The sequence below is a fragment of the Eublepharis macularius genome, chromosome 1, assembly GCF_028583425.1.
Source record: "Eublepharis macularius isolate TG4126 chromosome 1, MPM_Emac_v1.0, whole genome shotgun sequence".
NCBI lineage: Eukaryota > Metazoa > Chordata > Lepidosauria > Squamata > Eublepharidae > Eublepharis > Eublepharis macularius.
In genome coordinates, this window is record NC_072790.1 from 172319737 (window position 1) to 172452396 (window position 132660).

The 132660-nt window shown below is 41.8% G+C and overlaps 1 protein-coding gene and 1 long non-coding RNA gene across 3 annotated transcripts; one reads left to right on the forward strand and one right to left on the reverse strand.

Moving 5' to 3' along the window:
* Positions 1 to 27166: 27166 nt before the first annotated feature.
* Positions 27167 to 33144, forward strand: LOC129338393 (uncharacterized). Its single transcript, XR_008597947.1, has 4 exons — positions 27167 to 27248; positions 29337 to 29457; positions 31570 to 31705; positions 32651 to 33144. It is a non-coding gene; the product is annotated as an uncharacterized LOC129338393 (long non-coding RNA).
* Positions 33145 to 51121: 17977 nt separating this feature from the next.
* Positions 51122 to 115312, reverse strand: KCNK5 (potassium two pore domain channel subfamily K member 5). Of its 2 annotated transcripts, none has more exons than XM_054988367.1 (6): positions 115072 to 115312; positions 114530 to 114816; positions 73687 to 73798; positions 58785 to 58942; positions 56936 to 57104; positions 51122 to 56069 (listed from the first exon to the last, which is right to left on the reverse strand). In XM_054988367.1, exons 2-6 carry the CDS (start codon positions 114713 to 114715, stop codon positions 55246 to 55248), a joined length of 1449 nt encoding a protein of 482 aa, XP_054844342.1. In that variant the 5' UTR covers positions 114716 to 114816; positions 115072 to 115312; the 3' UTR covers positions 51122 to 55245. The 2 variants fall into 2 exon arrangements, with proteins under 2 accessions (XP_054844342.1, XP_054844333.1); XM_054988358.1 differs by having other exon boundaries at positions 58776 to 58942.
* Between the last annotated feature and the right edge of the window lie 17348 nt (positions 115313 to 132660).

Sequence of the window (132660 nt, forward strand, 5' to 3'; positions counted from 1 at the left end):
TTCCAATACCATTACAAATAACAATGGAGAGAGTGGGCATCCTTGTCTCATTCCCTTTCTTATCTCCAATTTTTTCATTATGTCCTGGTTAACAACTATAGCTGCAGATTGGTTTTTGTATATCATCTTTACTGCTTGAATAAACATCTGGCCATCTGCACTTTTTCCATCATTGCAAACATAAAATCCCAATTTAAATTGTCAAATGCTTTTTCGGCATCCACAAAAAAAAATCCAACTTGTTTTCCTGGGTTTTTATTATAATATTCTATCACATTCAAAACCATCCTCAAATTGTCCTTTATCTGTCTATCTGGTAAAAAACCTGCCTGCTCCTCCCCCACAAACTCTACCAACCAGATCTTTAACCTCTCAGCCAATATTTTTGCAAAAATCTTATAGTCGTTATTTGTTAAGGATATCGGTCTATAATTTTTCACATTAGTCAAATCTTGTGTTTCTTTTGGTATTAATGTAATATTAGCTTCATTCCATGTCTCCGGCAAATCATGACCTTCCAAAATCGCATTCATCACTTTCTGCATCAGCTGCTTCAAGTCCTCTGCCATTACTTTATAAAATTTAGCTGTAAGTCCATCTGGTCCTGGCATCCTGCAGTTTCTGTGTTGATAAAGATGGCGAGGAAGGGGAGGGAGTGTGGAAGAAAAAGCGGAGCAAGCATCGTGATATCGAGAAAGATATAGAGGACTGTGAACAATGGCCTAGAGAGGAGTCAGCATTAGATGTTGTTAAGGAAGTGGGAAGACCTTGGAACAGGAAGTGGTGAAATATCGCGAGACTGTGGAGGTGAGAGGAGAACAGGAAGTGATTAGCCACCACATTGGGAAGGGAAGTAGAGAAGAAGGAAGTTTACCATAGAGAAATTGTTCCTGACATCTTGGTAAGGTCAAATTTTAAAAAATAAGAAACAATAAAAAGAAAATAAGAAGGCTAGACAAATGATTGAGCTGAGGAGATATAGATTGGTTGAATAAAGGAATAAAGGAAGATACAACGACCAATTTTAAAGACGGAGCTTAGGAACAGAGCCGCGATTTGGAGCGGTGCCAAAGTCAGTCCAAGGATGACAACAAAAAAAGCAGAGAAGGAGAAACATGAGTGGCAGAACGTGATGGATGTGTTAGAGAAGAAAATGCTGGAAGGGAACAAGGAAATATGCCAAAAGATGGAAGAAACCTTTGAAAAATCGATTGAAAAACTGACTAAAAATATGAAGGAGCTAATAAAGGAAGAGGTGCAAGAGTTATCTAAGAATATAGAGGAAATGAAAAAAGAACTGCAATCAACAACACAAACAGTACAAGAGGTGGAGCAAAAGACCAGTAATTTAAAAGAAGAAAATCAAAGACTACAAGAATGTGTGGCAGTGATGGAGTGTAAAGCAATGGAAAATCAACTGAGATTTAGGGGAGTGCCTGAGAGTTCAACCCAGAATGCACAGGAGCAAATAGTGGGCGTACTGGCAGAGTTCCTAGAAAAGCAGCCAGAGGAAATAGAGGCAAATCTGGATCTGGTATACAGAGTAAACTCCACATATGCACAACAGAAGAACTTACAGAGGGATGTAATTGTACAACTAACAACCAAAAGAATGAGGGAAGAAATTTTGAGACAGCATTATGCAAACCCTCTGGAAATGGAAGGAAACAGGATTAGAATCATGAAACAACTACCCAGAAAGATTCTCCAAGAGCGAAAGAAATAGAGAGAATTGACAGAAAAGCTGAGAGAGAAAAACATCAAGTATAGGTGGGAAATACCAGAAGGCCTGAGCTTCTATTTCCAATCTACAAGAGTCAGCATCAAGACAAGACATGAAATGACAGTGTTCCTGATTGACAACCAAAAAGACTTTGCTGGAGCTTTTAAAATGTAATACCATGGAGTACAAATTGATTTCTTGGAATGTTAATGGATTGAATTCACCACAGAAGCGCAAAGTAGTTTTTCATTGGCTAAAGAAACAAAATTGTAATATAGTATGTTTACAAGAAACACATATTAAAGAACAGGACAGTAAATTTTTAAAAAATGGATTATTGGGAAGAGAGTTTTTGGCATCTGAAAAACAAAAGGAAAGAGGCATTGTGATATATGTAAAGCAAGATTTGGACCCTAAAATAGTTTTTTTAAAAAATTTTTATTTAGCTTACAGACCCTAAAATAGTTTTTAGAGACAAGGAAGGAAGATATTTGGTGGTAGAAACAATGATGAACTCCAAAAAAACTTTGGTTCTAGGAATATATGCACCTAATGGTGCCAAAGATGATTTCTATAAAGAGGTAACCCAGAACCTAGACCAATATTCGTCTGATCAGATAATAATGATGGGAGACTTTAATGGAGTTGTCAATCTGCAATTAGATAAACAGTTAAAGAAGATACAAAGAAAAATAGGGAAATTACCTAAATCTTTCTTTGAATTAGTAAAGCAGGAAAATTTGGAAGATATTTGGAGAAAATGGAATCCAAAGGTAAAAGACTTTACTTATTATTCTGCAAGACACCAGTCTTTTTCAAGAATAGACATGATTTGGGCAACCAAGGACATACGTTTGTTGACTAAAAGAATAGAAGTGATGCCAAAGGTGAGTTCTGATCATAATCCAATGATGTGGAAAGCCGTGACAGGATATAAGAAACTTAGATGGAGATTGAATGAAGATTTATTTCAGAGACAAGAAAATGTGGACTATATTCAAAGGGAAACAATTTTTTTTTCAATATAACATTGGGAAAGAAGTGCCAATACACATGGTTTGGGATGTGTATAAAGCAGTGATCAGGGGAAACCTGATCACTTTGAATAGTAAAGAAAGGGAAAAACAAAGAGAAGAAATTCCAGGAGGTTCAGGAGAAAATAAATAAAAAAGAACAAGAGTTAAAGAAAAGGCCAGGAAAGAAGAAGAAAATTCAAGAAATAAGGATATTACAAGAGCAGCTGAGGTCCACTGCGAACAAAGAACTAGAATGGAACCTAAAAAGTTTACAGCAAAAAACTTTTGAAGGAGCAAATAAAACAGGGAAGTATTTAGCCTGGCAATTGAAGAAAAAGAGAGAGAGAAAAATAATTGGCAAAATAGTTGAGGAAGGAAAAGAAGTTGTGGAACACCAAGGTATAAAGAGAATATTTTATAAATATTATGCCAAATTATTCCAGAAAAAAACTATTAATATAGAAGAAATAGAACAGTATTTGGATAAGGCGAAGATACTCAGGATTTCGGATACCATGAAGAAAAATTTAAACGCCCCAATTACGGAAGAGGAAATTTCAAAAGCTATAGACTCAGTAAAACTAGGAAAAGCACTGGGTCCAGATGGAATTTCAGCTAAATTTTATAAAATACTGAAGGAAGACCTGGTGCCAATTATGCAAGAGTTGATGAATGAAATAATGAAGAAAAAAGGACTACCAAAAACTTGGAACGAGGCAAGTATTTCATTGATACCAAAGGAGGCACAGGATTTGACAGATGTTAAAAATTATAGGCTTATATCGTTGTTAAATAACGACTATAAGATTTTTGCAAGAGCCTTAGCAGAGAGATTGAAAATATTTTTAATGGACTTTGTTGGGGAAGAACAAGCTGGATTTTTACTGAATAGACAAATAAGGGATAACTTGAGAGCTGTTATGGATGCCATAGAGTATTATGACAAACATCCTGAGAAAGAGATGGGGTTTCTGTTCGTGGATGCGGAGAAGGCCTTTGACAATTTAAATTGGGATTTTATGTTTTTATTAATGGATAAGATGGGACTGGGGCAAGAATTTACAGAAGCTATAAAAGCTATCTATAAGGACCAACAAGCGACAATATGTAAAAATAATGATACAACAGAAAAATTTGAAGTTAGAAAAGGAACGAGACAAAGATGTCCACTTTCACCTTTGTTGTTTGTTATGATTTTGGAAATATTGTTAAGACAGATAAAGGATGATCACAGTATTAAAGGTATAAGGCTCAAAGGTTTTTCTTACAAATTCAGAGCTTTTGCAGATGATGTGATATTTATTACTGAAGACCCGGTCCAGACATTACAGTTATTATTAAATAAGGATTGTTCTGGCAGAGGTGATAAAACCACATACAGAGTACCAAGGCAAAGACTGGATAACTTATAAGAAACTATTGTTGATAGAAAGAGACACTGTTAAAATGAAGAAAGAAGAAGACTTATATTTTAAATATGGATGGCTACAATATAGACAAATTAAAGACTTATTTGAAGTAGACAGAAGAAAAGTAGGTTTCAGAAATAGAAACTCAGAGTTAGAAGAACTTTTGCTTGGAGAAGGAATAAAGATAATTTCTAAGTTTTATAAGCTGTTATTGAAATGGTATACAGAAGATGAAGTGGTAAAGACACAAATGGTGAAATGGGCATTACATTTTAATAAAGAGATTACAATGGAGGCATGGGAGCATTTGTGAAAAAATACTATGAAAATATCTACATGTGTAAATTTAAAAGAGAATGGATATAAGATGATGTATAGATGGTACTTAACACCGAAAAAAATAGCAAATATGAGTAATGCTCTGACAAACAAGTGCTGGAAATGTAAACAACATGAAGGCTCTTTTTATCATATGTGGTGGACTTGTAAGGCTAAACAATTCTGGTCTAAGATATATGCAGAAATGTTGATAATTATAAAAGGTAATTTGCTGAAAAACCATGAGCTGTTTTTGTTAGGCCTTAGTATGGAAAAAATTGATGTAATGGACAGGACATTATTATATTATATGATGGTGGCAGCAAGACTATTATATGCGCAGTATTGGAAGCAAGTGGAGATTCCAGAGACCGAAGATTGGATACAAAAACTGTTGTACATGGTGGAGATGGACAAGTTGACTAGAAAATTGAAAGACCAAAATTCAAACAAATTTTTAAAAGACTGGGAGATACTTAAAGAATATCTGAAAAATAAGTGGGATGTGAAGGGACAGTTATGGTCTATGGATAATTATTGATGTCTATATGATAGTGAATTAAAGTCTAGGCAGGAAACCTTTGAGAAACGGGAATACTAGAAATATTAGAATAGATAAAATATGAAGAGAATTAAAAAGGTTTTAGTGCTGTTGGGGGTCAAGAGAGAAAGGGGGAGGGAGGGGGAGGAATATATGTCTTAATTAATGAGTATACGGTATAAAAGTTGTAGAGTGTTATAGGGAACTGATGTATGTATTAGATATATGTGTGTATTAACCTACCCAATATAGATTCTTCTTAAAAAAAAAGAGAGAGAGAGAGAGAGAGAGAGAGAGAGAGAGAGAGAGAGAGATCCATTAATGGATCCCACAACATAAAGTGTAGTTGGCCCTGAGTATCAATCAGTTTTTAATTCTGGGATTATTTCTTAGGGGGACGAGAGATCTTTTGGTATGATTGCAGTAAATATTATCTTGGTCTGAGGAAATGGGGGACTTTCCATTAACTAGCTGTCAAGAATTTGCTACTTGTGTAATTCCTGAAAGCTCAGAACAAGCATTTTCCTTGATGCCCCTTCCTATTGCTCTGTGCCAGCTATTCAGTGCTTCATATGAGACCTGGCAATTGCCTCACCAGCACAAACACTCCATGGCTGCCTTAGTTTTTGCCAATATTCCACAAGACCAGTTCAAGAATCCAGGCAATGAAGTGTTCCTATATAAAGCCAATGTTAAAAATACTTTTCCAAGATGAGCTCACACTTCAAGGTACCCTATTTTAGTTTTTACACTTTTACAGCTTCCCGTCATGAGTGGGAGCCAAATTGGAAAGCCCTTCCTGGAGAGAAGAAAAAATACGCTACAAATTTCAGCAAATGCAAACACTTAGATTACTTCCTCCTCAGCTACTTCAGTAAACTAGTCCTTTGGAAAGTAGAGCAAGTCTTTGAAATTACCACATCAGGATGGTGGGGTGTGCTTGGAAGATCTGTGTCACTTGTTCATTGAGTCATTTGATATCTTCCCCTGAAATCTTTGCAATTTGGCTTAAAAAGAAAAAGAATAGATTCTGTAAGTATAGAACAATTTTGTGGTCGAACTAATCAGTAATTATACCCAGATAATAGATCTATAATTGTGTTGGTTAGCTGGAGGGCTGTTGTCTGTTTATTTTTAAATAAGTCCTTCCTTACAAGTCACAGAAGAATCTTATTGTTAGCACCTCAAGTGTCATGAAAGAATAACTTAAAATAGCATAGATTTGCTCATCTGGCAGGTTGCCATAAGAACCTGCACTGAGGTTTTGTAGGACTGCCTCATCTTAGAAGCTGCATGGAATCTTCTAGGTTGGAATGGTCTCTAACTAGGCAAGCCATGATAATATCACCTCTATTGTTAAGGTACAATAACTGTGGCCTATCTTACAGTCAGTGTGGTGTATTTGTCAGAGTGTTGGGCTATGGTTGCTTCTACATTGTGGGAGGCAGTCTGAAGCAGCAGCAAACGGAGCTGATGGAGGTAAGGATGGCATTTGCATGTCCTATCCTTCACTGTTGGCTGCACCCCTGCCACTACCCATTTCCCTCTGTTGTGTTGGTGCAGAAGATCTGAAACAATGACAATCACACCAGCTCCCCCGCCCCCCAGCAGCCTGGCAGCCTTCTTACCCCCTCCCAACTGAGCCATGGTACAACATTGAAACATGTTTGACAGGGAAAGTAAAAAAAAATCTGTGAGTGGGCCATCCCTTTAAGAGTGCGTGGAAACAGCCTTTGTTGACTATCAGTTAAGCTCCAGGAAACAGGTGAATAATTTAGAAGTACATTAACATCTTCAAAAATGAATGGATATTCTAATACAAAATTAATGTAGTAACTTTCTCCCAAAAGACCAAATAACTGGACATGTCCACAGCATTTGCTTGAGAGATGTACCAAGTAAGTTGCAATGGCAGCAGTTAGAGACTGTACTTAATCCTTTACTATAAAGGCATTGTGATGTTCAATATACCCTAAACATATTTTTTTTGCTGAGTAAATTGCAGTTTAAGATCCATAGAAGTAACAGACATAAAGCTTAAGGTCATATCCCATTGCTTTGGCAAAATTGGGCTATCCACCTACTTATTCCATTAATCCCTAAGCCTCTGCATATCATAATTATGAACCAATATAAAATATTTATAAACAAATACTGTAAGTTTTGTTTTCTGCATTGAATCAGTGAGAGTTTCCAAAAGTGGAGGAGATTCTGAAACACTCAGTGCTATGGGGCCATCTCTGGATACCAACAAATGTTACAGTAGTAAATATTGCCATTTGGCAGAAGTTGACAACCCACATATAGACAGCTGAGAAAATGACAAAACTCATCATCATAGACTATCAGTTGATCCAGAGTAAAAATCTCCCTGTCTGTCCAAGCCTCCCATAAAAGATTTCCTCCCAGTTCTAAAATATGGATTGGCCCATAATGTTAAATTAGCATATGAAAATGGATCAAATTGATATTGTCATCACATGTGCTGTAATTCTATAACTGTAGAAATTGTAGAAGGAGCAGGATCCATTTTAAAATAGATAGATCATTTAAAATCCACAGGACTTGACTTACAGATAAAAGCAGCGAACCAGTAATGGTTATGATGAGTTTATCCTTCCTGTTCTTGATAGGAAAGAAACTCTCATGGCAAACATTCCAAAGATGTTCGTACAAATACTTACGTATACACCAAAGGCAGATGAACACACAGAATGAATGAAAGCATAATACGTAATAGATAAATTATTTGAAAGTAGTCTTGTACTATTCCCAAATATTTTGAGTACATATGCTGTCCTGCTCAGTTGATTGTTTTATTCTATTTTTCCACAAGTGTTTCAAATACTACACCATGATCCACATTCGTTCCAAATTTGATGTGCAGGAAGGTGGAGCAAGGGGCAGGGGTGCACAGAAAGAATGGAATCAAGGTGTCTACAAGAAGGATTTATTGAGTTTGGTATTCTCAAACCTATTTTGTAGCCCATTAAGTGATTGTAGATGGAACAAATCCAACTGATCTGTGAATTTGCTTAGTGCTTGGGATAAAGGGAAGAAGAGCACCATTGTATTGTCTGAATGTAGACACTGGAGTGGGTCAAATAGTTTTTCTCCTTAACACAGAGATATTTCATGTGACAAAATCTACAAGGTCCTGACCTTGCACAGCCATGACTAACCAAGTTCGTTGAACAGATCTCTAGATCTCTCTCTCTCTTTTTCTCTCTCCCCTCTCCCCCTTTTGATTACCCCTTTCTCATTTGACTAAGGCAAGTCTTTAGCCAGAGTGGGGTGAATGGGTGTACTGCATCATCTAAAACACTGGTTTGCCCCTCCTAAGATTTTTTTTTTAAAAAAATTGCATTTAAAGTGGTGTAATAGTTATAGTGTCCAACTGAGAGACCAGGGTTTAAATCCTCTCAATTGCCCATGCCCTGGACTGAATGATATTGGGCCAGTTGCTTTCCAGCTTAATCTACCTCAGTGGTATGGGATGAGAACAAAGTTGGGGAAGTTTGAAGAACTATGTATGCCACTCTCAGGTCTTAGGGTAAAGGTGGGATAGAGACAACTGGGAAATTCCCAGTTCCCCTTCTCTCAAAGCTTATAGTACTCCATCAACCAGACACACCCAGCTTTTTTTGATTTCCTCTGACTCAGAGTGGCTTTTTCAAGATCATTTCATGCTTAAGAGTGCTGAAAAGAATCTCCTCTTTCATTGAGCATTATAGGGTGTTTAAGAAGGAGCAATATGTAAGGAAGTAATTTATTTAATTCAAAAGTTCATTGTATGCTTATAAAAGCTTTAAGGTTAGTTATTATTCGTTTTATACATTTCTGAAAGTAACATTGCATAGATATTTAGAAATAGATATTGGGCTTGGTGAGAGGTAATAGATATTTCTGTTGGATCTGAGAATGTTATTAATTTTCCATATATTTTTTTAAAGTCACACCTGGAAACATGGCAGCCCTATCAACAAGGAAAGTTGGCTATAACTCTGGACCAAGGAGAAATAAAGATTAATGGTTTATTTGTTTATATTCCGCCTTTCTCACTGAGACTCGATGCAGATTATGCTATCTTAATCAATATGATCACCAAGTGGGATATTCAGTAAATTGTACAATAAAGTATGCTTTGCAGAAACTTGAAAAGAAGCATAAATTCAAAGAGTACAGATGCATAAATTTAAATACAAGAATACAGAAATGAAACAAACGTAAATAATTTGAACACAACATATTAAACAACGTGGAAACTACCCAGTAGGAGCATATCTAACATCAACAATCAGTACGCAGTAGTATAGTCTTCAGTTCCTTTGCCTTCACCAAAGCCTCTTTCCAAACCATTTCCTCACAGCCCAGCCCTATTTCCTGTGTTAAAAAGCCCTCCTGAATAATTCAGTATAGTGACATCCATCTACAGCTTCTTAGAGTTTAAACATCAAAACAGCCAATGGTATAGTTTAGTTCATGTGACTTACAAGCCAGGAGAGATCTGCCATCTTTCCTTACCCCTCTTTTGTAATGCTCACATACAGCGTTTCATATATTCCAGTCAACAATCTCAAATAATCCTTGCACTTACCCAATTTTCCAGTAGAGGTCAGTAAACTCCAAGTGGTGAATTTATGTTCAGTGTGAGATTAGGGCCAAACTATATGCGAACCCATGCAACTGCATCCCAAGATCCTCCCCACACCCTAGTTGGTTTTAAAAGCTGCCTTGGTTGGGAGTAATACATAGAGGGAAACATACAGGGAATGCCATATTGCTACTGCAAATCACATCCTGTTTGCAAGCACACATTTTAAATCTCCTGAGAAGGAAAGTTGTATTGCATGGAAGAGATTTAACCATATTAAATAAAGTATTTTTAAAAAGCCTCTCTCACTATGTCACACTCCTATTAGCTACACCCTACAAAGCAAACTTTTAAAACAAAGTTATTGGAATACAGTTACACGGATTGCTGTATGGCTTGAATTTAGCACATCAACAAGTTAACTTCATTTTTAATCTACGAACAACCATGCTGGAATGCCTCAAAGTTACATCAGCTGGTACACATGGCATGAGCTTGGCAATTGCTTTGTGAGTGTGCATGAGGAAATCAAGGTTCAAGCTTGGCTTTCATATGCATAGATCAGCATTTGAATGCTGCTGTGCTCAACTTTATGTTGGACTAAACTATCGCACTACTACTGCCGAACAGTGCTATGAATTAAAGATTCCCCCTCCAATTACACAGTAAGTACTTAAAGCAGGAAATGGAAGATAGCTGAGAGATCCATTTATAATCCTTACTTGAAACCTGAAAAATCATGCCAAGTACATAAATGGATTCAGCTTCTGCAGCTTCTTTTTGTAACTGTCTCTTATATCAACCTTAAGGTTAGAGATGGACTGTCCAGAAAAAATGAATTTCCCACACTGGTTTAGTATGTTTTAGTTGAGAATATCCACTCTATGTTCATTCATTCTCATTTGCAGGCATTGCAGTGTTTAACTGATATAATGGAAACAGCTGCATAGATTACTATGAGCTGATAACATATGAGACAAGTTTGGACCATCAAAGGCCAAAACAGCCCAGGAAAGGGCCCTGCCCCATCTCCCTGTTTTTTACTGACAGAAACTAAGCCTTGAGTACTGGCTAAACTGTTATGATTGGCTAGCAACAGCCACTGAGGGCATCTGGTTAAAGCTACAGGCACTCCTTTTATCATTCGGGGTTTTTTTTAATGGGTTTTTTTTTTTAGATTTCATATTTTTCTGCAAACCTGGAGCATTTTTCAGGTGTGTAGGTAGCTCTGTCTTGTCTGTTCATGGCTCCAGTCTCTGGTTTTAAGTATCTGGATTTAAGATCTTTGCCACTTGGCTGTTAGTATAAAAGATACTGGAGGATTTATAGGCATGTGAACATCTGATAGTATAATCAATGTTGCATTATTAGGTTCAGTAATAGAACAGGAGCCATAGTTTAGAGGCACAGCATGTGCTTTTCATGCCTGGGATTCAGTCTTTGGACTCTCAAGTTAAAGGAGCCTCAGATAGCTGAACTAGGAATCATTTCTGAGAGCTACTGCCATCAAGGTAGACAATACTGGTCTAGATGGATCAATGGTCTCACTTAGCATGAAGCAGTTTCATGTCTACCATTGCTGCCGGAAAAGATGAAGACTCAACAGTGGATTCTGTTGCAAAACATGATTTATGTTTTGTTTCACTGCTTGTGATTTCTAGTAAATAGTAATGGGAAATTCTCCTCTCCTCAACTAATCATTTGATCACAAATGGCAAGCAGCATCCTCTTGTACTAGGTAAATATTCATTCTTCCACTGTTGCTTGTGACTATGGGAGAAGGCATGCATAAAGTATATGCATAAAGTACAAAAAATGTACTTTATGCATCATGATCCTTTACTTCACAATTCGGATCATGTATCAACCGCAGCTATCAGGTGGATACTTAGTATGATGATACTATGCAGAAGGCAAAGGGTTGTTTGATTAATCTTGTTTCAAATGGCAAGCACATCAGTAAGACAAAAGCACGGGGATCATCTTAAGAGAAAAAACATGCATTATGAGCAGAAGTTCAATTTTCAAAAGTAAATTACTTGAGAGGATCACAGTATCATTACTAGTAAGTTATTGCTTGGGGTTAGAAAGCTCTGTATGAGAAATAATGGGTCTCCTTTTCCCATGGCCTTCCTGAGATCAAGGAAAATGGCAAGATATAGCTGGCAGCTATAGATATCCACAGAAGAGTGCCGTCATTCTTCCCTCCGTTACATATCCTTTCCTCAATAGACTTTCCCTGGGGTCTGTCTATCCTGGCCTTGTCTGACTCTGTTTTAGAGGAAAAGCTAATCTTGTTTACAAATGGTCCTCTAAATATAATTTATTTTCATAGAACAATCCTGGGAGGCATTGAAAGCGAATATGATTTTAATACTTTGAATTAAATATAATGGCTTGTATTCTCTGGTGTGTTTTCAATGATAGAAGGGTATTTTCCAAGCCAAAAATACACACAGAAATTGCTGGTTCAGCTTTTTAAAGCAGCTTCCAGAAACCTGAACAAAATCTAGGAAACTAAATTATAACAAGTCCCTCCAACCAAAACATTTGTGAGTTTCATTTCATTCATACCTTCCAGCAGCAGGAAGGCACCGAGCTTGCCTCACAGAGCAGCACCTTGTTTTCCTGAACAGCATTCACCAATCCAATATCAAGGGGAGAGAGATCTTCCATTATTAATTAACTCTGTTGGTGGGGATGCAAAATGAGACCAATGCATGTGAATGCATCTCCCCACCCCTCCCCCATACCTACTCAGGAAATGGCATTCTCTGCCTCCCTGCCAATCAGGTCCTTGCAAGGGGAGATATCTCCCTTCCCTTTCTATCAGCTTTGGAAATATTGGGAAAGGAGACTTCAATCATAGGCTGTAATTCGAAAGACAGTTCTTGAGAGTAAGCATTATTGAATAAAATGGGACTTACATTTGAGCAGACCTGTTTAGGATTGCTTAATCCATAATCTTTCAAGACTGTCTCTTTTTCTAAGTTAAATGGCAAATGTGCACCCACTCTGCACTTCGAAAAACAATACTGTGTACCTCTACAGCAAAAAGGAAGACATGGGGAAAACATAGGGTGAGGGTGAGTGGGATTCAGCCAGTCATTCTGCTTGTCTGCCTGCTTGCCTGCCTGCCTGCACTTGGGCAATACAGACACTGGCAGCAAGAACACCCTCTTTTTCAGGGGTCATTTTGTAGAAAAAGAACTGCAGGAAATCATTAGCATAATTCATTAGTATATCTCATTAGCATATGCCACACCCCTGGCATCACCAGAAGTGTGTCAGAAGGCAACACCCACCCCTCAGGTCCCTTTCCCCCAAAATCTCCAGGTATTTCCTGAAAATAAAGCAGAATGAACTCAAAACAGCTTACCTTCCTTAGGAGAGCCAGCCCTAGTAGCCCGGTTTGCACTCACTCACTCACTCATTCACTCACTCACGAGTCACGAATGGAAAAAAAAAGCAGCAGAATGAATTTAAAGCAGCTGACCCTCCTTTGGAGAGCCAGCCCCAGTAGCCCGGCTTGCACGCACGCACGCACTCACTCACGAGTCACGAATGAAAATAAAGCAGCAGAATTAATTCAAAGCAGCTTACCGTCCTCTGTAGAGCCCTCACTGCTTGCAGGCCTGGAGGACGGGCCATGTACCCCCCCCCACATGGCTGCCCCCCATGTGGCCACCCCCTGGCATGGCTGCCGCCCCTGTGCGCAGCCACCCCCACGCGGCCTCCCCCCCGCATGGCCGCCCCCCCACGCGGCCCCCCCCCGGGTTGTGATAGGGTGGTGGTGCTGCAGCTGCTGCTGCCTCTGCCTGCTGCTAAAGACATGGGTAGCGGGGAGGCAGCAGGGAGGAAAAGGAATCACATGGGCAGGGCCAAAACCCACGTGACCTCTTTTCAGATCTACAGGAATGCCGTTCTGGTGCGTTCCCCCTCCAAATTAGCCCTGCTCTTTTGTAATGGAATGCTGAGCATCCAAGGGAAGGATTTGGATTTGCCCCTCATTGTAGGAACAAAACCACAAAGCACAAGAAAATATAGCAGCAACAGGCAGCAGCAGAATGTGGAGGTAGTAAGTTATTCTCCCTATAGAAAAAGAAAAAAGTGAACATGAAGCAGGATTGTTTTTAATGTTGCTGTGCTGTACTGGGTGGAGCGCTCTCCTACTTGGGAGTGCCCTACTGCCACTGCCCCACTAGCTAATACTCGCCTTCTACAGGCCTATTGTTGTGTGTATGTGTTATTGTGCTTGTGGGAAAATTCAGTGGCTGAATGTTTTAGGAGGAGGACTAATGGTTGATGCTGTTTTTGGTTAAGCACAAAAACAGCTGCCTCATAGCCTTGTTTCCCCATCCACCCCCTGAAAAGAACAACATACATTTTTTCCTATTCTACTTTTCTACTGCAGACCCCCACATTGCCCTCTATAGTATTCATTAAGGTTTCTGAACCCTAGAAACAAATTATTTGGGAGCTTCCTAGAAGGCAGCAAGTGGGGTAGATGGGATAGCCCTCATCCACAAATTCCACTTCACTAGCAGATCTTACAGCATTTAGGTAAATGTCTATCACATTAGATCATGACCAGCCCAGTTTAGTGCAGTAATGCTGCAGCATGTAGTGGTTCTCACACCATTTGCTAGGGCCCATTTAATACTATGATTTTAAAAAACCCAGATGTGGAGTGGCACATTCTTTTCTAGTTTTTTAACCCTATTATGCAAATTGTCAGCACAGCCTATGTTTAAAAGGGCAGAGTGTACATATCAACTGTGTTGGTCACTACTAGAATCAGAAATATATTTCTACTATATACTACTTCAGCCATGATTTGTCCCCTTGGGAGACTAGGGTCCTAAAGTCACTGTTCCTGACTCAGCGTTGTATAACTTAAATGAGATTTGTTTTTAGTTCTTCCTTGCTATAGATCACAGAGACAGCAAGGCCCCAGGCATCCAGAAAGTTATAATTATTAGGATGAAGACAGCGGCCAATTATTCTCATGTTCTAATGAGGACAGGAAATTGTAATGAAATTAAATTTCAACCAGAAAAAAATTGGCTGCTTACACTTAAGGACAGATCCCTTGGAATTGTTTAGCGCAGCGGAAATGGAATTGTTGTCACTGGAACTGACTTATGCTAAAGGGACACTTGTCAGAGCTTTGCTCAATTACCAATAGACTAAAATCCTTTCCCATCTTTTCATTATCTGCTTTAGTATCTAATTGCCTAACAATGCAACCCTAAACAAAGTCACACCCTTCTAAGACCACTGACTACAATGCATTTAGGAGGGAGTAACTCTGCTTAGGACTCCACCAGAAAAATGATGCTGTGATAGCTCAGTTCCAATAATATCGGGTCAGGACAATTAGTAACAGTGGCTGTAGTTTTCTGCATGAGCACTGGTTAAAAAAACCAAGCCAATGACGTTCTATAAATGTTTTAAATGTGTGTTGTACTGTTCTAAGTATTTTTTAATAGCAGTAGATTATTTATATTATGTGGCTTATCCCATAGCATTCACAAAATATACTGATTATTCAATGAAGACAATATTTTCCTTTATGTGGAGGATGTGTAGGCATGACTTGTACCTCTGTGAGAGATCTGTGAGAACAAAAGAGTCAATCTGGTATCATCAGGATGAGAGAATACTGTTAAGCTTTTTCCTGGAGTGTCCTATTGTTGTGAACATTATTAAATTGACAAATCTGAGGGAAAAGACACATTCAACTTCTGGATTTTCAGTGTTTTGTCTCTCTGGCACCTAATAATAACAATAATATTTATTATTTATAAAATGATCTCCAGTTATTCAGTTAAAATCTGCTCAAGTATTTCAGTCTAATAACAAGTTATCACAGTATTCTAACTGCTGATAGCTTATCTTCATGCCAGATTCAGAAATATTAAAATGTTACTGCCTTGTATCACTTACTGCCACAGAACTGGACTATTAATCCATCATTAATAAGTCAGTAATTTCAGAAAGTCCATAGTGTTTCCAGTCAGAAAAATTTTGAAAGACATAATTAACATTGCATTTGTCATCATTTTAATTGGTTGCCTATTAAAATTATATTGAGGTTTTTTTGATAGTGATGTGTAAATTCTCCACTATAACAAAAAACTCATGTTTATCTGTTCTAAATCACTACTTTTTAACATACTGATGGAAACAGTTATCAAACAAAAGCAATCTCTTTATTGTTTGAAATGGCACTCTTATTTTTTAAAAAATATTTATTTTATGTATTTATTTTAAACAGGAATTCGGGTCATGAAAATCTGTGTTTTCTTCAATGATGACATGAAAGAATCAGGTGCAGGCTCAAATGGACGAGAGAAGAATGATGTGAGCCACTTTGGGTTTCCTTTTGGGAGAAAGGCAGGGTATAAATAAATAAATAACACCTAGATGACACCAGATCCTCCCACACAAGAAGAAAAATGTGCTATCCAGTCACAAATGAATCATGGCATCATCCGTGGGCGTTCTAGGCAATAGATGTGCAGAGGTGGCTTGCCATTACCTTTTTTGGTACCGCAATCCCATTCAAGCACTAACCATGGCCAACCCTGCTTAGCTCCCAGGCTCTTATGAGCGCACGCTAAACTGGAATATTCAGGCTGCTCTTAACACACAAACAGGACCTTTAAAATAGTAAACAATTTTAAAGCATTTTTAAAATATTCTTAGTTTTCTAGTAAGAAATCTTCTTTCTGATTTGCTGATCCCCAGAATCACAAATTATGATGAAACTTTTACCCATATTGTGGGTTTTACTAATAGATTGCGTAGCAACAAGGTTGAAGTTTAGTCTCCTGAGAGAGAGGAAAACTAATGAAGAAGTGAAGTGAAATTTTGTTTGTGGTAATATTTTTTTTAAAAAGTGGGGAAAATTCAGTGTCTTGTTACCACTTAAAGTGAAACTTTTTATTTAATCCTAGTCTTCCTTTTTAAAAGGTGACAGTCTTACTGGATGTTATGTAATGGAAATGGTATTGGGGTGTGTGCATGAGATAATCTGTCTCATGTGTTTTGAAAGACAAACGTGAGAAACCCTGCCTCTGTTACAAAATGTAAATAGCAGTGAACCAGGAAGTGTCAAGAAGGGATTTGAAAAGAGATGATCCAAAGGAATTCAACTTAGAGGTAGTTTAGTTAAACCTTGTGGTGGAAGATTGCAGTACAATAATACAAATTGCAATTACTGTAATGCTAGCACGGGTTTTAAAAAAAGCTTCCTTGTATCTCTCAAATTTTAAAACACATGCCACTTATATAAACTGCTTCTGCATCCCATAGAGTTTAAAAGAAAAAGAAATGCTTGAAGGGGAGGTGTTCCATACATGGAATCATGGTACTACAAGGGTTTTTTTATGTACAGTTTATCCAGCTGGTGAAATATGGTGCTTATAAGTACTTTGGGTGACCTAAGGCAAGCCTTACATTCACTAATGGTGGCACTTTCCTCCAGCCCAAGGAGCCATCAACCAACAAAAAAACTGAATGGATTTTCCAAAGGAAAACACTCCTGTTAACAGAATGGAGTTAGCAGATCTAGCACATTCCTTCTCAGATTCTGTCTCTGTGATGGAATGCATTTTAAAGAAGGTTTCTTAAGTGCAGCACTCAGAGAGCTGGAAGGGAAGGAGTTAACAATTGCCTGGAATTAGAGCTTGATTGACAGGCTGTTCCCTCCTCTCTCTGATTGGCCAGTCAGAACCAGCCCTTAGGATGATAGTTGGTGCTCAGAGGTTTTTTGCGGGGAGGGGGGTTGGAGTTCAGTTGAATGTGTGAGTCTGACAAGGAGGGTCAGACAGGTTCCCCTCTGAGTGAGGGAAAGGAAAATGTTTGCCCTAACTATAATAACCTTGTCTTAAGGAGGACTTTTAGTTAAGGATTCCAAGTGTAAAAGCCAGCACAAGTTGAAGCCCATTTACACAGCCAAGATAGAACTCTAAAAAAGAGTCCAGTAGCACCTTTAAGACTAACTAACTTTATTGTAGCATAAGCTTTCGAGAATCACAGTTCTCTTCATCAGATGCAAGATAGAACTCTGTGTGTGTATTTGGCAGAGTGAGTGGGTAGAAAGTGGAGACTCCCATTCAAACCAAGTGAATAGGGTTATGTCTTCTTAGTTGAAGGATTCCTGCCCAGTGTCTAGAAGGGGGTTTGGCTCTAACGAGGTCCCTGAGTCTGTTGTAAAGGGAAAACAGTGTTGAACTAAGGTCAGGACACCTGAGATGAAAAAGGAAATCTGTGAAGAAACATTGTTGCTTTAACCAAAGTATTAAACAAAACACCTCTCACTCTTAAGGATTGTAAACATTGAAACTAAGCTGCAAGAAAACTATTTTGCCTATTATTTTTAAAGTAGTCTGTTTTACCAACAATTTTTACCTCAGCAATTTCATCCCCTGACTACCCTGCGCGTGCCATCACCAGAAGTGATGTCACCAGAAGTGATGTCACTGTGCAGCCACAGAACTACACATGGGGTGGGTGGGTAAGGGGACCTGGTAACCCTAGCTGCACAGGAACTTTTAATAGTGATGTAGAGGACAGAATAGTGGAAAATACAAAGCTGGAAAAAGCTGCACCTATGACCATTCCCAATATATAACTATCACAGAGAGAGATCTACTTTCCCTTACCTATGATCATCCAAAGGAGCTGAAGTATCTCAATATATATATTTGTACATGACTTGGAGTGGTCTTGCTTCTGTAGATAAGCAGAGAATCCAAATGCCACAGTCATCTGCAAAGGCCTGAAGATGATCAGAGTGAACAGGTATGTTTTCCTTTGGGCAGGATGCTTTTTCTTCAGAGGTACAATTCAAAGTGTTGATATTGACTTTCAAAGCCCTATAAGGTTGGGAACCAGTTTACCTGAAAGACAACCTACTTCTTTATGAACTTACTTGACCACTGCAGTCATCTTCAGAGGCTCTTCTTCAGGTGAGGGCCTTCTTGGTCATGGCACCCAAACTCTGGAACTCTTTTCCCAGGGAGATTTGTTTTATTTGGTGTACTCCCAATAAACTCTTACTGGCCCTCCTCCCTGGTTGTATGTGTTTGTTTATATGTCTATGTTTTTATTGTATTTATTATTTATATATATATCTAAATATTATTTAAATGTTTTAATGTTTGTTGTTCATCATTGTGGGGACTCTACTCAGGTGGAGAGGCAGCATATAAATATTTTAAATAAATAAGCCATATCCATTGTATATATTCCAAGAATTAAACACTTAAGCCAGAGGAGGGCTCTTATAGTTAATCCATGCAGATAGTCATACAGACACACATGTGTGCATGCAGAAAGATGAACCTGGGTCTGTGTTCACTGCAAGAAGTCACTCCTCTGTTGCTGCAAGCCTCCACCCATTTGTATCATTTGACCTCTGCAGTAGTTAGAAACAGGCTGGACATGCCAGGGCTAGGGTTGACAGACAAGTGGACAAACTGCATTTAATGTACATAGACTCTGCACCAGGTAGAAAGAGTGAAAGCAAAGGAACCCTCACTGGTGCTGTTTACAGACCACAGCTGGCTGAATACCAAGCAATGACAAAGCAAATTAACTGCTGCTTTCCTGCCAGCCAGCAGCTCCCTGGAACAACTCCCTCAACTCTTTGGCAGCAGTGGAGGTAGTAGTAATTTTAAATTTAATGTGAATGCAAATTAAGCAAAACAGCTGCCATCAACCTCTCTCTACCTTGTACACATGCATGCACAACTCAACATGCACCATGCAAATAAAGATTTGAGAAAGAAAATTGGTTTTAAGATGCTCAGGAAAGAAAGCTGAGAAAGGCATGGGTGTGCGGTCTGGTCTTACTGGTCCCTTTGGCACTTATCCAGTTGCTTAATTATAGCTAACTGTCCTTGATTATACATAGTTTCGTAGTTCTTTTGTTTTCTTCAACTGCTGCTTCAGAGCAAAAGCTTTATTTGTGTGAATGATGGAGATGGCTTAGCCCTTTTTTTGCTCCAAGAAGAGATATTGTTCTAGCATTACAGTTCTAGCATTACTGCAAGAATGGTCTGCATACAGGGAGAGTGGACTACAAATAAAATAAAATAAATAAATAAAATAAAACTTAGTTACAAGAAAACATAGCCAATTCTATAATCATGAAGGCCACCCATTAGATGTCTAGGAAACTCCTGCAACATATTTAATGTAGATTGAGAATAACTGTGTTGTGGTGTGTGTGTGTGTGTGTGTGTGTGTGTGTTTGGGGTGGGGAACAGCAGAAGTTCTGTCAAAGGAGTCATCACCACTCCTTTGGACATGATTGTGGGAAGTGGCTCTAGTTTGGAAAAACATACTGGAGTGCCTCCTGTTCAATCTGCATAAGAACATGAACATACTTATAGTACTAATATATTACTTACATTAGTAAAAATTTAAAATTGCCCATTGGGTTCTAAGTAGGGATGCCAGTCCCCTGCTGATGGCAGGAGATCCCACATTCCCACCCTCCAGTCCCTGCCCCCCGGGGGTGGGAAGTGCCTCCCATGGTGTGCTCCTGGGGCGGCACAACACACTCCCAGGCGGTGCAGTGTGCTCCTGCATGCCACAGCAGCCTGATTGGGCTCCCGCACTCCACAGTGATGGGATATGGGCCAATTCAGGCCTGAATCCAGCCAAATCCAGCCTGATTTGGTCCCGAGGGAGCATGGGAACACTCCTAGGGCAGCATGTGACCCGCACAATGACATCACTTCCAGGAGCTGGGAACGCACGTGCTGTGCTTATGGATACGAGCAACAGGGGAAGTCATAAGGTAGGTGCCAGGTCTCCAACCTCCCACCCAGGGGATTGGGGGACCCGGCAATCCTAGTTCTAAGGTGAAAACCAGGTTGTGGCAAACCTGTATTATTGTCGTCTTTTTGTTTAATTTATTTACTTAAACATTTCTATCCTGATTTCTCTCCTTACACTCAAGGCAGCTTTAAGACTTGAGTATAGAAGTGCAATACTGGATGTTGCCCTGAACCCTACATTCTCCAGAAAGCTTTGTCACATACTGAGAGTAAATAGAATCATGATAAAGTATTTTCAGAGATTGTAGCACTTCTAGCTGCACATGAGAACTGCATGTTTGAATCCTCCCTTACCCAAAACTTTCCCTATGCATAAAAGTTCTGCATAGCCACCTTTCAGCTAGGGAAATATTCAAACATGCATAAAGCTATGTGGGTGCTAGAGGAAGATTGTATGAGGAGACAGAAGAATGTAACTAGTTGACCACTGCCCATCCTCCCCTCATCCAGGAGCAATGCTAACCCATCATGACATTTAATCTATGACTGCCATGGTTTTTAAGGTTTTTTTAAAAATATTTATTTATTTAATGACTTTCTAAACCACCTTTCAACCAAACATGGTGCCTGAGGTGTTTTAAAATACAATTCTATTAAAATAAGTCACAGATAATAAAAATAGGTAAAAAGTCAGTATGTAATGAACAGCTAGCGACAGACTCTGTTCATTCCATCAGCACCTCCCCTCTGGCAAATTTTAGAAGCCATGAAGGGATGGATCCAATGGACAAGTGGTTGGCCTTATATCTCCAAGTATCCTAACCACGTCCTCTGTTGAATTAATGGAAAGGTATTCATTTGAACATGACAAATGGCAACCCATAATTAATATGGAATCCAATGATACAAATGATTTTAGCTGCAAAGTGATTAGAGAATTAGCCACAATGGGTTCCCATAGACCACGTTGTAAATGGCCTCTTACCTTCCTATGCAGCTGGATGGCTCTGAGTGGACATGAGTGATGATGGTAGATAAATACTGTTTCTTCACTGCAATCACCACAGGATTGCAGGATTTCCGATCCACTTCCATCTGTGATTGGTTGGACACTACCTGCATTTTTCTCTACCTACATTCTAATCATCATCACCCCTGGTTCTTCAGTTCTTCAAGTTCAACTCTGAACCAGAGGGCCAGATGACCTGCAGTTCAAGGAGGAGGATGTCCATAAGCAATTGCATCACCTGCATGATGGGTTTTCTGATTTTGGAGGCCCATTAGATCTTCCAACTGCCAGCCACGTTAGAAGGAAAATTCCGAGGAGTTGTTGAGAAGTTATTTGGATCCAGCTTTCACGAGTAGGCCATTCTAATTATTTCTCCACCTCTTCAGGGGCTCTGAGTCACTTTCAGTCGAAACCCCACCAGGTAATGATTTGTCCTTGACAGCTGAGTAATATTAATCCTTTTCACCCCCGGGTCAGATGACTCACACTCTGCACAGAACACCAAATTGAGAGTATCGCCAGCTCTGTGTATGGGACCAGACATTATGTAGACATTCTAGCTCTTGTTTTTAAAATAATGAACATATAAAATAAATGAACTGTAGCAATCCCTGAGATTTTTGCTTCTATATTTTGGCCATAGCTAGATATGAGGCTGGAGAAAACAAAGAATCTGTTGTTTTTGGTGCATTTCCTACCATTTCCAGTGCATTCCTGCAATTTTTTATATATTTGGAAGAATACAATGAAATTGAAGTTAACATTGTGAAGTGCATTTTAATAACAATAACAACAACATTTGGTTTATATGCCACCCTTCAGGACAACTTAATGCCATACTCAGGGTGGTTTACAAAGTGTGTTATTATTATCCTCAAGGCAATCACCCTGTGAGGTGGGTGGGCCTGAGAGAGCTCTGAGTGAGCTGTGACTGACCCAAGGTCACCCAGCTGGCTTCAAGCAGAGGACTGGGGAATCAAACCCAGTTCTCCAGATTAGAGACCTGCCACTCTTAACCACTGCATCAATTGGCTCTTCCTGGCACATTTCCAGTATTTTTGGTACATTCCTATCCATTTCTATGCTTCATTCTTGAAAAAAAGGAAGGAAAAATCTACCCTTGTACCTTGTTAAGAATTTTATTAGTTATTATACAATGCTATGGCAATTTGGCTTTATTAGCTCTTTATTTAGTGTATCAACTAAAATTACTATCCAGTATTGTTAGAATAAATATTTATTTATATAAAATAAATGTGTGTGATCAGCCTTTTAAGGGACTTGTGAATCCTCTTGGACATCTGAAAGGCATTTGATCAACTATTGGTTGTTATATTTTCAACTGTATGGCTTCGATTTTTGCTTCTTCTCCCCAGCATGCCAGGGACACATTTTGGACTAGCTATTGACTCCCTGTGCCAGTTGTAGATCTATAGACCTAAGATGCAGGCAAAGAGGCCTTAATATCACGGCCAGAAAGATGTCTCCCCGCCCCCATTCCACTTTTGTTTTTAACATCCAGCCTGATGAAGAGTTCTGTTTTTATTGGTTTTGATTAAAGTTGTTACATGGCTTTTGATTTCAGATTTTGCTATGAACTAACATGGCTACCTGCTTTTTTTCTGTACAATTAAACCTAAAATTTGACTGCCCTAGACTGCCACCTAATATTAGAAGTTTATTCCAAGCTTAAGTGTTTATAGGATTGTAGCCTTAGGGACTATTGGCAGAGAGGCATAAGACTTAAAAATAGAGACCTGACATTAAGGAAACGCTGGTGTATTGGAGCGGCTTTTTTCCAATTTAAGTGGCTGTTCCATTGGGGAAAGAACTACTTACGCTGGAGAAAGTTTCTTTAGGCTTAGGAAGGCTTTGCTCAGTGCAGTGGGAGGATAGGGTCAGGAGCCACTCCACTAAGTTCCACCTTTACTTCTGAAACCTGAGAAGTAAGCTGGAAAGTGGAGATGAGTATGTGAAGCAACCAAATGAGTGGAGGTAAGGTGCAGGACAGGGATGGTTCAGTACCCCTCTCCTGCATGCTCCTTTTTTTGTAATAATAAAATAATAATTGTAATAATAATAATAATAACCGAGACTTACCCCATCTTGTTAGAGCTTGGACACTAAGCAGTGTTGGTACTTAGTACTTGGAAAGGAGACCACCAAAGATGACTGGGGCTGCTATGCAGTGAAAGGCAACGGCAAATCATCTCTGCTAATCTCTCACTTTGAAAAAGTGAGGTGGAATTTCATGAGGTTGCCATGAGTCAGTAGCAACTCAATGGCACACTTTATCTTTTAAAACACTGTTATCTGAATGGAGCAGACAAGCCAGCAATTCTATGGGCTTTGCTGTTCTGTAGTTCAAAATAAAGAGAATTGCAACATGTTTTTCTGTATGTTTAGGAGTTGTTTGCTAGGGCAAGAGGCTGTGAAGATATCTTGCTAATGCTATCAGTTTGGTTCCTCTAACTGGTCTTATGTAATCTTTCTTTTTTCCAGATTTACAAATTGAGGAAGCAGATGAAAGCTTCTTATCTGAAGGAAATATATAAAATGCTATGCTCATCAACTATGAGATTTCACTGGAAACTTTAATTGGCTTCTCTGGCATGTTGTGTTGTGTATGGTGTTCATCTTTATTTTTTGGCAAAAATCCATTCCAGATTGTGCTGTAAAAATATTTAAGATTGTCAATGGACTGAGGCAAAATCTTTGGTTTCGTAAGCATGCTCAATTACTGGATTGTAGTCAATGTCTCTATCCCTCCCCACCAATATATTGGTTGGCTTACATGTAAAAAATGTATAAAATAAGTTTATTTCCTCAGCCCATGAATCTTTATTTCCTATATGCAAATATAACAAAAAAATCCTATGAAATATATGCATACATTATATTATATATGAGTGTGTGTGTGTGTGTGTGTTCCAGAAGGAGCCTTGTGTGAAAATATAGCTTATCGTTGCAACTAAACACTTAAAAAATGTCCCCCCTCCACAATTTACTATTACAATGGCAAATTTCTTTGCAAGTATTTGTTCAGCCAATGATATATTTAACTTCCATCTGCATATTTCTCAATATTTCCCACAAACACTTTAGTGTTGTTTCAATAAATGTTTTATTGTTATTGTTATTGGTACCTGCATAGAGCCCTTTTTGACACTTGAAAGTGTCAATTCCTGTTGGGAGAAATTATTAGCAATAATTATCAGAATGGATGTACATGGAAGAACATTTATATCTATGTTAGTATTGTAACCATATAATCACATACCATTGGAGTGGTATCATCTCTGTTATTAACTCTTATAAATGACATCTCTGCTACTAACAGTTGTTGGTGGCATCCTATCAATCATAATTTTACTATGATGTAACATGAAAAGTTATCTCCCTTGACTTACCCGTGTGGAAGCACAGTGAGTACTACTGTTACTTTCTTGTCCATATTTGAGCATGTAGGTAGCCATGAATAAGACAGCCTACCAGAGTTAATCCCTCCTACTGCTCTACTCCTTCATGACGAAAAAAATATTGCCAGTTGCAAGATGGCAGCTGCAAATTCCCCATGTTAAGCAGCACTGCATGGCCTTGACTCTTGTTGGAATCTTGGTATGAGAGGGACAAGGGACTCCAGAAAATGGTGCAAGGGGGAGGCAAGAGCACTCCCCCATGCCATAGTCTTAATCCAAACTGAGCCCTTTCTGGGCTTTTACATGGAGTTGCCACCAAGACTTGCAGCTGCAATATGGCTGCCAATCCCTCTTGGGAATTTGTGTAAAACATCATGTCTAATTTGGTCCTTAGCCAAGCAGTATGGAGGAGTTACATTGTCTTGGAATCATAAATAATAAAAAGATGACTTTTAATGAGGTGATGCCTAACTTTACTTGTGAAGTAATTCCCCCATGAAAAGAACTTGTGTTCAAACATGTCAGTGGCCTGTATCCAAAGATCAGGGTGCAGAACATGGAGTTATCCATGTTATCTTCTCTGTTTCTACAGCCTCTTCTAACACGTAGAGTTATCATTCCCAGTATCAAGAGACATGAGCAATGACTGTGCAAGTTGGGGTGGAGGGCTGGACTGAGACGGGGCAAGGGGATGAAATTGCTCTTCCTATCTCTTTCACAAATGCAGCTCAGCTGAGGGACAGGAACTATTACTTTCTTTTGTCTCTCCTCACTTGCTCCCCAAACCACACATTTATTCTTCTGTGAAAGTCCCACAGATCTGGGAATGATCTTCTAAGGGTTTGATACAGGTTGCAAGAACAGAGAGGAATGCAGGAAAACTCTATGTATAGACTTCTGTTGGATACACGGCAGTGATTAACCACACACTTAAAAAAATCTATAGGAAAAATATCTATATCCACTTTTTTTCATCTGTGGTCTAGGACAACACTCTTGATTTCTTAAGTATGCTCAACTCTACTGGACTGGGGTTATTAATGTACCCCTCTGGCATACTGGATCATTTAGTTTGTGGGTAACATATTTGTAAAACATGGTTGTTTTCTAAGCCTACTCATTTTTGTGTTGTCTTCTTTTTCGCTTAGGCAAACTGCTCTATTGGTTAGTTTGTATGTAACTTTAATCAGGGTACATACGTGCCTACTAGCCCCACTGATATTTGTTGACAGTATTTCACTGACTGTATTTTGTTTACTCATTTATCTTGAGGGCGTTAGCTCTTTCAGGACAGGGTACCTATCACCACATCAATTTGAAAAACATCTCACAAGTGGAAGTCAATAATAACCACTCCTCTTCAGTAGCCAATCAGAATTCCTCTGTTGAACCACCCCATACCTAAGGTAACTATTATCCTTTGAGAATGAAACCATTTTATTTATATTGTGGAAGCACGTTCATGAAGGTTATTTCTGGACTAAAATTGTTGACTCATGATATAGCCCAGCTATGCCACCTCTTTTTACAGTTCAAACTGTAGGATACTTCTGTCCCAGCATTTTCCTAGTTTAATAGTTTTAGTACTGTAGGCATCTGCTTAATAGGTATCAAATATATTGCTAATAAGATTAAATATTGGGAGAGAAACTTTGCATGCCTAGGCTTTGTCAACAGGCAACTCATTAATTCAAGGAAACAATCCTCAGAACCTCTGCAAATGTGACATAAGATATAAGAGCAACAGTTAACTCATTTGGTAGCACTCAGTGGCTTGGATCCACTAAAATGTTTCCATTGAAAGAAGGCTCTCTGCCTGTGGAGCCTGACTTTCTCACCAACCCCTTTCTGCTGCCTAAAATGTCCCCCAAAATGTTGTTCATGGGAGTCTCTTATCCCCACGGAGCAGCATTTCAGGGGGGCATTGGGGATTTCAGCAGGACATGAGAAAGCTGCAGTTGGTGGGTGGAAAGCCATTAATGCTTTTCTGAATTAAAGCCAATCCAGATGAAAGAATGGAGCAAGCTGACTGTGAACCACATGGGCCCCTAACCTATAGCACCATTTAAGACCTTGCAGCATGGGGAATAGGGAAGCAAAACACTTGTTTTAAAAAGGGTTTCCATTTGCAAGTGACCAAAGAATAATTAACACACAGTAAAAACAACAACAAAAACAGATAACTAGTTTGCATACTGTATGGGTGAGTCCACAATTTTTGGTCACAGTCCATTCGAAAGACCTTTGTACTTTTGTGCAGCTCTTATTTGTGTTGATGGTATTTACACAGAAAGATTTCCTGGCGGATTGTGCCAGCATATGATTTCCTATCCTCTTTCAAGCAGGGTTTAGGCCACCATGTGTTTCTGTTTCTTCTTAACAGATGTGCTTGATAGCAGCCTCAGTGTCTCCAGTTTCAAAAGGTAAGGGCTACCTCCTCCAGTATGAAACTTCTTGTCTGCTGAGATCATCCTCAGAGGTTCTTCTCTGGAAATTGCTTTCTGTAGAGGTAAGGTAGGTGTATGACTGAGACAGGACCTTTTCTGTTTTAAGTCTCACTTGTGAAATACACTCCCCAGGGATATACATCTGGTACCCTTGTTAATATATTTTAGATGCCAGGTTAAACACAGCATTCACCAAGGCTTTGGATGAACTGTAATTTTGCAACTATATTGAACTGCTGCTTTCTAAGTTTTTGTTTTAGTATTTGCATTTGGGTAGCTGAATGCTGTTGGGTGATTATAATTTGTTTTAAATGAGAAGACAAACATTTAAGCCTTCTAAATAAGGTAGTAAAAATCTTTATGTATCAGTCTTTCACTACTGTTTATTTTGGGTTACATTCTTGCTGTTCTTTATGTGATAAGAGTGCCAGGAGAGTACTAAATTGTGGCACCTTAGAAAAATTCAGTTGATTAATGATATGCAATGGACAAGGACATCAAGTATTTTCCTCTACTTTAAGCATACTAGTGATCAACATTACAGGTGACCAAAAAGGACAAGCTCCATTTATTTGTCTGAAATGAACAAGTAGCAATACATTCAGGCTTACTATCTTGAGACAGCTACCTAGTGTAGAGTCAGACCTCATTCCTGGCAACAAAACTCTAATGGCTCATTTCAGGAGGCATAGTAGCTAGTGATTGCACCATTTACAGGGTGTCAGATTACTGTAATACAGTAACTTTGGCTTGCTTTCTTTAGGACAAGGCTTTACAATCTTGCATATGCAATCAACAGTTCTACCAGTTCAAACAGTTCATATTGCAAGAGCAGAGAGTCTCACAACTATTATTTAACAGCTGGAACAGTTATTACACTTGCCCATGTGATACCAATGAAAATGGTATTCCTACAGAGAGCTTGCTACAGAATGTTCTTAGAATGGTGACATCATACAGAGAATGTTTCATGCCTCCCCTGAATGTTCCTGCAAGTGGAGGTCTGGGGACTCTTACATGGTGGTTGCGATGTGCACAGCAAGATACTCTACACTGCAGGTGAGATAAGGTGGAAAACTAACCACAGGGATGCTTTTCAAAAAATTTAACAAAATATTATCCCACCTTTCTACCTTCATAAGGGTTACCTAGGTGGTAAACAAATTAAAACATACATAATAAAGTCATACTTTAAAACCATTTAAACCAACCAAAACAACAGCAGCAGCAGCAACTCATCATTAAAACAGTTAAAAACAGAGCTAAAGACATACATAGACTTAAAAACAATGACAACATTTAGAACAATTAAAACATTGGGCACAAAGGAAGGAGAAGATGGCAGAAGATGGCAACAGAAGGGGACAGATGAATCTCCCTCTGGAGAGAGCGCCAGAGTCCTGGTGCCAGAACCAAGAAGGCCCTCTCTTGGGTTGCCACCTACCCAATCTCAGAAGGTGGGGGCACTTAAAGAACAGTCTTGGACAATGACTGCAGTGGTTGGGTAAGTTGTAAGATGTAGTGACAGCCTGGTAACTGGACATCAATACATCACCAGCTCAGGTCTATGCCAATTATTTCAGAGAGACATGGCAGGTCTTCAAAAACGTTTGTGCCCTTGAAGAAGATGCTTGAAATGAGCTTCTTGTAGCTAGCCAGCTTATCTGGCAGGCGGGGCTGTTGGTGCCCCCTAATGATTTTTCAACAAACTTCATGTGTTCTACTTCACACGAATTCCTGCAATGACAAGAAAATGAATGTTTCATGAGTGAGACTTACCTTGGTCGACAACAGATACTTTGTGGATTTATAGACTGATAGCATCTGCAAGATAAGAATGAATAACTATTTTACAATTCTATTTGATGTTTATCTATTTATTACATATTTATTGTATTTATACTGTATTCATACTAGTGTGGATTTGGTTATGATGAAGTATATGCTATCATTGTTAGCAGTTTGACAGCTCTTGAGCACTTCGTATTTTTTACTTCAATGCACATATATTTAATACTTGCGAAATGGTTTGTGATTATTGAATTTATTCTATTTCTTCCTCAGTGGGATTTCCCCTCTGTTTGTAGCTGAATTTACAGACATGAACAAGAACAGAGAATATGCTTACATCCCTATATTGCTGTCAGGAACCTGAAGAAATGACAATGGGTGAACCCTGGTTCAGGTCAGTTGCACAGTAGTGTCCTGCAGGTTAGCCTGGGCTGAGGTTCTGCTGTGTAGGAGTGTGGCGACTCACTGTATGGGACTGGGGCATGGTGCAAAGCCCTGGGGGATGGCACCAGGACCCACGACCCAAGTGGAGCCCAGAGAGGCCGAATGACACCACACCTCAGGCAGCCTCGCCAGAAGGGAATGCAGGTGTGCTGGGAGAAACTGTGGTGCATAGCTGGTGGGGCAGAAATAGGCTGAGGAGGTAGAAAGTTGAAAAGAGGCCAGGAGAAAGGGTCAGAGTAGTGGTGAGGAGAGAGGCAGAATGCGAGCAAGGAGTGAGGCAAAAGCAGGAGAGTGGAAGGTCAGAGGAGGGAGAAGACAAGCAGGCTCCATCGGGAGACAGCGATGGGCGGACACCTGTCTGGTGCTCACTTCCCCAGGAGACCAAGGCTCACAAGAGGGCTTGGAACTGCCCAAATAGCCTGTGAGGCAGCCACCATGCTACAGAGGCATAAGAGGGATGACCAGGGACTGCATTTAAACTCCACCTCATGCAGCAGCTGCCAGGGAGAGCCAAACCACCATGGAACACCAGCTGGGATTGGTAAAGGGCACACACCCTGGATAAGGCTGGGGATGAGAAGTCAGAGACACCTGCAACCCAAGGCTGAGTGCCCTGCCCCTGTCACAAGGGGTTCTCTGAGACCTATATAGAAGCTATCTGGTTGCTTCTGTACACTTGTTTTCGCCTAGTTGGTCTTGGAGAGGAGTGACATATTCAAAGACAAGTGATAAGCAGTATAAAGAAACATCCTAAAAGACTTCTGTATCAGGTGCATGGTTTAACCCACTCCCCAGTACAATGACAGGACATTGTGATCAGATAAGGTAGATAGTAAGATGGAAAACGTTACATTTTATGTTGAAAAAACAGAATGTTCAGGCCTGACCTTCAAAATATTATGAGCACAAAATGGAGAGACTGTGACATACCACCAGTGCCTCAAGTTCACAAGTCTTCTGCATGTACCAGTACACCTGTTCCCTATGAGCAACATTTCAGAGGACATTCGAGGTTGCAGAGGGATGAAGGAGCTGAGAAAATCACACTTCTTGGAAGGAAATCCTTTCATTCATAGAAATACTCTTGGTGCTCAAGCCAATGATTGTATAATTATAGGGAGAAAAACATGGCAACAGAAACTAAGGAGAGAGGTGTGATGGCCGCCTACATAGGAGACTGTCAGGAACAGGATCATATGCCAACGTATACTGGGGCAGGCTTCATGTTATTATGGTTATTTGTCATTATCCTTTCAAAAGCATACCCCAAACTGGTTATTGGGATAGAGATAAAATACTCCATCAGTTTCAGCCTTCTATGCCATTCTTCATGAAAGGAAGCCAATAATGGACATGTTTTCAGTGGCGCCATCAGAACTAGACCTGGGGTCAGAAGTACAGGACCCACAAAAGAAGTTGTCACTACATATTTGAAACATACATCTGATTGGATCCTGCAATGGCACTGACAGTCATGAATCTTTCCTGCATTTCCCTTCCTCTAGCAGTCCCTCCTGACCTCAGAAAAGTTTGTTATTGGGGGTTGCAGGGTCCACCTAGTCTAATAGCATGCAGGTTGGGAACTGCAGTGGGGAGGGGGAAGGGGATGAAAGTGCTGCTGATGGAAGAGAAGGGAAAGGATCACTTTAATCCCATCTCATGGTAACCTCCTGACCATGTGCCTATTAAAGCCGATGGGTCCTGTGACCCTGAAAATCTGACCATTAATGTTTGAAGTCTAAATTTACCTAACTGCATCATTGGTAATTTTTCTTCCCACATCTTGCTGAACAGTTTCACATATCAAGCTGCCATGAGCACTAATAATGTGGGCTATACTTTCAAACAATTGCAGCTGTCATTTAATTTCTGGGTGGATATTTTCGTGCTTGTTTTCCAGGTGGGTTTAAATTTCCACAAGCAAAAACTGTACAGATATAAGTCCTGGAAATGAGTCTTATGCTCAGATCTAACTATCACCAGATAGGCAGTATTGCCACTACCAACACAAAATAGTATCCACCCCACTCAAACAGAATGTCCTCCTTTTAATACTCATTAGAATACAGTACTTCTGTACACACCCAGAAACTGATGGAGCAGTATGGGGAGATTTAATCTGAATGGGCTGGAAGCCATAAACCTGTGAAAGAGTGTAATGGCAGAGGCATTCAATGCAGGACGTTCCCAGTCTCAAGGTAAGTTGCAGTTGCTTCAACAGTAGGTGACTTTTTATTTTTTTAAATCAAGTCAGAGTACCATGTTTCCTAGACACAAGCCGCAAACAGAGATGTTCTTGCAAGGTAGTTCAGAATCAGAGTGATCATGACATGACATGACACTAGAATGTATGATTTTCTGCATATAATATCTCATCAATCAGTTGGCAAACTTTTAAACAATGAAAATGATCTCTGAAGCTTGTCACAGTTATATAATGATTATCATGAGGAACACAACCTGCTGGGCATACTAACATCCCATAACTGGAAAATGATGCAATTTTTCTAGATTTTTTTGTGTCTACAAGAAAACATTAAACCAAAAGTGGACAGAGTGGGTAGTAAGTAGCTACTACAAAAGAAAACTGCACTACAGTAGAAGTGCTGTTATTTGACACTCATGGACAATGGTGGTTGCTGGTTAATCTACTGCACTAGATACTAAGGCTTATTACTCTGCTCCTCCCCCCCCACTACCTAGAGGAATCAGAGACAACCAAACCCTACTCTCTTTGGGAATGCTATAGTAACAGTCCCCACACTTGGTGGAGCTGCTCCCCCTAAGCCACAGAGCTGTCCTACTCAGCAGGCAGTGGGCCAGGGTGTCCAGGGCTCATAGAGACAGCTCCGGACAGATTGGCGGATTAAGGTAGGCTGAGTGAGATGGAGGCACCCAAGTCTGACATCAGTTGACAGCATTGGCTGTTGGCTTGGGGCATATTCGGGAGTGGAGAGAGCGTACATGCATGTGCACCCATAAATGCAGGCATGTGGTGGCTGCAGGGTGGGGAGGGGAGAGAACTTACCAACTGGCAATGCTGGGTAACTGAGCATTCTGGAGAAGTGCCAGGTAACAAAGCTTTTACTTCCAGTCTTTTCCATTCATTTTTTCTTTTCTTTTTTTGATAATGGTTTTCACAGAAGTTTGGAAGTTATGACGTTTTCGCAGAAATTTGGAACATGAACTTAGAGGCAGCAAGGACAGAAGGAAATGGAGAATACATGAGCCAGTTGAATACAATTTCGGTTGAAAATCTTCCCCTCTCCTTTCTGCAGGTATTTGGAGCCTGGATTTGATGCTTGAATCATACCCTGTGGTTCACAGGCATGGATTTGTGTGATAGGGCCAGCAGACACAGCACTAGCGCAGGCCTATCACCACTGAAGACTATCACCAACTTTAGGGATGTACTTGTGGGCTCTTGGGTTGTATGCCTTTGTGCATTTGTTTTCAAGCTGCTCTGAGTGCCTGGAGCAGAAAAAAGGTAGCCTAAAATATCTAAATGAGTGTACCCATATGTTCCATTACATTCTAGGTAGGGGAGCATGTGAATGTCCATGCTTCATTAAAATAAAAATGGTGCCTTTTGAGATAAAATTATTGAAATACATTTTTGTGGAAAAAAAGAAACAACTCTTCTTCTGTCCATCACCACCTCTCTCCACTGAAAGGGGCGGGACTAGACATGGGCACAAACAGCATTATGAATGAAAAAAAAACACCGAACAGGCCGCTTGGCTGCTCGCGAATGGGCTGTTCAGGATGTGCCATTCCAGCTGAACAGGTGATTGGCGCAAGCCTCATTCGGTGTGCTCGGCCGCTGTTCGGGAAGCCAGACACTCAGGCGCCTTCAATCAATTGCCTCAGCAACAGACGGAGGGAGTGCCTGAACTCTGCCTGCACTCCCTCTGTCTCCCTGGACACCCCAATCAAAGCCCAACTTAGCTTGATGGGCAGGTCTTCCTTCCAAGCGTGGAGCTGCAAATTGTAACAATTGGGAGCAGACACCGGGGGGGAGGGAGGGAGCAGGAGGTGTTCTGTGGCCATGGGAACTCCAATCTTATCCCTTCAAACCCTGTTAGGCAGTTGTGGCTGCCAACCACAGACCTCCTGCATTTCTCAATCAGACCTCTGCTTATAAAAGGGCACTGTGCTCCCAGTTTTGGTTTCACTTTCAGCAAGTAGTGGAGTGGGAGAGAGCTGTTATAGACTTTTGGGAGAGAGACAGGGAGAGAACATTGGAGCTGGGCTTTTTTCTGTGTGTGGTGGGTGGGATAGGGAGCTATCCCCTCTGCTTTCAGGGCTGCTGCCAGGCCCTGGGGCCAAGCTCAGTGGGCACCTCGGCTGAGGGCTCACCCTGATTATTGGTGCCTGATCTGGTCAGGTCTCTGGGAGTGCTGGGCTAGGGCTCTAGCCCCTCCCTCTGGTTCCAGGGCTGCTGCCAAGCCCTGGGGCCAAGCTCCGTGGGCACCTCGGCTGAGGGCTCACAGTGTTGTCCCTTTTTCTATCCTCCTTCTTGTTTGCTGGCACAATGAGGCTTCAGGTGAGGGCAAAGGGTGGTCGTGGGGGGGAAGTGCAAAGATTGTACCGGTTGCCCAGCAGGAAGCAGTGCTGGGCAGGGCTCTGCTGCAGCAGAGACTCCCACTCCCCAAAAATCACCTGTGGGGGCTGTGGAGGAGGCCAAAGAGCTCTTGCTGGTGGGGGAAGAGGAACTCTTTCAAATGTTTGAGGAGGAGGAGGTTGAGAGATCCATGGAGGAATGGTTTGGGTTCGATGAAACATCCATCTCGTCCCCATCCCAAACTCCTGGTGCTGTCTCTGCCTGCAGTCCACCCCTCACTCTGCCTTCCGTTGCCTGCTCCGCAGCGCAGACAGCAACCCTTCCTCCTCCCTCCCCAGGAAGAGTTAGCGGGCCACGGTTCAAATTGGCTGCATGGAGGCACTTTCAGTTCCTTCCAAATGACCTCCGTGTTGTGCAGTGCTGTGTCTGCAATGGGCTGGTGTGCAGGGGCAATGACCCGAAGCACCTGTCATCAACAGTCCTGACCAGGCACCTGAAGATGCAGCACCCGAGCCTGTGGTCTCTGTCCTCAGCCAGTGAAACATTCGGTGGAGCAAGACAGAGGGCTACCAGCTCCTCTGAACAGGGATCAGTGGGATGGTCTCTGGAATCCACCCCAAGCAAGAAGCCTTGCCTCAAGGGTGCTGCCGGTGGGAGCAGAACGGTCAGGCAGGCCGCCCTTGGGGAGGTTGTTCCATCAGGGTTGTGGATAGTGCTGTTGAAAAGGGTGATGTCAAGGGCTCAGGAGGCGGGCGTTCGTGTGGTGGTGGAGATGATTGCCCTGCAAGGATTCCCCCTATCCATCACGGAGGGTGTGGGCTTCCAAAGGCTGCTTCAGCACTTTGCCCCATGGTTCTCTGTGCCGTTACAGTGCACCATTGAGCGTAGAGTCCTGCCTGCCCTCTACCAGTCTGTGTGAGAGATGGTGCTCAGGGAGCTGTCGGCTGCCAAAGGCTGTACCATCCACTTCACGGCTGACCTCTGGAGTGGCGGCCATCATGGTTACCTTGCCATCACCATCCACTGGTGACAACCGGAGGATCTCTGCCACCCCATGTCAAGAACTGTTTCCCGAAAAAAGGCACCATGCTTGACACCAGGCTACAAGATGGTTCTTCTTCAGGCCTGGGGGATGGACGAGGTCCATACTGGGAAGAACATCGCCACCATGAAGGCGGTTCTGAGGGAGTGGATGGCGGGGGCAGAAGGGTTTGTCCGTGGCTTCATGGTGTCAGACTGTGGCTTACTAAAAGTTGCAATCCAGCCTATCTCTTGCAATTAGACATGAGTCCATTGGTTCCAAAAGATTTTACTGAATATAAACAACCATTATAGTCCACTGACCAAGATGCAATATCTTGGCTGGTACACGAGTATTGTTACGAATGACAGGCAAAGGTTAAGGTACAGAATAGCACAGCCCAGCAAGTCCCATCTTCCCCCCATAGTTCTCAAAACAAACGGCTTGAAGCTGAGAGAGTGAAACTTTCCCAAGGCTGGAAAGGTTGTAGTCATAACATTCCTCTTCTTTGAGATAACTGTTACTGGACTGCTTGTCACCTGGAAAAGAAGAGCTTAAAACACTGACAGGATTAAAATGGAGTCTCTTTGGTTAGATCACATAAGGAACATAGTCAGACCTGACATTTCTGCCCCCTCTAAAATGTCCGTCCCCCAGGTTTTAGAGGGTAGAGATTGTGAAAAGATTTTACCAATCTAGGGGCATGAACATGAATAGCCTCCACCCACTCATCAAAACCAGAATCAAAGTCCTTCCATCTGATGAGGTAAAACCGCTTATTACGTTTGATTTTAGAGTCCAAAATTTGCTGTACTTCATAATGGACTTGGTCATCAATCAAGGTTGGTATGGGAGGAGCACGGGTATGCCATTGATCTGCTGGGGGGACCCTTTTCAACAAGCTGATGTGGAAAGTAGGATGGACGTGATGGAGGTTCTTTGGTAAATCAAGTGCTACAGTCACTTTGTTGGTGATTTTACGAATTGGAAAAGGTCCCAAATACTTTAGTGCCAATTTACGGCTGGTTTGAGTGACTTTCAAATTTTTTTGTAGACAAATAAACAAGGTCTCCTGGATGCAATTCCCAGTTGGCCGCACGATGGCGATCAGCGTATTTCTTATAGTCCTGTTTAGCTTTGTTAAGATGTTGTTGAATGAGAGTCCATTGTTGAGCTGCCTCCCCCCACCATTCTGAAACGTCATTGGAGGCTGTTGCGGGGGGAAGAGCTTCAAAAGGAAATGGTTTAAAGTGATAGCCATAAACTACTTTGAATGGTGTTTCTCCGGTAGACGCATGCACACTGTTGTTGTAAGAAAATTCTGCTAAAGGCAATAAATCAATCCAATTGTCCTGCTGGAAATTGATGTAGCAACGGAGAAACTGTTCTAATAATTGATTAGTTTTTTCTGACTGTCCATCGGTTTGCGGATGGTGGGAGGAGCTTAAACCTTGTTCAATTCCCATCAGTTGCATAAGCTCCCGCCAGAAGTTGGCAACGAATTGTCCGCCTCGGTCGAATATTACCTTTGATGGAAAAGAATGGAGTTTTACAATATATTTCAGAAAAATATCCGCCAATCTTTTTGCCGAAGGCATAGTAGTGCAGGGAATGAAGTGGGCTTGTTTTGAAAATAGATCCACTACAACCAAAATACAGGTGTGGTTTTTTGAGGGGGGAAGATCTGTGATGAAATCCATAGAAATAATTTCCCACGGTCTACTTGGAGTTTCAAGGGGCTGTAAAAGTCCAGGAGGTTTGCCTTTTCACGTTTTGGCACTGAGGCAAATGGTACACGAAGCTACATATTGCGAAATGTCTTTGCGCATGCCTGGCCACCAAAATTGTCTTTGGACCAGATGAAGGGTTTTTAAATATCCGTAATGGCCAGCTGTTGGGGCATCATGACAGCGTTGCAGTACTTCTTTTCTTAAACTATTTGGTACATAAAATCGATCACCCCAAAGCCATTCCCCTTGTTCAGATTGAATTAATTTCTCTTTGGGCACATTCTCCCCCTCCTTTTCGACTTCGCTTTTCAGTTTCAGTCTCCACCCCTGGTCTGAGTGAGGAGGTTGTGCTGTGCGGCTGCGCGTAGTGACCACACACCCCAGTTGGGTAGGCGAAAATACTGTGTCTATTGTCTCCTCCCTCTTGCTTTTGAGTTGGGGCATGCGCGAGAGGGCGTCCGCTAGGAAATTAGTTTTGCCAGGCAAGAATTTGAAGGTGAAATTGAATTTTGAAAAGTATTCCGCCCATCTTAATTGTTTGGCGTTGAGTCTCCGAGGACTGCATAACGCTTCTAAATTTTTGTGATCTGTCCAAACCTCAAAAGGATGGTGGGCCCCTTCCAGCCAATGTCTCCAAGTGGAGAGCGCCGCTTTTACAGCAAAAGCTTCCTTTTCCCAAACATTCCAATTTCTTTCGGCTTCAGAAAATTTACGTGAAAGGTATGCACAAGGTCTGAGAATATTGTCTGTCCCCCGCTGCAGGAGGACGCCCCCAATCGCGGTATCGCTGGCGTCCACCTGTACTATGAATGGGCGATTTTCATTGGGGTGTTGCAGCACTGGTTCGGATATGAATTGCTGCTTTAACCGATCAAAGGCTAATTGGCATTGCGGTGTCCATAATAATTTTGCTTTTGGTTTTTTAGCTTGCTCCCCATTGTCTTTAGTTTTCAAGAGTTCTGTGAGGGGAAGAATTATTTGGGCAAAGTTTTGTATAAATTCTCTATAGAAATTGGCAAACCCCAGAAAGGATTGCAGTTCTTTACGATTTGTGGGGGTTTGCCAGTCTTGAACTGCTTTCACTTTGCCTGAATCCATTTTTAACCCATCTTTTGAGAGGCAATATCCCAAGTAACTAAGTTTGGTTTTGTGAAATTCACATTTAGACAATTTGATGGGCAATTTATTGCACATGAGAGTAGTTAATACTCGTTGTACTAAGTGTACATGTTCTTCTTCGGTTTCTGAGTAAATTAACACATCATCCAGGTAAACAACTACTCCTTTATATAAAAATTTGTGTAATACTTCATTGATCATGGACATGAAAACCGAAGGGGCCCCGGCCAAGCCAAAAGGCATAACTAAACATTCGTACTGCCCTAAGGGCGTATTGAACGCGGTTTTCTACTCATCCCCCTCTCGTATACGAACGTGGAAATAAGCATCTTTTAAGTCCAATTTTGTGAAGATCTTACCTTGTGCCACGACATTGAGTAGATCTCTGATGAGAGGTATGGGATAGGCGTTTGTAGAGGAGACTGCATTAAGTCCTCTGAAGTCAGTGCACAGTCTTAACCCTCCATCTTTCTTTTTAACAAACAATACTGGTGCAGCATGAGGGCTGTTTGCTGGTCGGATGAATCCCCTTTGGAGATTAGTGTCAATGAATTTTCGGAGCTCCTCTCTTTCATTTGGGCTCATTGGATAAAGTCTACCTTTGGGCAATGTAGCTCCAGGGATGATTTCCACTGCACAATCTGTCCTCCTATGGGGAGGTAAGGTGTTGGCCTCTTCTTCGGTGAAGGCTTGCAAATAGGTTCTATACTGTTTAGGTATTTGATTAATTTCCTCCTGGGTTAGGAGTGCTTGTTCTATGAGGGTAGGATTGTTACCCCAATTCTGGTCCCAGCGATGATTTCTGCAGCTATCTTTTTTGAAGGTGATGCTTCTGGCTGTCCAATTTATGTCTGGGTTGTGGTCCCACAACCATCTGCTCCCCAAAATCAAAGGGTACTTCGCTGTAGAGCTAATTACAAACGATCTTGTCTCCCAATGTTGTCCCATGCCTGTGATGACAGGTACTGTTTTGGTGGTGACTGGATTCATATTAGTGCCATCCATTTGTTCAAAAATGACTGGACTGATCTGCCGTTTGGGTACGTTTACGACAGATCCATTTCGTTTCCCGAATTAGGACTTTCGGGTGCTTCTTCACCGATTAGAGCAGTTGAATCAAAGTCCATAACTTCTAGCTCTAATCCTTTCTCGGGAGGATTTCTTCTGAACATCCCTCTCCCTCTCGTAGTTCGCGGAGCGGGCGTTGGGCGGGACGGCTGGGGAAGAGTGGCAGGGGCTGGGCGCCTTGGCGGGAATGGAGTTCTCTGCACAGGCCGGAGTGGACATTGTGCTGCGAAGTGACCGCTTTGGCCACAATGTAGACACAGTCCTTGTTGCCATCTAGCATCTCTCGCTCCTCTAGCTGCATATCCTGCTCCCCTGCCCCCTCTTACAATTATGGAAGTTCGCTGGTGCCCTGCCGTTTGCTGTTGTTCTACAAGACGCACTTCTTGCATACGGTTTTCCACTTCACAGGCTAATTGAATCCAACCCAAGAGTGTGGGGGGATTATTTTGCATAAGGGCTCGATCCAACAGTCTGGGATTCATGCCTTGCTTGAACAAAATTATTTTGGTGGATTCTTCACACCTTGGACATTTGGCGGCTAGCTGTCGGAACTTTGTAACATAGTCTCTAGCCAACATGTTACCTTGTCTAATTGATTGTAATTCCGTTCAGGCTCTGCTCTCCTCTAATGGGTCTTCATATTGCGCTCAGAGCGCCTCTACCAAACCCTGTAGGGAATCTAATTCTGGGGCTCCCAACTCGTACAAGTCTACATACCATTCTGCTGCCTTTCCTTGCAACCAGGACCCCAAATGCTCGATTTGACTGGCCTCATCTTCAAATAAGTGTCCCCAACGATTGAAGAATTGCAGTGCTTGTACTAGAAAAAATCCCAACTTCGAGGGGTCCCCGTCGAAAGTAGCTTCCAATTTTACCCATCCCATCGGTAACTCTTGAGGTCTAGTAACCGGTGCTGGAAGTGGGTAGTAAGGCACAGGCACCAGTTCCTGCCTTGGCTGCCAGTCAGGTCGACGCGGGGGCGGTTGTATCGGCGGGTACTGGGGCCTTGGCTGCGGAATCCCTTGGGGCCTCAGTATTGGGAGACCTTATGGCCTCGGTTGTGGTCTCTGCGGTCACGGAGCTGGAGGCCCTTGTGGAGGTGGACCTCTCGGTCTTAGCGGTGGAGGTAGCCTAGGCGCTGGAAGTCGTGGGAGAAGCGGTTGCCCTTGAGGCGGTGGTGGCGGCAGTGGGAGTACCGGAGCCTCCTCCTGCGGCTGTAGCGGTGGTTCTCCTGGGAGGACCGGGAGCTCCAGCGGCTGTTCTTGTGGCTGCTCCTGCGGTTGTTCTTGTGGCTGCTCTTGCAGTGGCTCTTCCTCTCCTCCCAAAGGCCCTCCCAGCGCATCAGGGGGTAGTTCCTCCGGTCTCTCATCTGCTGGCTCCTGAGGTTGTTCCGGTGGCTGCACCAGTTGTTGCAGATCGTCTATTAGTAGGAGCGGTTGCTCCCTCGGGAAGGTACGTGGTCCCGGGACAATAGCCTGCAGGGCCACCAGACCTTGGCTGAAAACTCGGCTGCGGGTGCCCTCTCCCTGTGAGGGGCCTTCTTCTGATCCTCCGACGAGTACGGAGAGCAGGTGAACAGCATGTGCTAAGCTCTCCTCCATACTACAAAGTCTCTCCTCTAACATTTGTACAAGTCCTGGGGCCGCCGTGGCACCCACCGTTTCAGAATACTCCTGCAGAGGTTCATTGGGAACTTGGGTAGTTTTCATATATTCCGCATAGGAAGCTGTCGCCTGAGGCCACGGCCGAATTCCTCCCATGCCCCGGGCCCCGTTACCTTGTTCTTCTTCCAATATCCCCACCAGGATTCCTTTCGCTAATCTGGTTACCGCCAAAATTCCAGCATCCACTGCTAAAGGTCGACTGTGTAATTGTACCCAACTTTGTTCAGTCGGCTCGTGTTGCCCCGTCCACGGGGTAACTTCCGCATAGTCCCAACTCATCACGTCACGACGGGAGGTTTCCCACACCTGGGTACTTTCTGAACCTCTTCGGTCCCACTCTAATTGGTCGGCTTCTTGATTCCAGTGATACCACGGTTGGCTACTTGAATGCTCTGCTATCGAGCCGACACTTCATTTTCCATCCATTTGCGACTTAGTAAATACTGCACTCGCTCTCCTTTTCCTTGTGTCTCTCGGCCTCGAACCCCACTGCCTCGGCGTAGGCAGGGATATCAGAGGTTCTGCTGCCGCCCTGGGCCTAGTATCAGGTGCGAGGGTATACAGCGCAGATTCGTAACAAAATGTCAGACTGTGGCTTACTAAAAGTTGCAATCCAGCCTATCTCTTGCAATTAGACATGAGTCCATTGGTTCCAAAAGATTTTACTGAATATAAACAACCATTATAGTCCACTGACCAAGATGCAATATCTTGGCTGGTACACAAGTATTGTTACGAATGACAGGCAAAGGTTAAGGTACAGAATATCACAGCCCAGCAAGTCCCATCCTCCCCCCATAGTTCTCAAAACAAACGGCTTGAAGCTGAGAGAGTGAAACTTTCCCAAGGCTGGAAAGGTTGTAGTCATAACATTCCTCTTCTTTGAGATAACTGTTACTGGACTGCTTGTCACCTGGAAAAGAAGAGCTTAAAACACTGACAGGATTAAAATGGAGTCTCTTTGGTTAGATCACATAAAGGAACATAGTCAGACCTGACACATGGTGACAGACGCAGGAAGCAACATGTTGGCAGCCCTGAAAGAGGCTGGCCTGGTGTGCATGGCGCACAAGCTGCACCTGGTGATGAGGGACGTGATCGGGCTGGGGAGCAAGCCAAGGGACAGCTGGGACGAGGGAACCTTGTGGATGTGCAATCTGTTGGACAGCTGCCACCGCATCGCTTCCCACTTCTCCCGCAGCATCATTTCTTCCCGCAAGCTGTTCCAGAGGCAGGGGGAGGGGGGACCCCGAGCACCAACCCTTTCAGGACCTGCCCACCCGCTGGAACTCCACCTACAACATGATATGTCGTCTGGTGGAGCAGAGGGGCCTGTTGCAGGACATCCTGTCATCTACGGATGTTTTGAGGAGGGGAGAGGAGCTGATCCTCAGCTCCATGGATGGAGATTCCTTAGCCAGATGTCCCAGATGGTGAAACCCTTTAAGCAGGCCACCGAGCTCCTGTGCTCCTACAAGGCCAGCCTGGGTCAGGTCATCCCCCTGATCCACGGGCTCAACCAGTTCCTGGCTAAGGGACTCGAGCATGAGAAAGAGCTGTTCCCCAGGGTCCAGGACGTTGTGAGGAGGATCCAGGAATGTGTGGCTGAGCACTTGCATGCTCTGCACCACAAGGTGCTGTACAAATGGCCTCCCTCTGTGACCCCTGGTTCAAGGGCAGTATCACCATGCGAGCGGGTCAGATGCTTCACTGGAAAAAGGAGCTCAGCAAAGCGGTGCTCTGTTACCAGAAAGAGAAGTCTGGCCTGAGGGAACCGGGCAGTGGCGAGGGACAGGCGGCAGAGGAGGAGGAGCAGGAGGAGGGGCAGGGGGAGTTAGGAAGAGAGCCATGCCAGGAGAGACCCTCCCAAACAGCCCCATTTGATCTCTGGGCCTCATTGGTGGGCTGTGTGGTTGGCCACAGCACAGTGGGCGCATCTCTCACAGTGGAGGACTCGGCGGGGGCTATGGTGTGAACATACCTCGCAGAGCCCACCGAGCACCCCCACTCCAACCTCTTGGAGTATTGGGCACGTAAATCTGCCGTATGGCCGGTCCTGTCCATGGTGGCAACCAACATCCTGTCCTGCCCTCCCACCAGCATGCAGAGCGAGCGGGTGTTCTCCCACCTGGAAGATCTCCTCCGTCCGTGCCATGCACATCTGCACCTGGACTTGGTGGACATGTTGACCTTCGTGAAGGTCAACCTCAACCTCCTAGGGCATCCCTCCTTGGACCTGGACCTATTGGCCCTCTGAGCCTCCCCAAGTCTACTGTGGTTCTCAGCCAAGTTGCTGTGCATGTACGTTCCCTCTTTCGACTTCTCCCTCTCTGGAACCCTCCGGCCCCTCCCAACCTCTCCTTTCCTGCCCACCCTATTCTTTCCACAAAGGCAAGAAGGTGAGTGATGTCAGCTACCGCCATTGAGTGCATCAGTGGGTTGCTCGGAGGAGGCCTCGCAACTGTCGGGATCTCCCAGCTCCCGGTCTCTCTTTCAACCTATCCCTCTCTGGAACCAGTCCAACTCTTCCCAACGACCTCTCCTGTCCTGTCCCTCCCGTACTTTTTGCAAAGGTAGGACGGTGGGTGATGTCAGCTCGGCTGCCGCCGCTTTTGACCATGAGGGACAGCTCTACTGCTGCCGATACTGCCCTGTGTTGCCCTATCTATGGGCTCCTGCTGACCCCTCTGGGTGTGGGGGGAATGGATCCCTCCCATCCTTTCCGCGAAGGCAGGAAGGTGGGTGAGGTTCGCTGCACCCGCTTTTGGCCATGAGGGACAGTTTGCATACTGTTGCACATAAAATTGTACAATGCGGTGACCCTTGTCAATGGCAGCGGCTGTCCCTTCTGGGCAGGGGGGAATGGGTACTGCCATGACCAGTCACGTCCTTTCCACGAAGGCAGGAAGGTGGGTGATGCTGGCGACAGCCTCCACTGTGACACAGGAGGGGCAGACAAGCCTCTCCAGCAGAAGTCTGCGCAATATAGGACGGTGGATGTTGTGGTCCCCCCGGTCCTGCTGAGCAACGCGGCCATTAAGGTAATCTTTTCCTTGATGAGCTCAAGGTCCCTCTTTGAACCACGCCCTCTCAGGAACCACCCCGACCCTTCCCATCGACCTCTCCTCTAGTCCTGTGACCATCCAAACCTTTCCACATAGGCAGGACAATGGGTGATGCTGGTGGGAGCCTACACCACTTATTTGAAGTTCCTGTCCTGCCTGCGCAGGAAAGGTGTCTCTGAGTGGTGTGGACTGCTCAATCACTAGCTCATGAGGCTGCTGGTCCCTCTTTCAACCTCTCCCTGTCCGGAACCACTCTGATCCTTCCCAACCTCTCCTGTCCTGCACATCCAGCCCTTTCCGTCAAGGCAGGAAGGTGGATGCTGCCTGATGCTGCTGGTTTTGGCCACGAGGGGCAGCTCAGAAGCAGTTGCTGTCACTTCTGAGCAGGGGGGAACGGGTCCTGCTCCGCAAATCCCATCCTTTCTGCGAAGGCAGGAAGGTGGGTGATGTCAGCTGTCTCCACCTTTGGGTACGGGGGAATACAACACTTTGGCTGCCATCTTTGGACCTTCACGGTCCAACTCTGCAATGCGGCTGTGACAAGCAACCCGTTGTGCTTTTCTTCCAGGCAAGCTCTTGGACGTTCCCTCTTTCAACCTCTCCCTCTCTGGAACCCTCCGGCCCCTCTCAACCTCTACTTTCCTGCCCACCCCGTTCTTTCCACAAAGGTAGGAAGGTGGGTGATGCCGGCAACAGCCTCCACTGTGACACAGGAGGGGCGGACCAGCCTATGCCACAGCAGTCTGCGCAATCCGACACGTTGGCTGTTGGGGTCCTCCTCATCCTCCTCTCCCCGTCAAGCTCCCCCTCCCTCTCTGGAACCACTCCGACACTCCACAACAACCTCTCCTGACCTGTCCATACCGTCCTTTCCATGAAAGCCAGAGGGCGGGTGATGGCTGCTTCCGCCACTGACAAGTGGGTTTCAAAGATGAAGGCTCCCAAATCTTTGGGTGTTTCCCAGTCCTGCTCCGTAAGGTGGCCAGGAAGTGGTAACCCTCTGTCCCTGTCTTCCTGAAAAGTTCACCATCCATCTTCAAACCTCGCGCACTCTTGAACCGCTCCAACCCTCCAAAGGACATCTCTCTCTCCTGTCCTCTTCGCAAAAGCAGGAAGGTGGGTGATGTGAGCTGCCACTGCTGAACTCATCAGTGGGTTGCTTGGAGGAGGCCTTGCAACTGTTGGGATCTCCCAGCTACTCGTCTCTCTTTTGACCTATCCCTCTCTGGAACCAGTCCAACTCTTCCCAACGACCTCTCCTGTCCTGTCCCTCCCATCCTTTCCGCGAAGGCAGGATGGTGGGTGATGTCAGCTCAGCTGCTGCTGCTTTTGACCATGAGGGACAGCTCTGCTGCTGCTGATACTGCCCTGTGTTGCCCTATCTATGGGCTCCTGCTGACCCCTCTGGGCGTGGGGGGGGGTCCCACAAAGGCAGGAAGGTGAATGATGCTGGCGACAGCTTCCACTGCAACACAGGAGGGGTGGACAAGCCTCTCCAGCAGACTTCTGCACCATCCTTCAGGGTGGATGTTGGGGTTGTCCGTCCCAGTCATGCTGCGCAATGAGGCCAGGAAGGCTTTGTCCTTTTCTCCGCGTCAACTCCCAACTTTCCCTCTACAGACCCCCCCTTTCTGGAACTGCTCCAATCCCTCCCAACCACCTCTCCTGTCCTGTCCATCACATCCTTTCCACATAGGCAGGAAGGTGGGTGATGCTGATGGGAGCCTATGCCACTCATTTGAAGTGCCTGTCCTGCCTGTGCAGGAAAGGTGTCTCTGAGTGGTGGACTGCTCTGTCACCACTCAGTTCCTGGGGCTGCTGGTCCCTCTTTCAACCTCTCCCTGTCCGGAACCACTCTGACCCTTCCCAACCTCTCCTGTCCTGCACATCCAGCCTTTTCCATCAAGGCAGGAAGGTAGATGCTGCACTGCTGTCTGCTGGTTTTGGCCATGAGGGGCAGCTCAGAAGCAGTTGCTGTCCCTTCTGAGCAGGGGGGAACGGGTCCCACGCCACGACAACCATCGTTTCCGTGAAGGCAGGAAGGTGGGTGATGCGGGGGGCAGCCTACAGTTGCACATGTGGGCACCTATCTGTCCCCCACGAGGAAGGGCATCCTCCACTGCCTTGACAGCCAGTGCGTGAGCCTCCGCTTCTACATGTTAGGGGCGGGCCCCACCTCCCACCCTTGGTTCTTTCCTTCCAACTTTCCAATGACGGGATAACGCAGATAGTAATGCAATCCACCTCTCCCCAATATCCCTGAACACAGTATCGGTCTCTCCTGTCTATCCAATACAGATATTCCATGTATCCATGCATCCCTCTATCCTATACGCCTATCCCATACAGCTATGCACCTGTCTATTGAGAAACCTATCCCATGCACCTAAACATCCAGTGCTCCATGTCCAGCCGGTGCATTTGTGCGGTGACAGCCTCTGCACCATGTGCGGTGTGTGGACAAGGTGGCTGCTGGCATACTGCCTTGGCAAAAAGTAGCCTCAGGGAGGCCTGGTGGGTGGGCACATGGGGGGGGGGGTGCCGCCAGCCAGTGTCCAGATGGCCTGCCCCCTACAGGGGAGGGGGCCTGCCTTTAGGTCCACCGCAAGGGGCCAAAGGGAACTGGGGAGCATGGCTCCATTTGTATTTAATGGGAGTTTCCTGGGGGCGTCGAATTTGGGAATAACTCCAAGATCCATACTGTAATCTTGACCAAACTTGGGTGATGGCTGGAGGAGAGCCTGCTGCACACTCCCTGTGAACATGGGCTCTCTAAGTGCTAAGGGGGTGGCTCTGGCACTGACGAACACTGAACGCTGAACACGTTCGGTAACGAGACATGTTCAGTTCCGGTTGGCTGTTCATGTTCAACGTCAGGAACGAACACTGAACAACCTGTTCGGATTTCCCCCCCTGTTCGTGCCCATGTCTAGTCAGGACTTGATAGCCAGCTTGGTGGAGTGGCTAAGGCATTGGACAGAGATTTGGGAAACCTAGCTGAAATCCTTACTATGTCATGAAACTTTCTGGGTTACTTTGGCCAGTTTCTTTCTCAGACTAACCACCATCATAGTGTTGTTGAGAGGGTAAAATGGAAAGGGGGAGACCAATGTATATTGCCCTGAGCTCCTTGGAGAAAGGTACTGGATAAATGCACTAAATAAATTGATATTAATCTGTCTGCATTATTTGCTCAAAATATGCATGCACAGCATAGAAGGGTAGCATAATTAATATTACATCAAAGGCAACACCCTTTGAGGCCTCACTTCAAAAAGGATGTGGACAAAATCAAGAGGGTGCAGAGGAGAGCGACGAGGATGATCAGGGGTCTGGAGACTGAGCCCTACAAGGAAAGGCTGAGGGCCTTGGGAATGTTTATGTTGGAGAAGAGGAGATTGAGTGGGGGACATGATTGGTCTCTTTAAATATTTGAAAGGCTGTCATTTGGAGGAGGGCAAAGAGCTGTTCCGGTTGGCAGCAGAGGATAGAACTCGAAGCAACAGGCTTAAAATACCTGCAGAAAGGTACCGGCTGGATATTAGGAAAAAAAATTTCATGGTCAGAGTAGTTCAAAGGTGGAATCAGCTGTCCAGGGAAGTGGTGAGCTCCCCTTCACTGGCAGTTTTCAAGAAGAGGCTAGATGAATATTTGTCAGGGATGCTTTAGGCTCATCCTGCATTGGGCAGGGGGTTGGACTAGAAGGTCTGTATGGCCCCTTCCAACTCTGTGATTCTGTTGGAACTTACAGAATCACATAATCATGTCCCCCCTCAATCTCTTCTCCAAATGAAACATTCCCAAGGCCCTCAGCCTTTCCTCATAGGGCTGTCTCCAGACCCCTGATCATTCTCGTCGCTCTCTTCTGCACCCTCTCAATTTTATCCACTTTCTTTTTGAAGTGAGGCCTCCAGAACTGCACACAGTACTCCAGGTGCAGCCTGACCAAGGCAGTATAGAGAGGGACTATGACCTCCTGCGATTTCGATGCAATGGCCCTTTTGATACAACCCAAGACTGAGTTTGCTTTTTTTGCCACTGCATCACACTGACTGCTCATATTTAGTTTACAGTCCACTCTTACACAGCTTTTTATACTGCTCTGTATTGGATGCATAATCTTTATGGTGTTTTCCTCCATTATTGTTTACAGTTCCATTATTTTTCAAAGAAACTTGAAAAATTCAATTGTTGTAAACATGGAACTCAAGGGCATCTCTCTGTTATGCATCTATTAATGTAGTAAAATGTGTAGTGTAGGAGTGTCACAGACCCTGGTCTGAAGCACATATTGAAGAAAATGGCTCTATTTTCATATAAGCAAAGTATGTTTTGCTTAGATATGCCCTTATTGTATGCCCTTTCCTTGGGAAAAAATAATTTAGAGGTTGAATGGATAATAATCTATACAAATGTAATAATAAGTTTGTTACATTCATTTCGTAAGTAAGATCTTCTATAGTTCAGAGAGAACTCATAACACACCACAGGGAAGTGACTGATCAGAAGACTTTTGGCATAGTCATGTGTGTTTTATGTCATTGTACCTATATTTGATAGCCACACCCAAAGACCCCTAAATCTCTCAGATTTGGGTTGCACGAGACTATCTAATATTTCAGAAAGCACTTTGGTGAGATTCTTAAAATTATATTTTATCTTTTAGATTTACAACAGATAAGGAGATGCATGCATATCTGTTTTTAATATCTTTGATATATGGAACCTCTGTTATCCTTGTATATTTGACTATTTCAAGAATGATTACAACTGATTTTAAATAAAAGTCTTAAAAGACAACAATGAGTGATTGTGACTGGGATACATAGTTTTCACTTTATATCTGAACAAAGAAAACTTCTGACCTCGTCAGTCAGAGGGCCATCAACCTGTAAGAATGAGGCTGAAGGAGAGAACCACCATTTTAGTACAGTTCTGCGGTTTAGTGGTTAGAACATTACTTTAAAATAAAAATTTATCTCATTTCCATTAGACTATTTTAAAAGGAATGATAGCCCCCCTTGCCCCTTTGGGAGTCAATGCCTTCCTGACGTTCCCATCTCTGTGGAAGAGACACACAACTGGGTTTTTTTGTGGCTGGAGAGTTTTTCTCCAGCCGTTCACCACTCTTGATAAGAGAATGATCGGAAGATACTCATTTGTGCCTCATTTGGTGAGTTCAATGGAAAGATTTACTGCCTGGATCATGTTGGGGCAGTGTTAGATGTCGAAGAGCAGAGGACCGGGAATGAAACATCACTGAAGCTGTGCTGGAGCTGGAAGGACAACCCCTCCCAATTTTATCTACTAATCTCTTTCTTTGATCTTCTAACTACAGTTTGGAACCTGCAATACAGAATCAAGTTTATGCAGCTTGGGTGATAATATCTCTTTTGCTTAACTCTTGTCTATCTTGGATGTGCTTTTTATGTTAAAAAAGAATAATTAAAGAAAATGAATATATACACTGGAGCTTGGTTTATCTATATTGGAAAGTTTCAAACGGACATAGGGTGACTTTTTGCTATGTTTGTAGAAGCCTGTGTTTGTTTGCTTTTTACACAACTTGGAACAGTCTGGCCTGGGAAGCTGGAATGTAATGTGAAAGAACAGCCTTGAGAAGATAAGCCTGACGGAACAACAATAAATCTTTGTGGGAAGTCCCTGCAATAATTTTTCAATTTTTGAAATTATTTTTGTTTTTGATTATAAAACTCTGGCTTAATAACATTAATTCCTGGAACTATGAGAAAAAATACCGTGAAATTGGATTTTTATGCATCAAAGCTATGAAATTGGACTTTAATTGCATTAAAATAATTGGATTTTACTAGAGCTGAACAAAGAAGGAAGCTAATTAGTGGAACGGGGGCGAGAAAGAACGGTTGGATATATGCACACAGAGTGGAAATGGACTGGTTTGAACTGTTCAAAGTTCACATCAGGCAGTTAACACAAATATGAAGTTAGAACTTATAAAGTTTATATTAGGTGGGCAACCTAAATGTGGAAATGAAATGCACAATAAAAAAAAATTAACAAGAGAAGTCACAATTAAGTTATGAAGATTTGAAAGAATGGGAAGAAAATTACTTCAGACTAAAAGGGGAAGAGGAATAAGAACAGAACAGTCAAGAGGATTTGAACAAAGACCTTTGGGAATAGATTAATAAGGGTTGATTGGTAAATAAAGGTCCTCACATTTATTTTGTAACGCTTTTAAAGAGAATTTCCTATAAAATGATGGGATATGCTTTTATAAAATAGCAAAAAGGATTAAAGGTGTGTAAATTAAAGATTGGAAGGGGGAATAGAAGTATTATTCTATTACTTGGGCTGGTTAATGTGTATTTGAAAGATTAATTTTTAGTCTAGGCCAGGGGGTTATATGCGTTGGGAAATATGGATGAGGCGGGGAAGAGTACGTCTTTTGCTTTTTAATGTCATGTGGGGAAATGTTGAAGTGGTTTGTCTGCTGACAGTGGAAGGATTGGAAAGATGTGGGTTCTAATTGAGATTGCCAAACTTATAGTCACAATGAGATATAAAATTATTGTTTGTATACATAACAAATTGGAAGCCTTTGATGACTCTCTGTGATTGGAGAAGAAAAATGAATTAATGATCATTCTATGTTAAAATGTGGAACGGGGATGTTAAGGAGATGAGATATGCATGCACACACACATACTAATGAAAAAAAAGGAAATTAATTATACCACAAGCTGATTGATGTGAAAAGGATGAAGCATCATGGGAGAAAATCTGTAATGACTAACAACATTTACTTTTTTAGGTCTCCTTGTGTAGGCCACTCTAGGCCTTTATTAGTTATATATATTTTTCTTTTCCTTTCTGCTTCTTCTTCTAACTTTTCTATAATTATATAAAAAAATTAAAAGTCAAAAGGAATGGTAGCCCAGGAGTTGACAGGAGTGAACAGTTCCTGTGCTTTGAACACTGGTACTCAATAGTCACCTCATAACACTTTCCTGCAGGATCTGTTTCATTTGGAGCATATGAAGCTGTCATGCTGGCCAGCTCTCACAGGTAGCAGTGAGATCAACGGTTTTCTGCAGCACCTGTTACCTGAGAGCCTGCAACTGATATTGGCTGGGATGAACCTGGGCCCTTCTGCATGCAAGGCATGTGCTGCACCAGCAAGCCACAACCTTTCCACTTCTTTTAGCCACAGTTCTATAAAGAACTTCTAGAGCTCTGCCCTCAAGCACAAGCTTACAGGATCTCTGAGTGAGCACTGATTACAATGTGCAACAACTGGAGTTATTCCCATTTCTTCAGTGCCTTCTTTGCCTCCTTATTAAGAAAAGAGGAATAATACCTTTTATTAAAAACACTTTATTGAAAAAATGTTAAAATAAATTACATTTTGCAAATTCTAATATTTACATACAGTGTGATTCCAGTGACACAAAATCAGCAAACAAAAGAACAGACCAAGACAGGGTTGTATCTGCTCAAGTGATGGAGTGACACAGATGAGATCATCAGAGCTATACAAAGTTCAAGAACAATGTGAAAGATTGAGACCCTCATTTTAAAGTTCAGTGCAGCAAAGAGGGCACGAATATTACAGAGGGGTCCAGCTGCTGGGAAACTCTTAGGGCCAAAAACTTTACTAGCTATTGCATTTGCTTCCATGTTCAGAGAACCATGGCATATTTTCACTTGATCATTCAAACAAAGTAAAGGATGAAATAATCCACATTTAGGGTGACAGCAATCAATAAACATTTATTACAGTTCCATGTTTTGAGACATCTATTGCCAGCAATGGAGTCAATCATTCCTTCAAAATAAATAGGTTCTTTCAAAAGTATTGCTTAACAGTTTTGTACTACTATATTGAATCCATTATGCTTCCAGCGATATAAGCAACATTTCAAGGATTCATTTAGTGGACTAGTTTAAAAGAAACTTGACGATTATTCCACTGTGCATATTAGGCCAAATATTTTGCATGCCAGTTCTGTACTGGATACATTCAGTAATCATGCAGCAATACTGTAACTGAGTAGTACACTTTCTCCCTCCCCTCCCCGTTTTGAGAGCAAACTTTTGCCTTGCCTTGTCATTACTGAATGTAGGGGCTAGAGAAATGAGCTCCAAGAATGGCCCCCACATTTGGGCAATTCTGGCCATGAGAGATTATTATAAGCTATCACATACAAGGAATATAATCTCTTTGTCTTTTGGTCCAATTTCTATAACTCCCCCCTACCACCCATACAGTACAGAGCTGAGCAGACTCTGCAAGTATGTCATGTTCTCTTGAATCACTGAAAACAGTGATGGTACAAGAAACTAGCAAGAAAAAGCAGCTCAGATTTAGTGGTCTGCAGCTTGGTACGCAAGAGCCCTTTCTGATCCCCCTCTGAAACATGTCAGAGCATGCTGTTGTTCTGTTGCTTTTCAAAATTAGCAGCCATCTAAAAAATCCCTTCTACACATTCCTAAATAATTTAACATTAACATAAAGCAGAGGTGGTTACACTCAATTAAATTATAGACTGTGGGGAGGGGCAAGGGGGGACAGAATGGTCCTCAAATCTTAATCTTCAGTTTGTTCGAACTGTTTCACATTATACAAAAATCCTTCCTGAAATGTAGCTGGGACATCAAGGCACTTCAAATGTTATGTTGGATTTCCCCAGCAATCAAGATTTTAATGTTTACTTCATTAGATACAAAGTAGAGAAAAAGAACTGACAGAGAAAACCACAGCTCCCCTTGGCACACGGAAGACAGTACTTGTACACAGTAGGTTGTGAAGGCAGCTCAGTTTTCAGAGAGCTCCAAGAAGTCTCCATCATTTAAAGATAAAACTCACTTCAAAAGTAAAGGGTAAATGTAAGGCATGTGAAGCTAATAAAAACCCAAGTATCAATAAATAATATTTCTATCTTTTGTGCTGATTCTCGTAAGACAAAAACTCAGCTAAATTTCATTCATTACAAGGCACATGATGGAGTTGTTGGATGTAAGAGTGTATCAGTGCACCAAACTTTTGCTTGGGAATAAGTCCCCGCTGATTTTAGGGAACCTTCCTCCCAAACACTCTATGGAGCACAGCAAACTTTCTTGGTTGTGTTTATATCTGTTGAACTTGCCTTAAAGGCAAGGAAAACATGACCTTGTTTCCTTGAAAGATGGTTAAGTTCCTAGAAATTTAGGGCACTTATTAAATACCCTGTATATCAGGTCTAAAGAGCAGCACCTAACCTATGGTTTAACAGAACAGGTCATGTGAGTTATCTTCATCTCTAGCTACAGAGGCAAGGCTTAATACAGAGGAGGCTCCAAGCTTGTGACATTTCATTTCTGCCTGTTTATGTAGTCCAGCTTTGCATGCACTGTAATAATTACATATAAGAGAAGCCACATTTTAAGACAAACACAGATAATCTGTTGGCTATTTCTATACTGTCTTTTGTGCACCATTCTGTCGCTCTCTTTTAATGCAGCAGAAAGCGACCTTCTAGCCTTCCAGTCATGGAAGACACACCAGAATACAACACTGGCTTTATGAAGTTTATGTTTACTAAGAAGATGTGCACTTCTGTAACAAAAAGAGGACTCACAGTGTATTATCCACCATGGAATAAGAGAAATAATTATAGACAAACACCACCTTTGAGGCAGAATAAAGTTATTTGATGATGCAAGTTATTTTTTTACAAAAGCTAAGTTCATTCATGGCTGTCTGGGGTCAATCCAAGGGGAAGAGGAACCAGTCACTGAGGCTCCAAGGGCAATGGTAGCCCCTCAGTTGCTGACTGCAACTTAGGCTGGATTTCATCCCCATGCCCGAGATAACACGAGCAAATTCAATATAATTTCCCACCTAGAAAAGCATAGCATAGAACAGAACTACTTAATTTTTGCTAACTTCTTTGCAAGCACAATATAAATTTCTGAACAGAAATGAAGAGAGACCTTTTTATGGCAGTAAATGTCTTCAAAGTGTCCTTCTGAGGGCTTTTTAAAAAAATAGGAGTGTATGGTTGATTGGAGTTTTTTTAAAAAAGAGAACACTTCCTCTCCTACAATTTAAAAGCCAAGCAGGAGTCAATAAATTGTACAAGACTGTATTGCAAAATTCCACTCGGCCTTTCTCTGCCACATTATATTGTTTGCAATTCCCCACTCCAGGTCTTCCACCCATGATTTCTTCCATTTTGTACTGAAATCAGTGGGAGCTCAACACACAGTTAAATGATGACACAACCAGATCCTCAAACAACTCAGAACTGATGGTACTCAACAGCAGTTTTGAGGATCAGGTTGTTCAGCATTGTTACTTAGCTCCAGTAAACTGGAAAAACAGCAGGCAGCTCTCAGCTTCTCAAAAGGAACTATAACCACTGAGTTAATTACTTCCTTGCTGGTGCATAGCTAAGTTACCTAGGGTGGAAACGCATTAAAAAGAAACTTATGGGAAAATATTTATGCAATCATTAAACATACTATCTAATCTAATTTAAATTACCAACCAGAATTGAGAGGGCAAGAGAAATAAAGTTTTTAAGGAGTACAACCATTGAATGTAACATGTACAGAGAATCTGAAAGCAGCTCTTTGATCCTTCAGATGGACATAAAGATATTCAGGCTGTGTTTTGCTATGAAAATGCAGCATCACTAAGCTTCACATAGAGACGCTAGTATACAAAGTTTATTCAAGTATTTCCTCTAGAGTATAGACCATGGAAGGCCACTTCCAATTCAAGACCACTTTTCTCATTGTGCAGTTCTTCATTGTTAAATTTCACCCTCCAAACATCTTCTTTCACCATTCTTTCTTACAACTCTGGTGTTCATTTCAATGTGCTTTCCATAATCTCAATGAGAGTAGCATCTTTTATAGAAGGTATACTCTCTATATATCAGTTCTGAATTCCAAACTATTCTTTAAAAACAAACTTTGAAGCTCACTAGTAAACTGAGCTGGTATAATTCAATTAACTTTCAGGATACTTTGCTCTTCCAGTTCACAGCATCCCTTAGAGGAGAATGGAAACATCATTGTGTGATAGGGAGTTTCGGCTGTGCAGCTAGGGCCACCATCATTTTCCATTCCGCACTTGGGTATGACCTCTATTCAGCAAGAGAGCTGAAGGATTAGTGCAGTAACCAGTCATGCCCAAATTAGTCTGATTATAGTATTAGAACTTCACTCTTCACCAAGGAAGAAACATACTGAATAGACTGCATGTTATAACTCTAGGTTTTTCTTCCTAACTTTTAAGAACTTTCAAAAATGAAGAGGAACCCACAATTTTTTTCAACTGTCAATTCACAGTGGGTAACCAAAACTGGCAAACAACTGCAGATAACATGCAGTCATTGGATGCTTTCAGTTTGCAAAAGGAAGGCAGTAGCAGTAGAAAATGCCAGAACATGATATACATTCCTCCTCCCATGCTGATCTGTTCATAATCTGCATTAAATGATCTTCAGGAAACCAGTGACTAGACAAGCATTTCTTCACGTTGCAGCTTTTGAATTATTCACTGTGTTGTACTCATTCATTAGCTGCTCATAAGGTACAGATATCTCTAGTTCATTACTGGTAAAGGTAGACTCATCAGAGGATGGAAATTTCACTAGTTTTTTAGGACTCTGGGGTTCCTCTGCAAGATTGTCATCCATAGAGGACTTGGATGTTTCTTCATCATCTGAAATATCCTCCTCTTCATCATCCTCATCCTCATTTACAAAAGTTATATTGGCATTTTCAAAGATCAAGGGTCGATAATCCCTAGAATCCCATGCTTCTCCTTCTTCCTCGCTGATCCGGTCTAGTTGATTTACAAACACAGATCCCTCAGCTGGGCTAGCTCCAACACGCTGGTCTGTGAGATGCCTCATGACATGATAGTTTTGGAGGCCCAGAGAAACTTCATCATAGTCAAATAACTTGTTCTTTGTGTACATCACCTTTGTATCCATGCTGCAAGGCTGCAAAGCGGATATAGCCTGCTCTGCTTTTAGGTTTCTGTCATTGTTTGTTTTCAGAGCCTTCTTCCCAATTTGCTTGATGAGATCATTGTAAGTCTCTTCCTTCTTGGAAAGGAAGCTGAAAATGTTTACATCTTTTGTGTTAGACATTTGAAGGGCTTTTTTGGTAGGAGGATGATTTTCAAAAGATTCTTTTCTTTTTTTCCTTCGTTTCTTGATTGCTTTGTGGACCTCCACAAACATACTGACTTTCCAATTAACAAATAGGGAAAGCCAAGCTAGGCCCAGGTAGATCCAGAGCTCCACAAAGTATCGATATAGGGAATGGTAATTAACACTTGGATTCACACCTAAAAGAGGAAACACAGATCAAAAATTATAGATGCTGATTTACATGCAGTAGACATTTACGAAAGCTACTGAAAAGCCTTGAGTGTGCATCAAATCAACATTTTCATATAGTCTTATATAAGAGAAAGCACAAAAGTAAGCTGTCCTTAAGCACATTAACAGGAATTTCTGAAAATGTGGGTATCCAACAGTGGGGGCTAATCTACCTAGTTATTTATTTTTAAAAAATCACACCTTTTCTTGTTCACATGCTAAAACACAATCATATTATGATCAATTTTCAGCATCTTTTACAGTTTCCATAAACTATTAAGACTTGGGTTCAGACTGTGTGCCTGAAGTCAAGAAATACAAATGAAAAATCTCATTTGGAAAGTTTGGCTTTTGAACATTCACAGATAGTTTGTTTACTACACAGATTGGAAGAGACATCTGTGAATGTCCAGATAGATGGAACATCATAAAAACAGAGAATAAATATGCCAGTGATTTATAAAGAATAAAGAGGTCAGAGACTGAACAGTTTTCAGATTTAGCAACTCTTTAAATAGTGATGTTTTTGCCCATTCAAATTGCTGCAAGATGAAGTAATATGCCAAGTCTTGTTAGTTTCAAAGCCTTTTTCTAAGATGCAATGGCACCCTTGTGGCTGTCATGAGGACGCTGTTGCCATTTTAAAGTGATTTTAAAATGCTACAGCATGCTCGCCCCCCACCCCTGCCTTTTCAAGTGCTGAAACAGCAGTACTCATTTATACTGCAACACAAGTTTTGGAAAGTACTAAATTAGGAACTGCTAAAATATTGCAAAATATTGACAACTAAACCAGTTACCATTTTAAAAAAGAGAGAGAGCTATTACTGACCAGCAACAAAGTCTCCAAATCCTATGGTGGTAATAGTGATGAATGAGAAATATAGCCCGTCAATATAATTCCAGCCTTCAGTCACCATAAAGACAAAGGGTGGAAGGACTAGATGGACTAGGACTCCCCAGATGATGAAAATGGCTGTGCACGTAATTTGTGCTTTTCTCTGCAACAAACGAAAAGGAGGGGAGGAGGAAGGGTAGGTCAAACTCTCATTCTTTAGAGCATTTCTCTCAGTCACAAAAAGGCAATCCATGTTATGGCAAGAAATTAACAACTGCAACCTAATAGAAGGAAGTAAATGTGCAGGCACAGACTCAGACTGCATTGCTGGTTTCTGGTTATTTAATGTGCATGTGCACACGTGTGTACACACATGCGTGCAAACACACATACAGCTGAAGAATTCCAGATTTGTTTTGGTTTTTTTTGCAGGAAGGACAGGATGTTCTGCTTCACATTTGGACATAAAATCCTCATTCATTGGTTTCTATCATGCCATGATCGAGGAAGTGTTTGTGTTTCCTCCTAAATTTAACACATTCCCTTGTTCAGAGCCAGTTTGGTGTTGTGGTGTAGTGGGTAAGAGTGCAGGACTCTAATCTGGAGAACCAGGTTTGATTCCCCACTCCTCCACTTGAAGCCAGCTGAGTGACCTTGGGTCAGTCACAGCTTCTAGGAGCTCTCTCAGGCCCACTCACCTTACAGGGTGTTTGTTGTGGGGATAATAATGACATACTTTGTAAACTGCTCTGAGTGGGCATTAAGTTGTCCTGAACGGCGGTATATAAATTAAATATTATTATTATTCAAAGTAGCATACGATAGTCATATTAGAACACAATCCATTAATTAATTTTTAGCATCTTTCTGTTTCAACAGACAAATGATACTTTTAGTCTGTGTGCCTGAAATCAGCCAATGAAAATGAGAATGACTGAGAAACTGACAAAATAAGCTGCATCCCATGAAATAGGCTGTAGCCTATGAAAGGTAATGCTTCAAAGTGCCACAAAACTACTTTTGGCTGCAATATGGTAAATATGACAAAAAACCCAACAACACCCAAGTCTTAGTTGTGGCACAATAACTTTTCCTATTTTTATGTAACTAGTAAGGAATATGCATCAAAACTTTAAATTTCTGTGCCATCTTGTCCCTGTTTCGATGTGATGTCAGTTTATACTGCAAGCATTTCAAATACTAGACAGATCTTGAAAGTTCCATGTTTGATATCCTAGAGAAGCAGCTCAGAACATTCTATATTAGATAACAAAAACAAGATTATCTGAGGTTGGATTTTAACAGGTCCCAGAATTTCATATATCCTGTGTAGGTTGCAAGGTACACAGAAATGCCGCCTGGCATCAACCAGGGCCGGGGCTTTTTCATTCCTGGCCCCAGCCTGGTGGAACGCTCTGTCTTATGAGACTAGGGCCTGGCGAGATTTGTTAGCATTTCGCTGAGCCTGTAAGACGGAGCTGTTCCGCCAGGCATATGGTTGATGCTAGGCGGTGCCCCCCCCTCCCTTGCCAGGGGGAATAAAGTATATGCCCTCCCTTCCAGTGACACCTTCCATCTCCCACATATCTTCCTGGTAAAAATGCTTTGGAGATGGCGAAAAGGTGGTCGTCCAGATTATGTGCTGCTATGTTTTTGTTTTTATATTTATATAGATATGGTATTTTAAATTACAATATGTAAATATTGTATGCTTTTAATGGTCTTAATGGCCTGAACTGTGAAACGTGTTTTTAAGCTTTGTTGTGATCCGCCCTGAGCCTGCTGGTGTGGGGAGGGCAGAGCATAAACTGAATATAAATAAATAAATACATACCAAACTTACTCCTCTCTTTGTCAGGAACTGGCCCAGCCTTTTAGCACGCCCACCAAAAAACTTCCCCAAAGCACTGATCCACGTTAAGCACAGAGGAACACCGAAGAGTCCATAGAATATACAGAAAAGCCGCCCAGATGGAGTCTTCGGAGCAACATTTCCATATCCTGAAAGAGAATGTTGTGTTAAAAGGTGCCCACACCAATTTGAAACCAGTGCTCTTTGGGCACAGTCATAACTTCTCTCCTGTTACTAGATGCTGTTAAACTTTCAGCGTTTGTTCACACATTACAATGCCCTGTGGCTTTAGACTCATCTCTCTTATGTAGTGGGATAAATCAAGATGGGTAGCCATGTTAGTCTGTCTGTAGCAGTAGAAAAGAGCAAGAGTCCAGCAGCATCTATAAGACTAACAAAATTTGTGGTAGAGGTATTGAGCTTTCATGAGTCACAGATCACTTCTTCAGGTACCAATTGAGATTACTGAGTATTCATGAATCAGCAGTGCAGCCAGTGCATTCCTGGGTAGTGGAGATATGCCCACTCCTAACAAGGGATTAGATTGTGTTTTCCCAATCCCAGGCCAGCATTTTAACCACACCACAACATTTGCTCTCAAGATAGACAGTTTGCCCTACAATATCATTGCTCCTCCCCAAAAGAAACAAAAGCACTGAAAATACAGTGAAACGCAATTTCTTAACTAAGTTCATTTATACCTGCCTTTCTCCCTACAGAGGACCCAAAGTAGTTTACATCATTCTCCTCTCCTCCATTTTTTCCTCCCAACAACTACCCTGTGAGGTAGATTAGGCTTAGAGTATAAAACTGGCACAATGTTGCCCAGAAAGCTTTAATGGAAGAGTGGGGATTTCAGTCTTTTTTTTTTTTGAAAATTTTTTTATTGGGTTAGAACATTTTTATTTTTACATTACAATCAATTTTCCCCTAATTTTCCGTTTCTAACCCCCTCCCTTTCCCCCCCTTTTGTTGACTTCCAACAGCTTTCCCACCCTCTGTCCCTTTTCCCTTACTTCTATTAAATTCCTCTGTCTAAAACAGATATACATTCTCCATTATATTAAGCAGTACATCTTTAACTCCTTTAATTATTATACACCCAAACTATACGTCTTTAGATAAACAATTTATCCCATTTTCCAGTTTTGAATGATTCTATATAAACCTATATATCATACACCATAAAAATTTCCCACATTTAAATCAAACAATTTGATTTGTTCTCTATATATTACTCATTTCAACTTTTTATGGTAATTCTATATAACTCCTCAGATACTCAATCAATTTAACTCTTCTATACATTCAGTTTGGTGCATATAAATCTTGTCAAAGAAAGAAAATATTGTTAGTTAGTCAATCCTCATGTTTAAACCTTATCATTAATTATTCTCTATCAGTTGACCTATACATATCTATATATATCTCAATCAATTAATCTAACTGCTTATAAATTCACATTTCTCTTCCTCCCCCGGTAAAGTCACCCCTCTCTTTTATACTTTTATTATATTTCAGTAGTTCTCAAACTGCCACAGTTTTCCTCCCACCTCCCATTTCTTCTCCAAGTATTGTTTCAGCTTCTCCCAGTCTGTGTTGAACTGCCCTGAGTCCATATCTCTCATTTTTCTTGTCATCTTGTCCATTTCAGCCATATACAGCAATTTGTAGATCCAATCTTCAATAGTTGGTACTTCTTGTACTTTCCATTTCTGCGCATACAAAAGTCTAGCTGCTGCAGTCATATAAAAAATCAACGTCCTATGATGGGCTGGAATTCCCTCCATTCCCAAGTTTAGCAGCAGGAGTTCTGGGTTCTTATTTATTTGAAACTGTAAAATTTCACTCATTTCTCTTATTATTTCCCCCCAGAACTGCCTAGCTACCTCACACGACCACCACATATGATAGAGGGAGCCCTCATGTTTCTTACATTTCCAGCATTTATTAGAAGTATTCAAGTTCCCTAGCGCAATCTTCTTTGGTGTCATGTACCAACGATAGATCATTTTGAATATGTTCTCTTTAATATTGATACATGTCGTTGTCTTCATTGTAGTTTTCCACAAGTATTCCCATGCCTCCATTGTTATTTCTTTATTGAAATTTATAGCCCATTTCACCATCTGTGTTTTAACTATCTCATCCTCAGTATACCATTTCAGCAATACTTGGTATACCTTGGATATTCTTTTCTTGTCTTCTTTAAGAAGGGTCTGCTCTAGTTCCGAGTTCTCTGTTCGTATGCCCCCTTTTGCAAAGTCTGAGTTGTATAAGTCTCTAATCTGTCTATACTGAAACCAATCATAATTGGGTGATAGTTCCTCTTGCGTCTTTATTCTAAGTTTAGATACTTCAGTCTTAGTTATTTCTTTGTACGTTAAACATTGTTGTTCATTATCCACAGCTCTCGGATCTATCACCTCATATGGAACCACCCACAAGGGGGTTCCTTCTTGTAGGTAAGTTCTATACTTCTTCCAGATTGTAAATAAACTTCTCCTTACAAAATGATGCAGGAACATCGAGTTGACCTTTACTTTGTCATGCCATAGGTATGCGTGCCATCCAAAAATTTTTTTATATCCCTCTAGGGCTAATAGTTTCTTATTCTTTAATGTCATCCACTCTTTTAGCCAAACTAGGCAGATTGCATCATGGTAAAGTCTCAGATTGGGCAGTTGCATTCCGCCTCTCTCCTTTGCATCTTGTAAAACTTTTACTTTCACTCGAGGCTTCTTGCCTGCCCAAACAAAATCTGATATTTTCCTCTGCCATTTTTCAAATTGTTTAGAGTCTCTGATGATTGGTATTGTCTGTAACAAAAACATTACTCTTGGTAACACATTCATCTTAACTGCTGCAATCCTGCCCAACCATGACAGGTTCAATCTATTCCATTTGATCAAGTCTCTCTCTATCTGAGTCCATAATTTTTCATAATTATTCTTGAACAAATCTATATTTTTTGCAGTCAGCTCAACTCCCAAGTATTTCACCTTACTAGTTACTTCACAATCCGTTGTTTCCATTAACAATTGTTGTTTCTGCTTAGTCATGTTTTTGCATAATATCTTTGACTTCTTTTTGTTAATGAAGAAACCTGCCAAATCTCCAAACTCCTTGATCTTGTCTATCACTTTTGGCATGTTCTCCAGTGGGTCTTCTACAATTAACATTATGTCGTCTGCAAATGCTCTGACCTTATATGAATAGTCCTTTATTTTTATTCCTCGTATTTCCTCATCTTGTCGAATTTGTATCATCAGAATCTCCAATACTAAAATGAACAACAATGGAGATAACGGGCAACCTTGTCTTGTTCCTTTACTAATCGTCAATTTCTTGGTCAATTCATCATTCACTACAATTGCTGCAGTCTGGTCTCTATAGATTTCCTTGATTGCTCTGACAAATCTTTCTCCCAGTTGTAGCTTTTCCATAGTGGCAAACATAAAGTCCCAGTTTAAATTGTCAAACGCTTTTTCAGCGTCTACAAAGAAGAAACCAACCTCTTTGTCACAACGCTTGTCGTAGTATTCAATAGCATTGATCACTGTCCTTAAGTTGTCTCTTATTTGTCTGTCTGGCAAAAAGCCTGCTTGTTCCTCCTCTATGACTTCCGAGAGCCACCCCTTCAATCTCTCCGCCAATATCTTCGTAAAAATTTTATAGTCATTATTGAGTAGTGATATAGGCCTATAATTTTTCACGCTAGTCAGATCTTGGCCCTCTTTTGGGATCAATGATATATTCGCTTCGCTCCAAGTGTCTGGAATTCTTTGATCCCTAAAAACTCCGTTCATCACCTCTTTTAGGAATGGTGCCAGTTCATTGGCCATTGTCTTATAAAATTTAGCCGTAAGTCCATCTGGCCCTGGCGCCTTTCCTAGATTTGCGGATTGTATTGCCATATTTATTTCCTCATCAGTTACTTCACTGTTCAGCTTATTTCTCCAAGCTTCCGAGATCTCTGGAAGTTTGGTTTTCTCCAAGTATGATGCTATTGATTCTTTGTTTACTTCTTTTTTATTATACAGCTTAGCGTAAAATTTATAAAAGGCTCTGCTAATGGTAGTCTGCTCCAAATACGTTTTGTTTTCTTCACAAATTTTATTTATTATTTTCTTTTCCCTTTTCTTCTTTAATTGCCATGCCAAATATTTCCCAGGTTTATTAGCACCCTCAAAAGCTTTTTGATTCAGTCTTTTAAGGTTCCACTCCAATTCTTTATTACTCATTGCTGTTAACTGTTCTTGAAGAATTTTGATTTCCTGATGTATTTTCTTTTTCCCTGGTCTCTTTTTTAACTGTACTTCTTTGGCCTTTATTTTCTCCTCAATCTCTTGTCTTTTCTCCTCTTTCTTTTTCCTTGCTCTACCATTTAAGTCCATTAGTATGCCCCTTACAACCGCCTTATACGCGTCCCAAACTTTACTGGTTGGTACTTCTTTATTCACGTTGTATTGTATAAAAAACTTAGTCTCTCTTCTCAGTGTTTCCATATTCTCACTTTCCTGTAACAAGTCCTCATTTATTCTCCAGGCTTTCCTTTTTCTCCTTTTTCCAAATTTCCACATAATTGGGTTGTGATCTGAGCCTACCATCGGCATTATTTCTACCTCCTTAGTCCATAGCGCTAAGTCCTTTGAGGCCCAGATCATATCAATTCTTGATAATGTAAGATGCCTTGCAGAATAAAAAGTAAACTGTTTGGTTTTAGGATATTCTCTCCTCCATACATCTTCGAGAGTCTCTTGTTGAATCAACTCAAAAAAGAGCTTTGGCAATAGTCCTCTTTTCTTTTGTGCTTTTGTAGTCTTTTTGTCTAATTCCAAATCTGTCACTCCATTGAAATCTCCAGCAAGAATTATCTGGTCATATACAAGATCGTCTAGGTGCTTCCTTAAGTCCTCAAAGAAGCTTTCCTTTGCACCGTTAGGTGCATAAAGTCCGACTACCAACACTCTCTTTAAGTTCCAATTACATTCCACTGCTACAAATCTAGCTTCCACATCTCTCATAACAAATTTTGGCTGCAGCTCCTCTTTTATATACAACACCACTCCTCTTTTTTTCTTGTTGGAAGCCGCTACAAATTCTTTGCCCAATTTTCCAGATTTTAAATATTTTACATCCTGTTTTCTAATATGGGTCTCCTGCAAACAAACAATATCACATTTTTGTTTTAATAGCCAATGAAAAATATTTTTTCTCTTATTCGGTGAGTTTAGTCCATTTACATTCCAAGATAATACTTTACACTCCATATTCATGGTTTTGTTGGTAAGTCTTTTTCATTGTCCTTGATAAATCTCTCCATCTCCCGCTCAGATCTGATGCGTTTTTTTGCCCCTCCAAACTCAAAGGACACTCCTTCCGGTAACTCCCATCTGTATCTGATATTCATGTCCTTCAAAGTCTGAATTAGCACTCTATATTTTTTCCTGTCCAATAACACTGATCTGGGCAATTCCTTCATTATAATAATCGTCTTGCCATCAATCTCCAATGGATCTTGAAATTGTTTGGTCACAATCCTCTCTTTCATATTTCTAGTTGTAAACTGCACAATCACATCCCTTGGTAGTTTCCTCTGGGTTGCAATTCTCGAGTTCACACGATACGCCACATCTAGGATAGCCACAATTTCCTCCTCCTCCTTCCCCAGGTAATCAGCCAACACCTCAGTCATCTGTTCTTGCGCTGACTTCCCTTCCACTTCTGGCAGACCACGAAAACGAAGCTGCTTCTCCATATGTTTAGTTTCTGCAACTGACATCCTCCCCTTCACCAGCCTCATCTCTGTTTGTTGCGTGTCTATTAAATTCTCCATCGCGTCTTCTACTGTTTTAACTCTCTGCTGCGTTCCTTGTAATTCACTGCTAATCGTTTCCACACCTTTTTTCACTTCTGACAGCTCCGACTTTACTGTCTGTATAACTTCCTTGACCTCTTTAATAAGCTCCAATTTCGTGTCCTTAAGTTCTTTCATCATGTCTATAAGTTTTTTGTCCAAGTTTTCTATTGCCGATTGCCACTCTTTTTTCGACATCGTGGGGCTTGCTTTAGCTCGCTCCCACGAATCTGCTCTCTTCCTCAGCTCCGTGGCGTATAATTAAACGTTTTTCTTTTTTTTTTTTAAATGTCCCAATCTTTGCCAGAATTAATTTTTTATATCCAAAATGTCGGGCGTCTTTTCTCTATGGTTTCTCTATGTTATTATAATCCAAGATGGCCTACTTCCTCTTCCGCTGAAGCCACGACCCTTCCACTTTCAAAGATGGCGATTCCCCACTTCCTGTCCTTTGGCAAGGGCCGCTTCCCTCCAGCCACTCTATTGTTGTTACGCACTTCCTGTCTCCCGTCTTCCCACAGCAGGTCTCGCGATGGTGTCTTTTTCCCACAGCTCCAAAACCACAGGTATTCAAAACAATAGTCCGATTTTTGTAATAACTTCTTTAAACTTAGTCTCTTTTAAAATACAACTCCTGCCGAGTCTTCACCTCCTTTTCACTAGTCTGTTGCAGTTTAAAAATCTACTTTCTTTCCTCTCTGTTTTTGTCAATCTGTCCCGTTTCAAGAGATAGCGATCTTTACCTTCTCTCCAGCTTTCTCGGGTTGTAATCGCTGTTTCGATCTTAAATTCTCCTCTCGACTTCCCTCCCCGATCGAAGCTTGGGTATGTAGGTCTTATGCCAGCCGAATTGGCCCCAAAATTGCCGCAGAGATTATAGCCGACCCGTCGCAAGGTGGGACCTCAAGGATCGGGGGGGAGACTCCTTGTGTAGAGCCCCCCTCGTCCGAGATCTAGCTCACCCTAGGGTCTTGAGCGTTCTTTGCCTGCTCCCCGCCTGAGAGCAGTCGGCCGCGGGTTATTTTCACCCCTCCGGCCGGTTAAAACGGCAATCCGGTCAGCTCCACAAATGGAGCTGCGTTAGACCTCCATGAATCCCAAACCGGAAGTCCCCGAGTGGGGATTTCAGTCTGTATCTCTCAGGCCCTAATTTGAAACTTTAACCACTAGACCACACTGGCTGTCAATTAACATACATTATGTAGGTCAATGGCATTCACATTTTATTTACATAGAATTTGGGTAAGAATTGTGTACTTTTGAAAGATCAGAGTGCATATAATCCTGGTTACAAGACATTTCCCATTCTTGATGGTATCAGATCCTAAAACTGTATGGGCAAACCTACACTTTTTCTACAGTGCAAAGTATTCCATTTTGGATTAAGAGAGAATAGAAAACTGTCCTATTTTCACTGACCTGAAATGTTACATCACTGCTTCCTAAAAATTATTATGAATCTCTTGCCAATGAAAGAGAGAAACAAAATTAGCTGTAATCTCATTTTATTTATTACTACTTTTTAAATCTCAGCCCTCCTTCAAGAAGGTCAAGGTGGAAAAGAGCCCCCTTTGATCATCACAGGAACCCTGTGAGGTAGGTTAGGCTGAGAGTGTATGATTCGTCAGTGAATTCCATTGAGTGAGTCATCCATCTATCCATCTATCTAAAGACAAGTGTCCTGACTGACTCATCAACACCCAGACCGATCCCCTGGACCTAGAAGCATGAAATTTGAGCAGGATGTTCCTTTATGGTGTAGGGACTCACTAAGAAGAGATTTTAAGAAATTCGCCCCCTAAGGGGGTAAAAAGGAGTAAAATGTGTTTTCCCATAGGGATAAAGCTTCCCTGTGTGGCTGGCAGGCTTCTCCTCCCCTGCCAACTGCCAACTCAGCCACTCTTCCCTGATTGGGCTAGCTTTCAAGGACATTTGCATATGGGGCCAACATCCTAAACAGCTGCTAAGGGAGTCAGTGAATGTGTCTTGAGGTAAAATGCACCTTCCAATCTTCCCCTAAAAGTTCACTAGGGTTGCCAATCTCCCTGTGGTGTAGGGTTGCCAGCCTCCAGGTGGTGGCTGGAGATCTCCTAGAATTACAACTGATCTCCAAGTGACAGACATCAGTTCCCCTGGAGTAAATGGCTGCTTTGGAAACAGTTGAAGAAAAACAGTACAAGATTCCTGAAAAGGGATTTTATATAAAAGTCAGTATGGCAGGTGACCATCCCTGCAGGCCTGGACACAGTAGTGACAACCCTAGCAGACCTAACAGCCACAATATACCCTGATATCATCACTATCACGGAGAAGCCCATGGACGGGCTATGCAAGCGTGCCATTCTGACCCCCAAGAAAGACAAGGCTGCCATCATTAATGAAACACAACTCTCTTGAAGGGGCAGAAATGCAGTACAGATCTGTGGATTCAGTGGTACAAATGGATGATGAGGAACTCCACAGGGTAGTGGACCGCAACATGCTCAACCCTCTTGGCTTCCCAGCCCACAAGCTTCTCCTCAAAGTGGGGGCTCCAAGTGGGGGGAAACCACCAATGAGGTCTACAAAGAGGTCCTTCAGTAGAAAAAAACACGGTTGTACATATTTTTCACTTTATTTCTTGCACTACAATCTTTTCCTTTTAAAAATTTCTTCAATAAATGTTACATTTTGAAATTCACTTCATCAGTTTTAGGCATCAACACACTTTGCTTTATTCAAATACTTTTGTGAAGCTCAGGTACTATGCTATTATACTACAAAACCAACTCAACTCCCCCCCTCACAAACCAAAAAATGTTACATACCCATTAAGTATTATGATTGGATTTAAAGTAGTTAAATACCGTAGTGAAGCACAGGCATCAAGCTAGTCTACATATATATAAAGACAAGTGTCCTGATGGACTCATCAACGCCCAGCCCAAACTCCTGGACCTAGATGTGTGAAATTTGGGGAGGACGTTCCTTTTGTGATGTAGAGACTCACTAAGAAGGGATTTTAAGAAATTTGCCTCCTACGGAGGTAAAAAGGGGTAAAATGTGTTTTCCCATAGGGATACACAGCTTCCTTGTGTGGCTGGCAGGGTGCTCCTCCCCCATCCCGCCAAATGCCACTCTTTCCTGAGATCATTTGCATATGCGGCCTGGATTGGTTATCGTCCCAACATTCTAAACACTATGCAGGACACATGCAGAACCTCAGGACCAGGGCTTTTTTTCTGGGAAAAGAGATGGTAGAACTCAGGGGTGGAACTCAGGACTGCACAATGACGTCACTTTGGGTCAGCTGGAACGGGGTGTGTGTTTGTTAAAGTTTAAATCGCCCTCGGCAAAAGTGGTCACATGGCCAGTGGCCCCATCCTCTGATCTCCAGACGAAGGGGAGTTTAGATTGCCCTCTGCGCCAGTGGTGCGGAGGGCAATCTAAACTCCCCTCTGTCTGGAGATCAGGGGGCGGAGCCACCAGCCATGTGACCATTTTCAAGAGGTGCTGGAACTCTGTTCCATCGCGTTCCAGCTGAAAAAAAGCCCTGCTCAGGACACATTCAATGACTCCCATTCATTGAAAAGTGTCTTGAGGTAAAAATACACCTCCCTTCTAAGGTTGCCAATCTCCCTATGGGGGCTGGCTTTCCTGTATGGCAGGCAGGCTCATGGGTCAGCTGTTGAACTGTGTTCTGAGGTAAAATCAGGTAAAGGAAACTGAAGACAGTTGAAGAAAGGCAGTACAAGACTCCTGAAAAGGGATTTTATATAAAAATCAGTATGGCAACTGAGTTTTTAAATGTTCATAGGGAGATGGTGCATGACCTTTCTAGGGGCCATTTCAATGCGAACCTCTCACATGAACTTGTCAAAGTGCCCACCACACCACCCCTCCCTCAGTCCAACTCCACCTCACACCTCTTGCAGCCATCACCTCTAACTGCCCCCAAGAAGCCTCCTGGCAGACATTGTGTAAAATATACCAAAGCTAATAGGAGGTAGCAACTTAGAGATGCGGCAAAGAAATCTGCACATCATACTCTTGTGGTGCACTGAGCAGCAGTGACCAAGTACCAGCAAGTCCTGAGTCCAAGGGAAAGGTGACTATACCTGCAAGCCTGGCCACAGTAGTGACAACCCTAGCAGACCTAACAGCCATGATACACGCTGATATCATCACTATCATGGAGAAGTCCATGGACAGGCTGTGCAAGTGCGCCATTCTGACCACCAAGAACGACAAAGCTGCCATCATTAATGAAACACAACTTAACTCCCTCAAAGGGGCAGAACTGGAGTACAGATCTGTGGACTCAGTGGTGCAAATGGATGATACGGTCCACTACCCTGTGGGATTCCTCAAAATGCTCAACCCTCCTGGCTTCCCAGCCCACAATCTTCTCAAAGTAGGGGCTCCAGTGATGCGGGTCTAGAACCGCAGCTCACCCAAACTCTGCAATGGCACCAGATTACAAATGAAAGCCCTCCATAGGAACATCATTGAGGTCACATTGTTCATCAGCAGTGCTCGGGGGGGAGTCGGTGTTCATACCACGCATACCATTCATACCATCAGATAACCTCTTCCAGTTCAAGAGACTGCAGTTCCCCCTCAAGGTCTGCTTTGCTATGACAATCAACAAGTCCCAGGGGCAGACACTGAAGGTGACAGGAATTGACTTGAGGGAGGACTGCTTCTCACATGGGCTATTCTATGTGGCCTGCTCCAGAGCGAGCTCACCCAGTAGCCTGGTGATCCTGAAGGGAAAATCACCAATGAGGTCTACAAAGAGGTCCTTCAGTAGGAAAAAAAAGGTACGTATTTTTCACTTTATTTATTGCACTACAATCTTTTCCTTTTAAAAATCTCTTCAATAAATGTTACATCTCAAAATTCACTTCATCAGTTTTAGGCATCAACATGCTTTGCTTTATTCAAACACTTTTGTGAAGCTTGGATACCATGCTATTATGCTACAAAACCAACTCAACTCCCGCCCCCACCAAAAAATGTTACATACCCATAAATATTATAACTGGATTTAAAGTAGTTAAATACTGTAGCGAAGCACAGGCATCAAGGTAGTCTATATATATAAAGACAAGAATCCTGATTGACTCATCAATGCTCAGCCCAAACTCCTAGTTCTAAAAACAAGAAGTTTGGGGAGAACATTCCTTTCATGATGTAAACACCCACTAAGAAGGGATTTTAAGAAATTCAACCTCTAAGGAGGTAAAAAGGGGTAAAATGTGTTTTCCTGAAGGGATACAGCTTCCCTGTGTGGCTGGCAGGCTGCTGCCTCCTTGCACCCCTGCCCACTGCCAGCTCAGCCACTCTTCTCTGACTGGGACAGCCTTTCAAGATCATTTGGATATGTGGCCTGATTGGTCCTCACCTCCCAGATTCTAAACAGTCTGCAGATGCTATAGGGAGTCACTGCATGTGTCCCGAGGTAAAATGCACCTCCCAGTCTTCCTCTCAAAGTTCACTAGGGCTGCCAATCTCCCTGTGGGGCCTGGCTTTCCTGTGGGTGCCTGCTTGCACCCCCCTCTCTCTGATTGGTCAGCTGCGGAACTCTGTGTTCTGAGGTAAAAATCAGGTCAAGGAAACTGCAGACAGTTGAAGAAAGGCAGTAACTGGATTTAAAGTAGTTAAATACTGTAACAAAGCATGGGTATCAAGCTAGTATGTTATAAAACTGAATCAGAATATTTAAGCTTAAACTTCTGTTTGCTTTCTTGAATTGCTTATGGGAAATAAAAAAGTTAACAGTGCAATCCTAAATCAACTGAGTTAGAAGGCTGTAAGTCTGCTTAGGACTGTGCCATTAGTCAGGTTCCTTTCAAATTATTTTTAATAATATTAACAAGTGGAACATAGTGCTTTATTAGGTTTAGTGGTAAGGTTTTCACCTCCTCTGGTCAGTCTGTTTTATAACATTATGTATGTTCTTTTTCACGACAAACAAACAAACTCCAACTGTGAAGTTTTCCTGAATATTACAAGGATTTTTCTGACCACATAGTGCTTCTTCAAAATACCTCTTTACAGGAGGTGGATGGATGAGAAGAAAGAAAGCTCTACATGATAAATGTCATAAGCAGAACATCAGCATATTTTTAGGTTCTGTTCATATGCCTTTTATTAGAAACCTGACACAAAAACATTAAGTAGGTGAAGCTTTTCCTAGCATGAATACAAAGCCTTGACTCCTTAATGTATTTATACTGACCTCTGTCTTGTTTTGCCTGGCACTTGTATGCACCTTGAAGTCAGAAACGTTGAAGACAAGGAACACAGAGAAACCAGAGGACAACAGACCAAAAAGTGAAAGGGGCATAGGATTGCCAGATCCAAACCTGGATATATTCTTGTTGCCCTAAGAATTGCATAGAAAGAAAAATTTCCCCCAAATGCAGCTTCTCTCATCATTGTAAGAAAGCAAATTTTCACTTCTATACTATAGGCTCTCTCAGGGTCTGGACTTGGAAACCCTAAGGCAGCAAGAAGAAGAATTTCACAAACTAATTTATGTGAAACCAAATCAGCCACATTTATTAGCAGATGGAAAGCAAAGTAAACCCTGGGCCAGACAAAACGAGATCATCTTGGCTGCGTATGAAATCAGGATGACAGAAGTAAGCAAAGCTTGTCTTACAGCAGCAGTTATACCCTTCAGAAGGAACAAATACACTGGTAAGATGAGGAAAAACCCAAGCCCAGCCTCAACTCCATACTTCCTTCGACTTTCAAGGCAATAGTCATTGACGTTACAAAGATAATACTTAAAGATATATTCATAAGCATTTGTGCAAGAATAAGATGCCTGAAGCTCACATAGAATAACAAAAACCTACTCTCAGTGGAACCTTTTAGGTCACAGACAGATTTAAAATATTGGTAGTATTTATTAGAATTTGTAGACTATCCTGTTTGAAAGACAAAGCCCAGAAGTGAAACATAATAAATGCAACTGATTGTGAAAAAGTTTTAAAACCAAAAGCACAATACCTTCGGATTATGCAGGTATACAAAGGTTCCTTGCGTATCCAGAACAGATGACAAGAGGCTTCATTAAAATGGAATTCCACAATCAGAACAAAGTTTAAGAACTGGTGCAACATACCCATTCGATCAACTGTACTCTAGCAGTCACAAATCATGCATTTAATCAGTTTTACTACCTAATAGGTACAAGCTATTCTTAATCTTGGCATCACAATAGATCCTAGGCTGTCTTCTGATTGCGTGCCCAGCTTGATATGGCCAGGGTTCCCCAAGCAGGACTCCTTGACTACAGTGGTCCAAGCAATGGTCACCTCTAGGCTGGATTACTGTGACGCGCTCTACGCTGGGCTTCCCATGGGCCTGATTCGGCGGTTACAGCTGGTACAGAATGCGGCGGCGTGGGTCATTACTAGAGCACCGGTGTGGAAGCACATTACGCCGGTGCTACGCCAGCTGCATTGGCTGCCAGTGGAGTACCGAATCAGGTTCAAGGTTTTGGTGTTAACCTATAAAGCCCTATGTGGGCTGGGACCGACGTATCTGCGGGACCGTCTCTCACCGTATGAGTCCCGGAGGACTCTTCAATCTAGTGGAAAGTATCTTATAAATGTCCCCGGCCCTAGGGAGGCCTGTCTGGTATCGACCAGGGCCAGGGCCTTTTTGGTCCTGGCCCCAGCCTAGTGGAATGCTCTGTCTTGCGAGACTAGGGCCCGGCAAGATTTTCTTGCATTTCGCTGGGCCTGTAAGATGGAGCTATTCCGCCAGGCATATGGCTGATGCCGGGCGGTGCCCCTGCCGTGGAGGGCGGGTTAAACTATTCCCCCATGTGAATGCAGATGCTGCTGCCACACTTATTATTATGGTATGGATTTGCTCTGGTAACATCACTGTGTGATATACTAAACTTTTGCTATGTGCTGCTTTTAAATTTTTTTAAAAATTATTTATATGTAATAGATGACTCTGTAGATGATATGATTGTGTTTTTTAATGTGTTTTAATGATGTGTATATTTGTATTCTGTTATCCGCCCTGAGCCTGCGGAAGCGGGGAGGGCGGAATATAAATACAATAAATTAAATTAATGATGCTTCTTTGGAAAAAACAGGCCACAACTTTATTGATTACAGAATGAAGGAGCCATGGCAGTGTAGGGCACGGATCCTCACATCGGCTGGCCCGCCTGCCAGCCAATGACTCCTCACCCTTTCAGGACACCTGCTGAGAGGGGAAACCCCGGGATGACGGCTGAGGGAGCCACACTGGGTGGTAGCCTCTGAGTGGTTCCCCCGTCACCTGGACGCAGGCTTGCTCTGTCAGCCCCCAAGCTGGGCTTGCTACTGCCAAGCCTGGTCCAAGACCCCTTATGGGGATCCCCATCTACGGGGAAACAGTGCACGCAGGCCCTGTTCCCCTCCAAGGGATCGGTGCCCAACGCCCAAAACCACCCACCTAAAGTTGTGACAAAGGAACTGAGCAGAATATTTTGCAAGATACAAACAATGCGCAGACCTCTAATGAATTTGTGCACTGATAAACCGCAGTGCAACCATAATACCCATCTTAACACCATACAGCAGATACAACTTGCAACACAGAACCCTTGACTGAAATCACACAGAAGGTGGGTGGGGATCGCTGTTCCGATGCCGACTGGAGAAGCTTCGGCCAGCCCTGCCCTATATAGAGGGTAGGAGGACCTGAGTGAAAACACGCTCACTCAGGTCGGACAATGGTTCCCACCCTCCAACTCGTAGCCGGCTGTTCTAATTGGCCAGCTGTGAAAATTCAAACTACGCCTCCCAGCATGAAGCCAGGATGCGCGTCTTTGCAGGGCTGGCAAGAACCGCTCCTGCTTTCTTCCCCCAGCCGCGCAGGCCCGCAAACGCCAGCCCAGGTGAGTCCGGGGCCAGGGGGCATAGTGTTGCCTAACCAGCTACTTGTTGAAAACAGCACACACATATACAAAACTACTTGATCACCAGGGCTTAGGAGGAAGGATATCCAAAAAGCTCTTGCATGTTGAATACTCACCAATAGTTGTAATCACAGTAGCTGCAAAGATGACAGCATTCGGCCAGTTCCAGTAGTTGAAAGTGTCATTGCCATCAATTGAGACCCCTTGCCCATCAGCTTCTGACACCACCTACAGCAAAGTGACAGAATGCAAAAATGAATATGAATGTCATGCTTTCACACAGTCACCCAAAATAGTGGCATAGAAATGTATTTTTTACATTTCTCAAGTTCAGCTCTTCCACGGAGCTTTTCCATAGAATTTTTTCAAAACTCCAATGTTAAAAACTAGGGGTGTGCAATTCGGGTATATGATACCCGAAAAAACCCCCGAAACAACCTGTTTCAGGTTGTTTCGGGTTTTCCCGAAACGTTTCAGAAAACCCTTTTGAAAACGTTTCAAAAACACTTTATTTCTTTAACTGCTTTAGGTTACACAGTAGGAGGGCACAACACGGCATGATAGCAGTGTACTACACAAAATAATACAACCCACTTCACCGTTTCTGACAGCAATTGTGTTTGGGTGATTCTCTGATGTGAAGTGAGTTGTGTTATTTTTGTGTAGCACACTGCTTTCATGCCCTGTTGTGCCTTCCTACTGTGTAACCTAAAGCAGTTAAAGAAATAAAGTGCTTTTGACAGCAATTTTTTGGGGTGATTCTTTAATGTGAAGTGAGTCGTGTTATTTTTGTGTAAGATACTGCTGTCATGCCCTTTGGTGTGCCCCCCTGCTGTGTAGCCTAAAGCTGTTCAAGAAATAAAGTGTTTTTGACAGGAATTGTGTTTTTGTGATTCTCTGATGTTAAGTGAGTTGTGTTATTTTTGTGAGGTGGAATGCTGGAATGCCCTTTGGTGTGCCCCCCCTGCTGTGTAACCTAAAGCTGTTCAAGAAAGTGTTTTTGATAGGAATTGTGCTTTTGTGATTCTCTGATGTTAAGTGAGTTGTGTTAATTTTTCTGTGTGGGGGACTGCTGGTGTAATGTGTCATAATGCTTTGCCTACTTGTACTTTGAAAGGGAGAAAATAATTTTTTTAAAACTTTATTTTGTGTTGTTCGTGTTTTATTCTTTGTTGTGCAGTTGGTTCCCATCATAGGGAACAATGGGGCTGGCTGGCCAGCCATCTCTGTAGGTGGTGGGGGGATTTGAGGGAGGGTGTCTGTGGTTCAGGTGCTCTTTCACAGGGACCAGCTGGCACTCAGAAGTGTGCCCACCATTGTGGCACCCCTGGGCTGTGCAGAATTGCCCAGGGAAAGAGTTTAGAAGTTCCCAGCATAGGGAACAAAGGGAGAGGGCTGGCCTTTGCCAGCCTGTTCCTGGGGTTATGGGTGTGGGGCTGCTGGGGGTGGATTTGGGTCTGTGAGGGGCTAATGTGGGGATTTGGGTCTGTGTGTGGCAGCTGGGGGGAATTGGGTTTGTGTGGGGCTGTAGGGGGTGGACTTTGGGGGCTGAGAGCACCTACTTGGGGAGGCCATGAAATGCCCCCCCAAGTAGGAGCTGGCTGAGTCTTGGTGGGGGGTGGGAGTAGAGGTGGGAGAAGGGCCCCTGAGGGTTGGGGGGCATTTTGCATGCAAAATGCCACCCCTGGCAAGACAAGCCTCCCCCAGCTGTAAGTAGTAGAGAAAAGAGCTCCTACTTGGGGAGGCCATGAAATGCCCCCCCAAGTGGGAGCAGGCTGTGCCTTGGTGGGGGTGGGAGGAAAGGTGGGAGAAGGGCTCCTGGTTTGGGGGGCCACAACATGGCCCCCCAAAGTCCAATCGGTCTGAAACTTGGGGGCTTGTTAGAGAGGAGTTAGAGGAAGGTCCCCACCAATTTTGGCTTGATTCGGTGGGAAAATGCCTCCTCCAGGTGTCCGGGAAGACGGAGGCATTTTCCCATTGAAAAACCCGAAACAACCCGAAACAATACCCGAACTGCTCAACCCGAAACGGCTAGCCGTTTCGGGTTTTGCTGTATCTGAAACGAGAAACCCGAAACGGTGTGCCTTCGCACACCCCTATCAAAAACTGTAGATGTGGGAATAGTTAAAGAAAGGGAAAATAGTATATCTAACAGAAAATGGCTGGCCCCTGTGCTGGTAGCTAAATCCATACAACATGGGCAGCCACAATTGTAACATAAGTTCTGCAAGTCATGGGGAATTTTTAACTGCCAGGACATATGCTCTGCGCTAGAAGGCGTTTCTATAATGTTCCCTCGTCCTTAAACAACAGAACAGAGGCATTTTTTAAAATTCCAAAAATAACTAACTAGTTTATTTATTTTAGAGGTGAAAGTTCAGGTGAAATCAGGAGTTGAACATTTCTGAGATGATTCAATATTTCTGAGATGATTCAACATCTATATCTGAGGTACAATAAGAACATGCACAGACTTCCGTTCTTATGCTCTTCACAGAAACGTAAAGGCTTATGTTTTGAGGCTTTGGTTCTCTTGTTCCTGTGTGCACCCCTGTAATGATTTCAAGTAAATGTGTGCATGTATCTTTAAATGCTTGGTGTGAGAGAGGTGAAGAGTGGGGTTGAAAGAGAGGGATGAGTGAGTGATATGACTGGTTGATGACTCAGAGTGTGGGCGGAGTGAATACAGTTTAGACTGAGAGTGGAGAGCAAAGATTCAGTCGCAGGCAAGCTGTGTGCAGCCTGAATAAATTTAAGCAGTCTGAGAGAAACATTGAGTCGGAGGAAAGCAGGCAAGCTGTGTGCTGCCTGAGCTGTTTAAGCATTTCTGTGAAAAATATTTAGTGAGGAAAAGAGAGGCTAGCTGTGTGCTGCCTAAGTAACTTTAAGCACGTCTGTGAGAAATATTAGGTCAGAGAAAGAGGCTAACTGTGTGTGAAACCTTAGAAGAGATCTGTGTGAATGAGTTTAAATGAAGTAACTTTAAGAACCGAGAACTACTTTTATGAAACCAATACACTTCTTGAAAAAATATAAGTTTATTTTGTTTTTGTTATATCCCAGAGTAGCTGTCATGCTATAACGTATCCTCAGGGCCACAAAGAACCAAGAAGGAGCCTGATGCTTAGGTACATTACTAAAAGAAAAACTTAAATAAAATATCTTGGAATATAATATTCCTGGTGGCAGCAAACTACCCAGAGGGTGTAAGGGAAAGATTAAAGGCAAAATCTACCCTAGAGAAAGTAAGGGTCATAACAACCCCTTTCAGACTTTTTAAAAAGTGCAATCCGTCATACCTTCTGTGACTGACTGCACATTTTTAAAAAGCCTGAAAGTGCCTGTACACTCATCTGAAGGACTGTTAAGGGTTAAACCTGCCCAGAATCAGAGCTCTGAGTGACAGGCTACTCCAAGGGATCTGATTGAGTAGCATGAGCTGGAAAGAGAAGGATCTGTTTTCAGTCATAGCTGAGGGAGATAAGAGTATGAAGTGTTAGGAGATGGAGTCTTAATGGATAGCAGTTTTAACACCAGCAGGAGAACTGGGGAAAGTTTGGGAAGTAGATACAGACTTCCAAAGAGGCAAAAAAAGGGGATAGATGACCATCACTGTCAAATATTTCAATTCTTCAAGCATTTCTCCTACGGAAACAGCATTTAAGAAATGCAACTATTGCTTTCAGTAAATGCTATCTTTGTGCGTGCACACATATGCACATGTGCACACACTCAGGTATGCAATCTCCCTATTACCACTAACAGCATCACTATCCTGTACCATTTTACTAGACCACACTAGGCTTTATTAATCCCAGCATAAAAAAAGATTTCATACATTAATTACAGGCAAGATTACAACACAATAATTGTGCTGTTATAAGCAGACAACAAAAACAAAAGGGAATTTAACTGCTAAAAGGGTTTTTTTTCATTACCTTGAACCTTTCTTTAGAGAAAGAGATCATGGGCTTTTAAAGGGATTATTCAGAAGAAACACTGAGTTGTCGATTTTATTGCCAGTCACAGTGCTTGTGTTTTTATACGAAATCTGGTGTCACACAACACACCAGATTCCCAGTATCTCAGTCATTACCTTTGACAACACAGAGATTCCTGCACTTCTCTATACTAGAATTAGCCAACACCCTTGCTTGTGTGGAATTACAAAGAGAGAGAGACATATTCTCAGCCTAGGAATGATTAAGATAAAATGGATTTTACCTATCCAACATACAGGTATAAAATTCATCTTGCAAGAGAAGATCAGATGTGACAATGAGCACAAAAACTATTTTAGCAAGATAAACTGAAAAATCAGACAGACTCCCAGCTCAACCACATATTTACCTACAAGATCTGCAAGTAACCATGAGTATGAAGACTACCCCATGCGGTAAAACATATGAAATAACTCTGCACTTATTTTCACCATAGAAACTTAAGCTTCCAAAACAAACAAAAAAATGACATACATTAATATGATGCAGGTAACCAGAACCACACACGCAGAGGTGTTTTGTACGCATGGTATGCTGTGGAACAGAGCTTCTGTGCTGTTTGTACTATTTGAAACTGGCTGCTTGCAAGTTCAATTGGCCAGAGCACTTTCAGGAAGATACACAGCAATTCTAACTAGTTCCTTCTTAAGTTTAAAAGACCTGTCAAAATATGACTAACGACTTCAAATTCCAAAGCAAAAGCAAAGAGTTCTAAAAGCTGCAATTATCCTTCTGCCTCATCTGGTACTCATAGGAGTAATTCTGCATAGCTGAACAATTTAACCACAGTACCACAAAAAGATAAGATATACCAGGTTAATAGATGTGTCAATGGATTTCAGTGTCATGCTACAAGTTAATATTTTATGTATTTAGAATATCTCTATACTGCCTTTTCAGAGTCTTGCTCCAGGCAGTTTACAATTTAAAAAACCACCGTATACGAAAACAAGCCATTAAACATAAGCAGCATAAAAACTATCTATAAAACAGATACTGGCCATTAAAAATCTGGTAAGATAAACTCCCTAATTAAAAGCCTGGGTAGAAAGATGCATTTTGGCCTGGCACCTAAAAGAGTAAAGTAGGAGCCAGGCAAGCCTCAAAGTGAGGTGTCACCATAGAAAATGCCCTGTCTTTAGTTGCCACCTGCCTCACCTCTGAAGGCAAAATAACAGAGTGCAGGGCTGGAGAGGCAGGTCTTAACTGGCAAAATGGATACACAGCCCTTCCAATACGTTAATCCTTGAGAAAATAACTTCATTAGTCACTGTTTGAGTATTATATATTTCAATCCTCAGCGCAGTGGCTGCAATTCAGAGTCTAATGTCTGTCATGCAGTGGAGGGGGGGGGGGGGCGTCTGTTTTTATTTCCCTTGTGTGTATAGACATACCTGTGCTTGACACACATTTACCTCTTATAGAAGGCCATGGGAAACTCCCGAGTGCATGAAGCCATTAAGCAAACTCTATTGAAACTGATGTTGATGTAACAACCTTAGCAAGGAGTGGAACTTCCGTCCTAATGGGATTGCTCCAATACCTGTATGAAATAGCTGACAAAGTCTTCAAGTGCTTGTATTTCAGGATGAAGAGGTGAGAAGCATAAAACAGCAGATGGAGAGGAAGAGCATATCAGTGTAGTTCATATCCTGAAAAAGTTACAGGGCCAACCCTTCTCATTGCTGTGTCAACATTTCACAGGTTTATACTCATAGTTGTTCCTCAGCCAAAGCTGCACCTCCCTCTTGTCCCCATTGGCATGCTTATATCTAGGATGAGCCACAGCCCTGCCTGACACTGCTTTCATTCTTTTCCCATGTCTTTTGGCTATAATAAATCTCAACGTGGAACTGAAGCAACAGGGTTTATTTCAAAACATGTGATCTCGCCTTAAAAGTTCAGGATACTTCTGGAAGATGAAATAGCCTGAAACAGAGCAGACATTGTTCTGTTATTTCTTGGTTTTTTTAGTTACTGTGTTTTATGCTAAGTTACTGTGCTTTATGCTAAATTCTCCTTTTTGTTACAGAAATTCTTTTATATCTACTTGATTTAAAAAAATATTCTGTTTTTTTTAACCGCAGTCCTTTCTTACAATCCTGTACTTAGCAAGAACTAAGTTTTATCTATTTTATGTAGTACATTCCCTCTCTCTCTCGGCTTTTACTAAAATCAAGAAACTTGATTTTTAAAAATATGAATCATTGTATTCTTCTGATCCCCTGCAGCCTATGATTATATACATGTTATATTTTGTAATTTGTAGCATAAGCCAAAGGAACATCCAAAGATCCCACTCTACACATGAACAAAATACCATGGGACGAGAAGCAAATTCATACAGTTAGGAGTGGCCATTCAATTCAATGTAAGTTTTCAAAGCCACATGGTTATAACTGGTGTTACTCTAAGCTTTTAAGAAATAGGGTTTAACAAACAAATTCTAGTTATAAAGAGAATAATCCAACTCTTCCCTCAAAATAAAATCTCATCTGAGTTTTGTTAATTGTTGTATATTATGCCTTAGGATACATATATAACCTTGAAACTGTGAACACAAATCAAATCTATATTAGAGGAATAGAAGAGTGTTTTGCTGCAAGAAACATCTCGAAAGGAGTCCCATGTTCCATAAAAGCTAACAAACGAATCCTATCAGCAGGAGATAAAAAGAAATCACAAGGCAGGAAAAATAACTAAGTTAATATTGTTGCACTATGTTAAAAGTATGTAGCAGTTTTCAGCCAAAGAAGTTCTGTAACACACAAATTTGAAGGAAGTAATCTTAGAGGGCATGAAATAACTCAGCATTAAAAATACAGGCATGCCCTATTTACTGGAAGCTGAGCTTTACCTGTTGAAAGCTGCTTATTGAGAGAATGTTATGACAGGATAAACCCCAGCACAGAAATCCGCATCCAGCCTTTCAGCCAAGTGAGAATTTACACAAGACACTGCACATTTTTAATTCTTCAGCTTCTCCAAAGCATAAAGGTTAGAAGCTTGCCTTTTTTTTTGCTGTATCCATAAAGTCTAGCCTACTCCACTGTTTAGCTTCAACACTAGCAGCAATCACTTGATTTCCTGACAAAATAGCTGCGCCATGTCCAGTTAAAGTTTTAGAGTTTAATTCCTTAAACCTTAAGTCAGCACAATGTTATCTGAAGGTATGCTAGTGAAGTCACAACTCTTATCTGCTTAGATAAAGCAGGTTTCCATGGACTTATAAAACCTGTTATGTTACACCTGTAACAAGTTTCACTAGATGATTCCAATACTTAAACCCCCTTGACGAAGCATTGTTTACATGTCAACACACAAGTAGAACTAACAGCACTAGTAATGATAATACCACTTTGATAACAAAGAGCTAGATTGGCCAGTTTCTAATCACATAGGGAGCAGTTACAGAACTCTCAGGCTGTTTGCTTGTGAACATTTGACAGAGTCTCAGCTTTCAGGGCAAAGTTTGTGCTTTTGAGGAGTCCATTCACAGCAATTGTTCTATCAGGGACTATATTGTGTGTGTGTGTGTGCGCGCACGCGCGCTTATGTGTGTGGGGACTGCACTGAAGGCTAATGCAGCTAAATTAGGGTGGAAGCTACATAACCTAGACTAAATTAATTTATGGTAAGTTATAGGCAATACTCCGGATGTTAGAGACCCACACTTGTTTTGTGCCTTCTTTTGGGCTTCCTGGAGGCACCTGAATGACAACTGTTAGAAACAAGATGCTAAACTAGGCAGACCTGTGGTCTGATAAAGCAGGTTTTTTCATAAATTTGAAGAATATCCTAAATTATATAAATGTAAATTTTGGTTGATCAGATTTTTTTTTTGCATAATTTCCCATATTTTCCCCCAGTTGCTAGGATGAAAGAGGGCACCTTTTACTGCTGAAAGTTTAGCTGCTAGTAGCAGCTCAATTGTTCTTGAAGGAATTCTGAATCCTTTGGGACAACCAGGGTGGATTTGATTTAAATCACGATTTAAATCACTAGTCAGTAAGGCTTGATTTAAATCATAGTTTTCTACATAAAGACTAATTCTTGCTGGTATAACTTTAATATGCAAGTAGATAAAGATTTTTAGAATAACAACTTTTCATATTAGTTTTACAGTTGTATAAAATATTGATTTTAATACTATTAGAAACACATAGTTAATTTATTGTGAGATGCATTATCCCCAGTTTAGGTTAATCATTCATATTTGGATAGGTAAAGGAACATCATTAAAGTATTCCCAAACTGGGTCTCTTTTACGGCCTGCTGCCATTATAGGTTTTTTCCTCCAAGGAAAGAATGTGATAAACCTCAGGTCATACACACAAAAGATCCAAAGACTTGTGCAGTATTGTGCTCAAAAAGTTTCACGTTCATTTTGTACTGCTTGCCCCTCCCTCCTCACACTTAGTTTCTTCTTGTGCAGATCTATTCCACTCCAAACAATCAGAAAAATATTGTTTCTATTTACTGAACTTCCTGAAACTTAGCACTGAAGGGGTTGATTCTGTCTTCATAGGTTTGTAGAACAATAGGATTAAGGTCTTTTTCTCAACTCTGTTCAGAAGAAGAGGCATGTGATCTCTGCTGAGCTGACACAAATTCAGTTTTGAGAACTGCAAAACCAAGCATCTGTGATAATATCTTGTAGGCAGGGAAACTGCCCAATAATCTTACAAAAACCTCTGGAAGAGCATGACATTATGAATGGATTAATGGAATTTATTTACCAAAAAAATTAAACATATACAGCCTTATTCTACATAATTAAAAACTAATCTTTATTTCATGATGGAATAACCTTTGGATGGTAATATATTTTCCTCAAAAAAGCATTTTATTTTAAAAAATCCAATTTAAATCAAAAAAATCCGATTTAAATTAAAAAAACCCAATTTAAATCAAAAAAATCTGTTTTTTAATTTTTTTAAAAAAAATCATTGATTTTTTATCCACCCTGGGGACAACAGAGCTTTAGCATCCTGCACACATATAACCTTTTAAATAAGCCAACAAGCTGTTCATGAAGGAGAATAGAAAGCCAAATTCTATTCCTCCTACATCCTTGCTTCATAAAAAAGATGATTGGCAGGGTTTCAGACATTTTTTAAAGGCTGTGTGTACAGTCTATATACTCCTTTAAGTGTGCACTATTGGATTAGAACCACAGTGTTTTATCCCCTTAGCTCAGAATATCTGGCCTGCAGGACACTTCCACTAATAATGGTGAAAATATACTGATATGATTGCACACCTATTAATGGAAATGGTCTCTGCACTTGTAAGTCATAACCTCAATGGGCGCAACACATGTACCTATATGCTGATGTGTCAAATGACAAAGTAGTCTTATGCAAACCTACAAACCTATATGTGAAAAGTTTTCTATGTGATCGGTCTGCTTAGAAGCCAGCATCATTTTTAGCTAAAAAAAACATGCTTGCATGTTTATGTAGACTCTAGGTTAACTTATCAAACAAGCCTAACATAGCAAAAGAGATCCTTATTCAATATTTATGTTTCACTTTCTTTTTTTAAAAAAAATTAGCTGAACTCAAAAACTCGTTTTATACTAATTTACCTATCTTATTCAAAAGACTTAGATGGCTTTAATTACCTACAATCTGCCTTATCAGATAAAGCTCCCTGATTTTGTCATGTGTGCTTCCAAATTTCTTAAGCAATACATTTTAAAATAGGAGAAAGTCTGAGGATCTATTATCACAGGAACACAAATATACCAAATATGCAGCCAATCACTACAATAATCCAAAAATGTAAGGTTTGAATTTATAATCAGGTGAAACTTTATACACTGTTCCCTGTTTAGTTTTTTATTTTAACAGAAGCTAGCAGCAACAGAACAAAATAGCAAGAGCCAATAAGCCTTCCAGCCATTTTCACTGCAATCTTGCCTGTGATTTTATCACAAGTTCTTTGGAGGGGGAAGAGCCAAGAAAACAAACAAGAAAAGAGACCTGGGGGCTGGTAAAAAGACAATACATGCTCATATGATCCTACATAAACTACAAAGCAACAGTGGCCCAGTCCTGAGACGTCCAGATTTCACCAACCATAACTTTTAGAAAAGGGAGTGCTGTGGATTTTCCTTTACCTCAGATAATCAGCTTAATTCCTATGGCAAAAGATGTTCAAATGCAAATGCAAAAGCAATTGAACATACCTGTGAAAGACACTGCAAGGGAAATTTTAGAAAGGAGACTGTAGCCACCTAACCCAGTTCTGAAAAGATGATCAGAAAGTTGAGAATACTTAAAGATGCATGTCCTGCTCTCCCCCACATACACATTTCCTTGCCTCCAGCCTCTTATTGCACCATGCAGCAAGAAAAAGTGGAAAGTTAGCAAAATGATGCTGAATAATTTGTGTATAATAGTATAGCACAATCTTCTGTGCCAGTATTAGATTTGCACTGCACGTTACATATCTGGACCCACATTTTTTTTTAGACTGCTGTAACTCTTAAAAATTGTGCTAATCTGATACAAGGCTCAAAAGACGCAAACTAAGCCATAGCTTGTTTTTTTAATGAGATGTGACAAAAATATTAAAGATGGTTTATAGTGTAGGAATGCTACTGCACATAGGAAGTGTAATGGCTCTCACAGTGGGTCTGTAATGGCTCTCACAAATATTAATTCCACAGACCATAGACTTGTGCGCTTTCCTTTCAATTAAAAAACTGATTGACTATCTAAATTTAAAAAGATATTTATTAACACTGTAACAGCTGCATTAAGCTCTAGTAGTCACTATGTTATTTGTGTAGATACTCCAATACAGTGGGCATATACTTTTTTAAAGTTTCCCGATTCATTTTAATTGAATTTGAACATGGATAATAATTCTTTAGAAATATCAAGCTGTGATTCCTAAAATGCATTACATTTGGGGCTGCCTCTGAAGGTGTTCAGAAGCTTCAGCTGGTAAACAAGATGGTAGCCAGCTTATAAGTACTTATGATTTACCACGAAGACCACATTTTTTACACTTAAAGCCCTTTTTGTAATTTCCATCAAATAAGACATCCTTATCCTGTTGCCTTTCTCTTCAGAACTTAAGCAGGTAGCCTACTAGGTAAGAAACATTTTCTGCGGTAATGCTTCCTGTGAGGATAAAATAGAAGAGGAGAAAAGCAGGGTAAAAATACCTAACAAGTAACTTCCTCTCCACATCTGCCTACTACCATAACTGTGTTTTTTTAGGTACAGGGCAGAGCCCATCCAGCTAGCCCATGCTTTTAATCATTTTTTTCATATTAAATTTTTATTATCCCATCCTTTAATATTATTAAATTAAATATTATTAAAGAATATTCTTTGTAGGAATGCACAGATACGGCCTTATGTTTCTTTTTGTTTCCTGTTGTCAGCCTTTTTATTCAGCTAACTTTTGTTGACGGTGCTCCCAATTAATTTTAAAAGTTTTTTAAATCCCATTTTTAAGTTACATACCACTGATACAGCCCCCCCCCCCAGACATGCGGCAATTACAACAGTAAAAACTCTATTAATTTTATTACTATAGTCAGGAAAACAGACTATTTCATTTTCATCCCAAGCAAGGAAAACTTGTTTTGCCAGCTTGGGGTTGGGAAATTCCTGGAGATTTGGGGGGTGAAGCCTGGGGAGGACAGGGGTTGGAGAGAACCTCAGTGGGGTATAATTCCAGAGTCCATCCTCCAGAGCAGCCATTTTCTCCAGGGGAACTGATCTTTGTGGTCTAGAGATGAGTTGTAATTCCAGGAGATATCCAGGCCCAGCTGGTGGTCGGCAACCCTAGAAAGAACCCAAGTTAGAAACTGGAATTTTTGAACTGGAATGGCGTGTTCATGAAGTTCAGTAACTTCTTTGCTCCTATCCTTTAAGAAATTTGCTTAGCTGTTGTTATTTTATTGCTTTATGGTATTTTAAAATCAAGGCTATAAACAACTTCAAAAACTATTTAAGTAGAAAGGTTATAACAGTAAAGTTATACTGTAAAGTTAAACTGTAAAGAAAAAATACCAATTTTGATATTCAAATTTACACTGAACTAAAATAATTTTATTCAGCATTTTCAAGGATAAACATAAAACAGATTACGCAGGTTAGTAACAAGATATAAGTTAAACTATGGAAAGAGAGCAGCGTTTTACCACTTGGTATTAGTGAATCCTCTTCTTGTATAGAAGCACATATATGCCTTTTTAAAATTATATACATACATTGCTTACATTATATATGCTCATCATACCTTTTATATGTAAACAAAATCCTTGAAGTATCTGATGTGAGACAGGCTGTACTTTCATCTGTTTGAACAGATGAATACCTTTGTACTAAAGAAGTCAAATACATGCTAAATGAAACAGTTATATATTTTCCTATATATGGTAGCATTGCTTGAAATGTTTCTATCTTCCTGAAGCTAACTGGGCACCCCAGTTTTTAACTCTTTTACTGGAAGCCAGCTCAAATAAAATTATTCCATATTATATCAAGGTATCCATTAGACTCATCCTTTGAACTCCCAGTTTGTTCTGGAAAAAAATCCTTGAGTAGTATTTGCCATAAGTCAAAAGCTAGAACATACTAAAATGTCCTGAGAGGTTTATTTTTTAAGTTGTTAAGTAATTGAAAAATGTGTAAATACTAGATTTTGTAACGATAAGAATTATGGGAAGATACTGGGCATAGCACCAACGGACAGAGCAAAAAGAAACTGCAAGAGGCATAATACCAGAAAACAAGAAACTGACTAAGAAGATACTGCACTGATGTTCTGCTGATTACTTGAACTGCCTTCTGGTCATTTCATAAGCCTGATGGGGCACACAAACTCATTTCCAGGAATTTTAACTATCTAAAGCATAAATACACAGGCTTTTGGTTACTGTCCATTCTAGGTTTTGGTCTCAGACTTCAATGGCAAGGTTATGAATGTTCACTTGGCCTCTCAATCCCCAGCTGTTTCAAAGACATTGGCACATCACTAGGGTCAAGAGCCTGCAGCCAAGTGAGCAACCCTTACAAGCAGCCTCAGGCTTTTGACACAACAGTCTCTCTGGGACTCTACGAATTTACTTAGGATGGCTGATAAATACACTCCCTAATGTTACTTGACACTCAAGTTCATATTTGACTTTTCTGGGAATGGTTAGTGACCTTCAGATTAGAAAGAAAAATAATTACTTCTATTATTATAAAGAGATGAACTACATAATCTCAAATTAACAAGCAACACCCTAGAGGTTTGCAACCTGTGGAGATTTTATACTTTCATTTAAATAACTTTCATAGAAAAAATAAAATTGGAAGGGGCTAGGGGCAAAAGGTTCAGGATGTGAGTCAGTAACAGCATTCATTTGCACCTGCATTAAGGGAAGAGTAGCTCATTAGTCAAACATTTTTAAAAACCCAGATTCTGTGAGGTGGGAGGTGGCTGCATACAGATAGTGCCACAACTACAAGGATTATTTTAATGGCCACAACAGTTAGATCTCCCGCTGTTCATAGTTCAAGCTCTCTCTGATATCCCAGGCCCCATTATAGAGGTCATGACTCAAGGTCATGAGTAATTGAAATTAGGGGTGATGGTGGGGAGCTCTGGTTACTTCAGCTTTAAAGCTTGGACAAAATACACCCTAATGCAAATTATAAAATTACAATTATATTATAAAACACACGATAAATTGGGATCCTGCCACTACTTTCCGAAATGAAAAAGCAGCAGGAATTCTTATATGCGAGAAGAAATACTTATTTTGGTTTAGGGATCTACCTAGGGCTATGTTACGTTACAATTTTGCCAGCTTCCAATTTCTCACTATTCAACTTTCCTAGTAATTTTTGGGGATTAAAATGGGGTGTGATAAGCCTATGATCACCCTCCTAGATCAGAAGATACAAGGTTAACTGAGAGGTGGAGATTGTTACTTAAATAATATAAAATTTATTACAGAATATAAAATCTGGGTCAGAGAAATAAAGTGAACACTTGTTCTAGATCAGTAGTGATCTTCAGGTTGCTCAAGTGGGTGGGGGAACCCCTTATAAAGCTATCATTTTTTGCTGATTTTTTGTAAGGCCCTGCCACCGGTTTGTATGGGAAGAGAAGAAGGGTGCTACATCTCCTGCTTGTCTTTCCCTGCAAACTGAGAGGCATTATCGTAAGGCTAGGTCAGTGGTAGAGAAGATTCTTGGCTTGTTCCTCATTATGATTTGTTTCACACTACGGTGTCCTTCTTGGTGCTCAGCTTATGTTTCCTGTCCCCAACTCTTTTAGTTGCTGCTGACTGACCTGGCCTTGACCTGGGTTAGGTTGCATCTCTGTGTCCCCTCTTCTTGTCATGCAACTGTCATATGCTTGCAGTACAGTGGGTTTTGGATTTGGAAAGACAACATCACAATCTGAAGCAGGTCTATTCAGAATTGTGTTCTAAGGATTGCAACCATAAAAGCTTATTTTATTACAGAAGATTCAGAACAAGAAGCAGTTGTTCCTAGAATGAGAAATCAATTCCCTCTCTGCCTCATTACCAGAAAGGTACAGTGTGACCTTAACTGATGATAGCTTTCTTTAGCATAGAAGACTGAAGACAAGTTATACTAGACTTTAGTCATACCTCAATGTGCAAAGAGTAGAATCAGCATGGAATAAGATCCAATGCCAAACGTCAGTTGTACCCCAAATATCAAGGTTGTGTGCTGTTTCCTCTTCACTCCAAAATGGTACATAAAAACATGATGCAATGTCATTGTGCTGAGTAGATCTTGGCCCCAAGGGCCAAATAGATTGGGAAAGGAAGGTGTACTGGTACAACATGCAAGCTAATCTGTCCTTAATGTGCCGATATAGTTGGTGAAGACAAATTATCCATGTGATAAATATGAAATGCTACTATCTTTGTTGCTTCACCAAAGCAAAAAAAAATACTCAAACAGACGAGGTGTTAATAATATTTGCACTTTTTGATAGCTGTTTAAATTTGCTATGGCCTTACCGAAGCTCTCCTCTAACACGGCCTGTTATGAAAAGCTGATTGTTGCCAACAGATACCATTTATCATTCAGCAATTGTTTTGATTTGCAGTGTTATCTTTCCAGGGAACAGCAATAAAGTTCACAGTGGTGTGTTGAAATCTCTCTCCTGAAACAAGGACTTCTTCCAGCTGTACAGGTGCAGAAAGCTTTATGTACCCCAATGGAATATCTGGTGACTCAGACTATATCAAATTACATTTTGGCTGTTGTCTCCTTCTAATCAGCAGACCAACATATTGTGCAAAGCCTTTTACTGAAGTAAATACCATAGAATAAATCAAACAAAATTAGGCAGCAAGAACCATACTTATTTGTAGAGAATTTTTGTTCAAGTGAACAGGACTTGCTTTTTAGCAAATGTAGTTAACGTTGGGTTGCAGCAAATGTATGAACAAAAGTTAATCTAGTGGGTAAAACGCCAAGAACATCTCAGCCAATTAATTCATCAATACAACCCCCCAAAGACATCCAACCATATTTTGATTCACAGATAATGGAATTCCTTTACCCTTTTTAACCATTCTCCCAACCTTCCATGACCTTTATTCAACAGTACTACAGCATGAAAGACATAATACCCCATTTATTGTTTTCTTTTATTCATAACTTTATTCTGCCAACAGCCTGGATTTAAATCTGAACAAACCTCTCTTACCTAACAGTGCCCATATTTTACAGCAAAAGCGTGAAGGAAAAAAAAAACTACGTATGGTAGATTTACACACTTTTTTATTTCCAATACGATTTGGGGGAATCCAGATTATATATTTTATAATCTACTAGTTGATTTCCCAGCAATGTAACTATCTTATCTCTCTAAAAGAGATGTAGTACAGTGTGTTTTATGGCATTCCTTATTACATCTCAATTTTTTGTTCCATACCAATGCTATTTTATGCTTCTAAAACTAGGCAATAATGGCTTCATACAATATATGAAAAAGCCAAACAACTTTCATTTTCACTGGAACCATTCATGTTCCAAGAAAAGGAATTAGGCAAGACGGCTCATGTTACTTCAGTGCAGATGTTGAAGTCAGCTGATGATGTTGTGGGCAGTTACCACTACATAGAGATGCATATTGTACAGTGATGCACAAAGCAACATTATGTGTTGCCTTTGTATGCATAATCAGTACGTGCATCTTAAAAAAGGTAACATGGGCTATATACAATGGCAAACTCTAATTTTTGAACTATGGTTTAAAACTACGGTTTATTTGACCTGCCAGGCCACAGCTTGAGAGCAGGCACCAAAAAAAAAAAAAAAAAAGGAAAAAGGAAAAAAAAAAGGTTTCCCCTTGGTTTGGAAGCAACAGCTTGGACAAACTATGGTTTGGCATTACATCCAAGTCATCAGAACAGGATTTGAGATGTCACTCTTGCTCTGTGGTCTGGCAGCCTTCAAGGATGAAAAACTAGAGCAGAAAACGAACCTACTCTGGCAGTTCTCACTGGAAGTTTCCCAAAACATTCCCTCTTTCAGACCAACCATAGTCGCATCTCAATCTCCACCCTATAGCTGCTTTGTAAAAGAAAATGAACATTTGGAAATTTGATCAGTGACAGTACAGAAGTTCCTTCTGCCATGTTAAAAAACATTTTTCCAAAGCACTTATTAGGTGATGCAAGTATAATGGTGAAGAACAAGGCTGAGCAGCTTAGAATAGCGCTTGAAGATTTTGGAAGGTGGCAGGGGAGGAGTCAAGAAGTATAAGCCATTGTTTGCTATATTCCTATCTGGGATGTAAATTAAACTATGATTACCATAAATCATTGTTTATCATTATTATTTATTATTTTTATTTTCTTCATTACATCCGAATCATTCGGGTATGTGCATGCAAGACTTCATCATGCTCATGGAAGACTCCCCCACCTCAGACCTATCATTTACAGTACACTGCCAGCAGAAGTCACTGGGAGCTAGAGACTTCTGGGTCACACCCACAGCAACATAGTCATCCCTACACTTTTTGACCTACTTCATGATCTCAGAAAAAAATAAGCAACAGCACATTTTGGGTGCTTTACACTTCTCTACAAGGCTGTTTCTTTCGTTCTCTTCAAATGCTACTTCTGGTTAATAAGTTACAATCATCCTTGAAGAGCATGACTTGCCCTGATAAGAGACAGGATTGATTAACCGATTCAAAATTTGTAAGGATCATCAACTCTGGTTAAGTTGCAATCCCTAACTGAACAATTAGCATACACAAAAAGACACTTATTACACCAATTTCCTTTGCTTTCTTTACAGTGGATGGCAAAATAATTATTCAACCAAATTCTTATTCAGAAACACTCTAATTCATGCTGCAGCGATGAAAATTGCTGTATTTCTGCCTCTGACCATAATAATTCGATATAGTCTGAGTCACCAGATATTTCACTGGTATACATAAAGCAAATGGTAGCCACGTTTTTTCTGCACCAAGAGGAGCCCCGAGGCACAGAGTGGTAAGCTGCAGTACTGCAGCCCAACCTCTGCTCACAACCTGAGTTCAATCCTGGCGTAAGCCAGGTCCAGATAGCCGGCTCAAGGTTGACTCAGCCTTCCATCCTTCCGAGGTTGGTAAAATGAGTACCCAGTTTCCTGGCGGTAAAGTGTAGATGACTGGGGAAGGCAAAGGCAAACTACCCCATAAAAAGTCTGCCAAGAAAACGTTGTGATGTGACGTCCCCCCATGGGTCAGTAATGACTCAGTGCTTGCACAGGGGACTACCTCTACCTTTAAGTAGAAGAAAGAGATTGTATTGTCGAAGGCTTTCTCAGCCGGATAACGATGGTTGTTGTGGGTTTTCCGGGCTGTATTGCCGTGGTCTTGGCATTGTAGTTCCTGACGTTTCGCCAGCAGCTGTGGCTGGCATCTTCAGAGGTGTAGCATCCAAAAGACTGTCTTTTGGTGCTACACCTCTGAAGATGCCAGCCACAGCTGCTGGCGAAACGTCAGGAACTACAATGCCAAGACCACGGCAATACAGCCCGGAAAACCCACAACAACCAAGAAAGAGATTATTGGGATAGATGGGGCATGCAGAAACGACTCTGTCCCCAGACCACCTAACTCCCACTGCTGCCCCTGCCTTCCCCAAAGGAAGGAGGGAGCACCTGCCTAGCCAGCCCTGAGCAGAAGATGCTTGGCCCTTGTTATCAGCCGCATCCTGTCCCACGCTCAGGCAATGCTGGACCAAGAGAGGGTAGGTTAGGAGGGCAAGCCTTCCTTCCTCGCAGCCAGCCTTCCTTCCTTGTGCTTCTGGTTTCTGCCTACTTCTCTTGTCATGGAGGTGGCCATGGGATGATGTCCTTCAGGTTTGGGTGGCCCCGGTGGGGGGCAGCCCCACAGGGCATGAGACCCACCAGGACTCCTCTGGGGGAGTGGTCTTTAATGGCTAATCTACACATGCAGATATCTTAAGAATGGGATCCTCAGTATCTGTATTTTTGTAGGGATGTGTGTGAAAGAGATGATCACCTTATACTACAGAAGAGCTCCCCAAATTCAACGATGACAGCATAAGCACCAAAGAGATGCATTTTCTCCTATTGCCCTTTCACATAGCCAACTGTTGCCTGGGAAATCTAAAGATCCAATTCAGCATACATTATGAAGATCAACAGAACTCAAACTTCTATGACTTTTGTGGCCAAAGGGACAAATGGCAACCACAGCTGCCTTCTATTTATATGCTACATTCAAGACAGAACTGTTCCTTTTTTATCTTCTTCATATGCCTTGCAGTGCAATCCTAAAAAGTAATCAGTGGGTTTAGACTGGAGTAACCCTAGACTGGAGTAACTCTTAGAATTGCACTGAAAGAGTTACAAATAAAGGCTTTTTGAAAAAGATCTATCTCCATGGGTGAGGTGGGACTCCCATACCAGACAAGCCTTGACTGCACTTCTCTCTATAACACTACACATTGTGTCACAGTGTAGTCTGGATTACTGCTGTATGACAATGAGCAACAGCCCTTTCCCCACATATTCAATAAGAGCACCTCATTCACCTCCCTATTTTTAAAGGGTCTAGATAAAAAATGAAGAAAAAAGGGCAGAATTCAGAAAAATAGAAAATAGGATTTTTTTTAAAAAGGATAACAAGTAGGAATAGCCAATATTCAGAAAATCGAAATGAGTGGCAAGAACAGATTTCTTCAGTGGAGAATTCAACTCTTAAGTGTTAAAAATGGTTAGCAGAATTTTTGCATACATTCAGAAGTTCAAGTAGTATGGGACTATTCAAGTGTCCTGTTTGTCAAGAACTACTTGAAAGATTTCTTGAAGTCACAAAAGAACAAGAGACGAGGGCTTTACATTTGATCTAAAATGTAAACATATTCATATTCTAGATACAGACCAAAATAGTTGTCATTATCCAAGGCCCATATTATTTCTTTCTATGAAAGATTTAGATTATGTATTAGATAAAAACAAATGTTTCTTGCTTTCAACACAAAGGATTCTAGACCCCTACCAGTCATCAGCAGATAGTACCTTTTCTGTTGTAAAGGATCTGCTAGTATTCAGATAAACAGTTTCTTCAGAATTCTGGGACATTTGCAACCAACACATGGAAAAATACAGAAGAGAAACAGATTGAACACAAAAGTCTGCCTGAGGTCAGGATTCTTCTTGAGGCATGAGCATTTTTTTCCTTCTTGGCATAGAGAATATTTTAGAGGAGATGTGTAAAAAAATATCCTGGGAAATAGCTACTGATGTTATAAGACAGCCTTCTTCCTTGTAAGACATCTTCTCAAAGGCAGGATCTTTTTTTCTTCTGATTGTCCCTTTTCATTCAGCTTCAAAACATTATGGTAGCCCCAGACTAAAGAAACTAAAAATAATTCTAAGGAAAGTAGTTATACTTCAAAATGCCAGAAGAGGGGTCCCCAAATTTGCTATGTCTTTGAGCACTTTTAGAATGTCGAGAAAGAGTAGTGGACACCACAAAATGGATGCCATAGGGGCAGAGCCAATTTCCAAATGACAGTCATGGAGGTGTGGGCTGATCACAAAATACCGGAAAGCTAACTAGCCAAGCATGATCTTACAACTGAGGCAGCTGCTTCTGAATTGATGAAAAAGCAATGCTTCCTGTGCTCTTTTGAAGGACCTTCTGCACTGAGACAGTCAAGAAAAGGATGAACTCAGTGTTTTGCGACCCAAAGCTCCCTGTATTTTTCTATTCCGTTCAAGACTCAAAAGCCAGTTTGGTGTAGTGGTTAAGAGCAGCAGGACTCTAATCGGGAAGACTGGGTTTGATTCCACACTCCTCCACTTAAAGCCAGCTGGAAGACCTTGGGTCAGCCACAGCTTCGGGGAGCTCTCTCAACCCCACCCATCTCACAGGGGGATTGTTGTGGGGATAATAATAATATATTTTGTAAACCACTCTGAGTTGTCCTGAAGGGCAGCATATAAATCGATGATGATGATGATGATGAAAGCAACTTGGCAGCAGATAATACATTCGCAAATGCCAAAAGATCCCTTCAGAACCATGTTGGGGATTGCTGTGCTAGAAAGTTAACTCCAACAGAATTCATAGGTGAATGAGTAGATATCATGCAGGTAAATTAGTGCCTGTACATTTAAAAGTACCCAGATCTAGGAAGAATAACTGTTTTACATGATTTTTTTCTAGGCAATTACCGCTTAAAATCAGTGATTCACCTTCAAATGCCATTTCTCCTTCAGCACCAAACTTATGAGCTATTCTGTCCTCATATCACCAGAAACAATAATTATATAAATGCTCAGTCATGATGCTGAGATGCCCATTTCCTTTTTACTTTAAAGTCAGAGAAGCTTTACTGTTGTTGACAGCAGTGGAAGGAAGTAAGACCATTAATATATCAATCTAGGTTCAAAAAATATAGTCCATCTATCAAACAGTCCAAGAAACAGGCAGCTGACAAGCTGGACCAACTCTCCTGCTTGATTTAATTAGCCTTAATACAACACGTGATTTTTTTTTTTAACTGTCTTGGTACAATTTATTTATAAATATAATACTGCTGTGTAAAACATGTAATCAACAATATAATGGGAAATCCTGGTCAGAGCTATGTATTACTGTTACTGCAAGCAGATTAAACAACAATTGACTTAACTGCCATTGCTGATTTTTAACATGGAACATGGATTCCAAGTTATAGACTACGATGAATAGTAACTACCTAGGCTTCTCCAATTAATATCTTCCTTGGTTTGACTCCCATTACTTTAATCACTTGGCAAAAATATAATGCTTCATTCTCCTCTACTCTTACATATGCCCTTAAAGAGACACTAATTGCACTCTGCCACAGTTGTCTGGATTCTTCAGAGATGTTAGAGGAAAAGAGCTCTACTTCATGAAGTCCACATTCTTCAAAATACATTTTGCTCCCAGATGTAGAGTTTACTTTGGCTTAGAGTGACTGGAGTTCAACTTAACAGTACTTGCTCCTCCAGTCCTCCCAATGGAACAATGTTATTGTACCCCCAGTCGGAAGTAAGAGACAGACACAGGCTTGGATAAAAGGGCCGTTTATTAAATGACCATAACAATAACATTCGGCAAGGGCTAACTGAGCGGTACAGGTCAAGCCCTGGGGTCAGCACCTGACCACCGCCTTGCCTGTCTGGGCGAGCCCCCAATGCCCCGGGTGTAGGCCATCTCCTGAATGGCTGCAACCCGGCCAGCTAGGCCCTGGGATCCCACTCAAGCACCTGTTGCGCCCCAGCCGCCAAGCATGAGGTGAGGTCTTGTTCCCGGGGATCCCCTCAGGCGTCTGCCCTCCCTGACGGTAGCCGCCCATGCATACCGCCCTAACAGCAGACCCTGTTCCCCAACCTTGGGGAATGCCACAGGGGCTCACCAGCCCGCACCCTATTCCCAAAAACTCCTGCCACTATCACCGACGGCTAAACCCAACAATACTCATACCACCGCCATTAGTGCAAGGTAGGCGAAAAAACCCCCTTCCACAACGCCAATCAGGGAAGGAGGGAAAAAATTCCTACCTGGCCCATAAATAGCAGCCGGCTATTCCTGCACTAAAAACAGGGTGAGGTGGGTGGGCCGAGCGCTTGAAAAATCTGACGCCGGGAAGGGGCAGAACGCGCACAAAAGCGCCAAGCTCCGCCCCTTCCCAGAACCCGGATGGAGAGGGAGGGAGTCTGCCTCCTTCTCCTTCCAAGGGCTCCAATTGCCGGCTCCCAGCTTACGCGGCGAGCCGCGGCTGGGAGAGCCGAATTGTACCCCCAGTCGGAAGTAAGAGACAGACACAGGCTTGGATAAAAGGGCCGTTTATTAAATGACCATAACAATAACATTCGGCAAGGGCTAACTGAGCGGTACAGGTCAAGCCCTGGGGTCAGCACCTGACCACCGCCTTGCCTGTCTGGGCGAGCCCCCAATGCCCCGGGTGTAGGCCATCTCCTGAATGGCTGCAACCCGGCCAGCTAGGCCCTGGGATCCCACTCAAGCACCTGTTGCGCCCCAGCCGCCAAGCATGAGGTGAGGTCTTGTTCCCGGGGATCCCCTCAGGCGTCTGCCCTCCCTGACGGTAGCCGCCCATGCATACCGCCCTAACAGCAGACCCTGTTCCCCAACCTTGGGGAATGCCACAGGGGCTCACCAGCCCGCACCCTATTCCCAAAAACTCCTGCCAACGCAAGGGTCAAGCCTCTGCTTAGACCCTCGCGCCCCACAGGTGGCCTAGCGCCACCCGAAGCCCTTGCCGCAGGTCATCTAAAAATAACTCAGTTTACTTTGGCTTAGAGTGACTGGAGTTCAACTTAACAGTACTTGCTCCTCCAGTCCTCCCAATGGAACAATGTTATTAGTGGTTACATTAGCAGGCTGTCACGAGCAGGCTGTCACGTTTACCATGGCATTTCAGCCTAATTTTAGTGAAAAGTTAGCATCAATGGACTTCATTCTTGGTGATTCAGACATAGGACAGTTTGAGAAAGATTTTTGCCTATTTCAGGATGAATTTCCAATTGTGAGATATGCTGGATTGCATAAATAGCTTACCAGGCAACCAAATTAATTGCTCTCAACTAAGAAATAAGAAAGTTGATCCCAAGATGATTTAGATTTGAAATTGCAATAATCTTAGTATTTAGCAGCAATTAAAGTTACGTCACCAGTAGTCAAAAGAAACAAGAGAAAGACTCATATTAAGTTGCCTTGAATGTCTGTTGAAAGAAAGGCAGTGAACATCTCTTCCATTTTATAACATTTTCAGTAGTTAATTTAACTTTAAAAGAGGCTGACAAATGTACACCTCTCTCACACACACAGAAGGAGGGAAGCAGGCCAGTAAAACTTGCAGAAACTTGTAATGAGGAAGTGAGAGAGGGAAAGAACAGAAGTTCATCAAGACAAGCTATTTCTGAAGTAACAATGTACCACAAAGTTCCTTCTCAGAACTTAGCTAAATTCTTAAGATACAGACCCCCTGCAAAAAACAACAACAAAAAACCCCAGCACACTGGAGTGTTCATTCAGATGTTCCGCTACAGACATAACATACTGAATGTATCAATCTACCTTCATCTCCAGTATGAAACATCTACTTATCTACACATCTACTTACTCTGCATAGTGTTCAAACAAGATCCAAATGAGCAAACACCCCATATAATTATAAAAGGGGAAAAGAGCCTTCAAAAGTGTTTAAACAAACCATCCAAGTAGAGTACAGCCAGCACAATGACTGGGAGCTGCTTTGTGCAATAGCAATTTAGATCTCTCTACTTTACAGCCATTTTCAATCCATACAGGTGATTAAGGGTATGGGCAATAGGATTACCTTTTTAAAAAAACCCTTACCTCCATTGCACTTGTTTAAATGATCACCCATTGAAATTCATGGTTTCATGAGCAGCACAAAGAAACAGGAGTTATAACACAAGGTGCACTCCACTGGCATTACAGTTTGAGTTCAAATATATGTCTGTGTACAACCAGCATGATTGGTCACTTAATTCTAAAATCACTTTGCTTTTCGTATCAGGGTTCATATATAAAACACAAGAGCACCCTTCAAACTGAGTGGGGAGCATGCATTTAAAGACACACAACTCCCCAATACAACAATGGCAGCCCTGTCTTTCCCCACCCTCTGCTACAGTTCTCTTTGTTAGTGACGTACACCTCTTATTCTACACATATGCTTAAGTACACAAATTACGCTCTTTGAGTTCAAAAATTAGTGTTAATCATAAGATTTCAGTCAAATAAGAGAGAAAACTTTCCCCTTTCTCTTCAATTTAACACCACAAAAGTTCTTGCAAAAATTATCAGCATGAAAAATAATCTGAACATTTAACAGTTCAGATTATTTATTTATTTAACAAATGAATTTAGCTAGTTTATTTAATGTGGTTACACTCAAGTGAAATTGTCATTTTAATACAGATTAATGCTGAAGCTTTGCACTCGTGCTAAGTCTGACTATACTGCATGCATATAAAAACCCAACTGGCATCAATTTCTAGTTTCCATAGTTTCCATATCAGTTTTGACTATATTAATTTACTTATCAGAAAGAACATGGAGATAATCAAAGAGAAATAGGCTAGTTAAATAATGTGTAAGCTCAAAACGGTGTTTTACAGCAATTTAAAAGCCAATTTATTATAGCGTGAGTGCTTGTGGGTAGAGCCCCCTTTGTCAGATGCATGAAGTAAAACTTTGGTTTGCAGTTTCTCTTTGTGTATTTCATGGTGGGCTTTAATTCACAAAAGCTTATGATGTGATAAACTGGTTTGTCTTCAAGGTATTACAAGGCCCCTTTTTAGTTTTGGCTGCAAAGGCCTAACATGGCTATTGCACTAGAACGCAGGAACCCTGAACGTGGAATTTTATTCCCCTTTTCACACTACATTTGAATGCTACTGCTGTCCCGCAAATATTGTTTTACAGATCTATTTAAGATTTGAATTTACATACAGGAAGCACCTAAGACCATTTCCTGTACTGTCTTTATTTTGAGAACCCCAGAATCATTAAGAAAGATTAAAAAGGAAAGGTGGTTTTCTGTGGTTTTCAGAAAAATTAACATGCAACCTGTTAAAATTCAGAGGTTTAATACCAATGAAAAAGTAATTTTCTGAAATATTATCACTGTTTCAGACACCTGCAGGAATTTCAAGTGATTAAAGTATGTTCCAGATCCACCCAAGAGACTGGGTTGACAGAACCAACTCAGTCATCATGATTGTGCCTGTAGAAGGTAGACAAGAGGGCTGCTGCTCCACTCATTGGAATTATCTGGGCATAAATTTCTATTCTATCTTTCATGTTACTTAGTATCTACAGGAAAGCACAAGGAAATGGTCTGTCATGTTTGCTTTTCGAGTTTGGTACTATATGCAATTATTGTTCTCCCCTCCCCACTGATTGATTTGGACTCACTGCTGAATTTACAAACTTGTGAGAAAACATTTGGACAAAACCACACGCAGTATGCTATTTTTCCTGCTAAATTTTAATAGTCAAGCATGGAGGGCCATCAACACTAGCATTCACCAGCCTTTATCTTATTTGAATTTACAGCTACTCTTGTAGTGCAATCCTATGGGCTACTGGTGCAACGCTGTAGCCAGGATGCTGACTGGAATGGGTCACAGAGAACGTATCACTCCATTCCTGCCTCATCTACACTGCCTTCCAATTTGTTTCTGGGCACAATGCAAGGTGGTGGTACTGACATTTAAATCCCTTGGGACCAACATACCTGAAGTACCATTGTTCCCTTATGAACCAACCCAACCACTCACTGTGGTCTCCTCCTCAGAGGCCCTGCTTTGGATGCCAGCCCAGGAGAGGGCCTTCTCAGTTGTAACACCACAATGCCGGAACTCTCTCCCCAGGAAGATCCGCCCATTCTTCTATGTTGCTGTCTTCTGCCAACGGGTGAAAACTTTTTTGTTTCACTTGGCATTCCCTCAGTGATCCCTCCTCCCTCCCTCATATTTTAACTGTTTTATCTTGTATTTATTCTAAGCTCTGGTTTTAAATTGTTTTAATTATGTAATTGTGTGTTGTCTTTAATGGCTTTTTATGATCATTTTAATCTGCATGGTTTTAATTTGTCAGCCGCCTTAGTGACTGGGTTGGGGCAAAAAGGCAGGATAAAAATCTTGTTAATAAATAATAAACATGGATTACTCTAATTAAAATCAATGGGACTATGAGGATTAACTCTGCATAGGATCACACTGTTAGTTTGTGAGTTCATAAAAGCATAGGGCAATGTGTGTGTATGTGCAAGGGGGAGTGATTATGTTCAATATGTTCTTCTTGTTCCAGCAGAGCCATGTTTCTTCTCCAAAAATTCAAAGTTGCATTCACAAGTTTAAAGGGCAGAGTTGGTGCACTTTCACAGGAAGACATTATCTCTTATGCTTTTTTTAATCAAGTGCAGTACTGAATGTTGTAAAAGTAAGGTGGGATTGTTTCAAAGGAGAAATCTTTCTTATGGGCTCTTTAAACAGTACACACAGCACATTTGGGTTGGATTTGAATTTCAGATGGTGCTGCACTTTCCCGTAGCACCCCTCCCTTTGTTCTCTCTGTTTTGTGCTATATCAATATATTGTTATATTGAAATAGTAGTAGAAATGAGCGTGAAAAATAAAATAGCTAATTACAAAACATTGAACAATTCAATTAAGCATCACTTGCAACTCAAACACAACCACAAAACAAAACCTGATGAAAAGCAGTTTCACACCAAAAAAAAATGGATCAAACCTACATAAAAAATGAGATAAAAACATTTGCCCTTGTTCACCATCTGAATCACCAATGGTCTAAAAAGAGTGCTTGTCTAAAATGTGTGTGTGTGTGGGGGGGCATACATAAGTAAACCATTCTTCATCAAATATCAAAATGCCTTAAAGAGCCCATCTGAAAATAATCTTAGTATTGTATGCTAGTAGAACTTCAAGAAGTTCTAGAAAAGGCTTCACCGTATTGATGGAATCAAGTCCCATATTCAGTTTTGCCTGTTCTCTGTACACACACAGGAACAGACAACACTGCTATACAGTATCAATACACATACACAAGAAGGATCAAAGCAGAAAAAATATACATAAGAACATAGTTTCACACAACTATGCAAAGAGAACAAAAACAAAATGAACAAGCAGCAAAATCTTTCACGTGCAGAACAAAATCTTATATGAAGAGCAAAGGCAGAGAGAGGTTTTGCATGCAGACTGAAGAAGACAGAAACCCTAATATATTCCTATATGGCAAAATTATATTTATTTATTTACATTACTTATAAAGTCTGCCTTTTTCATTGAAACTCAAGGCAGATTACACAGTGTGAGTTAAGAGTCTCTCTACACAAGACATCTTACATGAGAACGCTCAAATATAGACACACATACAATGTTAGCCAGGAAGCATAGTTTAAAAAGACAGAGCTGAAGGTTCTGTCAATTTCACCACTCTACAGAGCAGGCAAAGATCTTTCCTCAGAGGGTTTGTTAATTTCCTACTCCTATTCCTATTCAATTTCAAAGGAATTTCAAAAAACAATGTAATAGGATATACAAATGCAAATGTGCAAGCTTTAAAATTAGCAGAAGTCCAATACAGAATTGAAGAACTTCTGAAACAGAGCATAAGCAATTCTAAAATTGACATATTAAACAACACAGAACTACCAGTGGGATCATACAACATAGAACTACCATTGGGATCATACATAAAGCGACACATAGTATATAGTGACACACAGTAGTAAAATCTATGGTTCCTGTCTCTTTATTGATACATCTCTTTGACATCACTTCCTTATCCCTCCTATCTGAATAAAAAAGTCCTCTTGAATAATTCAGTTTTGCATCACTTGTAGAAATGAGAGCTTTCCTGTCCTCTTCAGACAGGCTGTTCCATAAGGTGGGGGCCACCACAGAGAACGCACATGTATGGACAACTGTTAATTTTGCCCATGTGCAAGTTGGCACCTGCAGAAGGCTCTGTTCAGATGAGCAAAGCTGCCATAGTAAGAGAGGTGGTCCCGTAGATATGTTGGACCAAGCCTGGGAAGAGCTTTGCATGTGATATCCAATACCTTGAATTATGCCCAGTAAATGATAAGTAGCCAGTGGAGTGACTGCAGAATGGGAACAATATACTTCCTCAGTGTGACACTAATTACAAAAAAACATCCCCTCTTACATGAGGATAAACCTTCAGCAACAGAGCCCCTCAGGATACTCAATAAATTATAAATACTGGAATTCACAGGATTCCTATGTTTTTGTAAAAGTACCAAGAGGATTTCTAACAATTGTCAGGTGTTGACTAAAATCTGTAATATTATTTATAGTGCCTCATTACAGTGTGCGCTCAGGTATTCTTTATTTTGATACTGTACCTTAATGGCACATAGCATCTTTTATCAGCTTCAGCTGGTTTGCCAGCTACAGCCTTTCCTCAATAGGAGTAATTTGGCGACAACAATTCCATGCTCTGATCACATCCAAGTTAGATTACTGTAATGCACTCTACATTGGGCTCCCTTTGAAAACGGTTCAGAATTTTCAACTGGTCCAAAATGCAGCCGCCAGGGGTTGGTTGCAGGGATCGTATCACTCGTGTGCTGAAATATCTGCACTGACTATCCATCTGTTTCTGGGCACAATTCAAAGTACTGATTCCTCCCATTAAGGCCCTAAATAGCTTGAGGCCAGGGTATCTGAAGGACTGTCTCCTCTTATACTATCCAGCTCATCGGTTAAGATCTGCCTTTCAAGCCCTGCTCTCTGTGCCTCTGCCTTCTGAGGTGAGACCGGTGGCGACAACTAGAGACAGGGCATTTTCCATGGTGGCACCATGTCTTTGGTACCGCTGTAGTGGCATCTCATCTTGAGGCTCACCTGGCTCTCACTTTACTTCCTTTTAGGTACCAGACTAAAACACATCTTTCAACTCAGGCTTTTAATTAGGAATTTTTTCTTAGCAGCTTTTTAGTGGTCTTCTGTTTTACTGTCATTTTTTATTCTGACTATATCTAATGGCTTGTTTTTTATTGTGAGCCACCTCGGACGGGACTCTGAAGAGAAAGCATAGAAATGTTTTAAATAAATAAATAAATAAATAAATAAATAATGCAACCATATCCACTAGATCTTTGGCCTGTGGTAGGGTACAACTGCATTGAATAATTTGTTTCTGCACATGATGCATTCCTGCAACAGAATCCCAGGCATTACACAATTGTTGCTTCCTTGTGGTTGTTCTTCGTAAGATGAACATAGTTCCATGGTGGGCTGATAAACCATGTGAAGAACCAGCACAATCAGCTCTTGTAAGAAACAAGAGTATTCACGTTACAGACAAATAAGAAGTCAATACAGAATGCAAATTTGCCTTGGAAAAACGTGACCAAATGGCAAACTTCTGCTCTCAGCTCCCCTGTCCCCATTTGAGTAATTCTGGTATCTGATTAGCAAAGAACCTGATCACCCTTCCTTCAATGCCATAAGAAAAAGTTATCAGACACTTCCCTTTGTTAACTTCTAGTCTCAGTTATTTTAACTTTGTGAGCATCTTGCAATTTCACTGAAAAGGAAGAACCCTTTTGAAACAAGTGCAGCTGCAAGTGCTGTTGCATCATAAAGTCTGAAACTGGATCATCTCAATGCTCTGTCAGAAAAGGGAAAGCAGCTGCTAGGACTTCTGTCCAAGAAAGCAGCTGTCCATACTGGTGTAGGTCTGGACATGCATTCTTAACATGTCTGTAAAATGAAAGCCAGGATTCTCCCTAATCATGCTGTGTATTATTACTGTTACATGAGTTGACCTTAATTTTACATCTTAATTTATAAGAGTCATATTGGTACTTAAAAATCACTTTCCCTGCATAATATAATTAAAGTTAGAATTACTTCCAGAGATTGCTATGAAGTTCTGAGCAACAATTGATCCTAACTGTACAATATACCCAAACATTAAACTGATCCTATGCAGCTAACAATGCAATCCTATATAGATTTACTGCAGCCTAAGTCCATTGCTTTTAATAGGCTTAGACAGGAATAATTCTGCATAGGCTTGCATGGCTAGTCGTCTTGAAAAACTACAGTATTTAAATGGCAGAAACAGTGGACTACTCAAGACATTGTCCTAGGCCAGAAGATATGGCAATATGTTTTCTGTGCATCAGAAGAAGCAATACAGAACTGGGCTGGGCAGTTTACTTGGACAGAGTCTTTACCTTTTCTTAAAGTACCCAGAAGCAATTTAAGGGTGGGGCTTTGGCAAAGATAGCACCCTGTTCTAAAGAACCACAAATTTCTTGTTCACTTCTGGACTTAATGGGAAGATACATGGCAGCTGCTTCCCCTTTTACTCAACAGGGACAATCAATGGTATGTGTCTTGAAAGAGCATGACAGCCATTGTCCTAAATTCACTGTCTGAACTAGAACCAATTCCAGCTTTTGACCAAGCTATCATTTTATTTTAAGGATTTATACTCCATCTTTCAATCACTTGATTTCTAAGGCAGCTTACAATACAACTATCGCAAAACACGGCTTCACTTGGAATATGGCTCCTGCCTCATCTCTAAGGGGAGTAGCTAAGAGAGACATTGGAATAATGGGATGTTAAAGCCTCTTACCAGCTCTCAGGTGGTTCTGCTACTACTGTTTCTCTCCTATGCACCGTGGTACATAGTTAGCAGGAACTTTTTGTATCTTTAAACACTTACATCCAACAATACACTTTGCTTCTGAGGCAGCTTAAAATATAAATATTAATAAAAATAGGCAAGGATTAGTAGGCCCAAAAAGTTGCGCAAAAGGCATTTGACTAAAAAAACCGTAGCAATATTATGAATTATTTTTAATATGCCTGTTACCTCCAAGGAAAGGAGAGACAATTCTGGATCTTTTTTTTAGTCTGTATGGTGCTGCTGGCCATACATTCCTAGTTCAGGTAAAATGGCTCATCTGTGAAGAATTAGGGGATGACACTATGATGATGCTGTATGTGCCTTTGGAAATCCCTCTCACAAGCCCATTTCAACAACCATGGAACAAACAGTGTTTTGTGTTGAGACAACTAAAGCAGCTTTCTATATGTCAGGCAAGTGGCATGTGCTGCTTTCAGTGGGAATTAGAACAAATGATTGTACTGCTACCATTAAAAAGGAAAGATGTGCATGTTTCATCAGTAGAATCTACAAAACCACTCAAAGAGTGATTCTGCACACGTTGGATAATGCGCTTCCAATCCTCTTTATAGATCATTTGGAACGGACTTTTTTGTGTGCGGAACAAAAAATCCACCTCAAACGATTGATAAAGTGCATTATCCAATGTGTGCAGAATCAGCCAAATAGGCATTATGATACCATATTCCAAAGTTGTTAATAGTTCTACCCAGATTGGATCACACGCAGAGCTAAGGTTTGAAGAAACCACCAATAGAATCATATTGTCACGGTGGGGCCAAGGCAGAAATTTTCCAAACCATGAACACTTTGCCCCTACCTATCTCATCCTATCTGAAATAGTCCGGAAAACATTTTCAAAGGGAATTGCTCATTATGCATTCCATGTAAATGGAAAATCGGAGGGAAGAGCCATGCAAAGGGAGTTATGGGTTACTAACTCGAGTCTGGGAAGGGCAGGGACCTCAGTGGGGTATAATGTCATAAAGCCCACCCTCCAAAGCAGCATTTTCTCCAGGGGAACGGATTTGTCATCTGGAAATCAGCTGTAATTCTGGGAGAGCTCCACACCTCCATGGAGGCTGGAAACTCTAGGAGGTTACACCCCACCCTTTTTAAGGCTGAATAAAATCTGCATCTGTACGTAAGAGAGGGCATGCTCAACCAGGAGCAGAAGCTGACTAGTTTCACGGCAAAACCACTGTTTCTCACCTTATGTTGCTTCAGCCATCACGGCACTCTTGATGTTTGTCGCTGAATAGCATATACATGGGGGCAGGGGGCAGGTGGAGAAGGGGGCAGGCCTGAATTTCCACAATATTTGTTCAACTGCATTTGACAGCAGTTCAAGTTCCAGTGGAACCATTTGCTTAGGAAAGAGCTTCCGTGCATGGGGAAATGCTTTACTATCAAACAGAAGCAGCTTCTTAAAGGAAGAAGTGCGTACCAAGCAACAAGCAAATATAACTACACATTTGTTCTGCTATGATCCCTGCCCATCTAGAACTGTGCTCCAGTTCCTACTGATAGTGCAACTAGACTAGGTACTTTTTATGCACTACTAAAAGTTAATAGATAAGTCACTTAAATTCCATTGAGCTATCTTGAAAGAGTTACTTGTCACTTTGAAAAAATCAGTAGATAGGGCAGCCTTCCATCACAGATGCGTACAATGTTCTTTCTCATATTTTGAAAGAGAGAACTGCAGAGATACATACACTTCTGAAAACAGCGGCAATATTTTGAATAAGATTTGTTGTATTATGATCCCCCCTTTATGAATACAGAATTGATCTATATTGTTAAAAGTGCCAGGGTTCAAAATAATTCTCCTAATAATTTCTTCAAAACAATGCAATGCCAAATCTTTTCAGGCACAAGAACAGGAGAAATGATGCAATACAACCAACACTGGTGTGACACAAACATGTTTCTTAACACAAATTAGGGTAAAGTGCTTTCTTTGCATGGAGTAGGTTTGTGTCTGGGAATCTAGAATCCAAAATTCTGACAATATTGCAAGAGAGAAGGCTTTAAAGGAAGGTACATGGGTACACAGTTCCTTTGCTCTAGCCCTATTCACAGCAGGGTAAAATTCATACCCTGCACCTTCCTCTTATTCTAAACACAGAATAACATCTCATTTAGCTATTAGTACTATTTTGACCAGGGCTCATTTCAAGGAGGAACGCACCGGAACACTGTTCCGGTAGTTTCCCCAAGTCAGGTGGCCCTGCCCACCTGAGTTTCAAACATTTTCAGCCATTTTGGGCCCATTTCAGGGCCAAAACAGCCAGGATCGGGTTGGTACCAGGCAGGGGGAGCCTCCCCACTCAGCACCGACCCAGTCCCAGCAATTTTGGCCCCGATCCCGGCCAAAACAGGTCAAAAATAGCCATTTTACGCCCATTTGGGGGCTGAAACGGACCGGATCTGGACCGTAACAGCCAGGATCTGGTCAGTGCTGGGCAGGGGGAGCCTCCCCCACCTGGCACTGACCTGGTCCTGGCTGTTTTGGCCCCGATGCTGGCTGAAATGGGTTAAAAATGGCCATTTTCTGACATTTTGAACCCATTTGGGGGCAGAAATGGCCAGGATCTGGGCCAAAACGGATGGGATCTGGTTGGTGCCGGGCAGGGGGAGCCTCCCCCACCAAGCACTGACCTGATCCTGGCTGTTTCGGCCCCGATCCTGGCCGAAACAGGTCAAAAATGGCCAAAATTGCCATTTTTTACCTGTTTGGAGGCCGAAAAGGACCAGATCGGGGCCAACATGGCTGGGACCGGGTCAATGCCAGGGAGCCTCCCCTGCCTTCACTGACCTGGTCCTGGCCATTTTGGCCCCAATCCTGGCCAAAACAGGTCAAAAATGGCCATTTTGGGCCCGTTTCGGGTTCCCCACGCTCGGCTCCGACCAGATTTGGTCCTTTTGGCCATTTGGGCCATTTTCTGCCAGGATCGGGGCCAGAACTGCTGGGAACTGGTCAGTGCCAGGTGGGGGAACCCTCCCCTGCCCAGCACTGATCTGGTCTAGGCTGTTTCAACTTGTACCAAACAGGGCCCAAATGGCCATTTTGGTCATTTGGGGCCCTTTTCGGCTGGGATCAGGACCCAAACCACCAGGATTGGGTCGGTGCCTGGTGGGGGCCCCCTGCCCTGCCCAGCACCAACCCAATCTGGGCCATTTTGGGCCTGATCCAGGCCAAAACGTGCCAAAAAGGGTCATTTTAATCCTTTTGGCTGGATTAGGGGCAAAACAGCCCTGATCAGGCCACTGCCAGTTGGGGGAACACTCCCCCGTCTGGCAGCAGCCAAATCCTGGCCATTTTGGCCTGATCAAGGGATGTGGCATATGTTAATGAGTTATGCTAATGAGTTCCTGCAGTTCTTTTACTACGAAATGACCCCTGATTTTGACAATCAGTCCAGGATGACAGAAATACTTGTCTTATCCCATTCCAACTTTGCCAACAGTTTATCAACATTATCACAGAAGTAAAAAAGTATAAACAAGAAAGGGCAAAGGTACTTTACCCAGACATTACACGTGTAAACGCAACTCAATACATGCTAAGATTGCTGGGAAGAAGTAAACTGGTTTTTATTCAATACAATTACCACATTTCCCTTTCGAATGACTTCAGGCAAGTAAGTGGAAAAACAGCATGCAATCAAAATTAAATGCAAGATGTCCTTTCCTCACAAGATTAAGACAGCCAATTAGATTATCTGTGTTCACGGTGCAAAATTTTCAGACATATTTCTCTCCGCTGACTTTCATCAGACCTTCACAATGCATGGTGGAGTCTGATATAAAATGAAGAAGTCAGAAGGTGAGAATTTATGGCCCTCTCAAACAGAAGACCAGTAGTGCTTAGTCTAGAGGACTAATTGTTTTTCAGAAAGTGGGTGGGTCCAGGGGGGCTTTTGCCCAACAGAGCTTCTGATTGGGCAACTGATGTGCAGATTTTTAAAACTTCCATCAGCAGAAACTGAAACGACAGCTCAAAGATCTTCATTGTGTGACTGAAGGTAAATTGCAGGTATTCAAGAAAATGTTTTTTTAAAAAAATATATGTTTATTTAAAAAGACAAACAGACTTCTACCTGAAAAGTTGAAGCATTACTACGATGGCCCCACTTCCTGACATTTTGTAGTTGGCTTCACTTCCTGTGGCAACCATTTTGTGGTTGCTCCCATCAGACTGTGTCAGAACTCCAAAGGTGCCCACAGGCTTAAAAAAGGTTTTGGGGGCGGGGGCCTCCCACAGCGTTCCAAAATGTATGGAAATGAACGATTCAATCACAACACTCATTACTGTGACAATGCTATCTTTAATTTCCAGGGTATTAAAACTGGCATAGCCTAGATTGAAAGATAGCTTTTTTTTAAAAAAGATATCCTGAACTCTCCAGAATCCTCCTGAGTTAGCTGACATAAATACAATTTTAAAAATGTAATGATTAAAATCCAATAAACTCAACCTCAACAATAAAATTCCCCCTCTGTAAAATCAGCAGTTATCAGCATAAAAACAGGCTATAAAAGCAAGCATCGGGGGGAAAAAAACTATGTAAGGAGATAAAACTCAGTTAAAAGTCAACATAACAATTGCTGATGGGTCATTCTACTCTCTTCTCACATATAGTTGGGCACTGCAGAGAAGTGTCACAGATTTACACCTCCTGGATACAATCTGCTCTTTTGTACCCACTGCTTTACAAAGTGCTTCCCCTCCCTCTATGTCCCAAATTAGGATAACATTTTCACTTGAAGATTGATTTTGATTTAATTGATTGATTTATTAAATGTTTAATCCGCTCTCCCTGTGAACAGGCTCAGAGTGGATGAAGTGGGCTCCAGTCTACAAAAGCTTTTGACATGGCAGCTCAGTTCACATATAATGTTAAATCATTATTTAGGGTAACTATGGTATGTAAATACAGAATTCATCTTAAACATGATAACTCAGATTTTGGCTTGCCTTGAGAAATAGTTTCATCATTTTACTGAGGTACAGAATGTCCACATCTGTAAGACTTAATGCTTGGTAAATAAACCAACTCAAACATTTTTTTGTTCCTGGTTTGATGGGCACTAACCATAATGAGTCAAGTGGCCATTATTCAGTTGACAACGCTAACCAGCAATTTAATTAAACCATGTCTGAAATGAGCATTAAATGTATTTGATGCTATATTTCTCTCTTATTTCTGCTATGCAAGCAAACACCGTACTTCCATTTTTTCCCTCCCTTCATGTTGCTGGTGTCATATAATAACTTCTGATTTATTGCAAGCCTTAATCTACTCTTGCATCCAAACTGGCCTGGAGGGGAAATACAACTACAGCTTGCTAAGAATTATGCAGCTGTAGAGTACAGCTTACATGACTTTTGAAGTCAACTACTGACTATGACTAAATGAGGAGAGGAGTGTACAAACACATGGTTCAGTCACATAGTGTCCAACCATGGTTTGGCATTATATTCTTACCACAGCTATGTACCTGGAATGGGTCTTTTTCACATATACACTTACACTATTAGCATGTTTAGGTGAAGGTTTAAACTAACAAGTGCACCTATTCCTTCAGAAGATTCATGTGAAAAGCAGTCCTTAGACTGTTGAAACAGGAAACAAAGTAAGACACTAGCTGGAACCCTGTGTGACCTCATGCATGCAACATGACAGAGTCTTAGGAAATGTCTGTAACATTTTACCACTAAGAAGCAAATGATTATGAAATTACTATACTAATGTAAAGCATAACAAATCACTTGTAAAACTCTCTCTTTTTTACTTGGTGTTTTACTTGGTGTCCAATAGGTGAAAAGAAAATTTAGCATTGACCCTAAGCTTTGGAAAATAAAAATGGTTCTCACGATAAAACAAATTCAATAATAAATACAGTATATAAAGCTAAACACTTATGGTTCTTGCTTGAAGTAACAAGACATGGAAACCCTGCACTTAAGGTCAAAATATTTTGCTACATTTAAGCATCACGTTGCAAATATTCATCAGATATTTATTTAAATTTATTTTATTTCAAACATTTATATGCTGCCTTTCTACCCAAACAGGATCCCTAAAGATACAATCCAAGATACAATAGGAATAGGTCTTTGCAGAAGTTCAGAATTTGGGGAAAGCTCTTCCAATATTCAGACAAGCATCTAATAATTTTCAACTTTTCATTGTTTCAATTGTTTTATTTTCTATTTTTTTCTAGGGGGAAATCACATATGACAATTCAATGAGGTGAATTATCAGGTATTTGTCCAGACTTCTCCATTACTCTAGTTAGGTCTTTGCCTTCTGCTATACAATATCATAATTTATTTGAAAAAAAAAGTTAAAAGCAGAAAAACCTCACTTGTTGGTGCCAATTTATTCCTTGTAGTAATTATATGTCTTTCAATTCATCCCTTGCTGTAACTATACATCTTTTAAAACATTCTCAGTCAGTGTGATGTAGTGGTTCCCACTACATACATGTTAGTGTAGTGGTTATGGAACTGGAATGAGATTGGGGAGCACTGGGTTCAAATCTCCATGTGGCCATTAAGCTCACTAGGAAATGCTGAGCCAGCCAGTCTCTCGCAGCTTAAGCTACTACAGAGGGTTATTGTGAGGATAAAATGGAGGAGGAGAGAATGATATATGCCATCCAGGCTCCTTGGTGGAAGGACAAGATAAAAATACATTAATAAACTAACTGCAAAGTGGCAGGGGTGGGGGTGGGGAGAACAGCCTTTTCACTGTGATTGCTGAATTGTTCTTATGGTGTATGCACTTGAGCATTGCACAAAAATACTGGTTCAAAAGCAACGTAGTTCTTACATTTTTTAGCCTGTTGGCACAGATTTGATGCAACAGAGTAAGAACAGGTAACTCCCCATGAATGACAGAAGTACACAAAACAAAAATTCAAGTATCATATGGAAGCTGACAAAGGATTCATATAGGGGTGTGATGCAACTTGAGTAAAGAGAAGAACAGAAAGTTGAAAAAGGAGAAGCACCAACCACTATAACAGAAATTGTTCAAAACTAGTTACTGGAGCACTCAGAAAGGGTAGATTGTGTAGGTGTTGTAAATAAGATCATGACTCAGCAAGAGAGACATCTTCATGCACTGAGTCAAAGTGCAAGGCATATCTGGACTGAACTGTACTAAGAATCAGAGCCTTATATTGTTGACTGTCTTGGTGACAGAGAAGATGGTGGAATCTTTACACTATAAGCCAAAATATGCAACTAAAAGCAAAGATACAGGCAGAAAGAGGCATCCAAGGCAAGAAAATGAGGTTAAAATAAAGTCAAGAATTTGGCATGGATTATCCAAGATAATCACTGCATAATGTTATGAAAGTTGTACAGTCATTCCCAGGTACTCCTAGAATAGTTAGACTGACAGGGACAGCCTAAACAGTTGACCCTTGTAAGCCCATTGAAGTAAATGGGCTTCAAATGGTGCAACTCTGTCTCAGATGGCAATGTCAATTACTCCAAATTAGTGATATTTAGTTCCTGGAGTACAATTGACTAACCCTTGATGCACTTCAGGTAGCCTCCAAAACAATAAAATGCAAAGAAAAAAATGCTGAAGTGTCAGGAAGGTGCTTGAACAGTTCACCCCTTAAACAGAGAAAACAGCCTCTATGAAAACTTCAAAGAACTCTCCAACTGCGCACGCACAATTCTCACCTGCATGAACAAATAACTACAGTGGATTGTGCAGTAGCTGAGCTTTAATTTAGAAGCCTGTCAAGCAGCCTCCCATGTGGGTGTAGGGCATGAAATTACAAGTCCACAAATAACAACCAAACTAGAGTAGCATTCTTTAATACATCAAAGATTAAGAACCATTTCCCTGGATAATAGTGTCAGTCTATTATTGGACAAAGTTAACAAATATAACAAAGTGAAAGATATACATTCTGCACTAGAAGATTCCTAAAGCTTACCTAGTTTACCCCTTGTACCAAAAACAGGATTTTCTATATTCATTCCAAAGCCTAATTTAGCCCAGTTCAGTACCGGAGATCGTATTGCAGTGTCAGTAGGGCATGAATACTGTAGTTAACTGAAATCTTGGGCAACCCCTAGGTAGATCACTTTTTTATTGTAAGAGAGGTGTAGTAATGGCTGTTGTTAAAATAAGAGGAGGTAACACAGTTTACAAGCTAAAAGATGCAATTTAAATAATAATACAGAAGGCGAGACAAGGATGTGCTTAAAGAAAGATGTTTGTGGGCTCTTCCCCACTCCCTTTAGCTAGACAAACATGCGCTATTGCTATGAATTTCTGCCCTGGCTGATTAAATTGATTCTTCTTGTTGCAGGACCATCTACAACCATACTAGCTTCATGTCTTCAGTGGAGAGACAGCCTTAGTGCTGGATCATCCTTCTATGATACTTTGTACAAACACCCCAGCTTTACACAAAACTATCAGAAACTACTGTATTTCTCTGAATTTCCTGTCCTTTTGTCCCCTTTTAATATACACACCTACCAACTCTTATGAAATCTTGTCACAGTAATTCTGTTAGTCTAAAGTGCCATAATATTTTTACTCCAGAAAAAGGAACATTTCCATTGCTAAGTACAGCAGATTAAAAGTGCATTTAGCATTCAACCTAAATCATCTCTTACTCCATCACAACAAGAATTCCACAGTTCTTTGTTTTACTCTCTGACCTCACACCCTGTGCAAGCCAGAATTTAACAAAGTTCCAGGCAAATTTTCCACACAGTAGGACTTACTAAGAACATAAAAAGAGACAGGCAAACAAAGAGAAGGCTCAAGTGCAGAAACTATTTAGCATCATCTTTGTTCCCAGATTCTGGTGCCTCTTCAATCAGTGGGGTTTCTGCCAGCCAAACACTTTGAGGACTGGAATCTTTTTCTTCATGTCTAGCTTTATTAGAATACCCATACTGCTATTTTTAAAAAGAATTCTTGCTTTAGCAAGGGAAATTGGGGATTGCATTACCAGTGAACCAGTGAAGGAACATTTCATGGTGAATTCCTTTAAACTAGCCTTCACCTTTGAACTTTTCAGAGCAACAAAAGCAGACAAAGAGCCCACAGGGCTAGCCCGCTTACAGTACTGAAGCGCTTATTAACATACAAAACTTTTTTCTCATGATACAGCTCAACTCTATGCTTGTGTACACAGAAATATGTCGTGCAGGCTTACTCTGAGGTAAATTTATACAAGATTGCACCTATTCAGCTTAAACATTGGCATTCAAACAGAAAGAAAACTAAAGCTGCACATTCCTTCAAGGGCATTTTATGATAGGATTAAGTACAGGAACCATTCTGCAAAGCTTGTCTCTCCCAGCAGTTGTTTTCTGTTTGCCATCTCAATAACTCTCTTCACCTGCCCTTAGTTTTAGTCCTGCCTATGTGCAACATTTTTACAAAATGAAATGGAAAACAAAGCACCTGCTGCTGACATAGAATAGACCAACAAAAAAGCTGGGCCTGCCCCCTAAAAAACAATATAACCAGTTGCAAAGTATGATCTAGTTGCCACTTACAGCATGGAAAAAGTGACAAGCCAACTGAACCTCAACAGGTCTGGAGAAAAACCTTTGGGTGGGCATTATTTCAGATAAGAGCCATTATAAAATTTCAAATACAGTGAGAGCAAAAAATTAGGAAAAAATGAATTAAGATTATTACAGCTCAATTTCTTGCTGTCACTATTAATGCCTTCCTTTGAAAGAACGATTTGTTCTGCAAACACATGTCTTCCAGTGTTCATCTACTTTGAATTTAGTTCACGCATTGTTGGGTTTCTGCAATTTGGTGAGGGAGGCAGCACCCGGCTCGAAACGCGCCACCAGAGCTGAACAATAACCATGTTTTTATTCAAAGGTTTGCCTTCCATGAAGCACACAATTATCTCCAGTCTGAAAGGAGACTATTTTCATCCTCTGTTTCATTTGCAAGACACAGCATGTATGCTGAAATTTTCTTCAGGGGCATTCTCTTAGGCTTGTAACAAAGACTGCCCTTTAAAAGGCACACCTGGGAAGATACAAACATGTTTTGGAGCACATCAGGGGGGAAACCGCCAGACTTCTCCCAACTCTGCAACTCCCAGTCGGATGTAGTTCTTTTTGCGGGACAGACACCAGAGCAGCAACAGCAAAAAGGAAGTCGCTTTCGAAACTCACCTTTAAGATCTTATCCAGCCCCTCTTGGCCCAGGCAGGGAAACTCTTGGAGGAGCTGCGTTTTCTTCAACTTGTAGTCGTTGGCCGCTGCTTTCCAGTACGGTTCCTCGAGGACTTCAAAAATAGCTGCCCCGATGGACAGGTAGAAGATGATAGCAGACGTCAGCAGGGGACCTCGGTCTACCATGGCGGTACCCAGCGGGGGACGCTCAGGAACAGCGAAAAGGCAGGAGCTCCTTGGAAATGCCTCGGGACGGGAGAAAGGGAAGGAGGAGATCTGCGCTCCCTCTGGAGAGAATTAGAAAGACGATCGCTCTCACTTTCCTCGCCTGCCGCCGCTTCCTCCTCCCGCGGCCCCTTTTTATTTTCCTCTCCCTTTCGCTCCCTCCCACCGTCTCCACCTCCCTGCTGCTCCTTCTCCACGCTGTCCCTGGCCCGTCTGCCGGCTTCCCTCGTCCCTCTACCCCCCCTCTCCTCTCTTCCCGCCGTTCCACTCCTCGGGCGTTTGAATTTGGTGCCCTTCTATTCCCCCACGTTCCTCACCCAGCAGCGCATGCGGGGCGTTTTCCGGTTGGCCGGTCGCAGCTTCGTTCTCCCGCCTCAGAAATGCTAGGCTGGGAGACTAACTTCGCCCGGCAGCCCGCGCCATGTGGCGCCCTCGCTCCTCTGCCTGGCGCTTCGCTTGAGCACGCTGCGGGGAGCCCGCACTTTCTCTCCGCGTTCCTCCGCCCTCTCTGAAAAGTACAGAACAGCCCCGCTCTGCCCGGGGAAGGCTTTCCGAAGACGCTCGCCCTGCTCTGCTAGCTTGTGGGATGTCCAGGACTTGCTGCTGCCCCCGCCTGGGCGGGGTGAGCTGCCAGCAGCCTTAGTAAAGTGCGGTTCTTGTTCTTGCCTTGACCTGGGTGGGAACCTGCGTAATGTGTCCTGTGTGCGACTCAGACTCTCTGCCTCTCTCCCCCTCCTTCCTGGGATTGAGGGAAGGCTTAGCACTGCTGACCTGCGAAGGTTTTTTAAACAGCCATTTTCGGTTCCCCCAGGTCAAACAAACAATTGCTCTGGAAATTAGAATGAGTAATTGTATATGTCCGTTGGAGGATATAATACATGTATTCCTATTTGCAGTCAGGGGTCTGCTTATACCATTTCCAATTCAACCGTGTCTCTGCGCAAGCCGTCTATACAGGGACACTCAAGTGAAAGCTCTTACCCTTGTTCTCCCATTGCACATACACATGCACTTCTAGGGACACACAATACACTTGAATATAAGAACACACAGAATAAGTCACGAGAGTGTCCGGTGTAAGATGTCTTGGGAGTGACTTAACCTGCAAGCCTACTTAGGAATTTGATCCTTTTCCTACTTCAAATTCCCACTCTATGAAGCCCTTGGGCAAATTACTATAAATTATAAAGATGAAAGCGGATGGCCCAGTTTGGTGTAGTGGTTAAGAGTGTGGGACTCTAATCTGGCGAGCTGGGTTTGATTCCCCACTCCTCCACTTGAAGCCAGCTGGGTGACCTTGGGCTAGTCACAGCTCTCTGGCGCTCTTTCAGCCCCACCCACCTCACAGGGTGTTTTGTTGTGTGGATAATAATGACGTACTTTGTAAACTGCTCTGAGTGGGCATTAAGTTGTCCTGAAGGGCAGTATATAAATTGTTGTTGTTGTTATAAAGTTGTTATTATTATAAAGTTGTTATTATAAAGTTATTATAAATAAATTATATTATAAATAATATAATTATTATATTATTATAGGAAGGGCATGATATATATTTTTTAAAATCCCACTGGGTTTATGCCCTAGCTACGGCTGTTGGTGAAATATGAGGATCTGTTGCCCCAGCTTTCCCCCGAAAGAACTTAGGATTGTTTAGTGCAGCTCCCTAGAGCAGCAATGTGCTTTAGGCTGGCTCTGTTTTGTGGTGTCAGGTGTACTGATCCAGGACAAGGAAGTGTAATAGTGTTTCCAGTGCTGGTTTGTGCTAGCCCAAATGGCAAATTAGGAACCAGGGGCTGCAGTCCAAGGGAATGATGCTGCAGACAAATCTGGTGTTTATTTTTTGTCTCAGTACCTTCCCCAGCCAGTATAGTAGTAGTAAAGCAGCCACTCTTATAGCTTACCTTTTCTTACTTTGAAAATGTTGAAAAGAGCAAGGCTTTTTGGATGAGCCATTATATTTTCCAGTCTCAGTGTACGAATTTGTTACTTAAGGAATCCCATATTAAGATGCAAAATAACAACAACAACAGTTTATATGCTGCCCTTCAGGACAAATTAACACCCACTCAGAGCAGTTTACAAAGTATGTTATTATCCTCACGACAATCACCCTGTGATACGGGTGGTGCTGAGCAGGGCTTTTTTTCTGGAGAAAGAGGTGGTGGAACTCTCACCTGGGGCAATTCCCGGGAGGAGTGACTGCATGATGACATCACTTCTGGGAAGTCACATCATCACGCAGGCGTGGCTGCCCTGGGAGTGCTCCTGTGCTCCATGGGGGGTCCAATTTGGCCCGGAACGGGCTGCTCCGCCACAGGGGAGCACTCCCCCACCCGGCAGTGGCTGGATCTGGGCCATTTTGGGTCAAAATTGGGCCGAAACAGGCCCTAAACAGCTCAGATCAGCCTAGAACATGCAGCAGCCCAAACATGGCCATTTAGGGCCTGATCCAGGCCGTTCTGGGCCCAATTTGGGCCAAAATGGACAAGAAAGAGCCCGGATCAGCCTGGAATGAGCTGCTGCCACACGAGAGAGCACTACCCCGCTGGGCAGTGGCCCGATCTTGGCCATTTTGGACCAGAATTGGGCCCAAAATGGCTAAAAGGGGCCCAAAATGGCCAGTATCAGGCAGCTGATGAGCAGGGGAGTGTTCCCCCACCCGGCAGAGGTCCAATCCTGGCTGTTTTAGGCCTGACCCATGCCAAAAGGGACTCAAAATGGCCAAGATTGGACTGCTGCCGAGCGAGGAATGTTCCCCCGCCCGCCAGAAACCCAATCCTGGCCATTTGGAGCCAATCCTGGCCATTTGGTGAAGAGGATCCGAAGCCTGAAGGGAGGGGGGAGGCAATGAGCGCTCTGGCGGTAGCTGCGCAGAGGGAATTGCGTCGGAGGCCAAGGGGAGGGAAAAAGATTTAATTTGAACTGTAATTTATAATTTGTATGATCAACCACTCCGTCACTACTTTATTAAGCTATTTTTTTTACTATGGCAGTATGAAGGGAAAGCATTGAAATGTAGTGTTTAGTGTTTGTAGGTTACCTTCCCCTTTTTTTCCCACCCCCCCTTCCCTTTCTCTTTTTTCTCCCTTCTTTCCCTTCCCTTGTGCTATTGTAGTCTTTTGTAGTTACTGTCATTGTAGTATTGTATGTTAGATATTGAAAAATAAAAAATTATTTAAAAAAAAATCCTGGCCATTTGGGGCCCAAACGTTGGGCCCCAAAGGGGCCCAAAATGACCAGGATCTGGCTGCTGCCAGGTGGGGGAGTCTTTCCCCACCTGTCAGGGGCCCGATGTTGGCCATTTCGGGCTTGAATTGGGCCCAAAATGGCCAAAAGGGGCCCAAAATGACCAGGATCAAGTTGCTGCTGGGCAGGGGGCAGAGGCCTGATCCTGGTCATTTTGGGCCCGATCCTGGCTGTTTGGGGCCCCTTTCGGCCATTTTATGCCCAATTGAGGCCCCAAATGGCCCGGATCAGGGCCGAAACGGCCACGATCGGGCCGCTGCTGGGCGGGGGAGTGGGTGTTTTAAAGAGCTGGCGGAACACCGTTCCAGGGCATTCCTGCTCATAAAAAGCCCTGGTGCTGAGAGAGCTCTGGAAGAGCTATGACTGACCCAGAGTCACCTAGCTGGCTTCAAGTGGAGGAGTGAAATCAAACCTGTTTCTCCAGTTTAGAGTCCTGCTGCTCTTAACCACTGCTCCTTAGACCCTGATGTCTATGTTCTTACACTTTTAGTGAAAAAATATATAGTATTTTTCAGTTTCCAGAGGTAAAAATATTTTCTCTGGAATAAAATTACACCAACAAAGTTTACTACTACTGTTGCATATACTTTTGGAAGACACAACATATTGCTTTTGTACTTCAGTAATTACATTTTCAGTTTGGTTCAGTCAGTAACTTCCTTGTTTCTGATTTGTAAGCCCTATATACATAATATTATTAACCCTTATTCTCCAGGAAAGCAAAATTTCAATAGTTTGAGAGGATAACACCATGGTCCTCTGTTCTGGCAGCCAGTATTGTCTGGGTCACATTGGCACAATGTAATTTTAGATGGGTAGTCATGTTGGTCTGCAGTAGAATAGCAGGATTTGAGTCCAGTGGCTCCTTAACAGACCGACAAGATTTTCAAGGTAAGCTTTTGAGTCAGAGCTTACTTCTTCAGACATGAATATTGGCATAATGTAGTCAGTAACCACATTCAGCTAGTATAAATGTACCACAGGAATTTTCTGTTAATGCCAAATAATTCTGGATCCATTCTCTCAAATGTTCTACTTTTCATTTTGAATCGGGGCTCCTGGTTTATCTGCAGAGTCTGGTGTTTATAGATTAGTAGGCAATTGAACAGATGTGACACACAATCCTAAGCAGAGTTAAACCCTTCTAAATCCATTGAATGGACTTAAGAAGGATGCAAGTCCATTTAGGACTGCAGTATTAGTTCTCTATGATTTTTTTTTCTTTATGGAGATATTTTAGTAAAGTAATATGATAAGATTGTTTTGCTTTCCATATAAGCTATGGTGAACTAAAACCTTAGCTATAAACTAGTAACTGGCTTTGTAGTACAGTGGACTCCTTCTCTGTTATCCATTCTTTGGTTTGTATGTTGTCTTCAGGCATTGTAAGGGGCTGCCTCATAATATTGGCATTGCACTTAGAACATTGCGTACACTAGATAGAGTGCAAGTATAAGAAATGATTGCCAGTGGTGTTCTGTGACACATTTAAAAAGCAGACTTTGTCCACAGAATAAAAACCAAATTACAAAGCAGATGATAAATACTTATAGAAAGTTCTTGCAAAATGACATGATCAGGAATAAGAATATGCTGATGACTTCTGGGATGATCATTGTAAGGCAATGCTAATCCAACAATGAATATAATTCTAGCTAGATCTTTAGATTATTGGAGTTATGTTATCCGTTAGTCATTCAGGAAGGAAGTAGACTTGTTACATAGATAGTTTGCTCATTTTCTGCACCAGTCCAAAAGATTGCTCTGCTGTGGTTTAAGTTGTATGCCTTGCGCAAAACGGCATCTCTCTGCCAGAGCAAAATGTTAAAACGCTGCTTCCCAAACCAAACGGCATTCTCATTGGCCTCCTCACATCGCGTGATTATGTTCTGGGATGGGGAAGGTGGATTATTGAGACAAGTTCCCCATTTCTGTTTCCAAATCACCATGAACATGAGCCCCAGTTTGTAAACAAAGGGAATAAAAAAGTAAACCCAAGAACTGATCAGTGGGGAATGTGGATTGCCATCAGGGAACAGGATGGACATTGTGCCTAAAAGGGTAGAATGCACAAATGTCAGTGTTGCGACTGTCCCCTAATTAAAAGAAAGGGGGTAGATGCCCAGTTGCTTGGGGCTGGTTTCAGGCTTCTTCTAACGCCAAAGAGTTGGTTACATGATAAAAATGTAATTTGTGGGCACAGTTTGTAAGGTTATGAATTTGCAATCTTGATTTGACAATACAGCTATATGAGAAATGATGCCTCAGACCCTTCCCTTGTATTTTTTTTTAAAAGTAGTTGTGTGGAGAGCTGGGGAGGGAGTGGTTTCCACCAGGTGACCAACCAATCAGCACCCAGGGAAAGGAAATGGGAGGAGAGGCAGTACAGGACTAAGAATTCTGCACACACGTAAGACGCATCAGGCGTTGACTCAACAGTGGTTTTTTTAAAAAGTTGCCTTATGTGCACAGTGAAAAAAGCCGAGTAAAAGCTGGGGAAAGTTTGATTCTGCATCTTATGCCTCTGTCAGGTTCTGCCAAGGGCGCCGCCCAGTGAGATGCCGGCCTGCCTGACTTCCGCCTTAAAGGACCTTCAGGAATGTCAGGTTCTGCCAAGGGCGCCGACCTGTGACACGCTGGCCTGCCTGACCTCCACCTTAAAGGACCTTCAGGGAATATGTGGGATCCTGCTCTTTGGAAGGAGGGGGGTATACCTCACCCTCACACCCTCTCAGTCCACTCGCAGGTCCCTCAACCTGACCTTGTCCCAGCTGCCTTCCATGACAGCTGCCCCCATCCAGCTGTCGGTCTTACTCCTCCTCCTCCTCTTCATCTTCTCTCATCCACCACCTCTCCACTGCTCACTCATTCTCCCTCTCTTTCCTCATCCCGACATGCACAGAAAACTATGCAAGACAGAAGCACAGCCACCACGACAATATGGACTCCCTAAAATTCATAAGGATTCAGTCCCACTCCGACCCATCGTGAGATCCATTGGTTCACCAGCATATGAAATAGCTAAGCATCTGGCCAATCTTCTACAGGACCACATCAGAAAAACCACGTCTTACGTCAAAGATTCAGCACATTTCATCAACAAAATCAGTTCTCTGAAACTCAGTCCACAGGACATACTCATCAGTTTTGATGTTGTATCTCCGTTTACTAAGGTTCTGGTAAAAGACACAATCAAACTTATTAATCAGATTTTTCCAGAGGATGTAACAGCCTTATTCCACCATTGTCTGAGAACCCGTTACTTCCAATGGGATAATGAATTCTATGAACAGATGGATGGGGTGGCCATGGGAAGCCCTCTCAGCCCAGTTGTAGCAAACTTCTACATGGAACATTTTGAAAAAACAGCTCTAGAATTAGCTCCCCACAAACCTACAGTCTGGTTCCGGTTCGTGGATGATACCTTTATCATTTGGAGCCATGGTGAGGAAGAATTGATGGAGTTTTTAAACCACCTCAAGAATATCCACCCGAACATACAATTCACCATGGAGAAAGAAATCGAAGGTAAACTTCCATTTCTAGATACCTTGGTCATCCGCAAAGCAAACTTTCAGTTAGGTCACAAGGTCTACAGGAAACCCACTCACACGGATTGGTACTTACACAAAAACTCCAATCACCACCCTTGACAGAAAAGAGGCATAATAAAAACATTAGTAGACCGTGCAAAACGAATATGTGAACCGCACTTTCTCAATGAGGAAACTAATCATCTAAACCACGCACTTCAAGCAAATGGCTACTCCAGAAATGAAATCAGAAGAGCGATTAAACCAAGGATAAATCAAACAACTAAGGAAAAACAGTCTCCCACAGGAAATGTGTTTTTGCCTTATATCAAAGGAATCACTGATCAGATGGGAAAGCTTATGAAAAAACACAACCTACAAACAGTATTCAGACCCACCAGAAAAATACAACAGATGCTATGATCAGCAAAAGAAAGTAGAGACCCCCCCCCTCACCTCTGCAGGAGTATACCACATACCCTGCAGCTGTGGACAAGTTTACATCGGGACCACACAGCGTAGCATCCAGACAAGAATAAAAGAACATGAAAGACACTGCAGACTTGGCCATCCAGAAAAATCAGCAGTGGCTGAACATAGCCTAACTCAAACAGGACACAGTGTCCGATTCCAGGACACTAAAATACTGGCCAACACTTCCAACTACTTCTTCAGATTGCACAGGGAAGCCATTGAAATTCATAAGAATAAGCACAATTTCAACAGGAAATAAGAGACTTTAAGAATGAATAGAGCATGGTTTCCAGTCCTGAAAAACACCAGGCTAACAAAACATTCTACATCCTATAATAGCCCTGCAGAGAAGATTAGCATATCAAGCACCAATCCATATGCAAAAGAACCTCCTCAGGATACAGTGAAGCCTCCCTCCATTAGCATTCCACACCTTGGGAAACTCTTACAGGATGACTCAGCCCAAACCCACCTTCTTGAGTAAATATAAATTACCTGCCAACATCTTCTCCACACTGTGACACTGAGAGATCTCTGTCTTTTGGTGCTACACCTCTGAAGATGCCAGTCACAGCTGCTGGCGAAACGTCAGGAACTACAATGCCAAGACCACGGCTATACAGCCCGGAAAATCCACAACCATCGATTATTACCTTATTTTCCATTTCTTAAAAAAAATCCCATTAACCAAAATCCCATTGTGTTAGCATAGAAGAGGGGGTTCCAAAGGACAAAAGGGAACAAATGAAAACAGAGAGAGGCAATTGCCATTGTCCTGGAATTGCTATATTCCAGCAGTTTTCCGGGGTTTGAGTAAAGGTATAAGAAAGGTGCTGAGGGCCAAAAATTAAATCTCTTTATTACAAAAGGATTTTATCATGCATAAGAGGAAACAAGGAATAAAGTATGAAGGCTCAGCACTCCAGTAAACACAACATGAGCTCCCAAGACTGCCATCATTGGTAGAATGGAGGAGAGGTAAGTAATTTGCCTTTAGAATTTACTGCCACAAAATGTGATGATAGTCATGATTTTTTAAAAAGGACTGAATAAATTCATGGAGGATAGGACTATCAACAGCAGTTTCCCTTGATATAGCTGAAAGGACCTATAATGTTCAGAAGTGATAACACCAGGTGGCGGGGGTACACAATAAAGGAGAGTTGTAGTCTTTATGTTTGGTCTGTAGTCTTCCCAGAAGATTCTGGTGGTCGCTATTGGAAACAGAATGATAGATCAGTTCAGTCCCATCTGTGAGGGCTCCTTATGCAAAGTTGGCATGTCTGCAAAAAAACTGTGATTAGGCTAATGTAAGTTAGCAGAGAATTTTACAGCATCCTTTTCAATAAGAACATATTTAGGTATGTTATACCCGTTCCTGTTCGTTTGTTTGTTTGCTTGCTTGCTTGCTTGCTTGCTTGCTTGCTTGTTTGTTTGTTTGTTTGTTTGTTTGTTTGTTTGTTTGTTTGTTTGTTTGTTTGTTTGTTTGTTTGTTTGTTGCACTTGTATTCTGCTCTCCCTGTAAGACAAGCTCAGAGCGGCTCACATCAAAAATATAAAACAGGGCAGCATATTAATTAAAAACAGATTCAGTTAATAAAAATCATGGCATTCTGTTTGCACAATCCCTCAGTATCCAAAACTCTTGGAGCGGGTGGCAAGCTGCCTGATGTTCAGCAGATCAGGTCATGGTTGTTCCCCCCCCCCAATTTGGGGTGGGGGGTGCTCACCTCAACCACCTTATGCCTGGCAGAACATCTCTGTCTTGCAGGCCTGGCAAAAAGATAGTAAATCCTGCTGTCTCTGCAGACAGAGAGTTCCACCAGGTCGGTGCCAGGGCTGAGAAAGGCCCTGGCCCTAGTCAAGGTGAATTGAACCTCCCTGGGGCCAGGGACCACCAGCAGATGTTGGTCTGCTGAGCAAAGGGCTCTCTGGCAAACATACAGCAAGAGGCAGTCCCGCAAGTATGCCGGTCGCCATCTGCTAAGGGCTTTAAAGGAAAATACCAAAACTTTGAAGCTAATCCAGAATTCCACTGGGAGCCAGTGCAGCTGGTGCAAAACTGATTTATATGTGACTAGAACAGAGTCCCAGTCAGAATGTGTGCTGCTGCATTCTGAATTAGTTGCAACTTCTGGAGTAGGGTCAGGGGAACCCAGCATAGAGCGAGTTGCAGTAATCCAATCTGGAGCTGACTGTTGCATGGATCACGGCAGCAAGGTCGGGCTGAGAGGTAAGGAACAAGCTGACCGATCTGGCGAAAATGGAAAAACACAAACCAGGCAACTGCGTGGCCTAGGCCTCTATTGACAAGGAGGCACCCAAGGTTGTGCCCAGACTCTTCACCACCCTCACTGGTGCAAGCAGTGCCCCATCAAGGGCTGGCAGCCAGATCCCAGAACTCAAGAGCCCATGGCACAGGTACAGGACCTCCGTCTTCGTAGGATGCAGTTTCAGCCTGCTCTGTTTCAACCATCCAGTCACAGCCTCCAAAGCCCTGGCCAGGTTATCTGGAGTCCGTCCGGCTGTCTATCAGCAGATAAAGCTGGATGCCATCAGCGTACTGGTGACAACCCAACCTGAAACTCTGCACCAGCTGGGTGAGGGGGCGCATATAGATGTTAAATAACATCAGGGAGAGTATCGCCCCTGGGGTACACACACTAAGAGGTGGCGGGGGCGATAACTTCTCCCTGACCATGGAAGAAGGAAACCAGGTGGTCCTGTGGGTTAACAAATCATCGTTGACCATGCTGAATGCGGCTGTGAGATATATCAGCAGTGCCATCCCCCCTTGTTTTATTTATTTATACTTCATTTATACCCCACCTTTCTCCCCCCTGAGGACCCAAAGTGATTTACCTCATTCTCCTCTCCTCCATTTTATCTTCACAACAACACTGTGGGGTAGATTGGGCTGAGTGTGTATGACTTGGCCAAGATCTCCCAGCGACCTTCCATGGCAGAGTAGGGATTTGAATCTGGATTTCCCAGATTCCTGGTCTGAAACTTTAACCACTGCACCACACTGAACAAAAACAGTGTTATTTGAGAGAAAATACTGAAAATGATATTGATTGATGTAAATCAAACTTGTCATTTATAAATTCACATATTTCTTGAACAAACATGCACATTACCCTATTAGCTTTCAAATGAATGATAACTTTTATACAACCTAAACATACACTGTAGAATTATATTGAGTATTTCTGTTTGGTGAGCTCTGTACACAGTAAGCAAGATCACTTGTTTGAAAGCTCAGTGTCCAGAACTTTCCATAAACAAAGATCCCGAGGAGTTAGCCGTGTTAGTTTGTAGTAGCAAAATAGAAAAGAGTCCAGTAGCACCTTTAAGACTAACCAACTTTACTGTAGCATAAGCTTTCAAGAATCACAGTTCTCTTCATCAGATTTCTCAAAAGTTTATGCTACAGTAAAGTTGGTTAGTCTTAAAGGTGCTACTGGACTCTTTTCTATTTTCCATAAACAAAGAATTCTAGGCCTTAGTGTTTCTCAATCAGATGGAAAGTAAATATCTGGGCGGTTTAGTTTGTGGAGTTATACAGTAGAGAACGACAATTGTAGAACTCGGATTTGAGGAGAGCACAGAACAGGAGATAAGTCCTTTGTAGGGTTGCCAGGTCCCTCAAGTCTCTTGGCGGGAGACTGGGATGCTGGCTCTTACCCTGTGGCTGCTCTAGAGCAGTGCACTCCTGGCGTGCGTGATGTCATTTCCAGGAGTGATGTCATCGTGCAGGGTCAAAGGGCGCCCTGCGTGACAACAGAGAGCAGGCAGCTCGCTCTCTCACCGCCGCCGCACCTCTTGTCCCTGCCAGCGCAGGCTGCACAGGGGCAGTGGCGGCCACAGCAAGAGAGCGGGCCACGGCCACCACAGCTCGCCACTGCCACACCCCTTGTCCTGCTGGCGCGGGCTGCACAGGGGCGGTGGCAGCAGTGGCCACCGCAGCAAGGAAGTGGGTGCAGCAGCCGTGGCAGTTAGAGCAGCCCGCTCTTGCCGCCGCCTGCTCTCTCTATGCCGCCACCCGCCGTTGCCCGCTCTCATGGTGCGGGAGCACACCCCCCAGTGGGGGAGCACCAAACTACCTGGGGAGGGGGCGCCCCAGGGAGCGCACCCCCTGCTGCCCAGGTGAGTGGGCGTGGGGGGAAAAGGTGGGATCGGGGGTTCTCCTACCCTGGGCGAGGGGATGGCAACCCTAGTCCTGTGTCCTCTGTGGATGATTCTGATGACATATCTAGTATTTCTCTGATATTTTAAACCTCCGACAACTTGCTACAACTAGGCCCTGAGTACAGTAAGAATCAGCTCAAAATAAATGCAAGACAGTGCTTTTTAATTCCTAAACTTCACAGGTCAGATATTTCCCTTGTGTTTCTTTAAAATAAAACAACAAATCATAGAAAATTGACATTTAATTTAATCTGTTAGGCAGATGATAACTCATTTTTAAGAGTTTGTCAGTATACATTTACATGTATGTATTAAATTCAGGTTTCAGTTTAAACCCGGTAGCATTTTTGTAATAGACATCAATTTTTTTGAATTACACCTGCATTTTAAATTTTTTCTATTGTAATGTTAACTTCTGATTTTTAAAAAAAACTGTAGATGGAAAAGGTTGTAGATGGCAAGAAGGAAAGTGTTTAAAAATAATGGAATTAATTTTTTTAAAGTAAAGGGAAGAAAACTTCATTGGCTGCATTTGTCCAAGCAACAGGCTTGCATAGGTTTAATGTGTATGAGTTTGTGCATGTTGCACTCCAAAAAGATAGCTCTCTCTTACGATTCATCTTTGAAGATAACAATTTGTGATATATCTAGAGTTGCCAGCTCCAGATTGGGAAATTCCTGGAGATTTTGGGGATGGAGTCTGAGAAGGATGGGGTTTGTGGAGGGGAGGGACTTCAGTGGGATATAATGCCATAGACTCCACTGTCCATGGCAGCCTTTTTTTCTAGGGGAGCTGATCTCTGTTGTCTGGAGATCAGTTGTAATTTCAGGAGATCTCCAGCCCTACCTGGAGGTTGGCAACTCTAGATATGTCTCTGCTTGAACAAAAGAATTGCAAGCTTTGCAGTATAACCACAGGGAATGTAATTCCACTAATGTGTTAACTAGACATGGGCATGAACCAAAAAAATTTAACGAACCAGCAGTTTGCGGTTCGGTGCCAACGACGATCCCAAGATCGTGAACTGCAATGAACATTTTCCATTGCTGAACTGGTTCATGGTTCGTTGGGCGCGGAACGGCCCCCATGGCACTTAGAGAGCCCATATTCCCGGGGATTGTTTTGCAAGCTCTCCTACAGCCATCACCCAAGTTTGGACAAGATTGCAAAAGGGATCTTGGAGTTATACCCTCTCCAATCCAAGGCCCCCAGGAAACTCCCACAAAAATCCAAGCTGAATTATACTCAGTCTCTCTCCCCAAAGGCTAGCAAGTGGCAAGCAAGAGCTCTGTCCCACTCCACTGCTCACTGAAAGTGAAACCCAGCCTGGGAGCCCATGGCATGGGTCCCATTCATTAACACAGGAGGTCTGTGTTTGGCCGTCAGAGCTGCCTATCAGGGTTTGCAGGGATGGGATTGGAGTGCCCATTGCTACAGAACACCCCCTTCCCCCTCCCTCCCCTGGGTGTCTTCTCCCAACTTGTAACCGCTTTGCAGCTCTGTGGTTGGAAGGAAGACCTGCCGATCAAGGTAAGCTGGTCTTCCATTCGGGTTTCCAGGGCAACAGAAGGAGCGCAGACAGAGTTCAGGCATTCTCCTGGCTCCGTTGCCAGGGGAATTGATTGCTGGTGCCTGACTGTCTGGCTTCCCGAACCACGGCCAAACGCACCAAACCAGGCGTCTCCCGAACGCTGGTTCGTTCGCCATGGACAATCGCGAACCGCCGGATTGCAATCGCGCGATCGCCAATTTCGTGGGTTTTTGAAGTTCGTATTGTGGTTCGTGCCCATCTCTAGTGTTAAGTGTTCAGTTGTTCTTTTTTTTTTTAACCTCATGGGAACATCCTACAATAGGATTCATGTATCAGAACAAAATACTTTCTCATGAAATTGAAATTAATTAGACATGGAGTGGTGAGAAAGTAAATCTTTTGCATCCTGCTCAAGTCATCCTGCGAAACTAAATGCTGCATGATGGTATTTTGATCAAGAATTTTATTGAAGTGAAGCTTGCTGAGTGATTTGGGCCAGTCCCTCACATGCAGTCTAGCTTACCTAACAGGGTTATTGTAAGGCTAAAATTGAGGACAGGAGAACTATATAAGGTGATTTGGGCCCTGGTTGGGTTGGGAGGGGGGAAGGTCAGTTATAAACTAACTAACTAAATAAAATAATCAGATATTTCATTGGTTAAGCAGGTACACAAATTATTACAGTATATAACACACGTTGAAGCAAAGTTTTTATGGAACAGAAATTCTGAAAACAGCTGGATACAATAGAAAAACAACTTTCCATATGGATTTGGTAACTGCCTGCTTTGGAATGGAAGTTTCTGAATAATACACCGCTGGCAGAATATAGAGTTCAACCTGTCATAAATTGAGCCAGACATATTTTTGGTTATGATGCTGTACTTTCTGTTTGGGTGTATTATAACATCCAGTAGAGCATAAATAATATCATTCAATACAAATTCATTTGGTCAAAGAATACAAACTTTACTGTAGGAATACGCCCAATATTTGCCCTTTTATCTTTCGTATTGTATGTGAGTTCATACTGACTTGATGAAGCAACCTCCACTGGGGATGAAAAATATTTCTAGTCATCCTGAAGATTTGCAAGCTGGATTGGAAGTAAATATTTGTTATAAGAATACAAAAACGGGACTAATTCTTGCCAGGAAAAAATGTTCTTTAAAATGCTGCATCTTCTGTGCTTCTCCTAATGATAGTCGTTAACCAAGTTAATGTTTAGGAAAAATCTGCATTACAATCCATACATTAAGATTCCTTTTCCATACTATTTCCATTACTATGCATGCCACACCTTTTCAGATTGCTCCCCTCCCCCCTTTTGGAGCCAACTCAGAATTAGTAACAGTGTGTTAAAAAAAATACTGCAATATAATTTTAGTAGGAAGCTAACATTTTTTACGTAGGAGTATTTTTTATTATGTCAACAATTTCTTTTTGTTTGGAAATGTCAGTTCAATCCTTGTCTCCTGCAGAATGAATTACAAGGCATATTTTTCAGCTGTTGAGATCTGTGTGGTGAGAAAAGATTTGTCTAATCCATGGATGCTTTTATTCAACACTTTTAAAGCTCTGCTTTTCCTTAAGTGGTTTTCCATAGCCTGGCACCTCTTTTTATGTCTGCTGATTTAAAATGGTTCGCTTAACCTCATAAAAGATTCCCTCCTTTTTTAATCCTCCTTTTCCACTCCCTGTCTTGTCTCACCATTTCTATTTAAACAGTACCTTTATTGTTCCCCCTTGGCACCTGTCACATGGGCCCCACAGTTTTTCCTGTTAGTTGAGTTAATGAAAAGGGCTGAAATGGGTCGTTTAAATGTTTAAAAATAAATCTTTTTTTAAATAATAGAGTGAGGTGAAGCAGATAATAGTGTTGTGAGCAATCTACAATTATCAATCATTCATACTATTTGCATAAGTCATCATTGTTTCAGGCTGTCCAGTCCAGAAAGGAAGTATCTTTCAGCTGAACTGTATGTCTAAGACACATTTGCTGTACAGATGTTTCCTAGATCAAGTGCACGAGCAAATAAATAAATGTCAGAAAAATTGTTCTAGATCAAGCAAATGGAAAAGGATAGCAAAGGAAATATGCTGTGCAGCAACAATTGCTTGAGATATAGCTAATTGTGATAAATTTAAATGGAAGTTCAAACTTTAGCGTGCACGTTATGTACCGGTCATGTCTCTTTTAGCCTGTCAAGGGTTATTCCTGAAGAGGGACAGAAAATAGCCCCTGGCTTCCCTGAAAGTAGTAAACTCATGGCTGAGGGAGAATTACAGATCTTTTGGTGCACAGCCATATCAGTGATGTTGCCATTTTTTTTAAAAAATGAGAATATGAGGGAAAATAGATGGGGGGAGGGGAAATGACATATAGGGTGAAAAATTTCTCTCTCTCTATCCAGATCTCCTGGTGATGCAGTAGAGGTTTTAAATTGTTGCCTAACAGCTGTGGTCAGTTGGCTGAAAACCAACAAATTAAAACTGAACCCAGACAAGGCAGAAATGATGCTAGTTGGGAAGACAGAGATATTCAGGTACATTTACTCTCCACTTTTCATGGGGTTCAGCTGACCCTTGCAAACTGGGTCAAGAGCCTGGGGTTTATAGTGCTGCTGCTAGAGAAGCAAATTAATGCAGTTGCAAAAAAAAAAAAACTTCCACAAACTCTGTATATCCTAAAAGATGGCCCCTACCTTGATGTGGCCAGTCTGGCTACCTGAATCCATGGCACGGTGCAATACACTATGCATAGGTCTCTTGTGATGGAATGCAATTTAAAGAAAGTGTTCCACAGTGCAGCATTCAGAAATGGAAGAGAAGGAGATAACAACTCAAGAATATCACTGATTCTCACAGTGGGAAACAAAAAGAACTTTAAAACCACAACTAGAGACACTCTACTTGAGGCTGCTCAGCCAACGTGAGCAAACTTAAATTTTGGTGGGAAAATCTGCCTCAGAGTGGGGGAATGAAGGAGGAGGTGTCTGTCTTATCTTTCCTCAAAGTCAACTCAGAGACTCCATTTGGTACAGAATGCTGCAGCTTGATTATTATCAGGCGCTAAGAGGAGCATGCATATTACTCCAATTCTGCAATCACTTCTTTGACTGCCTGTCAGTTACTGGGCTCAGTTTAAGGTTTGGCGTTCACAATCAAAGGCCTTCAGGGCCTTGATCCCTCATATCTATTGGAGCACCTCTCTCCCTGTGCTCCACCACGGCAGCTTCTCTCATCTGAACAGGGCCTTTTGCAGGTGCCACCCTGCAAATGGGCAAAATCAACACTGCCTGAAAACATACATTCTCAGTAGTAGTCCCCATACTGTATCTTGAAGGAAAGGCAGCTTACAAACATAATAAATAATATAGCACTTTAGCATGTTCTTGAGGATACTTTCAAATAGCAGAAATAAAACACAAACATAATGAATTTGCAGCAGAATGAGAATATGAATGAAGGTCCAAAAATCTTACGTATGTTGTAAAGTGTATCAAGGTTGAAATGTGATTGTAAATCAACTTTCCTAGGTGGCTCTCAATCAATTAATAAACCTAGTCCATGCACATTTAAATCTGTCTTTCTGCTTTTCACACATTAAAAATTTGAAACTTGTTCATGTAGACCTACCTTTTTGTTTTTCACATGTGTATACTAACAGCTGGTAAAGGACTGAGAAGTGCTTTAATTAGCTTGTGAGAATTCGACCTAAGGCCTTTGTATACTTGCTCAGAAATATAGACTTACTTCTGACTATACATTCATAGTCCTGGGCTGCTTAACAATATACATTGTTAAAGAATATATAACAATTCTGATAAAGACAAATTTCTTCCACAGTTGCTTTCATCCCATAAGCAATTCTTCATTGATATTTTTATCAGAGACAGCAGAAGTGCATTCCAGGAAAAATATGTATTTTGGAGTAATCACTATTGATATTTTGCTAGACCTATCAGCAGCATTTGATACAGTTAACCATGATATTTTAATGGATCCAATGCAATTCATGTTTGGGGCAAAAGGGACTGCTTTCCATTGGTTTTGTTTCTTGCTGGCAGGAAGCAAAGAGTTTCTGTAGGAGAGCCAGAATCAGCTGGTGGGGACTTGTTGTATGGTATGCTCCAAGGATCCATTTTATCCCAAATGCTCTTTATAATCTGTATGTAAAGCCCCTGGCTGAGATAATCAGGAGTTTCTGAGAGGGTTGTCACCAATATGTGAATGACATCAAGTTTTATATATCACTATGTAAGGCTCCAGAATCAGCTATGAAGACCAGTGCTTTGAGGCTATGATGAAGTTTGCTGTGCGCAAACAAAGTGAAGTTTAATCCAGACAAGTCAGAGGTGATGTTGTTTGGGAAGGCAGGGTGCTTAGCTGGGGTCAAAATACCTGCCTTAGATGGGCATAAGCTTTCTCTGGTAGATCCAAGTTAGGAGCCTGTAGACCCAGAGTTGGTGATCAAGTAGATCAGTGCTGTTACTGAGAGCTTCTTTTAATTCTTTCAATTTCAGCTGACTTTAAAGTTAGCCCCTTACTTAGACGTTACTGACCTAGCCACTCTGATTTACATTACTGTAGCCTCCAGATTAGACTACTGTAATACACTTTGTGGGGCGACCTTAGAGACATCTTAGAAGCTTCAGTTGGTGCAAATTGTGGCAATGAGACTCCTATCTGGGGTCAGCCACTTGGGATAGGTAATACTAGTTCTGCATCAACTGTTTGCTTCCGGGCCCATTCAAAGTGCTGGTTATCACCTGGGACCCTCATACCTCTGAAACTGCATCGCTGGGTATGTTCCTGTGCACCAATTGTGTTCCTCAGGCAGCCTTCTCCTGGTGATATCTTTTCCTGTGATCGTCTATTTGGCAATAGTCTAGTCACCAGGGGCAGTCTTAGGGATTCTGGGGCCCTG

Coding starts and splice junctions, on each gene's coding strand:
- KCNK5 (XM_054988358.1), bottom strand. CDS start 114,715: ATGGTAGACCGAGGTCCCCTGCTGACGTCTGCTATCATCTTCTACCTG. Junction 58,943..73,686: donor TACTGTGATTACAACTATTG/GTGAGTATTCAA, acceptor ATTCTCTTTCAG/GATATGGAAATGTTGCTCCG. Junction 56,070..56,935: donor ATTTGGAGACTTTGTTGCTG/GTCAGTAATAGC, acceptor TTCCTCTTTTAG/GTGTGAATCCAAGTGTTAAT.